At 35.6% G+C, this 144,179-nt stretch overlaps 1 protein-coding gene across 1 annotated transcript; it reads left to right on the top strand.

The window, feature by feature from the left end:
* The first annotated feature begins 32,210 nt into the window (after positions 1 to 32,210).
* On the top strand, positions 32,211 to 111,776 carry LOC149559652 (rhodanese-like domain-containing protein 4, chloroplastic). Its single transcript, XM_089824231.1, has 8 exons — positions 32,211 to 33,081; positions 65,425 to 65,527; positions 66,090 to 66,176; positions 70,181 to 70,255; positions 70,421 to 70,495; positions 70,931 to 71,011; positions 110,976 to 111,242; positions 111,362 to 111,776. The coding sequence occupies exons 1-8, from the start codon at positions 32,414 to 32,416 to the stop codon at positions 111,407 to 111,409; spliced, it is 1,404 nt and encodes a 467-aa protein (XP_089680357.1). The 5' UTR covers positions 32,211 to 32,413; the 3' UTR covers positions 111,410 to 111,776.
* The last annotated feature ends 32,403 nt before the right edge of the window (positions 111,777 to 144,179 follow it).

Genomic DNA, 144,179 nt, shown 5'->3' with positions numbered 1-144,179 from the left:
GACCCATTTCATGACAACATATGTTCTTAGGGGTCTTAGGACCTCTAAGAGTTCATATGTTGTCATCGAATGGGTTGAAAGGGGTCATAGGTTATCTTATGATCCCTTTCGACCCATATCATTAGGGATATTGAATGTTAGTAGTGGAGGAACTAGATGAGTTATCCTATAAAGTGGTTATCATGGAGTGAACTCCTCGAAAATTGGGTTAAAAGATGGGGATGATTGTACCATTTTTGCATCAAAAATCTTGACACCCATTTCCTCAAGGTTGACCTTAACCTGCAAATCTCGCTTGGCCACCATGACTTCACTGCCACTGGACATGATTGCTAGCTAGCTAACCATACTAATTGTTAAATATTACTAAATAATAATTACTATTTATAGTAAATATTAAATAATTACTATATTATATACTATATAATCAAAATATATGCTATAATATATACTATAATTTAATATGTATTATAATATATACTATCTCCTATATAATCAAATATATACTATAATACAATATATTGTATATAATATCATATAATACAATATAATATAATACTATCTATTATAATATATCCTATATACTATTAAATTAAATATATACTAATGTACCTCATCTTATATTTAAAATGCTACATTTGAGTGATCCTATCGGGTATTAGACATTTTATGTATCCAAAATATCAGATACCAAGTATCTGATTAGGCTTGGTGATTCAAGTATGTGATTAGGTTTGGTAATCACCAAGCCTAGTTGGTCAACTCAAAAAACATGATTTTATAGCATTTAAATGACTTCCAGACTTCGAGGAGTTATCTGATGACTTTTAATCCATCATAATTTGCTAAAAGGAAAAGGGTTTCTTGAGGACGTTCTCACCTTTGAAGTGATATAATTATTGTCAAAATATTAGTTGGATAAGTATTTAATACCTATTTTAAACAAAAATACCTATAAGGTGTTGATTTACATGCTGATTGAAAAACAACTATAACTTTCCAACCGTAAAACATTTTTGAAATCTGAAAGACGTGTCACAATCTATGCTTCACCTAATACAATAATAAATAATAAATAAATTTGGTAATGTTTTGAATTACTTAAGGTGATAAGTAGGAGCTAATTTCCACAAAAAGTCAAATTGTGATACTGTTATCAAGATTTAACTATGTGATTTTGAGTAAAACTTGTTGACCCATGTTTCATGAGTAGTGATTCTTTGACCCATGTTTCATGAGTAGTGATTCAACATGAATCCATCTCTCATGAGAATAAATGGAACACTTAGCACTCATTGGACCTAGGTGATGCTCACAGGGGTGAAGCACCAAGACTTCTTGAGAGGTCACCCATCCCAGTACTACTCCAGCCTGAGCGCACTTAACTATGGAGTTTCCTCCATGGTTAAACCCAAATCTTTGCAACCCCATTTTCAAAACCTTCACCAAGTGTTATTCCTTATGAACCATTCATTAGAAAGCCCCTTAAGCTCATCAATTGATAAGTAGAAGATAATTTCCACAAGTCAAATTGTGATATTGCTATCAGGATTTAACTGTATGATTTTGAGTCAAACTCATTGACCCATGTTTTATGAGTAGTGATTCAACATGAATCCATCTCTCATGAGAATAGATGAAACACTTAGCACTCATTGGATCTAGGTGATGCTCATAGGAGTGAAGCACCAGGGCTTCCCAAGAGGTCACCCATCCCAGTACTACTCCAGCTTCTTGAGCATGCTTAACTAATGAGTTTCCTCCATGGTTAAACCCAAAGCTTGCAACCCCATTTGCAAAACTTTCACCAAGTGTTGTTCCTTATGAACCATTCATTAGAAAGCCCCTTAAGCTCATCAATTGATAAGTAGGAGATAATTTCCACAACAAGTCGAATTGTGATATTGCTATCAAGATTTAACTGTATGATTTAAGGTGGTCAAACAAAAGCCTTTTTTTATTCTAAAAATGTTGTGGTGAAAAATTCATAATTAATTTTCTAGGAATAAAAATACCCAAAAATATGTGTCACATCTGTGTATAACTCGACTTCTTCTAGCTACAATCTAATAAAAAAATATTATTATTTTATTGTGATTAAGGTGGTAAGACATACACCTACTTCTTATTTTTGTCATGAATATTTTGTAGTATTGGATTATAATCCAAATTTTTGACCGATTAGATTAATTTTGTTTCAAATAAGGCCTATTAGTTTAGAAATGAAATTCAATTTCCTACAGATTCTATTATTGCAATTTTCTAATATAAAATTCATAACTAGTTTAAAATCGCACATCAAGTTGACATAAACTTAATTTGTTGGTTTTAGCATTGTTTGGTATGCAATGATCTTGCACATACCCAAAATCAAGACAAGGCAAGATAGGTTAGCCAAGGGAGCATTTGTGGAGGTCAGAAGCATGTAATGAGATGTGTGTATTCATGCTTGTTCACATGGATTGATTTTTTGTGACTATGGCTTTAAAGGCTTGTATGGTTGTATGGTAATTCCATTTTTGCTAAGTAATACATGGTGATCGATGCTTTTGGAGGCTAAGTTTGTTTCCCTCAATGAGGGTTTTCCAAAAGTATATCTTGTGTCACAATTTTGTGAGTATGTTGTATATTCTCTTGCATGTGGATTTTAAGTGCTTGTTTATTTTAGATATATTATGGGTTATGTGGAAATGATAATTTTTTTTCATTAGTTTCCTCGCAAAGGAGGGTAGTTACGTATCCCTAAGTGTTCCATGAGAACAAATATCATACAAGAAAAATATAGTGGGGCTATGTCTAGTCATTTTGGATTGGATAATACATTGGAATTAGTGAGAAGACATTATTTTTGGCCCAAGTTATAGGCTGATGTTAGGAAGTTTGTTAAAGTGTGCATAATTTGTAAGGCAAACGAAATAACTACCAATGCAGATCTATACCAACCCTTACCTATTCCCTCAAGTCCTTGGGAAAGTTTAAGCATATATTTTGTGACAGGACTACATAGGACACGAAGGGGATTTGACAATGTTTTTATTGTTGTGGATAGATTCAAAAATGACACATTTATTACCCTGTAAATCCACTAGTGATGTTTCTTACATAACAAACACATTTTTCAAAGAATTAGCAAGGATTCAAGGACTCCCTATGAGAAAAGTGTTAGATAGAGATGTAAAGTTTTTCGGTCACTTTTGGAGGAAGCTAAGTGCCAATATGTCATTTTCGTCAGCCTATCATCCACAAATGGATGGGAAAATATAATTTGTCAATAGGTCATTAGGACGCCTACTAAGATGCGTTAGAAGTAAACATGGAGAGAAGTGGGACTCTATACTACCTCAAGAAAAATTCTCCTACAATGATACTGCTAATAGAAGTATAAGGAAGCCACCTTTCCAAATTGTATATGGAATAAATCCATGAGGGATACTAGAATTGAGAGAATTGCCTAAAACTCATCCAATTAGTATAGATGGAGAGATGTTTGTCTAAGCCATGAAAGAGGTCCATGATCAAGTGAAGTTATAGCTCCAAAAGTCATAAGTACAAACAACTTGTAGATAAGAAAAAGAGGGAAGTTTAGTTTGAAGTGGGAGATCTAGTGTAGGAAAACTTGAAGAAGGAGAGACTACCAGAATCAAAATACAATAATGATGCAGGAGCATCCTAGCCGTCGCATTATCCCACTGATTCTATTTGTTGCTACCAAGTTACATCAATTGTTGAGTGCAAGTAATTTTGTAGTTTAAGCCGAGTTGAAGTTATCCCACATCATGTTTACACTCGAGTTAACATGTTATCCCATCTCACTCTGCAGTGTGTACCAAGCTATCCTTCATGTGCCAAGTGATCCTTCATGTGCTGAATGATCCTTCATGTGCTGAATTTTCCTGTTGATGCCAAATGTCAGCATTTTGGATGTGTTTTTTGCATTTTTGGTGTGAGCTGACTAGCAGGATTTATTTTGATTGCAACATTTATGATAAGATCTTTTCTTGGGATGTGTCTAGACTGTTGTTGGGTCAACCTTTCTATTTTTTAATGTTCAAAAATGTTCTGTAAGCCATTTTAGCAAGTATAAATAGGGTGTTTAGGCTTAGAGTTAGGCAACAATTTTTGGAGAGCGATTTGGGAGCAGCAATTTCAGGAGTAGTTGAAGGGCGAGTTTTCCTAAGTTTCAGGATAGAGTACCGAATGTGAGGTAGTTTATAGTAGGATTTTGGTAGAGTTGCAAGTTTGTGAGAAGAGCTAGTGGCTATGGCTTGGAAAACAAGGAGGTTGTTTGGGGGGCTTGCGAGCACAAGTTGAGATCTTCCTTGAAGGTTTCTACTAGAGTGTAGATCTGGAGTAGCTGGGATTAGTGTTGTGAGTTGGATCTTGAGGGATCTTGCAGAACTATTATTGTAATTGTTGTTGTATTTGGTCGTAACCTAGAAGGTCTTAAAGCCGAGCATATTGCATGTAAAAAATTATTTTATAAATAAAGAGTTGTGATTTGGTATCAAATCTTGCATTATTGTTATCTTGTGTTGTGTTTCCATAGTGTGTTTATTTTTTGGGGGCTAGGACATCTCCTTTAAGGATTCTCTTGCCTTGCACTGCATCAGGTGGTATTAGAGTGAAGGTTGTTCCTGAGTGTGTAGATAAATCATCGAAGTTGGGGCAGTTTGCACTAGAACTTGGGTCGGACAAGTAGATCTAAGAAGATCTTGATCTAGTGGTGGATTTTTCTTTCTAGAGTCCTAGATCTCTTGGCTGTGAGGTGGCATATTGTGGTTCTAACTTGCAATTATAGAGGGCTTGTAGATGGATTGATGTATGTGAAGATGGAAGGTTGATATTGTTGAGGCATGATTGTGAAGAGTTTTTGTATTGCAGATCCATATTCCTGGACTTGTATTTTGGTTTCTGATTGTTCATGCAAGGTGGTAGATTGTGATCTAACTTGAAATAAATTTGGTTTTATCAAAAGGAATGAGGGAAGGATTTGTTGTAGAGAGTTTACAAAGATCATGGGAGATGGCTTTGAGAGGATTGGACCCTAAGATGATTGCGAATATCCATGATATAGTGGAGAGGAGGATTAATGAGACAATAGCTTGGGTGGATGTTGTTGTAGATGCTACTTTTTCTAAAAGAGTTGATAAATAAAAGAAGGAAGTTCTATGCTATTGGAGTTGGAGTCTACCAGTCTAAAAGAGAGTTGTCTGGCCGATTAAGGGACTTGTTCATGAGAGAAGATGGCATGGCAAGGTTGAGGTGGAAGAGGTTGGTTTTGTTGATCAGTTTGTGGAGTTTGATACAAAAATTGCATAGCAACTAAAGGTTGTTGCTAAGGATATTCCTAACCTTGTTGATGTTGGGATGGAGGTTGGTTTTTATGATTAATTGGTGGAGTCTGACATGGAGATTTTAGAGCACTTGGTTGTGGATGATCTAGTTGCTGTTAGTGGTGAGTTTGGCATGTGTTGATCGAGATCTACATATTACTGTTGATGTGGAGTTTGTTGTTGCTAGTTTGGATTCACTAGTTGCTATTGTGGATAAGGATTTGTTGAAGAAGCATTATGTTTAGTTTGTTCCTAGGAGTGAGCATGTTGATTGGGTGGTTGAGATTCTAGTGTTTAACAGAATGATGTAGATGTGGCTAATGTGCAAATTGGTTTTCTTGTCCCTATTGGAGTGGAAGCCTTTGGTGAAGATGAAGATGGTTGGTGATCTTTCTTTGGGCATCAAAGTGTGTGGTACACTTTTCTATTTACCTGGGGAGTTTGATGTAGGAGCATCCTTGTCATCGCATTATCTCATTGATTTTGTTGGTTGCTTCCACGTTGCAACAATTGTCGAGTGCCAGTGATTTTGCAGTTTAAGACAAGTTGATGTCATCCCATGTCATGTTAATACATCTCACTTTGTAGTGTGTGTCAAGTTCCACAATGTGTGCTGAGCTATTCTTTATGTGTTGAGTGATCCTTCATGGTCGAGTTTTCCTGTTAATGTTGAGTGTCAGCATTTTGGACATTTTTTTTTGCATTTTTGGTGTGAGCCAACCTATGAGATTTTGTTGGAATATTCAAATATGGAAAGAATACTTATGAGAGGGGGGGGGGGGGGGTGAATCAGAAGTATCACAGTTTAACTGATAAAACTTTTAACTGAAAGTAAATTGCATGCATGTAAATACATCAAATAAACATGAAACTAATACATGCATCAACAACACATAACATTGGAATTTGGTAACCCAAAAACCCTCCAGAAATAAGAAGGTAAAACTGGGGTGGGGATGATACCCACAAAAATCACTGCAATAATATTGTTCAACCACTTCTGATGGTCTGCCCTGTTAAAGGCTTTAAACTGTGTCAATAGTGACTTGATTAAAGGATTTACAAACACTTAACATGAAGTGTCACCCTGTTAAAGGATTTAATCACCTTTTGATAAGGATCTACAAATAGTTGTTAAGCCAACCTATCTACATAGGATTTCCTTTCTAATACAATGGCAAGAGAGTATTAGGTATTATAAACCTGATAGTTTGCAATCCTTGATTTCTGAATGCAAGCACTTGTTCTGGCTCTCTCTCCCTGATTTCGATCCTTTGAGATCTGATTTCTATTTGTCTCCTTTGCTTTGTTCTGATCAATTGAATATCAAATTGCTGCTCTTACTCTCTATGTCTCCTTTCACTGAATTCCACTATGTTTTCTCCTTAACACTGTTCTCCTTCTTTTCATCTCTATTACAGTGAAACTTTCATCTTCCTTAAAAAGACTTCAAAGACTTAGGGTTAGATATGGATCTATGATCCACATTGAATCTCAATTTCTCGCTCAATACTTGCCTTTTTCTGATTGGTTGCATGCCTTTCCAATTTTCCAATTGGTTGCATGTAGATTGCATAGGAAATGTAAAAGATTCATTCTTATCTCTAGATCTTTCGAGATTTACCTTGTGTCAGCTACAAAAATGGTTTACATCATAGTTTGTACAATTACAAACTCTTATGCTGATATTCTGAGTTATTCGGCTCATGAAGCATTACTGATGCTTGGCACATGTTGTTTCCTGGATAGCTTGACACCTAAACAAAACTGTATCACTCGACACCTTATGTTACTCAACACTTGATATTACTTGGCACTTGATATCACTCGGCTCCTACTCTTTGCTCGGTATGTATAGTGAAAAATGGTTAAGTGTATTGACACTTAGCTGTCAAAATTATTCTTTAAACCAACAGATTTATTTTGATCGTGACATTTATGATAAGATCTTGTCTTGAAATGTGTCCAAACTATTGTTTGGTTGACCTTTTTATTTTGTAATGTTCTAGAATGTTCTATAAGCTATTTTTGCAAGTATAAATAGGGTGTTTAGGCTTAGAGTTAGGCAACGATTTTGGGAGTAGCTAAAGGGTGAGTTTTCCCAAGTCTGTGGATAGAGCACCAAATATGAGGTAGTTTACAGCAGGATTGTGGTAGAGTTGCAAGTTTGTGAGAAGAGCTAGTGGTTGCGGCTTGGAAAGTAAGGAGGTTTCTTGGTGGGCTTGCGAGCACAAGTTGAGATCTTCCTTGGAGGTTTCTAATAGAATGCAAATTTGGACTAGCTAGGATTAGTGTTGTGAGTTGGATCTTGAGGGATCTTGCAGAACTGTTATTGTAATTGTTCTTATATTTGGTCATAACTCGGAAGGCCTTATAGCTGCACATATTGCATGTAAACATTTATTTTATAAATAAAGAGTTATGATTTGGTATTAGATTTTGCATTATTATTATCTTGTGTTGTGTTTCCACTATGTGTTTATTTGTTGGGGGCTAGGATTGTTAGAATTTCTTTAGAATAACTTGGGGGGGGGGGGGGGGGGGGGTAATCAGTTATTCAAGGTCCAAATGTCCTAATAAAAATTTTTCACCAAGTAAATTGAGCCTATTAAACTGTTCATGCATCCAAGCTTAAACTTTCCTACTTAGCAAGTTACTAAAAATCAACATGCAAGAATAAGACATAAAAGATCAACACATAACAGAGTGATATATGTGGAAACCCAATTTGGGAAAAATCACCAGTAACATTCTACTCAATTCTTAATCTTCTAAAGTGATGCCTTGTGAAAGGCCTACCTTGTTAAAGGCTACAACACACTGTTAAATGTGACCTTGTTAAAGGATTTAACCACCCTATTAGAAGTGGGCCTAGTTAGAGGACTTTAAAACATTCACTTGGAATGCCATCCTATTAAAGGATTTACAAATGGTTGTTAAACCAACCTAAGTCATTAGGATTTTACCCTAGCTAACACAATTGTTAGAGAGTAACAACAAGGGCTTTTGACCTGATACAACTCACAACTTAACTTGTAGATTTCAGATCTTTGTTCAACTCACAACATTGCTTGGCTTTCAGTCTCTGTAGCTCTAACAGTTTGTCCTCCTTTCAATCTTTGTCTCCTTGAGTCTCCATGCTCGATATACCAGTGTAATCTCCTATATGGCCACTTATCGAAGCAATGTCTTTATGCTCTATTCTTCCTTTTTCTCGATGCCTTCTCCTTGACACTCTTCAACAACTTTGACCTAGTAACTCTAGCTTTCTGGCCCATTACTCCTTAAATAGAAGTTTGGAATCCTCTTTCTCGCTCGATTATTCCCATTTTCAATTTTAGTTCGGATGGATTAGGCAGGATTCAATTAATCTACCCCATATCTTGTTCCTTCTAGAAACATCATGAAGAATCCTTCTCAATTTTCTCAAAAATGGTTTATCTAAAATTCTATGCCTCTAGCTCATCATCTTTATCCTCCATCTAGTTCGCAAAATTCAAGGTAACAAACTTGTCAGCTCAGATTTGGCGAATCTTTGACTTTTCAAATAATGTAGTAGCTCGGCACTATTAAAATTCTAGTGTTCGACACATACTATGTTACTCGGCACCAACTACATTTTACTAATGCTCAACACCTACCATAGATTCACTCGACATTCGCTAAGTTTTTCTAATGCTTGACACCTATTGCTTTTCTCAGCATCTAAACTAGGTGGATTCCTTTTGTTTCACTCAGCACACACTAGATTTTGCATTTGCTCGACACTAACTAAAAATCTGCCCGGCATGAACTAGCTTGCTCAACACTCACTAATGAACTTAGTCAAGCTTTGTAGACAACCTTGTTACAACTTGTTCTTCTAAAGTTTCTAAGTGTGGCCAACCCCTGTATCTTCAAATTTATTATCAGTACATCATTTTACCATTGTCTTAACTGATCCTTGTACTTCATTAAAAAACCATAACTCAACCTTCCCTTAGGTACTTTTGTTACATCTTGTTGATTAAATCCTCTTCATCAATCAACTAAGTGATAGTACTTGGATCTTATAAGCAATTGTCATTCCAGTAAATAGCAGGTTTGACATCAGTGACAAAACAATGATTGAAAATATTTTTTATCAACAATCTCCCTCTTTGCAAACAATCTACCTTCTTCAATAATGATCTTTTCAATCAGATTTCTAACAATCTCCCTCTTTGGCATTGATGGAAACCCAAACTGATCAATCAAGATATCAAAATGCTAACTAGGTTAAAATAGTAAATCAAATGTCAAAAAGAAATTGTGTAATCATCAGTCCATTAGTTTTCACATTTCCCTCTTTGATTTGTTATCATGATTTCTTTGCTTATGCTTGTCCCTTTTAGCTGTTGTTTCCTTTTTGCTATTTCTTCACCTTCTACATATATGATCAGTTCCTATATGACTCCCTCTTTTATGTAGCTTACCACTTTGATCAATGTTGCTCTTCTTAACTACTATTTCTTCCTCTGACATTTTGATTCTTTAAATGTGTCATGCCATTTCTCCCTCTATACATTATTATTTCTCCCTTTGTATGCATTGATCAATTTTTTCTATTCTGGTATCAACTATTCTTCCTTTGATTCTATAGAATTGTTAAGTTTCTGCTAATTCTTCCTCTTTGACAACAATGAAAAAGACATACCATTTCAACATCTTAACATGCAAGTGTAGCATTTGCATGTACTCTAAGTTCTCCCTCTGTCACCTTGCTTGTGACTTATTTGGAATTTCAGTATTTTGATTACTTCAAGTATAAACCTAAAGTAAGTGTCCTCTACATCAATTTGTAACATTTCATCATTCAACTCATTTGATGCAGGGCAAACTTTATTTTGCTTAAACAACCTTGGATAGGGGTATTACCCCTAACTTACCTCTAAGATACTCAAATGCATCTTTAGGTAGTGCTTTTGTGAAGATGTCAGCAATTTGTTCCTTTGAGCTGACATATTCCATCCTTGCTTGTCTTCTACCAATTCTCTTACATAGTGATACTTAATTGCAATATGCTTTGTTTTGGCATGCATCACATGATTCTTTGATATGTTGATGGCACTTGTATTATCACAATAAAGTATCACAGGTTTAGTTACCTCTTCCTTCATACCTTGTAGTAGATGTTTGATCCATACAATATTGGCGCAATTGATAGCAGCATCAACATATTCAACTTTTGTTGTGGATTATGAGGTGCAACTTTGCTTTTTGCTGGTCCAAGTAACCAATATTTTACCTAAGAAAAGTGCTCCTCCATTGGTTCTTTTTCTGTCATCAATATTACCTCCCGAGTCTGCATCAGTGTAGGATTTCAACTCAAACTTTTCACTCCTCATGTAGTATAAGCCAAAGTCGTCTATTCGTTTTAGGTACCTCAGTATTCTTTTTACTTCCATCAAATGATTTTCTCTTGGGTTAGCAAAAAATCTTGCCACTATTCCAATAGCTAATGCAATGTTTGGTCTACTATGCACAACATACTACAACTTTCTAATCATTGATCTATACATCATCTGATTTACTTCAGTTGACTCATCATTCTTGGATAACTTATGTCCTATTACCATTGGTGTACTGACTGGTTTTGAATCTTCTAATCCAAATGTCTTGAGTATCTCTTTGATATATTTTGATTGGGTCACAAATATGCCATGCTTCAGTTGATGTACTTGCAATCCAACAAAGAATTTGACTTCTCCAAACATTGACATCTCAAATTCATGTTTCATTTGATCAGTAAAATCTTTGCATAGGGCATCTTTTCCTCCAAATATTATGTCATCAACAAAGATTTTAGATATCAAAATATCTTTACCTTTTTCTTCCTTAATATACAGGTTGTTTTTGTCATCTGTTCTCTCAAATCCAATCTTCACAAGATATTTGTATAGTCTCTCATACCACACTCTAGGTGCTTGTTTCAAACCATAGAATGCTTTATGCAGTTTGCAAACCATATCCTTGTTTTTGTCATCAGAAAATCCCTCTGGTTGTTCTATGTAAACTTCTTCTTCTAGTATACCATTCAGAAAAGTAGACTTGACATCCATTTGGTAGACTTTGAAACCTTTTATAGGCAACATATGCAAGTAGTGTTCTTACTCCTTCCATTCTTGCAACATGGACAAATGTTTCCCCATAGTCTAGTCCTTCTTCTTGTGCATAGCTTTTGCAAACTAGTCTGGCCTAATTTCTTGTGATCTCACCATTCTCATCTAGCTTGTATCTAAATACCCATTTGGTACCAATCACATTTTTATCAGCTAGTCTTGGAACTAAAGTCTAGGTTTTGTTCTTCTCTATCTGATCTATCTCTTCTTCCATAGCTTTATGCCAATTATCATCTTGCAGTGCATCTTTCACTATTTGGGTTCAATCTTGCTCAATAGGCATGATTCCTTTCTTAGAATGTTCCTTGTCATTGGTCTAGCTTCCTTGTCACCAATGATTTTTTTAGCAGGGTGATGTCTTCTCACATACTTGGATAGTATTGGTTCTATCCTTCTTTCCATGTTTGATCTTTCAGTTTCAGAGTCACTATGCACATTTCTTTCAAATAATTCATCATCTCTTTCATGTGTACTAATTTAAAAATTAGAATGTGCATTTTCTTCATTTTGCAACTCATCTTCTAAATGTAGCTCGACATTCACTGGCTGTGACTCGACTAATATTGAAACTTGTTGTTGATTCCCAACTTGATTGGCAGCTTCATCTTTAGTAGGCATTCCTTTTATAGAAATATGAAAAGGATCTATACTCTTCTAGTGTCTTGGTTTCATCAACTTGAGCTTCTGCATGCTCATCAAAAATTTATATTTGCACTCTCCACAATCTTGTTAGTGTTAGTATTCAAACACTTATATGCTTTACTTCTAGTGGAGTATCCAAGAAATATGTCTTCATCACTCTTTGCATCAAACTTGCCATTTCTAGTACCGTTAAGAATATAACATTTACAACCAAATACTTTGAAATGTTTTACATTGGGTGAGTGACCATACCATAATTCAAAAGGTGTTGCACTTGTACCTTTCTTGACTTGTACTCGATTCAGGGTGTACACAATTGTACTTACATCTTCTCTCCAATACTTCAGAGCAACATTTTTCTCCATCATTAATGTTCTAGCATAGTCTATCACTGATCTATTCCTTCTCTCTACAATGCTATTCTGAGGTGGAGTTATTGGTGTTGATGTTTGTCTTTTAATTCCTTTGTCATTGCAAAATGTCTCAAACTCTTTTGATGTGAATTCTCCTCCTCTGTCTGATCTTAGGCACTTCAGACGCTTTCCTATTTTTTTTATCAAACTTGGCCACATACCACTTAAACATTTGAAATGCATTAGTTTTTGTTTTAAGAACATGATAGTCATCATCCTAGAGTAATCATCCAAAAACAACATTATGTATCTGTCTCCTCGATAGCTTTTCACTTCTATTGGGCCACATAAATCAGTATGCACTAGCTCTATTACTTCTTTGGAAGTGTAGGTTTTGCTTTTGAAACTTGATTTGGTCATATTTCCTAGTTGACATTGTTTTCAAATTGTATTTTTAGGCTTCTTCAACTTAGGTAAACCTTTGAATTTCTTCATTTTGTTGATGCTAATTAGATTATCAAAGTTGACATGGCATAACCTTTTATGCCATAGCCACACATCATCAAGTTTTACAATAAGACAAGTTGCATCTTCCATATCTAGGTAAAACATATTACTCCTAGTTTATTCACCTTTTCCTATCAAATTTCCATCAATGTCATAGATTTTGGCAGATTTATTTCCAAATTCTACTTTGCAACCTAAATTGCCTAATTGTGACATACGCAGCAGATTATAGTTCAATCCTCCAACATAATATGCATTGTCACATGAATTTTTTTCTGAGAGTTTAATAGAACCTTTTCCTTTGATTTGACATGGGACATCATTCCCAAATCTAACACCATTTCCATCATACTAAGTAAAGGTAATAAACTCACTTTTGTCTCCTGTCATGTGATGTGAGCATCCACTGTCTATGATCCACCTGTCATTTTTGTTACATAGGTTACCAGTGTTGTTGCTTCATCTTCATCTGATTCATCCTTCATGGCTACATAGACTACCTCATCATCATTTTCATCTAAATCCTCTTCTTAAAAAATGTAGCACTTTTTGCCTTTGTCTTTGTAATCCTTGCTATCATCTTCTCTTCTATTCTTGTTCTTGTTGCCTTCTCTATAGTTCTTCTTTTGTATGCATCTTGTTGCAATATGTCCTACTTCATTACAATTAAAAAAATGTTAGGAAGATTACCTTTGAATTTACCTTTCCCTTTGTGAAATCTTTTGGCCAACAATGCTTCCAATTGTTCCACATCTTCTTCATCTATGCTGTTGTCACTAAATGCATATTTTACCTTTTTCTTCTTCTTCTTTGGTTTCACCTCCTCAGTGTCTTTTAATGATAGCTTGGCCTTGAAAGAAAATTCAAGATTCTCAGGTTTGTAGTTATCAAAGTTGGACAACTCAAATGCAGTAAGTCTTCCTACTATTCCTTCAAAGGTTAGCTAGTTACCTAGTACACACCTTAACTCTTGGATGGCTGAAACTCTAATAGCATAGATGGGGAGCAAGGTTCTTAAGAATTTGCTATTGACAATATCATCTTCTAAATGACCACCCAAATGTCTTATTGCACTTACTACTTCTTTCATTCTAGAGGCATATTGAGCAACATTTTCATGTCATCAAACTTTTCTCTGAGGCTTTCCCTCTTTTCTCTTTGAACATTCTTATCTCCTCCATAAATATCAATCAAGGCTTTCCACATTTTGAACATAGAGTCACATCCCTTAATGTCATCAAATTCAGCATAGTTGAGGGTAGAGGCAATCTCCAACATTGCCTGATTGTGCTCCTTCTTTTTCTTCATATCTTTTGTAGTGGGTACAGTTGGATCAACATGTTCTACTTCAATTGAGGTTTGTGCATGGTCACTTATTGATCCAAGATGCAGCTTCATCAAATTTTTCCATGTAATGAAGCTATCTTTGTCGAGCTTGGGAACTTCTCTCTTGGACATCTTGATCTTCCTACTTCTAGTACCTTTAAACTAAATTAGTAGATGGCTCTGACACCAATTTTTAGAATTGCTTTAGAATAACTAGGGAGGTGGGGGGTGAATCAGTTAGGTCCAAATGTCCTAATAAAAAAAATTGACCAAGTAAAGTGAGCCCATTAAACTATTCATGCATCCAAGCTTAAACTTTCCTACTTATCAAGTTACTAAAAATCAACATGCAAGAATAAGACATAAAAGATCAACACATAATAGAGTGATATACGTGGAAACTCAATTTGGAAAAAACCACCAGTAACATGCTACTCAATTCTCGCTCTTCTAAAGTGATGCCCTATGAAAGGTCTGCCCTATTAAAGGCTACAACACATTGTTAAATGTGACTTGTTAAAGGATTTAACCACCCTGTTAGAAGTGGGCCTAGTTAGAGGACTTTAAAACATTCACTTGGAATGCCACCCTATTAAAGGATTTAAAAATGGTTGTTAAACCAACCTAATTCCATAGGATTTTAACCTAGGTGATACAATTGTTAGAGAGTAACAACAAGGGCTTTTGACCTAATACAACTCTCAACTTAACTTGTAGATTTTAGATCTCTATTAATCTCACAACATTGTCTGGCTTTCAGTCTCTGCAACTCTGATAGCTTGTCATCCTTTCAAGCTTTGTCTCCTTAAGTCTCCATGCTCGATATACCAGTGCAATCTCCTATATGGCCACTTATCGAAGTAGAGTCTCTATGCTCTGTTCTTCCTTTTTCTCAATGCCTTCTCCTTGACACCCTTCAACAACTTTAACCCATCAACTCTAGCTTCCTGGCCTATGACTCCTTAAATAGAAAGTCTGGAATCCTCTTTCCTGCTCAATTCTTCCCATTTTTATTTCAGTTTGAATGGATTAGGTAGGATTAAATGAATCTACCCCATATCTTGTTCCTTCTAGAAACATCATGAAGAATCCTTCTCAATTTGCTCAAAAATAGTTTACCTAAAATTTTGTACCACCAGTTCATCATCTTTATCCTCCATGTGGTTCACAAAATTCAAGGTAACAAACTTGTCGGCTCAGATTTGGAAAATCTTTGACTTTTCAAATAATGCAACAATTTGGCACTACTGAAATTCCAGTGCTTAGCACATACTATGTTACTCGGCACCAACTACATTTTATTGATGCTCGACACCTACTGTGGATTCACTTGGCATCCACTAAATTTTTTTGATGCTCAATAGCTATTGCTTTGCTCAATACTTGAACTTGCTCGACTCCTTCTGTTTCACTTGGCACACACTAGATTTTGCATTTGCTTGGCACTAACTGAAAACCTGCTCGGCATGAACTAGCTTGCTCAACACTCACTAATGAACTTAGTCAAGCTTTGTAGACAACCTTGTTACAAATTGTTCTTCTATAGTTTGTAAGTGTGGCCAACCTCTGTATCTTTAAGTATATTATCAGTACATCATTTTACCATTGTCTTAATTGATCCTTGTACTTCATTACAAAACTATAACTCAACCTTTCCCTTAGGTACTTTTGTTACATCTTGTTGATTAAATCCTCTTCATCAATAAACTAAGCAATAGTACTTGGATCTTATAAGCAATTGTCATTCCAGTAAATAGCAGGTTTGACATCAGTGAAAAAATAATGATTGAAAACATTCTTTATCAATAATCTCCCTCTCTGCAAACGATCTACCTTCTTCAATAATGATCTTTTCAATCAGATTTGCAACAAGGACATCTCCTTTGGGAATTCTCCTGCATTGCACTACGTCAACTAAGCCAATGCAAAGGAAGATAGGACCATGCCAAATCTTGGAGTAGTATGGGCATAATGCATACAAGATACAAATGCCACGAGACCTTGAAATGTTCCAAATATTCAATATCTATGACTTGGCACATTTCAAGGGTTAGTTTTGTTAGGAATAAGGTGTCTCAACCTTGTATAATTCCTATTCTTATTATTATTTGTTTTGTAAAATGTATTTTTGCAAATAATATGTAAATGTGAGTGTACATGTCTAGTTGGCATGTTGATCACTCACATATGTCGGCATCTTGAAGTGTGTGAAGGTTTTAATGGCTGAAATGGTTATGATGGATTCCTATGACGCGTAAGAGCTATTTAAGGAATGAGCTATGATAGGTGTAAGAGCATCTTATGACATGAGGCCTATTTGGGCGCCCAAGAATGAGTGGTTGGTGTGTGTAAGATAATATGCCAAAAATAGGTTGGTATGACGGATTCCCTTACACTTCTCTTGTGACCATTATTTTTGGCGGATTCTATGACAAGTTGTCATTGCCTATTCAAGGGATGGACGCCTTTTTCTTAGTATTGGATGTACATGTGGCATTGTGCATGTTTCTTGGTGGTTGAGCCATGAAAAACACCCAACTCCATTATGGGCATGTTGTTGGGTCTTAAGATGTTCATAAATCAGTAGTGCATGTTGTAATGCAATAGAGTGCGAAAGAGTGAGATGAGAAGATTTTTGCACAGGGTTATGCTGCCAGATTTTCTCTAGAATGGAGCAAGATGTAAATCTCCATGTGAAGGCTGAAAATGTATTGTAATTTGTTGCTGAATAATACATTAGCTTGATGGTTTGGAGGGTGGGGTTTTTTTTACCTGGAAAGGTTTTCCCCACGTATATTTGTGTTCTCTATTATGTCTCATTCTTCTAGTTCTATGATTGTAGAATAATAACCTGTATGTCATAATGCTGCTGAATTTTGTTTAGATCAGTAAATTGCAATCACTTTCCTTTAAGGTTTTAATTGTGGGAAATCAACTATGTCTGTTTCCACTTTTATGGCATAGTAGTATGCACTTGTATTTGTTGATTAGATGTTGTACAAGGAACTATTGCATACAGGATGCGCATACTGATCTCAGATGAATTTTTGGGATGCTCTCATTTTCCTTCAATTGGTATCAGAGCCCATTTTTGTGAATTGCATGTTGTTTGCATGGGAGGATTCACAGAGTTTTTGGTTCTGGGTATTTCTTCTATTAAGATTTCTTAGCTTGCAGAGCTTGAAGAAGTTTGTTTTGAAGAAATTAACTGATAATTAATCCTTTGATGAGTGGAAGTCTTGCAGTTGATTTATTCTTTCAAGAGACAACAGACATTTCTTGAAGGATGGTGAAGATAGAGAAAATAGAGTTGGTCATGTTGAAATGACATTGATCTGGAGCTCTTGGTTGACAACAGAATAACTCTTGATGCATGGGTATTTGAAGGTGTCTCTTTTGTTACCTGGAATGCATAGAGACTATGGAGTTGATCATTGGATGATCTGGAAGCTTCTGGATAGTCTCTCTCTCTCAAATGCATGTACTAGTAGTGGTTGTGGGATTGGTCTACAAGTGGGCCTGAAGTTCTAGTACTATGTTTTCCTCTTGGATGTTTATACATGCATGGCTTGGATTCTTGTTTTTTGGATTCAAGGGGTTTATAGATTTTTGGCAAAAAAATCTATGGTGATGTTCACCTATGATAATCCATTATTCTGGGTTTAGTTGTTTTGTATTTTTTTTTTCAGACTTTGAGTCTTCCAGATGAGAAGTGGGTGTGAATGTGCATGGGTGTTCTTAAACACAATGTTTTTGCAAGTTTTGCATGTTGAAATAAAAAGCTTGTGGTTTTTTGTGGATCTACTGAAGAGCTATTTTCTGGACTCTTGTTCCTTTAGAGTGGTACCAGATGAGATGGTTGTAGTTCTACATGCATGCATTCTTTGTGCATGGTGAGAGGAGGTGTTTTTCTTTCTCTGCATAGAGATCATGGTACGTGATTAGTCACTCAGCATTTCTGTGGTGATGCTTTGTTGGATTCTTGGACTATGATGTTTGATGTGGACATAATTGGCAAATCAGATTTGTGCTTGATTTGGTGTTTGAGTCATGTTGTCTACATGATTATTCTCTTTGATCTCATTTGTATATGTCACTAATGTGATAGTGGGTTTTGCATGTTGCAATGATTGGATCTACAAGTTATGTAGTCAGGTGGGTAGGTCGCCCATTTAATTGCAGTGGGATAACTTGGATGTGGACTGTCTATATCCACCAAATTTGATTTAGTGTTTGTGCAGACTTCTTAGCTGGCCTTGTTTGTGGGCACTTGTGCATTTGTGTGGTTGCTTTCAGATGAGAGGATGGATGATATTTGAGTACTTGGATAGTCAGTTATGGAGTCCTAAAGCATGGTGAATTTCCTTAGTATGGAGATCTTGGTTTCACCCAATGTGATGTGTGGACCTGGATGATTTTCAGTTTTGGAGGATGGTGTGTCATATGCTTGGAGAGCTTGGTATCACGCTTCAGTGGGAGCTTTAGCAGTGGCTGTATTTTTTCCATCATATGGTGGTGGATGATCTTCTTTAGTGTTGCAGATGTTGAAGGATGCCTCAGATCCTGTTGTTGTAGAAGGGTCTTTCATATTTGTTGGTTCACTAGTTGGAGATGGTATCTTCATGCGATTGGAGATGTCAACATCTTTTGGATTCAAGAAGTCCTTGGTATAGATGTTGTTTATGTTTTTATTTGATATGTTATCATGGTGGCTTTTATGTCATGGTTCTCTCTTTATTACTAGTTTAGAGTTGTGACATGATACAATTATTTGATATGATCACATGAAGCATGTTATCTCTTTGGAGGAGATGGTTTAGATCATGATGTCATGATTATGTTCCTGATTCCATGGTTGGAGCTTTGACATTGATCTTGTTTTAGTTTCTTGGTATTGAGTACTTTGATCATTTGCTTGATACTTCATGATAGTGCTATGTTGCAGTGGAGTTTTGCATGGAGTGATTGATTACAGGTGCTTGTGGATACTTGGAGACTTAGGTGAGGCTAGAGTTCTCTTGAGATGAGAGACATGTTGTTGAGATGTATACTCTTGATGAGATTTTAGCAAAAAGTCCGAGGAGCCTACACCTTTGTTGGATATGAGTTCAATAGAGACCTATGAGGAGATTGTTCTTTGATAAGTCATAGGGTGACTTGCATATCTTGGAGGAGCATTCTCATTCCTCGCTCTTGGTCTACTTGGTAGTTTATCACTTGAGAGGTATTGCCCAATGTTACTTTCAGGTGCTTTATCTTTTCTTTCATATTTGTGGATCTTGAGCTATAGTTAGATGGTTTTGGAGGATTCATTGCGAGAGATGGATAACATGATTATCTCCTTGAGGTGTACTTTCATTTATGATGACAATAGGAGATGTTAGTGGGCTGATTTCCTAAAATGGGAAATGGAGTTGTTTGATCTTCTTTAAGAGGCTTACATCCATGTAGATTCATGATATCATGTTATGTTTGATATGTTGAGGTTGAACAGTTTTGGATGTTGTTGTGGCTTTTCTCTTGGGGTTGTGAAGGAGATCATACTTGGCACAATTGACATTAAGAAGTGTTTGTAGAAGGACATGCTACATGCTTATGGTTTGCAGCTTCTTTCTTTGGTCTTGGTTATCTTCTTGAATGTTTGGGTTCACATAACATTGTTTTTTGAGATTTGTTAGAGCTATGTGGTCACTCTTTTGTGGTCAATTGTTATCACTTGTACTTCATTATTTTTGGTGAGGACAAGCTGGTTCCTTTATCTCTTGTCTTTGTTGGATGTGGAGAACATAGGAGATTTGTGGAAATTGGATGAGAGAGATGTTTCTTGCAGTGTTTTTGCTACAGGCTTTGCATATCTTTGTGGATGGTCCTTGGTACTACATGGTTTCACTTTATTTGTATTCTTATCAGTAGACTCAGTATGCTTTTGATTTTTCAGATTCAACATTATCCATGCAGTGGGAGTTCTTGTATGTGTTTGGTCTTCATCGACTGGTTTGCACATAGAGCTTGAGGTTGCAATTTATGGGTTGGTTATGTTGCTGGCATGAGTTTTTTGGTGTTCGATACCTTTGAGGTATGGGTGATTGGATGAGTTAGCATTTACTATGGATGCTATTTTCAATCTTGTGGGTTTGTCAGTTGGATTGGACAAATCAGTTTGGTTGTTGTTCTAGCTGATGTTTTATCTTATTTTCTGGAGGATGACTTCACAGTTTTGTTGGGCTAAGAAGTTGATATTTTTGATGCTTCTGTGTAGCTCATGAGCATAGTGGAGTGGTGGCAGTGTGTGTAGCCTTTGTTATCACATGGATCTTATGCTTGTGTTATTTGGACAGGTGTCTAGTTGGAGCATGAGAGCATATGTTATGATTTATGTTGTTTCATGGATGGCTACGATGATATAGTTTCATCAGTTTTGATGCTTGTAAGGAAGCCATTTGGCTTAAGAGATTGTGTTTTGATGTTGGTGTTGATGCATAACAGATTACTATTTGGTGTGATAGTCAGAGTGCTATTTGCCTTGCGAAGAATCCAACTTTCCATGCCAAAATGAAGCACATTGATGTGCAGTTTCACTTTGTGAGAGATATGGTGAAAGATGGAAAGGTAAATTTGGAGAAGGTAGATACTATGAAGAATGTTGCAGATGCATTAACGAAACCAGTGGGCACTGAGAAGTTCAGATGGTGTTCGGAGTCTATGGGCCTTTCGGCCTATAGCGGTTAGTTCCTGTTATGTTCCTGTTGCTCTTACAAGGTGTTCGACAAGTGGGAGAATGTTAGGAATAAGGTGTCTCAATCTTGTATAATTCCTATTCTTATTATTATTTGTTTTGTAAAATGTATTTTTGCAAATAATATGTAAATGTGAGTGTACATGTCTAGTTGGCATGTTGATCACTCACATGTGTCGGCATCTTGAAGTGTGTGAAGGAGATCATGGCTGAAATGGTTATGACAGATTCCTATAACATGTAAGATCTATTTAAGGAATGAGCTATGACAGGTGTAAGAGCATCTTATGACACGAGGCCTATTTGGGTGCCCAAGAATGAGTGGTTGGTGTGTGTAAGAGAATATGCCAAAAATAGGTTGGTATGACGGATTCCCTTACACTTCTCTTATGATCGCTATTTTTGGCGGATTCTATGACAAGTTGTCATTGCCTATTCAAGGGATGGATGCCCTTTTCTTGGTATTGGATGTACATGTGGCATTGTGCATGTTTCTTGGTGGTTGAGCCATGAAAAATGCCCAACTCCATTATGGGCATGTTGTTGGGTCTTAAGACGTTCATAAAATCAGTAGTGCATGTTGTAATGCAATAGAGTGCGAAAGAGTGAGATGAGAAGATTTTTGCACAGGGTTATGCTGCCGAATTTTCTCTAGAATGGAGCAAGATGTAAATCTCCATGTGAAGAATGAAAATGTGTTGTAATTTGTTGCTGAATAATACATTAGCTTGATGGTTTGGAGGGTGGGGTTTTTTTTACCTAGAAAGGTTTTCCCCACGTATATTTGTGTTCTCTATTATGTCTCATTCTTCTAGTTCTATGATTGTAGAATAATAATATGTATGTCATAATGCTGCTGAATTTTGTTTAGATCGGTAAATTGCAATCACTTTCCTTTAAGGTTTTAATCGTGGGAAATAAAATATGTCTGTTTTCGCTTTTATGGCATAGTAGTATGCACTTGTATTTTCTGATTAGATGTTGTACAAGGAACTATTGCATACAGGATGTGCATACTGATCTCAGATGAATTTTTGGGATGCTCTCATTTCCCTTCAAGTTTCAAGATAATACTTCCCAACGACTACAAGAAGTTGTAGGAGACTTGACAGGCCTTCCAGAATTGGGACCACTAAAGTTAGAAAGGATACTAGATGCCAAAGTGGTGATGAAAAGAAGAAGAATACAATACAAGAAATATTTAGTAAAATGGCAAGATAAGCTTGAATCAAAGGCAATGTAGGTGGATGTGTATGAAATGTAATGAAAAGCAAGTGATTGAGATTGGTGGGGGTGGGGGGGGGGGGGGAGTGGGGTGAATTAGGAACCAATAATATTTTTCTTGCTTAGATTATATAATCTACTACCATACATGAACATAAGGTAATAAAGAAATCAACACCATAACACTTTGACACAAGATATGGTAACCCAGAAACCCTCCAAGTAGAAGGTAAAACTGGGGTGGGGATGACACCCAAAAGCTTTACTACTGCAATAATAAAGTTGGTCTATTAGGGCTTACAATTGATCACTTCTAGTGATCTACTGTATTAGGAGTATGAAGGAATTCTAGGTCCACCTTGCAAAAAGATTTTACAATACAATGAAGTATTTGCTCTATTAAGAGACTTAACATAAAACTGTTAGGTCCACCTAGTTAGAGGACTTGACTGATGCACCTATTAGGATGAATTAGAAATATGATCTCTACAATGAAAATTGATTTATTAAATAAGATCCTTTGAATAATCTGATCACCTGACTATGATGGATGAGTCTATGCTTTTCTCTTTACATTGCCTTATGGCCTGATTACATATTCTACTCCATATTTACCGTTTGTCTCCAAAAAATTCATGTATCTTCTTCTCTTCCAAAGTTACACACTTTCATCTCTCTAGACAAATGAATTTATCTTTCTTATATATCCTTCAAATAATAACTCTATATCAAGTCGGCTCCCACAAAAGATATCTTCATAGAAACCAAATATACCTTTAGGTCATCTCAAGTACCGATGCTTGGGCAATACAATGCTTTTAATCTTCTATTGTCACTCAAGAAACACAGAGAGCTTGAGTGATACTAAACCTTGGTTAGCCTTAGATGCTTGGGTAACACTATGGAGCTTGAGTGATATAGCTAGCTCAATTTACACAGAGTCTTGGTTAACTCTATGAACTCGGTTCACACACGAAGTCTATTTTCCATTGATAATATTGAACAACTCAATTTATTCTGTGAGCTTGGTTAATACAAAATATATATGCTCGGGCCATACTGAAATGTTTTCCCTGATAGAAAGATTGATTGTAGTATTAACCAAACTTCTTGGATAGCTAACTAGTTTTGTTACTAAATGACAATATGTCTTTTCATAAGGTCAACAATCTCTCCCTTTGGCATTAGTGAAAAAAACACTTATCCTGAGTAGTTTTGTCTGAAATGAAAAATTACTTACTCAAAATTTTCCTATCAAACTCCCCCTTTGAATGTGCATGGTTCTATAACCCAATTTGAACTGGAATGTTGTTGCTTAGTTACAACTTCTCTAAATTTGGATTTTTCAAAATTGTTTTTGTTTGACTGAACATATGATCTGTATCATACATATTCCTCTATAAATTTCCTCATGTATATATTTCCTCCTTGATTATATACATACTATGTTTCCCCCTTTTTTGTTACAAATGCCAAAAACATATACTTACATAGTAATACTGAAATGTGTGAGGAAATCATTATGCACTTTCAAAATGAAAGTCCTAGTTTTATCCCAATTCTCTTTTAGAACCTTCAAAGTGTGAAATTCAATATGGAGTTCAGCTAATAGCTCCATCATGAGGTCTACAACTAAGAAGTTGGTGTCATGTACTAATGTCTTTGTATGTGCTAAGTGCTTCTACATCACATACATATGAGGAAGTATCATACTCTAGATGTCTATAATGGTTGCCCTTATTCTAGCCTCCTCCCTCAATAAATTATCCTGTAAATCTGTCAAAAATCTAATCCTTTCAAAAATGATTTGAGCTGGTACTCGGGTCAAGTGCTAACTGGCTAGCACTACTCCTCAAATATTCATCATTTTTTGTTAGTTCATCTTTTATTTCTTTTGTGAAATTTGATGTACCACATAGTTTTGTGAAGAATGAAACAATATTCTTTACAACTCCTTCAAGTGTTCCAATCAGAGTGGAGAGTTCCACTTGATCAATAAAAACATTCTTTGCTACATTCTCCAAAACTTTATTCTCAAACTTTCTTTCTACCTTTTGCAGAAGTTTCTCTTATCCATCTATATCCTTATTGAATTTATGTACACTATTTACTAGTTGTTCAATAAAATGGGCCTCATTATTTACCTCTATTTGTAGTATATCCAAAAATATGTCCTTGATTTCTTCAAGAACTTTACCTCTGTCTCTTTCTGCTCTTATATTTCTTTATTGTGCCCTCTTTATCCATAGATCACTGAGGATCTCCATATAATCAACAATGAGAATGGATAGATCCCAATTCAGAATCACAATCACAATTTGGATTGATATGTTTCCTTTCCTTTCATTTTGGCACTGAGAGAGACTATGATTTATTTTTCTTTCTCCTAATCTTTCTTCTCTTGTCCACTCAGTTGACTCATTGGTGCTTATTTTCTTTCTTTTTCAACCTTTTCTTCATCCTTAGGTTCCTACTCAGTTAAAGTTGTCCCAAAGGTAGATAGAGTTTGTAACTCAGGTCCTACTTTGATGGATAGAAGACTTTGCTCCTTCTTCTTTGATTTGTCTACACTTGGTGTAGCAATGGCTTGGCTTGGAATGGAGGGTAGAGATGCAATCATTATTGCTACCATTATCGTTGTATCAAACTCTTCAATGATTTGTACCTCTTGTTCTTCATCTTTCTTCAATTTACCTTCTTGCTCAAAAATGGTTTTCCACAACTTTGTTGTGGCCTGCACAACATCTTCTATTTTTTTGACAAAATTTAAAAGGATTTAAACCTTGGAGTTTGCCTTCTCTCATTTTTTGTCATGGCCTCCTTAATTTCTACATTGGATAGGTTAGGCATGACACTTATCAATGATTTCTCTCTAATGTCCCTTTTTGTCTTAACAACATTAGTCCATCTTTATGTGGCTTCCTTCAATAGCACATTAGGGGCTTGGCCTTTTAACTCGCTAGGATCATTTTTCCATTTTTCCATTTTCTCCACTAGAGCATCTTCAATTCACTATTGCTCCTCTTTGTTTATAGTTTCATACTTGATATACTTGAAATCTAGCATTCCATTTCCTTCTCTTCATCTCTTTACTTTTTGTTCAAAGGATAGTGGTGGCCTCTTCAACTGGATGATAGGAGTGTTATCTTCTTCATCTTCATCGTCTTCATCCTGTCGCTTCAGCTTCCTCTTAGATTTCCTAGCTATTGTGAATATAGGGTTGGCTACCTTCTTGGGTGTAGCCTTCTTGGGTGCCCTTGAAATCACTTTTCCTTTCTTCTTAAGATGTTCTTGCTCTTCTTCTTCCTCTTCTTCTTGTTCTACCTCTGATATGAGAATATGGAAGTGTACAAGTTAGAGAAAGCTATTGACAATGAAAAACTAGATCTACACATGGCTATAGAGAAAGTTAAGAAACTCAAAGAACAACTTAATCACTCTCTAAAAAAGAAGAAAAGAATTGGCTATACAAATGAATGGAAATCTCTACACAAAAGAAACTATAGAAGACCTACACAAAAGAAACTATAGAAGCAGATGCAACTATAGAAGATTTATTGATAAGAAATGCTACTCTACAAGAAGAAGTGAGAAAACTAATAAGAGAACAAGAAAGTCACTCGATCAGGCTATGTGAAGTCATGGAACAAAAGAACAAACCAATAAGTGATAAAGAAATGATAGATGGAGACAAAAGACTACTTGCTACAAGGCTAGAGGAAAAGACCAATGAAGTTCAACAATTATCTCAAAATCAAGCAGACATAGTAGATCATCCAAATGATGCAAATCAAGGAATCACCAATCTAAGAGTAGAGAATGAGAGACTCTAGAATGAACTAAAACCTGAAAAGGAACTAAATGGGAGAATATTAAGATCACAAGAAAGTATAAATCAATTATATGAGAAATCTCTAAATAGACCCAAAGGCACTATTGGTTTAGGGTATACCAATCAAGGAGAATCATCAAAGCAAGGAGCACAAAATAAAAAAAAAGCCTACATGCAACACTTGTGCAAAAATAGGTCATACATCAAATATTTTTTGAAGAAATACCATGCAACCCAAGTTCAAAGGCCAGTGCTACAATTGCAATAACTATGGTCACAAGGCAAATGAATGTAGAACCAAATCAAAATTTGAAGGGAATTGTTTTACATGTCATAAACAAGGCCACAAATCTTCAGAATGCAGATCAAATCCAAACATTCAACACAAGGGAACTAGACAAAGAGCATTTTATGGTTGGGACTACAATACATGGGGAAGATGTCATTACTATGGAGAATATGGGCACATTAGTATAAATTGTGTGGAAACTTGCATTAGAAAAAGAAATACCAATATAAGATGCTATGTATGCAAGAAGATAGGTCACTTGGAAAGAAACTATACGAATAGAGATACAACAAATAATAGTGAAGAAATTATAAATCAAAGGAATCATAAATGGGTAAGGAAAACAAAGGAAAAGCCAAGGCAAGAAGCTATCATCATCTAATCCAATGAGTTGGGTGTAGCATCCACATCCAACTAAGTAGTCAAGGAGATGATTGGAACTAAGAAATCAAGAAGACCTCACATTAGTTCCAGATGCACAAGAAGGAAGAATATAAAGAGAAAATCAAAGACTCATCCATCACAATCAGGTGATCAAATTATTCAAAGTATTTTATTCAACAAATCAAGTTGCATTGTAGAGATCATCTTGTTAATTCATCCTAACATGTGCATCAATCAAATCTTCTAACCAAGTGGACCTAATAGTCTTATGCTAAGTCTCTTAATAGAGAAGATACTTCATTATATTGTAAAATCCTTTTACAAGGTGGACCTAGAAGTCCTTCATACTCCTAACAAAGTAGATCACCAAAAGTTATCAATTGTAAGCCCTAATAGACCAAATTTATTACTACAGCAGTAGAGCTTGTGGGTGTCAACCCCACCCCTGCTTTACCTTTTACTTGGAGGGCTTATGGGGTACCATATCTTGTGTCAAAGAGTTATGGTGTTGATTTCTTTATTGTTTTATGTTCATGCATGGTAAAAAGCAATAATCTAAGTGAGAAAAATTTTATTGGTTCCTGACTCACCCCCACCCCCCCTCTCAATCGCTTCCTTGTCATTACATTTCCAACATGATGCAGATCAAATCAAGAAGTATGGAACTTCATTACAAGAGTTCATCTTAAGTGGACTTGATATTCATTCATCCTAAGAGTATGGTGCATGGGAATCCAATAAAGGAAAAGAAGAGGATAAGGTCAATTATGACCTTAGGTTGATCTAAGGAATTCAATAAAGTCATATGTTTGTTTGATTGAACAATAAGTCCTGCTCTGTAAAGACATTTCCATGTGTTAGCATGTCTATAAGCTAACTTAGGAAAATGACCAACTTAGGACATTAGATGTTAAATTTTGTTGTTTTAAGTGTTTTAAGTCCTTGGGAAGGTTTGAGTCATGTTGGAAGACCAAATTGTCTATTGAGCTCCACAAATGTTGTTATTGACAGATTTTCTTGTCAATTTTGCGAAGTTGCAAAAAATGCAACTCTTTGCAAGATGGGGGAAGTTGGAAGTCCAATAGTCTTGTTGAGTGTAACTGATGGAAACCACGTAGAATGGTGTCTAGGAGGTCATAAACGTTAGATAGAGTCATGGAAGAGTGTGTGGTATGTTGAAGTCATGTATGAAGTTGGAAGAGCAATGAAAAACTATTGTTTCCTAGCAAAGTTTTTGTAACAAAGCTACTGTATGTGTGTGTACAGATTGGGAGAAGACTAAAATTAGTTGAGTAAGGTAGAGTGATTATTATCTTTAATTTGCATCAATTTTGAATTCCTAACGTTCTAGGATTCATAATATAAGCAATTTTTTGTGTTGATATGTCTAGTTTCACACTTTCACCTAGGGTTTTTATAAAGAATAGCTTGATTTTTCACCTCAACATCCTTTGGAGAATTTCAAGTTTGTTCAATGTAATTAAAGATTTAGAAGGCCTCCTATCAATATTTGCAGGGTCATAGTATAAAAATGATGCCCTAGGTGGCATCTTCATGTGGTCACCTATTGTTTAGAGTTAAGAATGATCATAACTCGTAATGGATATTGAACTAGAAGCCTAGAATTAGGATTTAGAGGTTATATGATCTCCCTAAGATGATCCAACTATTGGTTTGAGTGAGTCTTATCCATATCTAGGATTTTCTTCACAAAACTATCTTAATTGGGCCCATTAGGTCTCTACAAGTTAATAGTATTTTGGCACTTGTGCTATGTGTTGGAGTTCGATACTTTGGAATTAGATAGAGGTCCCAAAAGGGTATTTGGAACACCTATTGGTTTCTTAAGTCCTTTTGGAAAGTTGAGAATTAGGAAGGAAAAATTGAGTTAGTACGACTATTAGGAAATTAGACCCTTAATGAGGCAAGTATAATCCAATGAGTTGACAAATCAAACGTAATGGTTGTAACATGTTGTTCTAATGGAATTATCACCATTTAAAAGTTTATAGACTCTCATGAGTATAAGCATGTGTTTTGGGGTTGTGTAGGCAAGAAGTCTATTTGGGACACAAATTAACCTAATAGTAAGTTGATGTATTGGAGGTAACTTGTAGTCTAAATCAGAGTCCATAGTGAACCCTGCTAAACCATTGAGAGAATTAGGAAATGAGCTTGTTCGAAAGTATGGCCATTGATGTCTAGAGCCTTTTGTTAAATTCCTTGAGTTGAATTGGTCCCTTAAGGAGAGTACCTAAGGGATTTGCACCATGAGGCTTCAAAACTATGACCTCCTCTTGAACAACAACATTATCTTCTTCATAAGTGTTGTATAGGTCACTTTCATTGCCATCTATATCTTTGCTAGTGTAACTTGTGTTTGAACATGCACAAACATAGGAACACAGGCTAAAATGGCATTCACAGAAACCAAAGCTACCTTTCAACTATGGTCTCCATTGACAGAGCTCTTTGAAGCATCCAAAAGATTGCAACAAAATATGTATCACAAGAAGCTTCCAAATAAATTCAAAAGATTTTGGTTATTTTTTGGACTCAAAAAATAATAAAACCCCCAACTAAATTGGGAATAGACAATAGGAAAAAAAATGTTTCTAAATTTCAATAATTATTTACTCAACAATTAATTAAAATCACATAACCAACAAACTAATATTGTGCATGAAGGAACTCCTTACTCTTGTAAGCAAAACATTTTTTATTATATATAATGAAAATTAAAATTTTCTTAGAGATTATCTTTCTTGATATAGACCATGAACCAAAAAAAAAAAAAGGTTTCATTAATAGAAATCTTGATCACTTTAAAATTATCCTTTTAAAGTTATTTTTTTAGTGTCTATTACAAGATACTGAAACATATGTTCATTAAGGAAAATGTAGTAGCATTTTGTACATAGATACAATTGTAATTGTAGACAAATCATTTATTCAATTTTTTTTTAATATTGAAAAAAAAGAATGAATAATAAACAAGAGCTCTATACAACTATAGTCTCGCCTTGTGTACAAAGGGAGAATCATGATGCATTATAGTAATTGTTTGAAGAAAAGAAAATGGGGTTACAAATTCATCATTGACATTGGGTTGATTTGGAAAAGTTGCAAAAGGAAACCTACATAGTTAACATAATTAAAACATTAGTCTTTTAGAATAGAATTCAGGAAAGTGTCAATGTAAAATATAGTTATAGGCAAGTGTAGCATAATACTATGATGAAATGAAAAAAGCAGAAATTGAAGCTGATGAAAACATTTGGAAGTAACACATGAAATTTAGCTTGCATAAGATTTAATTTAATTTTTTCTAATAATAAGTAAAATATAAATTTACAAATAAAATTTTAAATATATAATATTATAAGCTTTTGATTTAAAAATATATTTAAATTAGCTTGTATAAGAATCTTATAAAAAAAATCTAATAATAATAAGCAAAATGATAATATAAATTTCCTATAAATCAAATATATAGTTTGACATGCTTATAAGACAATATTTTATCATTATTTTTAATTCATGTAATGATTATAACTTAATATATTATTTACATATAAATAATCATAAATGATATATATCTTTAAATATAAATTCTTTAAGAAATATATTTCATGAGTCAAACGATGAATGTTGTTTGAAGATTAAGCATCATTAACGAGATAATCAATGGACATTTTGAAACAGTTTTATTAGTCCTACCTTTTGCAAATGTTAGGTATTAGATCCATGTCAAGATTCACAAGAAACATATCACAACTTCTAAGATGGCATCGTATTATTGTAGTATTTGTAGCTCTGCATGTTGATCACAATGGGCCAAATTAAGAATATTTTGATTGACAATGTTTGAATTGAAGCAAACCAAAAAAATAGGCTTCTCGAGTCGCTTAAAATCCCCATTGAAATAGCCCCTTATAACACTAAAATATATCACTTATGCATTTAGTCTATATTATAATAAGAAGAAAATAAAAATATTTTATTGGTTTTGTATTTACTAAATATATTTTATTTAGTTTTGTACTTACTAAATATATTTTATTTAGAATAATTTATATTTATTAAATTTATTGTATTTCAATTTCAAATACATTTCGTAATAAATGATATTTTCAAAGTCAATTAAAAGAAATCTAAAAAATAATAATAAAATTAAGTTTCAAAAGCACTCTATAAAATAAAATAATTATCTCTGTATATAAATTATATTTTCTACATTTTGTTCCGCTTGGTAAGGAAGAAAATCAGTTATGTTGTTGTTTTTCACTACGCATACATCAATTCAAGAAAATCGGTTATGTTGTTGTTTTTCACTACGCATACGCAATAAATGTAAAGTAATCTTTATAGTTAATTTTCTTATGGTAAGTTATTAAATAGTTTTTTTTCTGATTTTTATTTGTTTTTCATTATCAGATTATAGCTGTGGTTTGGATTTTTTTTATTTGTTATAAATGTGAAGGTGAGATCGATTTTTTTAATTTGTTATAAATGTGAAGGTGAGCTTATTTATCGCGTGTACCAAATCGTATTACAGGCATACAACTATTAAATAATATGCTCGTATTTGATTGGCTATTCATTCTTTTTACAATTTCTAAATTGGAAAAAACAAAAATCTACTGGCAAAAATATCCGTGGCCAATCAAAAAAAGAAGAAATATTCAAACAAAATTAGAAATAATAAATTAGTTCGTTAGAGCTTTACGAACATTGGAAATCAATTTTGATTTTTAGATGGCACAATTTTCAAATAGACAATCAAGAAAGAAAATCAATCAATCCACCAATTTAATACTATAAATACTCCCCTTACATCAACACAAAAACAACATTTTATTACGTAATAATAATAATACATAACAATAATCATCTTCTTTGGCAAATTTTTTTTGGAGGGCTGGAGGATAATTTAGAATCTTTTCCTCCAAAATAAGAGCCCCTCCTTTTTAGGCCGTTGAATTTGAGTGGGTGTAGTGGGGCTGAAAATAGCCCAGAGAAATTTTAGCCACATGTCAACAATTTATAGAATTTTTTCCCACTAAAACCAAAATTTTAGAAACAAAATTTAATTTAAAAAAATTATTTAATCAATTACACATTGCCTAAATTAAGAAATTAAAACTATGAGAATGAAATACAATTAAGATTTCATGAGACCCCTGCCATTTAAACGTTCATTAAAAAATCTTAGCGCCCCGCCTATGTGACCAGCCTAATAATCTATTATGCTAAGAAATAAATAGTATTAATCTTTACAAGACATCTACCAATGGCAAACGTCGTGCTTGGATTTCTTATATGCCACCCAAATCATAATTAAACACTCGTAAATTATAAAGCCACTCTATCTTCTTCTGATCTGCTGATGTGGCAACTTACCATTGGAAACAATTAAACAGATCTCTCTGGAGTCCCTTGCTGTTGGTATTCTGGTTACACCACACAAAGAACAGGAGGATTGTCCGGGGGTAGCTTGGAAGAAATGTGTTTTTTCTGTGTCTATGGTTTTGGGTATACGAGAATAATCAACTGAACTGATTGACTGATGTTTCAAATTCTCGTGGATGTTTCTCGTGGGTAGCAATTACTATTAACCTTGAAGATTCTGAACTGGGTATCTGATATGGAGGTGCTCAATGCAGTAGCAGCAGGCGTGCCGCCCTTGGGAGTATGTAGGCCCACAAACCAGAATGGTAACAAAATTAAAGCTTTCTTTAAGAAATCAACAGCTCAGAGTACACCATCTTTCTCAAATTATGCACAGAACCTGTTTAGAGCAATTGGGTCACAGCTAAAAAACACACACGTTGAGGCTCCTCACACCATACTATTGTCCCCACTCTTCGGTGCTGCACCAGCAGCAAGTGCTCTTACATACGAAGAAACCCTTCAGCAGGGTCTTAGTTCGAGTCCCACGGAGGCACCTATAGACATTGACCTGAATGGTATTATAGATACAGTGCAGAGCTTCTCAAGTGAAAATGCTTTGGCTATTGTTGGAGGAGTTGTGCTCGTTGGGGTCCCTTTGCTGTTGACTAGAATTTTATCCACACCCGAAACATGGGGTACAACATCTGCTGAAGAAGCTTATTCCAAGCTAGGGGAGGATCCAGAAGCTCAATTGTTAGATATCAGAACACTGGAAGATATAAAGGAGGTGGGGTCTCCAGATATCAAAAAGTTGAAGAAGAAGGCTATGCAGATTAGCTATGAAAATGATGCATCGTTTTTGGAGAGGGTATCTGCAAAATTCAAGGATCCAGCTAATACCGTCTTGTACATATTGGACAAGTAAGGATTCCTCCTATTTAAACGATTGCTGAATTTATAGGTCAAATGTTCTATCATTAGTTACACTTTATCCCCTCTTTTAGTGCTTTTAAGCTACAAACATATTAGAAAACCATATTTTGTTTTGGTGCTGGGCACAAAGTCAATTAAAAAGCAGTTCAAGTTCCTAACTGCAAGATTTTAGTTTCAGTTCTCAGCAAGATGGGGATAAGCCTCAACCAGAGTGGTTTTCATTAGAATCATATTTCCTGAAGCCTTGAGCATGCTACAATAATCTTACCCATATTTCTTAGACTTAGACTCAACACAGTCTCAACATACTGATTTTGGACTGGGACTGGGATTGGGACTTGATACAAAAGGTCATCACAGGCTAGGTAATTTCAGAAACAAATGACAGAAAGAGATTTTCTCAGGGGAGCACTTGTTTTGTGTATGCATGATACACACTGATTTTTGGACAGGAAAATGCCGCACAGTCTATATTCTCACATCAGATGCTCTTGGATACTTTTGAAATCATGTGAAAAAGGAAAAAATCATTCATGATGTTTCTCTACCTAGCAATGAAGTTGCTTTTAATTTCCACTTTGTTGATGACAACTTATTATTCATTCAAAATGGTGTTTCTCTAGCTAGCAATGAAGTTGCTCTTAATTCTCACTTTCTTGATGACAACTTTTCATTCAAAAGTGGCATGCCACTTTTCGCTTAAAAAAAACAACTTTTCATTCAAAACTCTCAAGAATAACTCAACAATACCCTTGATGTCTTGGGCCTGTGTTTTTTCAGTATCTGGCTCTCAACAATCACATAGTAAAACTGAATTATGGATGTCTTAAGCTAACTAGGCATCTCATTGGGTTCCAATATAATGGAAATTTAATAATCATTGTGTAATTTCAAGATACCTTGGTGTTATCTGTAAAAAGTATACTACAACCAACGAGATTAGTTAATGCCCGAAAGGTTGCGTGACGGTTGAGTCACCCCTTCGGGAGATATATGTACATCGTTTGAATTGAACTATGAAGCATCATTGTACCCGTGATTGTATACTTTGCTTATATGAATAAATTACTCTCATTATGTGTTATATTCTAGTCTTTGACTGCAATAACTATCCATTTACCTTGTATGATAAACATTTAGTGCCGTTGCCTGTCGATTCTGGTACCAAAGATGTGTAATGAAGATTGATGCCAAACTTGCTCAATAAAGATGGAAATAAAATAAAAGAAAAGGATGATGTGTGCACATCACGGGAAGCATTAATTCTCACACAACAGGTAGAACGAAGGTAGAAATTTCAACAGCTTGCCAATGGGCACCGAAGTGGTGAAGGAGCACGGACTGACCGAGTGCATTCACCTAGCCGATCAAGAAGTGCCAAGGATTTGCTCGAAGAGATGCGACTGTAATGACTCAGCTCAAAACTGATCACTAACTGCCCTTATTTGCTACTTGTTATTTTGTTAAACAGTTCATGTGCAAGCTCCTCAATATGATGCTACCTTTTTAATGCATAAAATACTAAGGAAATATGATGCATCTACAGCCAAGACATTTTTACAAACACTTGGCATGCAATCTGAACTGTGCTGCTGAAGATTAAGACTGGATATGTAATATGAAATTTCATCAAACATTTGGCAACTATACTGCTGGAAGTAAATAACGGATTTTAGGAACTGTTGAGCAATAAATTAACTCGATGAAGCAAAAACAGTGCCAATATGTAGCTCTTCTTAGAACAATTGCATCTTCAGATTTGGCAAACTATTTGGTACCAAGAAACTACTTACAAAATTATGCAATGCTGGGACTGATTACAAAGATCTATCAAGCTTATTGAACAAGGTGTACAGTGATTATATAGCTGGGTACAAGACTCAGACTGAATTCAACAAACAATGCAAACCCTCATTACTTCTACTGCCTACTGATATTTAGCTATTGCAATGATAATAGAAGAACCTGGTACTGATATAACTGCAGATGGTCATATGCTGATGAAGAACAACAAATTTGCACTTCCCCAAACTGTCCTTTTCTGCAGGTCGTACACTGTTCTGAAGCAGGCTGTACAGTACGGCACTGTACTGAAAATGTATTAATTTTTGCCTTCAACATTGACAGCCGAAAATGGTACAGACTGAAACGCCCAGGCTATTGGAATGCTTTAAAAATGATTGCATGAGATTTGGACCAATATTGATGACCCAATGATGATAAAATGTAATCCCAGCCAGACTTCCGAAAATCACCAGTTGATATCAGATTTGCAATGAATCTTCTTGTGGAGCCCTCCAATTGAACAATGATGCAATCCCTCACCAAAAAGAACTCCAAAATATCAAACCTCAGTCCAAGTCTGTAACTCAATGAAGCTCAACATGAAATGGCCGAATACCACTTCCAATGTGCAACCCTTCAGAAGGTCTTTCACTTCTTCAGTTATGCAATCTCTTGAGAAGGTCTTTCACTTCTTCAGTTATGCAATCTCTTGAGAGGTATCGTTCTCAAGGATTTTGCTGAATATTTGTAGACCTAGATGGTGCCACAAATGCTCAAGAGAAAATGTAGTAGAATTATCAAATCCCGTCCCCCAAATGAGAGGCCAAGCCCTCTATTTATTTACTTTTCTAAGAAGTTACTAAGGACTTCTAGAAGCATCCATTATAAAATCCCATTATAATGCACTTTTATAATAAAATGACTTTATAAAATAAAAAGTGCAACTCAACTTAGAATTATAATATGTAGGCCCAATATAAAAAGTAATGATATAAATAATATCTCCAAGAGCATAATAAACCATCCAATCCTCAAATAAACGCTAGAATGACTCTCTCATCACAACCACCCATCTACGAGAGTCCGTGATAGACTGATCCAGCACACAAAACGATGCCAGCCAAAATGGGGACATTACAATGACAAAGGTTAAATTTGGTTGAAGAGAGAAGGGAGGAGTTCCTAAACTTGTATATGCCAAGGGTAGAGAATTTGGGCGGAAGAGAAGGAATCTGCAATGCTCGAGGTGCTGAAGGAGCACGAGCGTGGGGTGAACTCTTCATCCCAGACACACCAGACAAATGTAGTGTTCCATTGTAGAGTTGCCTTATGAAATCCTTGTAATTTTAGTATCGCCAATCAAACCTCAGCTGGGTACAGTTATTGTCGTACAATGGAAAGTGAAACAACATCCGTACTGTGAATACGACGTCTATATGGATTTGGGGAGCGTACGATAGGCTATTAGAATGTTTGTGCTTCGGTTAGAAGATACCGTACGATATTTTTGCTCTCGCCTTTTGTGTGTTGTTTTCTTTGTCACTTTATTTTCCAGCTTTCCAACAGCATCCCGTAGTATGCTTCAGGTAATCTTGTTGTGTGCTCCAAGTAGTATCCTATAGTGCTTCGGGTAGCTAGTGCTTTAGGTAGTTCTCCCTCAGTGCTTTGGTTAGTCTTTACCAATATTTCAGGTGGTCTTCCTCAATGCTTTGGGTAGTCCTTTTCAATGCTTTGGTAGTCTTCTTCAATGCTTCAGGTAGCCGGCACTTTAGGTAGTTCTCCCTCATTGCTTCAGGTAGTCTTTCTTTATGCTTTAGGTAGTCTTCCTCAATGCTTCAGGTAGTCTTTTTCAATGCTTTGGTAGTCTTCCTCAATGCTACAGATGGAGTTAGATGCAAAAGAGGTGGAGCTTTGAAACATAGCTGAGATGATGAAGAGAGCCCTAGAGATTTAGATGTGGCTAAGGCAGATTTGAACACCCGAACGCAGCAGGTGCACGAGTTATGGGCACAGTTGAATGAGTCACGAGCACAAAGGATGGTTACTACACCTGCTCCACTAGGGACAAACCCTTCTTCTTTATTCTGTCTTGATATACTTAGTGGTTTAGTTGTCTCTATTTTGTCGTCCGGAGATGACTTTTCTTTTGGGGGGAATGATGTTGTTGGTAAAAACTATACTACAGCCGACGGGATTAGTTAATGTCCGAAAGGTTGCGTGATGGTTGAGTCACCTCTAAGGGAGATATATGTACATCGTCCGAATTGAACTATGAAGCATCATTGTACTTGTGATTGTATACTCTGCTTATATGAATAAAGTACTATCTCATTTTGTGTTATATTCTAGTCTCTGAATGCAATAACTATCCGTTTACCTTGTAAGGTAACACTTGGCACCCCTTTTGTGATAGGAGTTTTCCTATATGAAATGTAGCAAATTTTCATCAATAAGCTGAAAACAAGATTCAATTGACTATGGTCAAACAAATTCCTCTCTATGGCTGGATGCGTCCAAATTGAATCTTCGCTGCAAGTCATCTTTACGTTTCATCTTGTTGTCTTGCTTCTAAAATCTGTTGTAATCAGCTAACTCAATTAATTAGATGATTTTTATAGGGAAAATGGAATAAAATTGAAAGATCAGTTAATTGTTTCATGGCTTTACTGCATACAACCAAAAAATAAAGGAGGTTTAGATCTGATTTATCTCCTCACACAAGGCATTTTCCTCATTACTAAGTTGTCATGAAGCCCAATTGATACATGAACACTAATGTATTTGTTAGGTATAGAATTGCTACTTCCAAAGCCAGTAATGCTTTGAAAGAGGTTGGATGGAAAAATAATATCCTTATGGAAAAATGCTTCAGACCTCAAGCCTCCAAATAATTTTTTAAGCATATGAAAGCATGCCAACTTGTATCTCCACTTCTTGAATGGGACATACATGATCTTAGTTAGGGCATGCGCTTTTCCTCGTCTATTTGGTTGAATAGATTGATAAACTTCGAAGAACGGCTTCTTTTTTCTAATTCTCAAGCACATAACAAACTTTTATTCAAAAAAGGCATTATGGAACTCAGGGATGTATGGGAATTCACATCTTTAACTTGGAAAATTTGCTTGCAACTCAAGAATGAATTTAAATTGTCCAAAGCTCTTATCAATGACATTCACCAGTTGCAAGCTTTTGTTCGTTTGGATCTTCAACTAAATCTGATCATTCCCATTTTCTGTAACTTCTTTAAAGATAAGAGGTGGTGTCCAGGTTACAATATTGAAAAATTTCCCTCTCAAGCTAAATTATCTTATAGTTTTGCCTCCTATCCAAATTCAGCCAAGACTTAATCTGAAACGGACTTTGAATTGGTCTAAATCCAAGTGGTTTAGTTTAAGCCTTGTTGTGTGGACATCTAAAGTTGAGGCCAAAGCTCAATCTCTGGCATGGGGAATTATTCATTATAAAATTTATGTGGATGAATGTTTTACCGTTCTTCTGTAAAGAACCCTAGCCAGATATAGTCCAACAATTAAACCTTAACACATCAATTTTCCATACCAAACAGGAAGTCTGACATTTTGTCAAACACTTGCAGGCGAATCTCAATAGCATACCCTGGATATTTGAATTTAGCTGGAATCTCCTTAAACCAAGTAATCCGACTAATGATAAGGTATTCAGATTTCTTATGGAAACAAAGAATTCACAACTTACTGAAAATGAAATTTTGGATGATCAATATCATATCAGTTTTCATTATTGCTGAAATATTGAATTGACAAGTTTCACCAATAATCAGTACAATTGCAATATCTTTATTTATTTCAAACCAAGGCTGCTATCTTTATTTTAACAAAAAGTAATAATAAATGTGGGAACAATGGGGACTTAGCTTCCCTTAGAACAAATCGCAGCATCCCATAATATTAATGCCAGTCCTTCCTTTCAGCAACGTGAGCCCAAAATGGCAGACACAGGCCTTTATTTGGTGATTGCAGCCCCTTATTTGGTGATTCCAAGCTTTAATATGATGATTACAGGCCTCTACAAGAATGGCATAGGCGCAACAATTGATTACAGACATTGAGAGATGATATACCAATCGCCACAGGAGATTACTAAGGCATCCGAACTGGTACTGACGCCCAGATTTCCAGTATGCCAATGTCCCGAACAGCCCTTCAACGTACAGTTCGAATCCTCCAACTAGCCGCCTGTATATGCAGATTTAATGAACGCCAAGCAACAGTAATCTCAATGGCCAGCACATACAACCACAGTGCTTAATATCAGAATGTTTAGACACCTCAATACTGCATATAAATGCGATCGTTTGGCAATGAAAAGACTCACGCTGCCCCCAGTCACTAGACGTCAAACTCTGACAATGAATTCCAATTGATCAAACTACTCAATTGCAATTGAAATGTAAATGCTGACTCCAACAAATCACTGTCTTCTAATCAACAGTAAACACAGAAATAGAAGACACTCAAAAATTCTCAGAAATATAGATCTTAAAATGTAAGAATTTGGCTTAGGCCAGAATTCACCCAAGAACTAAAGAACTCAACACAAGCACACAGTAGACCAAAATAGACAGAGTATGATCAGAATGATGATATTCATTCAATATGCCAGCTTAGCCAACTTGAGAGTACACTAGGAGTGCCTGTATATAAAGGCCTTAGGAGAGCTTCTAGAATGCATAGAAGTCAGCATCATGATAAGTTATACAACCAGGCACATGTCCACCATATATGGGTTATCCTCCATTGAGCACAGGAGTAAGTGCGATGATGTGAGGATAAGCCTACAATGGTGTAGCATGCAAATCAGTGGTGTAGACAACATGTGCTAAATGAGGAGTGCAGATAACTGTGTTGTCATCATGACAACTTAGTGAATGATGCATATTCCTGTGTTGTAGACACCATGTGCATAATTAGAGTTGCGTAACTCAATGAGAGTACACAAACTCCTAAGTGTCTCACCTAAAATAATAATAAAATAATGCAAAATAATTAAATAATGCATTAACCTAAGTAAACTTAATTAAGTGTAATAAGTAAACACTTATTTACACCAACACCCCCCCTTAAGTGCAACTTAGGGGAATGCCCTTAAGCTTACGAAATCTAAGATGCAATGCAATATGGGTCCCGGCTACTAGGCCATGTTAGGTACCCATGTACATAATGATATGCAATCTCTCATAAAGCGGGGAAAGAGGGAAAACCTCATGGGAAAAACCTTCCTCCAAAAAGAGAGATAAATAAGGATGCATGGATGGATGGAGTAATCAAGACCCCCCTATTACGACATACATCTAGTATATACATAAGAGAATGATGAGAAGAGGAAGAGAGACAGGATGGGCTCCGCCCCCCCCCCCCCCCAAAGAAGAATGCCGAATAGTGACTGCTCCAATGAAGAAGCTGATCCAAGACTGCAGAATGGTGTTCCTCCCTTTAGGAAGGAACAATACCAAAGGTACAAATGAGACGCTTCCGCTGTGTGTGGAAAGAATCCCATGAATAAGTGATGTCTATGAAACTTGCTCATCTGGCTGAAGAACTTGTCCCAAAGAACTATCTATCTCTGCAAATGATGAAGAATCTTGTTGCAACTGCTGATCATAAGTATCCACAATCACTTCAACCTGTGAGGATCGATCATGTAGAGAATGAACAAGAGAGTCTGATGGAGCCCTCGTGACAACTGAAGAAGATAATTCTGCATCAAGAAGAAGAGGCAGATCATGAATACTGTCCCCCAAATCTGTCACTAAACCTGTATCTGGAAGACTGGATGTACCTTGCTGTTCTAGACCTATCACTATAGCGATGTATGCATGTGGACTGAATTGATAAAGTGACCTCTCACTGCAACTGTCGATAGAACCCCACGTGTTTGAATCTGTTGAAGCACTATCGCTGAAATCACTATCAGTTTCCACACTATATGATGTGTGAAGAGGAGTAGAGGACAAGCTTGGTGAACTTTCCTCAAAATGTACATCCTTCTCTACAAATATCTGATGTGTCTCAGGATCTAGAAGTCTGTATGCCTTCACACTGTCTTCATAACCAATGAAAGTACAAGGCCGAGATGACTGTGCCTTCCATCCCTTGGAAGATAGCTTTGCCCATGCAGGACAACTGAAGACTTTGAAGTGTGTCACAATAGGTTTTCTACCGCACCATGCCTCAAAAGGAGTTTTGCCATCTAAGGCTGGATGAGGAGAACGATTAAGAATGTGAGTGGCATTGGAGATTGCTTGGACTTCTAATGATGGATCTAGAGACTTGGCATGAATCATGCAACTTGCCATAGACTTAAGAGTGCGGATCCTCAAAGCTGCAACATCTGTCTTATGCGGACTGAATGCTGGAGGAGTCTGAAGATCAATTCCCTCACGTCTGCAAAAGTCCTTAAGTCTTCTGTTCACATACATGCTTCCATTATCCATTTGGAGTACTTTGATGGCCTTTCTGGATGTCCGTTCTACATGAGTCTTGAAGTCTAGAAACTTGTCCAACACTTCATTCTTGTTATGCAAAAAGTAGACCCAAGTGAACCTTGAAAAGTCATCAACAAAAGTGAGTATATAGCAACCCTAGCTGAATGCAAAAGGACCTGCTAATACCATGTGAACCATTTGTAGAACACCTGTTACTCTTGAAGACTTCCCTCTTTGTAACTTCCCCTCTGGATGCATATCCACTGAATCTGTTGAACATTCAACTTTAGAAAAGTTGATTTGAGGTAGACCTTTGACCATTTGGTTTGTGCAAAGTTGCTGAAGGTAGTGGAAGTCAAGATGACCATACTGCTCATGCCATAATTGCATGTTTGAATTGGATTGAGATAACAAGACCTTTGAAGGAGACTTGGGTACAAAATGAGAGAAAGAGTACAACCTCTTGTTATCATTCACTTTCCCTTCTGCAACCAAGGAATCATCTTTAAGACTGTGCACTTTTACTGAATCTGGAAGGAACTCAACTCTATGTCCATCTCCAAGGTGAGTGATTTGGTAGATTGGAGATTTGAACTTAGGTTTGGAACATAGAGAACCTCTTGAAACTCTCCATTTTCGATCTCCACGTTTCCTTTTCCTTCAACTTCCATTTTGCTATCATTCCCCATGAAGATGTGTGGTACTTTTGAGTGATTCAATGAAGAAAAATCCTCCTTTGAAGAACCCATGTGATATGAGGCACCTGAGTCAAATATCTATTCCTTTGAAGAGTTTGCATTTTCCATGAGTGCTTGCCCTTTACCCTTTGAATCTGAAGAAGACCCTTTATCCTTATAAGCATTAGGCAATGAAACATTATGTTTCTTCATGATGTTGGTCAACTCATCAATCTTCTTGAGATAACACTCATGCTCTTCATGACCCGATTTCTTGCAATAAGCGCACTTCTTCTTCTCCTTATTGTTGTCCCCTTTCTTGTTGGAATTCGAGGACTTGCCTTGTTGATTGGATTGTGGTGTTGTCTTTTCTACATCCTCAGATTTGTCCTTCTTCCATTTCTTCTTACCCTTTCCTTTACTTGAAGACTATCCAGTTGAATGTTGAGAACCCTCATTGTTGGCCACCAATGCTTTAGACTGAGGTGATTTGAGAATCCCCATTGATTTCAACTTCTTTTCTTCATCATCCAATAGTTTAGCATATTCATCAAAAGTGACTTGCTTGTAGGCAGACCCTAAGGTAGTCTTTGAGGTGATAAAAGAAGATACAAATGTGGAATATTCCGATGGCAGCTTGTTATGAATGAGATAGATTAGTCTGTCATCTTTGATAGAGCTCCCGCAATCAGTAAGCTTAGTCCTTAATTCATTCACCTTGATGATGAAATCCTGTATTGAATCATATAACTTAGGATCTAAAGAGACAAGCTCATCTTCAATTTTGAAAACATCCTCTTCAGACACTTTACCATAAAGGCTTTCGAGGGTATCCCAAGCTTCCTTGGATGTAGAACACTTTTTGATTTGATACATGATCTTATCATCTACCCCCAAACATATATCACCTAGGGCTTTCCTATCCATTGCTACCCAATTTGAAATATCACTTGCTGAAACATTATCACCTGCTGGTTTAGAAAGAGTACCATTTACATATTGTGAAACTCCATTATGCATTAAGTGATACTACATTTTGATTGACCACGAAGCATAGTTATGAGGAGTTAATTTAGGAAACTTAAAGTTTCTCATAATGCAGAAAATGAAAGAAAAGTGCAGAAAAGAGAGAACACAACACCAAGAACACCCCCCCTTTTCACTAAATCAAGAAACCCCCCAAAATAGATGCTTTGGGCACTTTATTAGTAGTGCGATTACAATGGGCCACTTGCCAATTTTGGCCTTCCTAGACTTTTGATTTTGCTTGTTACAACTTCTTGATGGAGTACAAATCTGAAACTTTACAAAGTGCTAGAATGTTGAAGCATTACAATGCAAAGAAAGGCCCTATTGTTGAAAGTGACACTTTTCTCCACACAACCCTACAATCTGATACCAGATTTAGAAAGTAGATGAAAAATAACGCACTTTCAAAAAACACGAAACCTGTTTTCGACTCCAGATGTGCCCGTACGGAGCGTTTGAAGTCGCAAAATGCAGGATTATCTAGGTATAGTTGCCAAAAAACGCAATTTCTGAACAATCCAGCACCAAAACCAGAAAATAGCTACACCACTGAAAAATGTAGAAAATTCTACCCAATTTCAAAAAAAATCGCACTTGATTTGGAGTTCGGATGTGCAAGTTATGGCCTCCCGAAGTTGGACTGCAAAAACCAAAATCAATCTGGAGAGGGGTTGCATCAGCGAATGCGCGGGTTAAATTTGACGGTCATACGGCCATCACAACAGTTATAATTGCCTTGATTTGACGTCTAGACGAGCATCAAATTTTTACTCAGAAAATGGATGACGTCAGCACACCCAGGCCCTCGGATGACGTGGCAGTTGATGTGGATTTCTGTACTGTACGGGATGTGATGGCGTGTCCTGCTGACATGTGCACAGTTCGCAGGCGGGAACAAATTGAAGAACACCACGTGTCTGTCAAAGAATTGCTGCGTCAACTTCACAAGTGGACGGCTGACTAGGCGGGTTGTTCAATCTTATGTGGCAGATGGCTTGCCACGTGTCTGGGTAGGATTGGGTCGCGGGTCTGTGCATTGTGCTCGCGTGTCGAAGTCTGATAAGGCCGCGTGTACAGTGCAGCGTTTGGCGCGGGGTCTTGGATTGACTTTCGCGTTGCCGGAAGCCTCTTTTCCTTGCTGGATCTGAAGATAGCGGTGCTGGAGAAGGTTTTTCCGATGTCGCAGATTCTGTACATTGCACAGAGTTTTATTCCGTTCGCCGAAAATTATGCACTGGTGCCAGAATTTATAAACTGCGCCAGATTTGGTTTGTTTTGTCCCACATTCGTGGGGTTACAAGCATTGCCCTTGTTTAAAAACAATAGCGCGCAAATTCAATGCAAAAGCGCTGCTGCCGGTGGATGAGGAGGTCCCCGGATTTAATGATTATTGAGCCCGCTGATTATAATATAATATCCTGTGAAATTATTAAAATAATCTGCAGCCTGGGTGTGACGACCCAGTGCTGCAAAATTTTTTCTTTGACAAGAAAATTAATCCAAAAAATAATTCCGAAGAATAACAAAGAAATTCAGATCCAAAAAATGATAATCAGATCAAATAAATGATCATACCTGTATTGCAAATCGGGGCCTTCGGGTTCCGATTTGCAATTTTTTTTTTGCCTCACGATCAACTTTCACCCAGTATAGGCAAATTTATAGTCAATCTTCACCGAATTGACGCTCTGGATGCAACGGTGAGGTTAGATATGGCTCTAGACGCTCCCAATTTCTGCGGATCCTCCGGATTCGTGTCGAGGTGCTGAAGCATGAATGGTCTCGAACGACTATGTGATGAGAATCTCCCTCAGCTCTGATACCATGTAAGAATTTGGCTTAGGCCAGAATTCACCCAAGAACTAAAGAACTCATTACAAGCACACAATAGACCAAAATAGACAGAGTATGATTAGAATGACAATATTCATTCAATATGCCAGCTTAGCCAACTTGAGAGTACATTAGGAGTGCCTGTATATAAAGGCCTCAGGAGAGCTTCTAGAATGCATAGAAGTTAGCATCATGATAAATCACACAACCAGACACATGTCCACTGGATATGGGTTATCCTCCATTGAGCACGGGATTAAGTGCGATGATGTGAGGATAAGCCTACAATGGTGTAGCACGCAAATCAGTGGTGTAGACAACATGTGCTAAATGAGGAGTGCGGATAACTGTGTTGTCATCATGACAACTTAGTGAATGATGCATACTCCTGTGTTGTAGACACCATGTGCATAATTAGAGTTGCGTAACTCAATGAGAGTACACAAACTCCTAACTGTCTCACCTAAAATAATAATAAAATAATGCAAAATAATTAAATAATGCATTAACCTAAGTAAACTTAAGTAAGTGTAATAAGTAAATACTTATTTACACCAACATAAAGTCCTCATCAAAGTAATGTTTCTCAGCAACAACAATATCTCCCAGTTACAGAAAACACAGTCAGGAGATTTACCTAGTGAAGCCGCTATACCTCAGCAGAGATTTCAACCAAAAACTCAGAGAATCTACGATACTTCAGCAGTGGAAAAAACACTTCTCAGCTACAGTGATGAACAAAAGAGAAGTTGGACAACTTAGCTATACCTTAGCAGCTAAATTGCAAAAGAAATTCCAAACCCTTATACAACAGCAAGGGCATTCAATTGAGAACTCAGGAAAAAGCGACAAAGGCAACAAAAAGAAATATATCTTCAAGCGTGTTTTTCCCAATGAATTGAGCTCTTATTTTATAAGCTCTCATTGGTAGAAGTTTCCATAAAACTCCACTTCAAAAATCGTGGAAGTTTCCCAAAAGAACCCAACAGTAGAAATTTTCCAACTTGCTTTTTAGAAATATCACTTAAAGTCATTATAATAATATAGACATTATTATGATAATGCAACTCAATAAAAAATAACTAAATAAGAGCTCAAGCAATTATTAACTCGATCAATTGCAGGTGACGACCAACTACCAGAGCCACCCAATGCATTGCCAAAAATAGCAATTGCTAGAAATAGACTTACTAAAAATAGTAAGTTCTCAACTAGGACCGCCCAAAACACCCTGTCAGCTCACGAGGGTCGCTATGATGAGCTAACTCCAACAACTGCATAGACTCACCAAAAACGGGGACATTACATCTTCTCAGTCAGTCCACCAAATGTCTTGTCATTAGCTGGAATCTAAGTCACCAAATCCTTTTGATATTGGCCAGATCTTGAATTCGGTGCAATCTGGATTCTGATTTTGCCTGGATTCTGACAGGATTCTGGTAGGAATCTGGGCATGTGTTTGCCACTTCATTCTTCAAAGAGCTTTAATGATCACTACCAATATCTATAACTAGACATTGGCTTTGTATAAATTCTATTGAAATGCAGGAGCAAATAACTTGATGATAGAACGGAAAGGCATTTTTGGAGCAACAATCAGACTTAGATTGAAAAAAATATGTACTAGAAAATAGAGAGAAATAGCTACAACAATCTCAGAGCAGAACATTTAAATGAACAAGTAGGAATAAAAGCTCAACATAAGAGTCGGATTCATGTTTACCTGTAATACTCGTAGCATCTATTGACAAAACCTTTCCAGAAAATCTCCTTCACACCCAAACTAACAAATTTTATTTGAATTTCCATCTTTCCTTTTGCATTGTAGACATGATTTCTCGAGTCCATGGAAAATGCTTTCTAGAAAGTTGTTATTCGATATCTTTAATATTCTTTAGTTTTTATCAGAGAATATATCTTTAGTCTTAAATGAATTTGAAGAGGAACCAAATGTTGACCTTGATTCCTATGAAGATGATGAAGACAAATTTGGATTTTAATCGCTTACTATGAAATATAGCTTGTAATTTAAATTTTCATCATGTAATGACATTTGAAACTTTTGCAAAGTATAAATATGATATAATCATATATGAGGTATTTTATTTATAATTTTATTGACAACTATGGATTTATCATTTAATGAGAATCACACTATCATTATTATATGTTTGAAGTTTTGAAACCAATGATACGTGAACATTGACATGTTACATATATGAATCTATGAATATATGTACATATATTTAAAAAAATGTCTATATATATACCTGGAGTACCCAAACCCATCCAAAACACTTTTTTGCCGAATCCGACCCAAAACCAAGAATGGGTACTTAGGATGGAAACTATCAAACATGCTTCTTGGACTTCCAAGCATTCTCAAGAAATTTGGCAAGTAATCATCACTCTTATTTCAGTCCTATATGACAAAAAATAGAATTGGAGATCAGCTCTTCTAGAGATGCACTATTCATAGATATTGATCTGAAAATCCTTTTGTCAATGTATCCTTCTATACATTTGGACACTTCCTATGTAAAGGTTATCTTTTCTAGTGAGATTCCTCCAGTGGAAGTGATTATGCATGGTTTATTTTGTAATATTATTTTGTAACAGGCAAGTCTTGCTAAAGTCTTAAAGGAGAATCACATCAACAACGTAGAGCTCTAGACTGAATTCACTAGAATACAGTTCATTTCGTTGTTGTTGATTCATGTTTACCGTACAGGGTAAACGGGTACTTATTGCATGTAGTACAGAAAGATATAACACAGAACAGAGACTTTATTCATATATGCAATATGCACTCCAATGCTTACAATATGATTATGATGATTACAATCATTCCCATCCTCCCAAAGTGCCTTCCAGATGGTGTACATATACTTTCTCGAAGGGGTGACTCAACTGTCACGTGCCCTTTCAGATACACTTCTACCCGTCGGCTACAATATAGAATTTACCGACAACATCATTGCCCCCCAAAAAGTAAAGTCGTCTCTAGACAACAATTACAAAATTACCAAGACAGATTAACAAAATGGAATACATTAACTGTGACTAACTATAATAGGACAAATCTTTTTCCTTCACATCACATTCACATTCCTCCTGTGCCTGCACCAAATTGGTCTCCAAAAACATGTTGCATTTGTAGCCTCTGCTAACACAATACTGTCTCTCTAGCGATGCTGACCTTGATAGCCACCCGTGCCACCTTCTCTGCTTCCAACTCCTAGGTACACTGGGCCAAGTGTCACTCTACTACCTCCAATTGGATGGTCATCTCCTCCCGAGCTCTCTATGCATCCACTAAGACAGCCTCACATCCAACACCTACTCCGAGTGCCTCAAAGTGTAGCACCCCGCTCGAAAGGCTTGCTCTAGTGCTCTCTCCACCTCTGGCAGACATACACTCTATGCCTGTAGCAGCTCCAGGTCTCATCAATTGGTCACACTTCCCACGACTAATAACTGAATTGACTAGGGGTCTAAGGGGCAACACCTCTAGTGGGGTCAAGGGGCAGCGCCCTGGTGGGGTCCTAGGGTATCTCGTTATTTTTATGTCCTAGTTGGTCATATGAAAGTATGGTATCTCTAGCCGTATGAGTTTGTTCCACTTCCTGTTCGTACGGTTGTATGGTGTTTGCTATGTAGGTCGTGCGCTTAGTGAACCACTAAGCCATACAGTCATCTTCTTCAGATCACACAAACGGTGTCTCCTTGACCGTACACTGTCCCCCTTGAGCTTGTACGGGTCATACGGTGGTCTATTCTTCCCAACTCATTGCCGTACGGTGTGATCTTCTTCTCTTGCACTTAATACATGTGATTTATTGAAGCCACAGACAAGTCTTTTTGATCAAACGGTGTATTATATGGCCTTTAGTCTACTCTTTTATCCTTGCTCTATTAACATATTACAATTTTACGTTCTTGTTCTTATTTACATTTACTTTACATATATACATTATTTATCTAATTTTTATTTTTTCTCTGAATTGTTTGTTTGCGGAGGCTCGTTATTTCTTTCATAGTAGATTTTTAGCTTCGACCCATTCACTGCATCGGCCACTTCCTTTCCGTCGAGTGTCCATAATTTGATTGCCCCATTACCGCCAACTTCACGGATCTTGTATGGTCCGACCCACTTAACTTTAAATTTACCTTGTCTGATCTCGTTATGCCCATTATACTTTAAAACTAACTAGCCTGGTTGAAATTTATTCAATTTTAAATGCTTGTCATGCCATACTTTTCACCTATTCTATGTAACCTCCGTGGTCCATTGTGCCTGCAACCGTCGCTCATCAAGTTTATTTGAATTATACAATCTTTCTCTCAGGCTTTCCATATCTCCTGGCTTGTTTTCGATCATGGTTATTAAACTTGGTACCATGAATTCCATCGGCTGCTACTCTTTGTCGTCAATAACTGTATTCTTGATTTTAGAACCTTCACTCCGTATTGCTGAAGTTTTTATTAAGCCTTTCCTCTTTGTTTCCTGTGCAGACCGTACAATGTATTTTCCTTGCTACTGGCACCTTTCTACTAAATCCGTGGTGCGGTGTAACATTTTCTTTTTGCACGGTCCATTCATTGTGTACTGTACAGAGGAATCTTTCCTTTTGCTGGGTTCATACGGTATGTTCTTCCCTTCAACTTCAGTTGTAACCACCTTTCCTTCTTCTGCTTCTCTGTATTCCTTCGAACATTCATTTCCCTTGCCTTTATTACCTTCGTTGAACCTTAACATATTATAGCTTGGAAAGAGCTCGTAGTCCTCCATCTACCAATGGAGTAGGTCGTTCACTGAGTCCAAGTCATCGTCATTCGTCCCTCCTAATCTCAATACTCCTTTGTTAGGTTCCATTCTCTTCTTTCCTTCATCGTCACCTTCACCTTCACCTTCGGAATTTGATGACGCTGCCTCCTCACCTACCATCTGTGTGGAGGTCAATTATAAATCTTTGGCCTCCACGTTCTATCGACAGGGTATTTCATTTCCAATCGTGTTTCACCTTCGCTTGCACCAACCAGCCTTGTCTAAGGATAGCGTCATACCCTTTTCTTTTTAGTGGAATGACCATAAAATCTAATAGAAATGATTGCGTTCCAATAGTTACTGGCTGCACCATCAGGGTTCTCAATGGCTTGATTCTGTGCTGATCTGCCGTGAGTAATTGAAATGTCGGTGGCCATAACGTAGGTTGTCCCAACTTTTTCCATATATCTTCTGGTAACACGTTCACGCTTGACCTTTTGTCCACAATTGTGTTTGTAAGTACGGTTCCTAGGATACCCATCTCAACTACTGTCGGATGCCTTCCAGTCATGAGTGCCAATAGCATTGGTTCTGCTGCAGTCGTTCCACTACCGTCCTTTCCTGTTTCCTCCGTTGCTTTCGGAAGTGGTGTCATATTCAGAATTGTCATCTGTAATTGAGGCATTGTAAGGTTTTTTAATTTCATAGGAATTTCCATTTGCATTACCTACCTTATAATATTTTGTTTTGCTAGGTTTCTCTTCGAGGTGTCCGCAGTGTCTTTTGTTTGTGTTTTTTCTGCTTCCATTTGTTTCTCCAATTTTGTTCGTGGTTGCTGCAACCTCTTCTTTTCTTCTTCTGCGTCAGGGTACTTTGCCTTTTTTGCTTGCTCCCTCGTAATGGCTAGTGTTTCCTTATCACATGTTTCCATGTTCAACAAATTCACCCCCTACTTTGGGCATTTTGAATCTTCGTGGTCTCCTAGACCACACCATCTGCATAACAACTACGACGTCTCCTTCGTAGTACAATCTTTGGCGAAGTGCCCTCAGAGGTTGCACGCACGACACTGTATCATCGGTCGTCTACTCGAGTCGTACTGTATCCGACTCTAGCCTCCATTGTTATTGTTATTATTATTACCACCCCTTCTGTGCCAGTTATTGTTGCGATATCCTCCTGAGGTTGTATCGTTGTTCATGTTTGTTCCGGTGGACACTTCCTATATCAGTAACACTTGCTGGTGTCCCTTTGACTTCATATTGAATGAGCATTCCTTTATGGAATGTCCCGCAATCTAGCAGATATCACAAAATTATTTTTTCGTGCAGGAACCCTTTGTGTGGCCTTCCTCCTTATAGTTCGTACACCACAATTCCCCCTTCACCGAGTCAGGATTCTTTTTTAGATTTTTAAATTCCTTCATCATTCGTAGCATATCCTTCTATAACGCTTGAACTTTCTTGCTTGATTCTTCATTCCTGTTGCTACTTTCGGATGATGAATTGTTTGAGTCTGATAATTTGTGCTTCTTCTTGCTTGTTTTTTGCTCACTCTCTAGAACCATCGCTCGATTATACGCATTTGTGTATGATGTTGGAGGTACAATCTTCATTTTCTTTTTCAGAGTCGGCCATAGCCCCTCAACAAACCATCATTTCTTTAATCTGCCAACCAGTGGGCTCTCCATCTTCCTCACCAACTCTTTTATCCTTCTTGCATAGATAGGGATCATTTCGTTCTTTCCCTACTTTGTGTTGTATATTTCTGCTACAATTTCGTTATTGTCTCTTAGTAGTCGAAACTTTGCTATGAACTCCTTGACATCTGTCCATGTAGTTAATTTTTGAGGATCGACATCCGCAAACCAATCAATGGCTACATCCTGTAGGGTCACTGGAAATTGTCAGACCCTATCATCCTCGTCCATTACACCATTTGCCGTCCATATTGTTTCACATGTCTTGCAGTGCCTAATCGGATTTGCCGTCCTGTCACCATTAAACTTCAGCAATTTCTCCTTTGGTCGTACCATTTCTACTTTCTTTTGATTTTGTGGTACCTGCTGTAGACCCATGCTATTCTGAGCAACCACACTGTTCTGAGTACCCGTTTTGTTCTGAACACCCGCGTTGTTTTGAGTACTTGTGTTGTTCTGAGTACCTGCGTTGTTCTCCACAACCGCGCTGCTTCGGACAACCACCCTACTTCCAACAACCACGTTACCTGGTGAGAAAAGATCTTCCTCAAGCGAAGTTGTTTGATTCTCTACCTATATCCGTTCGTCGGGCGTATTGGGAACGAATAGCTCACTCCACCCTCGTGCTCCCTCAGCATTTCGAGCCGTGCGAGTTACTTTCCTTTCATTCGGATTCTCTACCTTCAGCATATACAAGTTAAGGAACTCCTCCCTTGTCTCTTCCACCAAATTTAATTGCTGTCGAGTCTCTTCTAGCAATTCCTCGACACTTCTTGGTTTGCTAGGTGAATGCACTCCCTCCGTCTGTGCCCCTTCACCCCCTCAGTGTCCGTTGGTTATCTGTTGAAGCTTCTGTCTGTGCTCCGCCTACTGTGCTAAAATTAAAACTTCCTGTGCTATACGTATTTCATCCTTATCTTTTATCTTATTCCTATCCTTGTTAAGCAGATTCGGCATTAATCTTCATAACACTTCCTTTGTTCCAGGTTTGACTAGCAACAATGCCAAATGTTTACCGTACAGGGTAAATGGGTACTTATCGCATGTAGTACAGTAAGATATAACACAGAATAGATACTTTATTCATATATGCAATATGCACTCCAATGCTTACAATATGATTATGATGATTACAATCAATCCCATCCTCCCAAAGTCCATTCCAGACAGTGTACATATACTTTCTCGAAGGGGTGACTCAACCGTCATGCACCCTTTCGTATACACTTCTACCTGTCAGCTACAATATAGAATTTACTGACAACAATTCAGATCATAATTTTTTTCTTCTCTCAACATTCAATGTCATTATAAAAGATCATGTGCTTTGTACTCTTGGAAAGTGATGTTTTTTCCTTCTATAAATTTTTTGATCAAAATCTATTGCTTTCAATTGTCTTGCTGAATTATTTTGCTTGCTATCTCCCTGTTTGTAGCTTTCAGTTCCTTGGACCCTTTTAGTGGTCTCTTATTGGACATTAACAAATTGAAATGTCCTTTGCTGGATTTGATCAGAAATATTACACTTGAACTAACAGGGATTTTGTCAAAGAGTTGTCTAGTAATCAAAACTCTTAAGCAAAATCACTACTGTCATGCCACTATGCTGATTGCTCACATAAATGATATGAAATAACTAATTTATGCTTATAAAATTAGGTCTTCAACAAGTTTCAAGATGGTGCTTCGAAAACACATTATTGCAATAATAGTTTATAACCAGACTAATAAACCGACAACATTTATACAATATGTGAATGACAAATTTCTGAGTTTATATATTAAAGAACACAGTAATTGGGTTACGGATGGGTAGTTAACATACAGATCCGTTAGCAGTGTGAGTGCCAATATGGAAGTTTGAATATGCTCTGAGTGTCCTAGTGCCCATGTCCAGATATTTGCCTTAGTTGTTGTTTGCCAACTGAAATATGCTAGCCCCGATTGTGCTTATTCTCCTCCGTTCTCACTCCAACATTCACTGTGGCTTAAGTGCTCCTGGTATGTGACCCTGTGAAATGGTGATAGTATCTTCCAGTACCTCATTACTGCATCCAACTCCCAGCCAATATAAATATACGATTGTCCTTGTAGATGTCTCAACTCTGTAAGTTGTTACTGCTATGACACGACCTGCTACTTCTGGGTGAGGTGATCCTGTGTAGAAACTACTGTGAACATAATCGATTTCCGTCCACTTCCTTTTATCTGCTACGCATTCGGTCCTGAAATTTGATGCTAGGCAATGCGATTACACCCGACTGGAATGGGAAATGTACTCACGTAGGGAACTATACTTCTACCAAGAAATGACTGTTCTTTCCTTTAGCCATCCAAACTTAAAATTCCAATACTGACCTATACGCATTACTTTTTTGAAGGTCTTCAAACACCTGTATCCTCTCTGCCGCTGAACTCCCAATTCTTAAAGACCTTTAATGCATCAATCTGGAATCATAACTTTGAAGTGCAAATGTGAGATGCTAGGTTTGCTTCTAGTCTCACTCTTTTCCTCAAGAGGTTTTGTCCTTAGGAAATACCCAATCACATTTAAGCAACCTTTAGGATTTGTAAAATAACATATATCCATTGTGTCCAACCCAATGCAAATGCTTTTCTTTTATAACCTGGATGTGTGGAGAGATACAAACATGTTAGCAATGTGGGATAAAAGACTATTTTGTCTTTTAGTCACTTAAGTCATTTTGTCATAAAGTGACTTTAAACAATAAAGTACTTTATATTTCAACTCAATAAAATAAAGTGACTTTAACCTTAGGATTTCCCATTTAAAATCTCCTCAATTGAAACCAAAATTCCCGTGATTGGTTGGCATCCTAAATCACATGCCATTAGCCTATCCGGATGGAAAGATAGAGCAACTAGGTGCCATTATAGCTAGCGTGGAGAAGGGTACATTACATAAATTTATCTTATCCTCTATGTAATGGCTATTTGTATCCAACCTAAGTCTTCTCTTTCCTAATTTTTGGTTTGGAAGTGCTTCCTTTACAATTTTTTGAGTCTTTTCTCTTGTACATTCTTCTTAAATTTTCCATTTCTTAATACATGAATTTCTCCAATAAAAAAATTATTAAAGAGCTCTAGAATACTTTTTTCTATCCAAATGGTTAGACACATCTCACGCCACCCTTATGTGTCGACCAATGGAAGATCCCAAATAATTGCCATTTTTCCCAAACTCACGCATTGACCCAAAAGACTACCTAAATGCCTTCCAATCTGCTCAAACATTAACATGCACAACAACATAAACATTAATGACCAACCAAGAGAATTTTTGATGGAATATATATATTTTGTTTCTCTCAATAACCTTGACTAAGTCACCAAACTTTATCCAAAAATCTCATTCAATATTGCAAACTTGATATCTCTTTCACACACCCAAAACTTCGAAATCAAATTTAATATATGCACTTGTAAATCCTGTTCAAATCCATCAAGTTTGGATAAAATGGGTTTTTATCGAAGTTGTCAGTTCCGGTGTGAGTTTGATTCTGATTCTTTCTAGATGCCCGTTAGGAATCCTGTCGGAATCCATGGACACCCAAGGCTGGGGGCACCCAAAAATTGGCCACACATGCCATTTTTTGAAACTTAAAAGGATCTAATTTCAACCATAAAAAATGCAATTGGTCATTTGAAGATCATTCATTCATCTTTCAAGCTTTTTTCACCATTTTTGCTTTGTTCTATAGTTGTAGCATTTTTCTATAAATATACATGACCAATGATGAATGAACCGATTATATGTTTCAAGTTTTGAACCAATGATGAATGGACATTGAACATGTTAGATATACGAATCTATGAATATACATACATATATATACATACACACAAACTTATATATAGACACACATGTACATATACATATACATATACATACACGTGTGTGTGTGAAATAATCTATATATAGACCTGTGGTACTAGAATTGACCCAAAATATATTTTTGCCGAATCCAGGAATTTGAATCCAAAGCTAGATCCATATCGATACTAGGATTGGCAACTTAGGTATTTGTCCAATCAACCATGAACCCAGGGGTTTTTAAACCTAGGATTTTATGAACCAAAAAGTATAAGCTCTCAAAGAATTTTAAAGAAATTCATGAATTTCTTTCTTTCTGGCTTTCAATTCTTAAATATCTTATCTTTGACAGAACTATTTGATTTTCTAGTCTTTAATTCCATGTTCTTGCTCATAAAAGTGTTCCACTTTATAACTTTTCCATTGATCTAAAATTAAGTCACTTTATTACAAAAATCAAGGTTCAATTTTTATTTATGAAATATAAATAATCTTGAGAAGCGTGGGACTATTTAAATATAAATATTTAACTATTCTCTGATAAAGCCTTAGATTAGCAAACTAAAACGGACACTTTTGGCTACTTTCAAAAGGGAACATTACATTAGTCATAATGGGGATAGGGATCTCAACAAGAATAATTGTCATTAGAATCATTTTTCAATTCAAAAGGTTCAAGTTCTAGATGGTTTGTCTTAGGACAAATTATTAGAGCTAGGTTATTTGGTGGGCTATGCATGGGTCAATGGTCACGTTGAATGATCAATTCCCATGTTCCATCTGCACTAAATTAATTGTTCGAGGAGTGAATGAACACTCCAATATTTTTCATGGGCTTTGGGGAGGAGGAAGGGAATTTTTTAAATTATTATTTTGGACTCGCAAAAGATTTTTTGTTGATGTTTTGTAGCTTCAATGTGATGAATTCTATATATATATATATATATGAGATATAATATAATATTTATATATCTAAAATACTATTATTAAGGAAATGATTTGCAGTTGTTAAGGGTTGAAACCTGATTAGAGATCGTGCATGAAGAGGCACCTTTTTATGAGACATACCCATGAATGGGCATGTTTCCACCTTGTGGAGACATGTCCACTCATGGTTATGTCCATTCATATCCTTTATAGTGCAGATCCGATTTCAAGGAAAGACATCAAAATCAATATACATTCTTCCTTTTGGAGTTCGGTGACTACAATGATCAGATTCAGAATTACAAATCAATATTAAGTATTTATCAATATTGGATTGTCATTTTATAAACATTTGCAGCGATCCTCTCGAAACTAACATGGTATCAGAATCTAGTTCCTTCTATAAAGCCTAAACAACTTGAAGGTTGATCCTAGGCAAAGATCATAGAGGAGTAATTGGGACAAACTATAGAAATCCAGAGACTTCATGAGAAAAATAATATTGAGAGAATTTCAGACAAGAGCCACAGTGAAGATAGTAACCCTTCTTGGATGAAGAATCGTAGAAGAGAATAGCACCGCTCAGGAATGTTGTTATGTGGAGCCTAATCAAATTTGGAGGTTTATTTCTCCCTACTTCATTTGGCGTGATTTCCCCCTAGATTTTTCTATGGGGGTTTGGGGTCAGTGCCCCTTGCGGAGCGTTAGGGTAGAGCCCCAGGTGCGCTCACTGTTGTGGTACAAGGTGGGGTTGAGGGGCAATGCACTTGTGGGGGTTTTCAGCAGTAGCGCCCCCAAAAGCTCATCTGACTCTATTATTGTAAAAGGTGGTGGCTTATATTTTTCTGTTGGTCGGCTTATGGTAGCCTTAATTTTGTAAGCAGAAAAAAGATTGTATAAAATTATAAATGGCTTAGGGTTAGGGATCTTAAGATGTATGATGAGATTGTAGATTCCCACGATAGTATTGAGCTATAAGGGATTATAGATTGTAATCACTGGATAATAAGAATATTGGACTTGGTGTTTGGTGGATGTAGCCCAAGGATTGGGTGAACCACTTTAAATCTTTGTGTCTTGTGTTCTCTTTTGGGTGATTTATTATTTTCTAATATTGGCTATATTTGCATGTAATTGATATTTTTGTCCCTCTAATCCTAACAAGGAATGGGAATTACACGAGCGACACTACTCATTGATGGGAGATAGGAAGCAGAAAAATATAGGTGAAATGAAGTTAGAAAACTAGAAAGTCAAATAATATAATGCATATTGGCTCGTCAACTCATTAATTCATAAGAAAGGAAATAAGTATAAAGTAAAGAGCATATCAAAAGTATGGAGTATAAAGCATCCACATAGTTCGAAAATCGAAGAATGGATAACAGAAGGTAAAAGGAAGACCGAATTAAGTCACGTGCCAAAAAGCCCAAGACAAAAGGATTTGAGGGTGGAAAGGGCACCAATCCCATAAGGTAGGTGCATAAGGAAGGATCTCATACAATAGACCCATTATCGTAGGTAAGAACATATAGTAAATACCGCCATATGGATTTCACCAAGGAATGGTCTGCCACATGGATTTGGCCATGTGAGCGGTACAAACACTCCAATGCACGTAACAAATTAAGTTGAGGTAAGTGATGCTTATTGTTTGGATCCGTCCAACGCACAAAACATAATTGTTACATCCCAATTTTTTGACCTAATTTTAAATGTTCATATAGCTGTTGAGATGTCACGTGAAGTTAGTTGACAGTTGAAATTTGTTATAATCATGTGATATGGTAAGATGGTTAATCATTATAATTTCATATGAAGATGACATGCTAGTTAATCATTATGATGCTATTATATTGTTATCTTGGAATCTTAGAAAAAATGGTTATCATCATGGGAAGTGGGATGATGGTTTATGAATAATATTTTGTTATGGTAAATTGTCATTATATTGAGGAATATAATATAATTGTGGAGAATTCCCTTGTAGAACCATGTCGAAGGGGGGAAACATTGCCAGAAAGGAATTGGGCATGGAGGGGCATTGCCATCACTGAGCAAATAGGTACAAGCCCTAAACCACATGGGCTAAGGATAACGACTAGACAGGCAAGAGTGTACGTTGGACGACCATGAGCTAACTTGTTAAATCACATATCATTTAATAGTAAAAGAGATTACTAAGCATGAATTGGAAATTGATTGAGTTTGTACCTTTGTAATTGTGTTGTTGGTTGGAGCCTTCTAATGGATAATCATGTCTTATCATATTGACATCATGATACCTACATGCATACATACGTAAACCAACTTTATATATGTAAGGACATATATGCATACTTGATATTTGGCATATATGAAGGAAATACATGGTTGGGATTTACACATGTACATGTATATGCATACATACATATATAGGTATCTACAAATACCATGATGCTAAATACTAAGACAATATTATTTCTTTAACCTTAGTGGTGGTCTAATATTATTTCATGCATAGCAACCTTTCATATTCTATTTTATTTTTCCATCGAGCCTTATATTTTGAGTTGGCCATTTTTAAATTTTGGGCCGATGACTTCTTGTTTACATTTGTAACTCTCATCGCCACCTTCTTGTTATTAATGTGCATATCACTTTTCTTTATCATTCTTTCGGTTGCCAGAGAAGCGGGGGGCTCTTCCTCTCGAAATTGTCTGAGTTTACATTTGTTCTGCAAGGCACAAACCCTCGGCAACATGGATTACCATTTGTTCTTGCATTCGCTATTTCTCTAAACTATAGCCGTAGATCTTACATTTGTTTGATATGAATTCTTTCCTACTTTCTTAATTCATAAAGACACCAAGTAGAGTCATTGGAAGTGATGCTTGTTGTGCGGCCTAGTTTGATAGAACATAGCAACGAGTTGTATGAAATGACTCCAGTGGAGCACAATCCAGATCATGGTTTGCTTATCATGTTTGAATTTTTATGTGGTCTTTGATATATGCATCTAAACTTGAAGCCTTTTTTATGGCTCGGGCAGTACAAAATTTTATTTCTTGAAGCTATGATAGCGAATCGGATTGCCAATTCCAACTGATGCCCACAAGAGGGTACATCCATTAGTTTGAATAATGAATTACAACTGTATGCTGATGATTGCCACGTAGAAAATTTAATCACATAATGATACATGTTTTTGCTTAGTCAATTTGTGAAATATCCTCAAAATAAGGACCTATATTCTTTAGTCTGTGAGTTAAGGACAACAAGTAAAATAAGATGTAAGTATAGTTCGCTTCATAATACTGTGATAAGTCCGGATAGGACATAAGATTTGACTGTGATTATAAAACAGAAGGAACACATAAGCATGCACCCAAAAATTCATCCAGGAGGGCCATCTCAGCTGAGATGAAAATCATTGTATTATAGAATTATTTCCTGCATGAAAAGAAAAGAACCATTATTAGTAATAATTGTAAGCTCAAAGAAAAGAGATATTAATCATCAAGAGTCGGCTCATGGTAGTCTAATATTCAAATCCTTATGCTTAGTCAAGCGGTGGGAATGATACCCTAGTACCAGGATGCTCAGTGGTTGGTTAAGTTGTTCCATGTCTACTTTTGGGTAGGGAGGGCCTTTCTCCTTAGAGATTCTGAGGGGATAAGTTATGGTCTGAGGTTGGGTGGTTAAGCCCCTGACAATGTTTTCCCTCTCCACAAGATGTCGGATGTGCATCAGATAAAGATAAGCTATGCATTCAAACATTTGTCGGAAATAGGTATTTTTACTTTTATGATGTATATTCAAGTAGAAGGTAAGATTAATTGAGTTGCATCATCGTTACAATTATTTCTTTAGATGAAAACAACTCTTATCGTCAATATAGTTGGCAACCAGTTAGATCGATTGATCTTCTAACTGAACGTGGAATATATTTAATTGTGAGAGATAGATTTGTCAGATGGATTGTTATTTCAGTCTTTCATTTATAAGAATAATGATTATGAGCATATCTTCTAATCTTATATTATTGCCATAATTAAGCAATCAGAAGGAAATGAATTGATACAGTGGTATCTGAAGCCCTAAATGATACAGTGGTATTTGATGCCCTAAATGATCCAATGGTAATTGATGCCCTAATTGATACAGTGGTATTTGAAGCCCTAAATGATACAATGTTATTTGATGCCCTAAATGATCCAATGGTAATTGATGCCCTAATTGATACAGAGGTGTCTGAAGCCCTAAATGATACAGTGGTATATGATGCCCTAAATGATCCAATGGTAATTGATACCCCAATTGATACAATGGTATGTGATGCCCTAAATAGTATAGTGGTATTTGATAGTAATCGTCATTTGATTTTGATATAGTGGTATTTAATGGTAATCATCAATTTATCCTAAGTGATATTTGTGGACTAATCTGGGTGATTGCAAAAGCGTCCCTATAATGGTTTCTCGCTTCAAATTCCATGGTATGTAGATTTTAGTTTCCATAGTAAATTTATTGATGGTGTTTTCAGATGTTAGTTACGAGTTTTCCATTTAAGCAATTATAACTGTTAATCTCATTCACATGAATGTAACTGATTTAACTGTCTTCCTATGAAAATGAAGTAATAAATGTATTTCTTTGAATATGTTAGTTGTTAATTAAGACCTGGAAAAACTGGTTGTTACAATAATGAAAGGTTTGTCCCACCAATACATATTACCAATTATTGTGCATCTCATAAAAGGGACTGAAATACTTTACATGACACCAAGAGAATGTAAGAAAGAAATCACGTGGAATGGTCTAAGAACATAAGGCAAGGTTTATATGAAGGAAATACTTTTTTGTGGCAATATAATATCATAAAAGATCACGCTATGAATTAAATTCACCACATACTATTGATAAAAGGAATTAATTAAATAGAAAGGTTATGAAATAGAAGAGTGAAAATATGATTTTTGTGAAGATATTTATATTTATATAAAGAAGTTAAAATGAAGTCTCTATGAGAAGCCAAAGTATGAGTAATCCAAGTGTCTTATGAAGAGGAGCCATTTCTAGAGATACTACCTCTAATGGATATTAAGTGAGACAAGTATTTTCTGATTATTATATCTTGAGAACTACCTTTATTTATTGATCTCTTATCTGTGTTTTTATATGTACTATAAAGATCTATTTGCTGTTATCTTTTTGCCGTTATCTTTTCCTTTGTCTTCGAGGATGTTCTTGCAAGAAAAAGAATATTGATATCAGATTTAGAGGGAGCCTGACACTTCATTAGAGGCAATAGTGGACGAGGAGCTCTAAATATTGATATTCAGAGGGAGTCTGAAAATACACGTGTGCAACTGCATGATTTTAATGGGCCTGCTCCTTGTGTACATCATGAAGAAGTGATGACTTCCAAATGATTATCACTTGTATCATCCTACAATAGCATAATCTTCTATTATGATGGATATCTTATGATGTCTAAGAAGATCATGATAGGTTATATCTTTCATGGTGGATTAATTTCCTTAAATAGACCATGAATGTTCATATGGTAAGTATTATTGAGGATACGTGTGCACATACCTTATGAACATTTTGAGTATTTGGTGAATGCCATACCACTTGATGCTCAGGAGGCCATTACTTAGAGTACTAGGTGAATATTATGTGACTTGATGTTGAGGAGGCCATTACTTAGAGTACTTGGTGAATATATGAATCTTGACGTTCAAGAAGTCATTACTCTTGATCATAGTTCCGAGAATCATGGCAATTCAGGCAATTCACGCGATTCGACGATTCGATTCAAGCCAAACGATTTTTTGTGAATCAGTGAATAGAATCAGTGATAAAGGGTTTATGAAATAAGTTACTAAATTTCAAGGGTTTTTTAAATTTGTTGATTCATGGCCGATTTGATCCCGATTCATGGCCAATTCACGATTCGATTTGGCCTTGCCGATTTCGATCTGATTCCGATTCTTGCTACTTTGCTCTTGATATCTAATGGTGAATATCTTTTGATCAAGAATATTCTTAAACATGTCATTCTTGATATTATGCTAAGATAATATCATATCCTATGTTTACCCTCCCTAGCTAAGAGGGAGTAGGGAGTGTTGATGTTTTGCAGCTTCAGTCAGATAAATTCTACACACACACACACACACACACACACTATTATTAAGGAAATCATTTGTAGTTGTTAAGGGTCGAAACCTGATTAGAGATTGGGCATCAAGAAGCACCTTTTCATGAGACATATCCATGGACAGGCATGTTTCCACCTTGTGCACACATGTCTGCTCATGGATATGTCTATTCATATCCTTTATAATGCAGATCCGATCCCAAGGAAATACATCAAAATCAATATATGCTCTGCCCTTTGGAGTTCGGGGACTACAATAATCAGATTCAGAATTACAAATCAATATTCAGTATTTATCAATATTGAATTGTTATTTCATACACATTTGCAGTGATCCTCCCAAAACCAAATTTTTTAAAGATGTTAAGAGCTAAATTGAATACCAAATAGTTTATATTAATTTACGATGTTGGAATCTTCAAATAGCAGTGTGATTTCTTATGAGGAGATTTGTAGCCTTCACTATCATGTGGTGTCTATTATTAGCAGATTCAGTTTGAAGAGTTACTGTTAATTTTAGTTGGGATATGTCCTGAAGGTGAGTATCTTTAGAGGGAAATTGATAAAAAATAATTTTATTTTATTTATTATTGCAAGAATGGTGTGTTGGGATTTGTGTTTCCAAATTGGAGTCAACTTCATCTATTTATTTCTAGGAAATTTCACTTTTTAGGCATCCAATCTTGCTCTATCAAAACCCTGTTGAAATTGTTTCAGCACTTGTGTTCATTCATCCATTTGAGGACAAATTCCATTTGGTTGCCTGAAAGTTATCTCATTCACAGTTGCATTTGCACTTCAAAAACTTGTTTATTTTTTCTAGTATTTTCAGTGTGTTAATTGAGGTTTTTTGTGAAGGACAGAGCTCCAGCATTACAGGGATTCGTTGCAGATTTCTATAGCAGTTGTAATTGCTGTTATTTTTTATTTATAACAGCAGTTTACTGTTCATCATATTAATTTTAATCAGCTCCAACTTGGTAGTTAAGTGTGTTGTAACAAAGTTTTTTAGTGTTTTCCTTGTGATTTTGAGAAGAGAGATGATGTGGAAGCAAAACAGATCTCCATATTTTCATTGCATGTTTGACTGTACATTTTATTTCATTTGCAGAAGCTTGCTGTAATATATCAGTTCCAACATTGTGGTAAATTCCTATGAAGTGTAAGTATGATTTGATTTTTCTTGTATAGTTATGGAAAATGAACTGTGGGTGTTTTCCAGATTTTATTTTGAAGTTGAAAGTGTATAGTACACTATATTTCATCTGACATTACTGATTTATATCAGATCTGAAACTTTATTTATTTTTGAATTAACTATAGAGGGATCAAATATTGAATTAACTATAGAGGGATCAAATACAAAATAAAACAAGAGTTAACCGGGTGAGGCCAAGCCTCAGACACCAGGAGTTCACAGAGCCATAAAAAATACAAGGTATAGTTCATAGATAAAGAAAAAGTGTAATGCAGAATATAAGAGTGATCTTCAACCCAGGCAGTCCAACCCCTTGGGCCCTCCATCCAGACAATATTCTTCTTCTCCTGAATTTGCGCCAGCATGCTGATTTGATGACCAGTCGCATTTTTGTTCTTGTTGACTTCGTTAGTGAGCTTCTTCAAGGTAGCTTCAAAATTGACAAAGTTATCTATGTGGCTTCTCCAGTCAAAGCCATCCTTCAGCTCATAGACGTACATGGTGGAGTGACCAGCTTGGAGAGATCTTCTGAGCTTCTTCCTATCCAAAGTCATATTCACGTTCACCTGCGAGGAAATTTTGAAATATGTGAGTTTTCAAAAAAACTCAGTAAGGGATCTGGGAGAGTCTTGATACCTTTCTTTGTTTCTACATTTAGGATAACATGTTCCAGAAAATATTAGTATCCTTCTTAACAACATCAATATATCCAGTAATAATTTAAAAAATGGTTAGAAATATTACATCAATCTACTCTCTGGCAAAGGGCAGACCTATGAAGGGTTTGGCAAGTGCCTCAATTGTAGATCACTCAACACTGCTGAGGGATATTTAGGTTCTGGTATGTATCTTTTAAAGCATGAAATGTACCATTTAGGAGTGCCAACTGAGAAATCAATATATTTCTAGCTAATTCTTACTTTGTGGAAATGTAGGAACCCAAGTGAGTGACAACATATTAAAATTTAAATCATAGATTGTTTTATCTTGATTACACTTGCTAACTAAATGTTTCTTTTCAAGAGTAGATGAATGGACATGGATTTGGTAATACATTGGAAAGCCAAGTTATAAGACTCTTTTCTTTTGTTTCAGCAATTCTTGCTTTGCTTTTGAGTCATGACAATGCTTTATTAAGTCTTAGAAGTGTCAGTTGTTCTAACAGATAAGTAGTTTCTTCTAACATGAATATCTATGACCAGTTGGATCAGGTGATTTGTTTACTAATTTAAGTAAGATATCTCCTCCAATGTTTCTCAAATCATTGAAGGTAGGAAAGAATTCCATCATGCATTAATATTTTGTTAACAAATGAAATGCAAACTCATGCATGGTTCTGTCAAGGTTTACTCCTAGTTGCACTAATATAATGGTCTCATGTAGTTGTTTTCCTAAGTTTTATTAGCAGGTCTTTCTGAGTAAATGTAGGTGATGGTCACGGATTTAAAATTTCAGATTTCCTGCAGATTTCTAGGAGTATTAACTGGAACTTATTGTGGTGTTTCCATAGAATAATCTTGATTCCTGCCACATATCATTGAAACTTTTAATCTGTTGCTGCAAAATTTCAGCCTCCCATCCAGCAGCCCCATGCATCTTTGTAGTCACTAGTCACTCTAATTGTTGAGGGGTGAGATTCAAATTCTTGTATTTCTTCAGTGATTTCATGGGATTAATTAGCCCTAAATTGGAAACAAAATCATTTGTTCAAAATTTTAAACTATACATTACAAAATTTTAGTATTTGTTGATTGACATAATATGTCAGAACTGAGAACCAGCCCTAATCATATAATTGCATTGCACCACTTCTTCAGTTTTATTTTTGGTAAAAAACCTGAATCCTGCATTTTGATTTTGCTCATTTAATTGATTTTCTTAAGCTATACAAATGTTCTTCCTTCGGAGGCATTTTGAAATGAATGTTTTGCTGCTGATGTTTCTTGGAATCTGTTTTGGAAGATAGGTTTGATGGAAGTTCCACAAAAGTAGCTAAATTGGTTGCTGAAAATGGTTTTAAATCGGCACTTGCTATTAAAGATGGGGCAGAAGGCCCAAGAGGATGGCAGGTCAATTTTTATGCTTGTTTTATTACTATTTTTCTCTATGAAATTCATATGTATGCCACTTAACAAAGTATTTTACTGCAAAATTTAAATTCAACTGATTCGATTATTTGCAAAGTGAATGTTTCTAAAGTTGTCCCAATTGATCATAGTTGCTTTATTGCCAACTTTAATGTAGTCTTGGTATCTGCCAATGAATTATTTATGTAAAATCTCTAGCTCTATGGATATAAATGGTTTTCATATGTGCCTCCATTTCACTTTTCTTCTTCCCTCTTGGAAAATACATGTCAAGGTTTTTATGATCTAGCTGGATGCTATTGATGGTAAAAACTAATTGATTAACAAAGATGTGATGGTTTCTCTGAAATCCTGTATCAAGTAGAATATTTTGTCACCAATATAAATGTACATACTTGTTTAAATTTCCTAGAAAATCTTACAAATCTTTGTTGTTTTGTATTAGGTTTTCAGCCTGTGAGTTAAACCATGAATTGTTCTCATATCTATATATCTATATCATTTGGGTTAATCTAATATGGTCTTTGTTGATATACCGGTGCAGAATAGTGGACTCCCATGGCTGCTACCCAAAAAGGCATTCAGTGTTGATTTAAGTGGTTTCACGGAAGCATTAGGCAGTGTAATTGAAGTATGTAGTGTATCTGATTCTTTATCCTTATTTTTCTTCAGTTCATTATGATTTTTGAACTGTTTTGTCTTAAAATTTTCCAAGCTTTGGGTGGTGGGATTGATCATTATGAATATTAATTTTTCTTGGTATGTCCTCAAAGGGGTTTGTGTCAGCTTATCTGTTGTTTATCCTATCTGTAGTTTACTTTTGCACGTGTGTGATATCCCCTATCTCAGAGGTCAAATAAATTAAATGACACAATATTTAAATAATAAATACAATATCTAAATGATTAATAAATAGAAATAATATGATATAATATAATATAATAATATATTATTAGTGTAACAATAATATTTATATCTTAATAACTAAATAACAAATAAAATATATATATTTTGACCCACTATTAATAATATGTTGCTAAAACAAAATTAGCATATAATAATGATAATGTCTAAAGTAATACAATATTATATTATAAATTGACAAATAATAAAGTATACTTTGTCAAAAATAATAGAGATAAATAAATAAATATGATAATATTTTAATGTAATCATTTCATAGCCAAACTCATGATTCGAATACAAATATAAATCATCTCATCATTAACTATATAATCATTAAGTAAACCAAAATATCATGATACTAATCTGAAACATTATGTGGTCTACATAATACTCTGCCTCTGAATCGAATCGCAGATGGCTATTAAAACGTCCACGCATGCAGTAAAACAATCAATAAAGGATATCTATGTGGACGTCCAATTGCATATGGATAATCATCGCACTTGGTCAAATATAAGAGTTGATCAATATTTGCGATCAATACTTCCTGTGAGGAACCGACTAGGTAAAGATTATAATAATGGTTTAAAATAGTAGTTAACATAATCAAGAGGTGTTATTATCATATACACTCAAACAGTAAGCATCATGTTATGATTAGGTTTGAGACGTGTCTTTTGAGAAGAAATTCATCGGCGCTTTTGGAAGATATATATTTAGCATCTTAAGAAAGTAGCACAGGGGATAAGAAGAAGATTATTCAGATCTGGAATTCAATAAAATTCCCAGAGCATATTCGCGTACTCATTAGACCAAGACTTTAAGAGCTCCAACAGTCGACGAACAGTCCAGTTCCACATCATACATCATACCGAGACAAACATCATAGCAGAAACATCCTTGCCGTGGTAACACCCACAATATCAGGTCCAAGCCATCAAAGGCAGCATTCAAACGTCTGTATAACAGAAGCAATAGGAATGACATTCAAATTTCAAACAGCAATACAACAAATACGGGGTAGCTGTATTGAAAGGAAAATAAGTTATTGACTCTTCTATATCTGTTCTTTGCATCTTCAGAGATAGGAGGATTACTTAACGCTTCTCTTTATTTTATTTAAAACCTGTTCATGGAGTATTTGTCATCAGTTATTAATTGGTTGCATACATATTAAAGAAAATCAATGTCACAGCTGTAGGGAGTAATCTGTCATATTATATCTTATTCAAAATTTGAGAAGCAGGCTGACATATAGGCACGAGAAGTATTTCTGTAGAAAGTATTTTTGTGATTGAGAAGTTTGTCATTAAAGATAGCAATCCAGTAGCTATACGTGATTATAAAATAATATTGTAGAACATGTCTAATTGTCAGATCAGAGGACGGTATCAAGACTGTATACATTCAAACAATCATATCAAACACAACTGAAATTTTGTAACACTAAGTGTAAATATAGAAGATCAATACACTTGGCATATGTCTAATTGGCCAATCAAGGATAGCACCACCCCATTGATATTAGCTACATAAGAAGCATCATATATTAAAATTCATAGCAAAGTAAAGAATTGGAAGAAATTATTTCCAAATTCTTGAGATATCCTAGAGGGGACATTACAATGTGTGCCATCATTATGTGCAGATGTTAGTTTACCTCTCCCACTTTCTGGTAAAAAACATACTCCAGAAAATCCCATCACATCATAAGAGGGAGTTGTACCTCTAAAATTCAGAGGAAAACAATCCATTCAGTAAAGATTTCTCTAACTCTGGGTTGCTAGTTGCCCTCAATCTTGGGCATAAGGAGTCATTTCTAAGGTTATTTTGGGAGGACAAAATCTGCAACTAACAAATTCATGTGAAGTATGTTTCATCAGGGTGGATGAATCTGTGACAACTGACCATCCATTTTCACCCAATTAAACTCTACTAAATCTAAAGGATGACAAACATGGATGTATCCTGGACTAGAAAAAGTTTTTAAAGTAATTTCCTAGTTACCTTGAGGTATTGGTGCTAATTTAGGAGAGGGAGTTTGGGACCAAAGAAGTTATATATTAAACTCATAAAACCAAGCTACCTCTTGTCAATGCTTCTTCAAGCTTGTTGTATCATTGTTATCTATCCTTTATATCAGAATTCATATTGGATTGACAACCGCCTTTTACATTTCGAACCTTATTTAAATGATAATTGATTGATATTCAATGAGTACAAAGCAGATAAATCCTTTTTGAATAAAGATTACAATTAAAGTTTCTAAAATAGAAATAACAGACCGAAAAGAAACATTCTATATAAAACTAACTACAAAAAGGAAAATCCTGATTGAATGACCATTATAGAAACATTACATTATTAATTAACAACCACCCTTAATTGTCATCCTAATAACTACCCTACAAAAAACTTGGCATAATCTGCAGACCATTTGTCCATATATACCCTCCCTAGTGCTGCCGAACTTTTGGATATGACTAAGTTTATTCAGAGGCACTGACATCAGCTTTAGAAAACCTTCACAACTCTGGAAAATAACAATTTTGCCTAAAATCCTTAATAGCAGCAACACTCACAAAACCAGTAAACTTTAGAACATTTGTAGGAACAATGTTTGTCTTTGAAACCCAAGGTATGACATAAAACACTGCAAGAAACCATGATTTGTAAAAGAATGTCAAAGTATTCTGTACACAACGCCATGATTTGGTGAAAAAATCATCCAAAACATTTTGTTTTAAGGGAAAAACAGTAAAAAAAAAGCCACAAGTTTTCCCAAAAAAATCCTCAAGAAAACAAAAATGTATGCCAAAAAAAAACCATGACTTTTTTTGAAAAAATCGAGATAAAAACCCTTAATAGAACATTATAAGAAAAACCCAGAAAAGAAATATATGATTTTTTTGGAAATAACTAAAAAAACTCATCTTGATTTTTCGTGGAAGAAAAGAAGAAAACCCATCATGATTTTTTCGTGGAAAGAAAATCCGAAGACACGTCAAGATTTTTTGTGGAAAGAAAATCCAAAAAGGCATCAAGATTTTTTGTGGAAATAAATGAAAAAACCCATGATGATTTTTTGTGGAAAATAAAATCAGAAAACCCTCCACGAGAAAACATGGAAGCTCTCGAACACAGCAAACAAAAGCTCCAAGAAAGGTAAATTTGAGATAGAAAACCTTTGAGCTTGGTAGAAACAACTTTGAAATGCAATGAAAACCTTCAAAATCTTCAAAAGTTTGCAATTAAAGAATCCCTCATTTTTGAAACCATCATTTTTTATTTAAAAACTGAAAAAAAAAAATCTACAAATTTCTAGGATTTTACACAAATCCTTGCAAAATATTTGTTAAAAGCTTCTGCTATCTAATTCCAAGTATGAACTCCTAAAGCTAAACTGTGGCCTTTAATACTGTGAGATAATAATTGATTGATATTCAATGAGTACAAAGGAGACGAAAGCTTCTTGAACATAGATTACAAGCAAAGTTTCTATATAGAAACAAAAGACTGAAAATAAATATTCTATATAAAAACTAACTACGAAAAGGAAAGAAACATTAGATAATTACTTCAACACTTGTTCTATTGCTTTCATCAACATTTTCTTCTAATGCTAATCAACTTTTTGATGACAGGCACTCATTTGTTATTTATAGAATACCAAAAGAAGTGGAATAAAATCTTAGCATGCATTTAATACCTGATATTATTTATGTACAGGATAGATCTGGCCTTGTTCCTGTCACAGTAGGTGTGGCGGCAGCAACAGGAGTTGGTCTGGCTGCATTATCAGAGGTAGGATGCTTGTTTCCATATTCATTGTTTTTAGAATTAAAAGATTTTCATAAGGATATATTCGTTATTTCTTTGAAATTTAAGATTGCAGATGTTATTTCCACCAAATTTTGTTCTTTCATATTTTGAACTAGAACTAAAGTGAATAATATATATTTTATGCAGATAGAGACAGTACTTCAACTTTTGGGTTCAGCTGCACTGATTCAAATATTTTTGAAAAAACTTCTATTTGCAGAAGTATGTTTCGACACCTTTATATAGCTCTCCTAAGTTTCTCATTTCAGCAATCTAGTAAATAATGTCATGGAACCAACAGATCTATATCTTAAGGTTGCAATGACAATTTTCTGTTATAAAATTGATTTTGATTGTGAGCATAGGAGATGTTGGACAGATTTTGATAGACAATTTTCTAAAAGAAATTGTATCAAAGTTTTGGACCATACTGTGTTATTTTATCATAATTTATTCTCATGATCATGTTACTAGATTATGGAGTGTGATCTGAAATGTCTCCAAATTTAATAGACTGTGGAGATATCATGCTTTTCAATAGTAGATGTTATATACAAAATTGTGATGAACTTATTAACAATGCTAAGATCACTGTTCTGTGTAATCTGTACAGTGTTGTGGCTATTTTTTTCCCTCTAACCTTTTGCTTGTTATTAGGACCGGAAAGTAACTCTCCAGCAGCTTCAAGAATTCTTAGACACAAAGGTTGCACCAAAAGAGCTTGTCGATGAGCTGAAGGTCAGTTCGTTTTTTCTTTTATATTGAAATCGTTTACCAATCTTGTGCTTATTCAAGCAACAACATGAGACTTACAATCTTATTCAAGCTCCTTATGAGCAACCACACTAGAAACAACAATTGGAAGACCAAGAGTCACAACTTAGAATCCACCTTTTACAATGAGACAAATACAACCAATAGAAGACCTAGAGTCACAACTTAGAAGTCCACAAAGATGTCCCTCTAGGGATTTGAACCAGGGTCTCCACAATGAGAACTCATTGCTTCAACCAAGCTAAACCCCTTGGACTATTCGTTTTTTCTTTTAGTTCTTGGATATTTGTAAATATTGAAAGTGGTTTCTTCTACTACCTAATAAAATGGTAAGTGGAAGGTTTAAATTGTATGTCTTCATAGAAAGGCTAGAACCCTTAATAATGATTGAGGCACATGACATTCCATTTGGTTGTGCCAAAGATTGATTCAATCTAATTACATAGTGTGGGTGTGTGTGGGCAGAGACAGGCTGGCAGGGTGCAAAATGCTTCTAATGAGTCTGTCCAGATTAGTCAAACATCTGGGAAAAAATCTGCACTAGTCCATAAAGCTTTTTAAATTTTGATAGCTTGGATCGTTTAAGGAATGTGCCTGAAATGAAAACTGATCTTAGGTTTTATCTGAATGTATAAGATTCATGGCAAATACTAATATTTTTGAAAAGATTCAGGTGGGTCGCTCACTACCTTAATATACTTCCCTAGTAAAAGGTGCTTGGCTCCTTAGCTTGGGAAAACGTTCATTTTCAGGCTTTAGGTTTTGCATGGGACTTTGGATAATCCAATTGATTACCTCTTTCTTTCAGCCTATCTAACAATTCAACCATTTTGTAATTTAAACATTTTTGACTAATATACTTGGTGTTGTCCTGCATTTTGTTGTTACCATAGTAGTACAAAACTTTTTCAACTTAGTTTTGCATTTCTTTGAGTTAGTTCGTTGTTTAATTAGATAACATTGATCAACCAATCAACTCCAATTGATATAATGAATCTTTTTACTGAAGGCTTTCATCAAGTCTTTTTAGTTTTTCTGTTTGTTGAGCCTATGCTTGATTTTTGAAGCTTTCAATGTATTTTTTCTCATTCTTGAGTGTGTGTTTGTTAGCTTTTGGTCTTTTGATTTTGTTCAAATCATTGCTTTTGGTTTTCCCCTCAATTCAATCTATCTTAGGGCTCAATCGGAGTTGCAATTAAAATATATGATCATTTTACTACCCCAAAAGTGGACTGTCCTGGTGGAACTGCATAATTTAAAAAATCATGTTATATTTTAATGTTGACATTCAATTTTTGAAAAATATAACTTAAAATCACTTTATGTTATGTTTTTAAGTTACTTTATCATTTAAATTTTTCACTTAAAGTAACTATAGTGCACTTTATGTTATATTTTCATGTTGAGTTGTTTTTTTAAATTATTCACTTAAGTGACTATATTAACTGTATAGCTTGATTTAATTTTTGAGTTTTAATTCAAAACGTCTTAATAAATATTATTTTTTGAATGACATTTGCACATTATATATTAAAATATGTAGTGTAAATATTAATTATGATCCAATAAGTGATATTTCTTCAAAAATCAATTAAACATGTGCGTAATTGATCACTTAAGTTGTGCAAACATGTCTTTTAACTCATTCACATGTAAAATATGCAAATGCTCCTAGAGAATGTGGTTTTGAACTAAATGCCTTTAAACTTAAAATATGCAATGAACCTTCTAGAGCGAGCAATGCATATTCAAGTTTTTACAATGTGCAATCACCCTTCTAGAGTGCATTTTGCATTAAATGGCTTATCAATTTCATATTTTAAAAATATGCAATGCGAGTGTGTTTTGCACCTTAAGGGCATATGACATATATTTAAAATGTGTAATGACACTCTAAGAGTGCGTTTTATATTGGCAAGTCATATGACATGTTCTTAAAATGTGTAATAGCACTCCAAGAGTGTTTTTTTGACCAAATGCATATTTTAAAGCATGCAAACACTCCTCAAGAGTGTGTTTGGCATGAAAAAGGAAAAAGACATGTATTTTAAAACATTTAATCCCTCCTAGAGAATGAGTTTTGCATGTATTTCATGCATTGGCAAAGATAGAACCCGTTTTTGAAGATTCAAGGGCAAAATACTTCATGTTTTCTTCCTCGAAGAACACGTTTTCCATAAAAAATGTTTAGATCTGCCCATATAATGGCTTGAAATCATCACAAGGGGGGCCTTTTTGAGTTTTAATGCATACACATGCATTTGGGGGTCATGATTTTGTATATCCAAGACAAAAATGACTTAGGTTTTTGCATTTTTGAGCCACATTTTGGTGAAAAATGCCTAGAATCGGGGCAACTTTTATCACGTTTTGGCTCAAATAGAAGTCTTTTTGAGGTTTTGATCCATATATTTTCGATTGAAGGACATGTTTTTGCCTTTAGATTTCAAAAATGCTTCATTTCATGCCTTATATGAATCACGTTTTTGCTAAAAATGCTCAGAAATTTGGGTTTTAATCCACTTTTTTTGCATTTTGCAGTCACGTTTTTGCATTTGCGTCCATGTATATACATTTGAGGAAGACGTTTTTGCATTCACAAGTAAAAAACGAGCAATATATATGCATTTGTGAGTGACATTTTTGCTAAAACGACCCAGATTTTTGCATGAAAAGGACACGTTTTTGTTAAAAACACTCAAAAAAAGACATTTCCAGCCCATACATTTGGATCAATAGGGGTCTATTGATGTTTGATAGCTTTTGTTGGATAAACATATATATAATTATATGAGATGTATATATATATGTATGTATGTATGTGTCAGCCGACTGGATTGTCGTCGGTGTTTCTGTAACCGACGGGATGATTGTCGTCGGTGTTTCTGTAGTCGACGAGGTGATTGTCATCAGTGTTTCTGTATTCTGTAGCCGACGGGTAAATAGTTTGTAGCGGACATAATGTTTGTGGCCGACGGACTCCTTCGGGAAGGTTCGGCGGATAGTATTTATATCCCGTCTGGGATCATTGTAAATAATCATTAATCGATTCATCTGGGAAGCATAATGTAATGTTCTGGCATATGCGAATAATAATAAGAAGTTCTGCTATTCATATCTATGATCTGTGCGTTGATTTCTTTACCCAGTATGGTAAACATTTGGCGCCAAATGTTTACCGTACTGGGTAAAGAAATCAACGCACAGATAATAGATATGAATAGCAGAACTTCTTATTATTATTCGCATATGCCAGAACATTACATTATGCGCCAAATGTTTACCGTACTGGGTAAAGAAATCAACGCACAGACAATAGATATGAATAGCAGAACTTCTTATTATTATTCGCATATGCCAGAACATTACATTATGCTTCCCAGATGAATCGATTCATGATCATTTACAATGATCCCAGACGGGATATAAATACTATCCGCCGAACCTTCTCGAAGGAGTCCGTTGGCCACAAACATTATGTCCGCTACAAACTATTTACCCATCGGCTATAGAATATAGAAACACTGACGACAATCACCCCGTCAGCTATCGAAACACCGATGACAATCATCCCGTCAGCTATAGAAACACCGACGACAATCACTCCGTCGGCTATAGAAACACCGACGACAATCACTCCGTCGGCTACAGAAACACTGACGACAATCTAGTCGGCTGACAGTACGTACGTACGTACGTACGTATGTATATGACTAAATATTTTATTATATTAATTATTTGATTATCGAATAGACATGTCCCATGAAGGGACATGTCTATTCATTGCCTATTCTTAATATAAATGTAAGTGTTTGATGTATTTGGAAAACACATACCGAACAGGCAGCGCCATTACGTTAGTAGCAATCCAAACAAACTTAACATGTTATCAAAGCAAGGTTGCATATGTAATGAAAGATTGATTAATAGAATATACATTGTATAATGTGCATAAGCAGACGTGAATGCAGAAGATGGTTGTATTCAGATTGTGTTGGTCATTAGACGATAATGCAGAGATGAAGGAGATCAGACTCGAAGTACTAAAAAGAATCAGTGAATAAAACATAAGAAAAATAAAATTGTCTTCGAGCAAGCTGTTAGCATGACAGACTACCTATGTACTCGATTTTAGGGAATGTGGATAGGATGTACACGTTAGATACGATGGGATTACAAAATAGATGGGCGTGACCTTCCATTGGCATAGATTGGGCAAAGCAGAATAAATGAAGCACATAATAGTCAACACAGTGACTAACATGTAAGGAAGGAAGCAATCCACAACAAGGCACGATGGTAAGCATTGACCCCACAATAAGGAGTTGGACAATGGAGCCATGCAAAAATTTAGATTGAAAGTGGGTGACTGATCTTCTCATCTATTCCAACGGTTTTCTAGCAGATATATTGGCTCATTAAGGAAAGACAATAACAACGAATATGGAAGGTTGACATAGATTGCAGGGAGTACAGGAATAATCAAAACGCATATGAAGAGCAGACAAATCTGTAGAATCTATGGGCCACACATCATTGTGTGGTATCGATGTGACACTCACATACAAGTACAATCGATGTCAGAATAGTTGGCTGGAGATAGACCGCACTCTCTGCCACATCACCCATGGTGATATTGATCATTTAAGTATGGTGTGAATGGGCCCCACAAGCTTATGTGACTTGGATGCTCATATGCCCACCTTGGTAATTTGTTAGGTGATCGAGCATGGTTGGAATCTTTTGGATCCCTCCCACTTGCATACGCCTCCTAAAAAAATTCACATGGGAGTCAAATATGGGAATAATAAAAGATGGATGTGTGTCAGGTGTGCTACTTGACATTAACTATTTTGCCATCAACTATCCTGGAATCTTTCCTCCATTCCTTGAGAAGATTTAAAACCCGAGCCATAAGTTGGAAATGAGTTAAGAAGTCATAAGAGTTGAGAAGAAATCTTATATAGGTATCAGAGCCAACGATTCTACCAGCGTATGGAAGTGAATGCAAGTTTATACTTGAAGGAGAAGGTGAGATCACCTTGTTGGTATAATGGCAGATCTACGAGATCCAGTGATAGAACTCATGAATCTTTTAAGAGAGCTCAACAAAAACCAAATGCAAATCAACGAAACCCAAAGGCTTATGTAGGAAACATTACAAAAATTGGCCGAGGGAAAGACAACAAGAGAACCAAATGGGCATAGCGATGACTCTGTTACAGGAAAGACAAACCCTCAACCCTTTTGCTCTAAACCTTCGATACCCTTCTTCCTTCTAAGGATGGAAGCACCACGCAAAGAAAGAGAGGCCACTTTTCAAGAAATGCAAGAACAACTTTGAGAAGATTGGAGGAATGCGAATATGGAAGGTGATTTATCCTACAAAGATTATGGTGATCTAAGAATGAGATATTTAGGAGGGGGAAATCGTGGTTATTGTAATGATGATCTTGGGAGAAAGATCGGAAAAGTATACTTATCATCGTTGATGGATCTGGAGCCATCACTGCATAGGCATGGGTTCTAAAGGTAGACACCTATTTTCAGCTCAACTTGATGCCTGAAGAGGAAGCAATCAAGTTCACAATGCTCCATCTAGAAGGAGTTGTGCAAGAGTGGTGGCACCATAGATTGGTCAATCTTGGTCATGACCAAGTGACGTCTTACGTTGAATTCATTAAGAGACTCATTGAGCATTTTGATGGGAAGGATCCTGAACTAAACTTCTAAGATCTGGCACTGCTAAGGCAATTAGGTAAGGTAGACAATTACGTCACAGAGTTTCAAAGGCTATCATTGCTAGTCACATACATATCTAAGAGACGTCAAATCATGTTTTTCATGGATGGGCTGAGAGAGCCCTTGAGAGGCTAGATCAAAGAGTTCATCCCATGCACACTCAATGAAGCTATTAAGGTGTGTGACATGATTGTATCTTCCTCCAAAACCCACATAGCTATGCCAACACCTTCCCACAAGAACACAGAGAAGTAGCCAATTTAGAAAAAACCTCTGCTAGATGAAGAAACTCGGCAAGAGCTGTGGAGGAAAAAGCTTTGTTTCACGTCCAAGGAGCCATGGGGACCGGGTCACCGCTGCCTTGGGAAGGGAAAGATTCATTACATTGAGGTGTTTCTCAATGATGACAAAAGACAGGTATCTAAAATAATTGGTGAAGAAATTAACCAGGAAGAGAGAGTAAATGGTGTCATACAAAAAGGAGGTTCTATTGCTATGCTCACTACAATGGTTGGAAGTAGTATCTTTAGAGTTCGTGGCACACTTCATGGAAAACGAGTCACAGTCATGATTAATAGTGGCGCTACACTCAACTGCATCAGTTCATCATTGGTCACTAGTAAGGGCTTGTATGTAGTAGAGCATGGAGGATTTGAGGTTAAAGTTCTCGGAGGAACCTTGTTACCCTGTACTCACGTGATCCCATGGCTCAACATTTCCATGGGAAACTATACTTTGACAGATGATTTCTTTGTCATAGATTTGGTTGACACTGATAACATATTGGGCATCCAATAGATGAAGACCCTTGATTAGTACACCCACAGCTTCAAGAGGATGGACTTTTCATTCAAGAGAGATGGCAAGAAGGTGTTGTTAAGAGGAATGTCAAATAAAGGACTGAGGGGAGTCACAATCAAGAAGATGGAGGTCATTTTTAAACATGATATGATCCCAAAATTTAACTCCGATGCTGTGATGGAAAGTAAAAAATGACAGTCAGAACCTTACCCCATTCCTTGAATGATTTGCGAGCCTATTTGTTGGTTGAGTACTCCAAGAACACTTTTGCATGTCAGTTGATGGATGGCCATATACATGATGAAAGATACAAAGTGATTGATGATATCATTTACTACAATGATAAGATCTACTTAGTGCTTGAATCCAAACTGAAGAAGCTAATTACAAAAGGTTTCCTAGTATTAGATTTACAATTGCTTGAGGACAAGCAATTTTTGGGATGGGAGGACTATAATATCCTTGTCATTAAATAAAATAAATTAATAACTTTATTTGGGGTCTCGATCGATTTTTTTTATATCTTGAGCCCATCTTTAATTTTTTGTAGATGTAGGTATTTTTCGTGTGATTTGTCAGCATGTTGTTTCTCCCTCAGTAGTTCTCCTCTGATGGGGTATATATCTCCATTGGATTAGTTGTTGTAGTTATGCGATTTGGATTATTTCTTTGTACTATGAATTCCTATTGGAGTTCAATATTGTTTGTCATTTCGAAAGTGGTAGACCTTCCCTACTTGGCTATTCCAGTTTTAGTGGGATTCAACCGTCACCATATTCCGTCTATGCATTACTTTGCTTAGATATGGCAAGTCGGAGCACCATCATTATTTGCAACTTTAATCTATGTTCAAAGTTCTATGCATATTTAGTGTTCACTAGGCAATTCAAAGCTAATTATCAATATTTGTGTTTGTAGCAGCAACATTAATCAATTTGGTAATATCGTTCTAGTTCTCTTCATATCCATACGCCTCTTGCACATCACTCCCGTATGATTATAGTCCATACGGCCACTCACTCCCGCTTTATGCACACCTCTCAGCACTTATGTTTCCCATACAGCTACCACTCCGTACGACCTAGCTTCCCCCCATCTGTATGTCCTCTATTGCACTATACTCCATTGTGATATGCCAACAAGATTGCACAGTCACCCTTGCACAATCATACCACTTCAACTTCATACCTCCCTCTCCATCCTGCTACTTGTAGTCCCTCCTACTACTTGTAGTTTGTTCTGTTGCTTGCAATTTGTCCTACTGCTTTGTCTATCCTGCTGCTTGATCCGTTGTATTGCTTGGCCTATCGGTGGCTTGAAGTCTGTCGTATTGCTTGATCTGTCTTGCTGCTTGATTTGTCCTACCACTTGAAGTCTGCCCTGTTGCTTACACTTTGTCTTGCTACTTGGAATCCATCCCACTGCTTGAGATTGCTCTGTCCTGTTGCTTGATAATTCGTCCTCCTGCTTCACAATCCATGCTCCTGCTTACAGTTCATCGTCTTTTCTAGAGCCCATCCTCCTACTTACATTTCGTCCTCTTGCTCATGCTTGATAGTCTATCCTCTTGTAGTTTATACACTCCACCTCCAGAGCTCTAAACTTGTCCGTTCGCTTGTTTAGGAACATTACACCAAATTAATAAAAAAAATTACTTGTATTTGGGGTTTTGATTGGTTTATGCGTATCTTGGTCCCATCTTTTATTTTGGTTGTAGGTGTTTATTGTTGTGTCGGCACTTATTGTGCACCTTGGGATTTTCCTCTGATCGAGTATTTATGACAGGCAAGTAGGATGTTTTTGGTATGCAACTTGGTTTATTTTATTTGTACCGCGAAGTCCATGAAGAGTTCTTGTTTGCCATTTCAGAAGTGGAAGATCTTTCCTATTTGATCTATGCAGTTTCACTGAGATTCATCTCTCACCCCTATAAAGTTTTGTATTCCTTGGCTTTGGATCTGGTGAGTGTGAGGCATTACTATTGTTTGAATCAAAGCTCTATGTTGGCATAATCCATATGAAGTGTTTCATCTTGTTGGTGTTTATCATTGTAATTGAATCTCTATAGTGATATACTAGTGCGATCTGACATTGATTATATATGTCATCTAGAAAATACCATACACATGAAGCGACTAGCCAACTGTACCTCATATCCGCACACTCCCATCATCTTGTTTCACCGTACATCTCACTTTCCAGCACCACACAAACAAATTGATTTCACATGCTATTGTACGTGCACACTAATTCCGCTGTACGACCTCCCCACTCATCCACCATACGATTTGCATAAATCCGCTTCAACCATATGCCTTACATACGTACAATTTGATTGGTACCATGTGCCAAGGATATTCCATATGCTAGTTCAGTTTGTACGGCCTTGTCACCAAACACCCTTTCTGCTAGACTAACAAGGATATTGTCGTATATTGGATCTTGCTTTCACATTGATAATCGAGGCATTTATTTTTGGTACATTGAGTGGAATGCTACTATGGTGTCAAAGCTTTCCCTTGGGTGTTGCCCTTGGTTACTCTCCCTTCAGGCATTGCCCTCATGTACTTTCCCTCAAGCATTTCCCTCTAATACTTTCCCTTGGGTGTTTCCATCAGGCGCCGCCCTCAAGTACTTTCCCTCAGGTACTTTCCTTTAGATGTTGGCCTAGGGTGCTTCCCATGGGTGTTTTCCCTCGAGAAAACTCAGGTGTGTCACTGGGAATATTATAGTCAAGAGTTATGGCTTGTCATGTCCCCTTCTCAATTTTAGTTCTGAGCGACAGAATTAATCTATCTCCACATCCGGATAGATTAATATCGACTTCAGGCAGGATGCTATCCAGTCACAAAAGGGGAATTTAATTTAATATATTCCAGGACTTTATTAAAGATGCAGAGTTAAGTCACTTTAATGTTTTAAAGTTATTTACTTTATAAATAGCTTTAAGTGACTATAGGACAAAAATGTCAATTAATCCCACATTCTTGGTACTTTGTACTCTCCCTCATTCCGAGGCTATTTAAGCACATGCTTGCATTGGGATTGACACACAAGAAGAAATATATGAAACCATATGCACTGAGTTCTGGTTGCTTAGATGTGACTGGTTCATGACTGGGAGGACGAAAACCCTCTACGTCTGGAGTTTCTTCAAGGAGTTGGACGTTACCCCAGCTTCTCCATTTCATGCATTAAAGTAATATTGGGCAAAGTCGGCAAGTTCAGAAGGTCAGTTTAAGTAAGGAGTAAGATTCAACAGTCTGTCATTTTGGAATTAATACAGTAAGGGTCAGAACTAGTGCGTGATTACCCTTGTCAATAGCTGGTAGTTTCCATCGTTTGAAGGTAAACCCCAGGGTAACCACATTGCAAGTTTTTTCTACAGGAGTTAAATAACAGCGGGTCATTGTTAACGTGAAGGGCTGAGTTTAATGGTGAAAACGTTGCTATCAAGATGGGTCTTTCTACAGCAAGTTAAACTCACGAAAATTAACACTGCTCAACTAGTGTATTAATATACTCGACGTCTAAGGAGAAACCATCTACAGTTATCCGGTTGATCAAAGAGAAGTGATACGCAGTTGGGTTGATCCAAACTTATAGCGTTCGGAGCTAATATCTCACACGGTGAAGGAATTTCAGTTACTTGGGCCACAGGGAGGATCTTACAGGTTCATCCATTTCTCCAAATTATTATCAAATGGGTTGGGTTGTTCTGCCAGTGCTCATTTCGTGACTACTTTCTAAGGCGACCTCCTGGTTCGATGGCTCCAGTCTGACGCGTTTCACATTCAATTGGTATGTTGACTTATTATTTTCTGTTCTTTCATAGCAGAGTTTCTTCAGTTGCGTGCTCTTACACCAGTGACCTCGCAAGAAAGAATTAGCATCTGTATTCCCAAGTCTGATTGCCGTGGGCTCAGGTAGCACATGTTGGATGTTTAATATTCAAACGCATCCTGTGATCAGTATTCTGGTTTTGGAGTTAATTTAAGTATGGTGGGCATTGGGTTTATAGAAACAATCTGCATTGAATGTAGCTGCTTTATCTGACTGAGTATGAGTTGTTTGTCCAATTTACTCTGTGATGTATTAACATCTCTGTTTGAAAGATTTGAGTCCCAATTTCAGTGGTGTAAGTTTAACCTCAGGCAGTCTGTGAAATGTTTGGATTAATGTCAGGGTTACATCCTAGCAATTCAAGATTAAGTTGGTTTCGGATTATCTCTATGGTGTTATAGTATATTGCTCAGGAATACTGAAAACATTGGCTTGTACATGCATTTATAATACTCACTTGCTGCCGTTCCATTTCCTATAATATCCACTTGAATTTTTTTTGCAACGAAGAACTCAGTTAGTTGGATAGTTAATAAGCATTCTGTCATACATTTTCATCAGTTTCTGTAGTAGTATAACTATAGCAGACTACCTTTAATGAACTGGGTTCAAGACAACTGTTGGACGAAATTTGTACTCCAGTTCTTCGCCAGCCCGGAACACTAAAAAATTCAGGTCAAATTATTACATGGCTCTTGGAAGTTGTGCCACCAAAACTCAAGTTCCAATGAAAATTTGACTTGGGCAGCAAAATGAACCATTGGACCATTGGACACTAAAGAAGAAAAGTTACACTTTCTAGAACATTCTAAGGTGGTTATTGGTGCTAAACATAGAGGTGAACCAAGGTTCACAGGAATAGTTCCTTTAGTATAGATTGTGTCTCCAAATTGTAGGGTTTTCTTAGAGAGTTAATTTCATTTGTAATGATTTGAGCCAATGTGGCGTAAACATGTAAATATTTTGAATGTTGTTCTCCTTGGTGAACTCAGCTGATGTGAGAATCGCACATAGAGCATATGATGCAATCTTAATTGCATTAAGACCTGAATACAAAAAGTTAGAATATGTGTCCTTGGCCTTGACACATTCCTCTAATTGTTTCTCAACAAAAGATAATTTCAGAGTAATAGATTCTTTGAAATCTGATATCCTCTTCAAAATTTGATCTTTCCGAAGTTCCAGTTTCCTGATCTCACTGTGGATACTGGCCACTTGTCTTTCAAAATCATCAACTTTACAAGATGGACATTGGATCTGGTTGGATAAAGCCTCTAGCTCACTCATCTTAGCTTCTATTTGACTATTGATATCCTTAGTCAGTTTGTATGATAAGGTACACTTAACATACAAAGTTTTTCCATCTTGTTGGCATTTCTGAAGTTCCTTGATACAAGTATCAAGATTAACCAAATCATTCTTAATGTTTTGACAGATGGTGCTAAACAAGTTAGCATCATGGGAAACTTGTGCCTTTGACTTTGCAAGATTCAATAAGTTGGTAAACTCTTCATCAAAAGATTTCAGCACTGCTTGTGCCCTCTGTTCAGGATCCGATTCTGTGCGCTGCACTACCAAGGTACTATGCAGTCTGTTAGTGACTTCCATTAAGGTTCTTTGTAAACTTTTTCACTTTCCTGTTTTTCTCAATGAGCTTTGTCAAGGATGAGATTAGATCTGTTTGATCATTATCATCAGTAGCTAAACTGGCAAGAGAGAGCGGAGTGGATGAACTGGATGGTTTAGTATCATCCTTTCTTTGTTTCTTAGCTACTTCTTTTGCTCTTCTGTCTTCTACTTTCTTTTCTCTTTCCTCTCTTTCCTTTTCTTTCTTCTCTTCCAATCTTTTCTTTTCATCTTCCTTTGTTTCTTTTTCATTTCTTCTTCTGCAATTCTCCTCTTTTCGTCCTCTTCCTTTCTTTTCTTTTCTTCCTCAAGCAATTTCTGCTTGGCTTCCTCTATTTTCTTCTTTTCTTCTTCAAGTAGCCTTTTCTCGTCTTCAATTTGCCTCAACTTGTCCTCAATATCCTCGGTGTCTGGTTCATTAGGTTTGGAACCACCAAATGGATTTGTATCATCAATGTTAATGGTAACACTGGTCTGATCAATTTGCATGGTGTCACCACTAATTGACACTTCCGAGGTTCTAGGTGCTGGAGGAGATATTGCCTTTGACTCTATCAACATCTGACTGATAACAGCCACAATCTTACTTCTAAGTTTACCTTTTTCACCAACCATAAATAGAAATAGTCTCACTTTATTCCTTAAGTATGGTGTGAGGTTATTCAACAATCTTTTAATCTCTTCTTCGTCATCAGTCTTGCAAATAGTTCTAAGCATAGACTTCTGAAGTTCTAGGTCTTCTTCTCTTGCAGGAGCCTTCTTTTCTTTAAGTCCCTCATAGACTTTCTGGTTCACTACTCCCTCAACATCCTTCAATTTCAGATTGTTTGCTATGATATATCTCATAGTAGATATATCAATCTGATCCTTCTCAAAACTGTTATACAAATCATAAAACTTGTTCATCTGAACAGAGTTACCTTCATTAGCAATAGTTGTATCGATCTTCTCTATCTTCAGCTTCCAAGGTTTCCAAGCTTTGCCTACTGATTGCTTTGATGGAGTCACTTTCTCTACTTGCTTTATCTCTTGTTCTTCTTCCTTTATCTCTTGTTCTTCTTCCTCTTCATCACTGGACTCAACAATTGTCAACAATGTTTTCCATCTTTTCCCTTGTCCGGAGGCTTGTTGTTTTACCCTCTTTGTCTTGGTAGACACTGCTTCCACCAATCTTTCAGATTTTCTTTTCGGCTCACTAGGCTGAACATTTGACATTGCTGCATATGTAATGCTCTATTCTGGAGATGTTTTTGCAACAGATACTGACAAAGGTTGAATGTTCAGTATTCCTTACTTCATCGTTTGTCTTACAACCTCAGATTCACTCTCTGTCATTCTGGCCTCTAATAGTGCCTTCTTTATTATAGACTCAATCTTCTTGGGAGATGCCTTCTCCACAGATGCTTGATGAGCTAACTGTGTGATCTCATCATAAGTACCAAATCTATATTCTGCTTTGTCTTTATCAGAATTCAACAAGAAATCTATATAACCAACTGCTATATCATCATTCAACTCATAACTCAAGGGATCAAGAAATGATTCCCGAGGTTCCATTGCTTGAATATAGGTATAGTCTGTATCAACTAAAATGCAAATGTCTTCCTTAAATCCGTTCACAATTGCAGGTCCAATTCTGTATCTCTGTTTCATTTCATTCTGAAATGTTCTCATTATCAGATTGCCACTGTCCAATATCTTATTTGCAGGGTGCCTTCTGCATACCTTTGTCATCTTTTCCATTGTACATCTGTCACTACTCATTATGTTTGTGACTGATAGATAAGGAAATCTTTTAATTACATGAAAGAATATGTGGTTGATCAATGACTGAAATCTAAACACACCATTCTTTGTTCTCTTGATGTTTTCTAGGTTTTCCAAGAGTTGCATTCTCAGTATTTCACTAAGATTCACTTGCTCTTTCTTTACACATATCTTAAATGTTGCATAGATGAATCCTGCTGAAAGTTCATCTATCTTTGAACTTGCACAAATTGAATAGGCAATGATTCTACTTAAGAATCTCACATCATCTTGCTTGATGATGCTGATCACCATAGCCTTTCCATTATACATTGCTTTACTATAGCTTTCAACTTTTTTCTTGACCATTTTCTCACCTATAGGTACACTACCCTGTTTACTAAGACCAGTTATCTCATGAATAAGGTCGGTAGAAATATCAACTACATTGTCTTGCATCCATAATTTACCATCATATATCCTGCTCAATATGATTTGTGTCCACTCATTTGTATCTAACTCACGATAGAAGTGATATTTGAACAGGTCTAATTCCCTTAAGTGTTCAAATCTAGGCTTTATAGTCATGTCGTGATTGAAAATCAATTCCGTATCCTTGTTCATGAATTCACTACCAATCGACTCAAACTTACTATTCAAATAATTTCCTACATCTTCAAGATATACTATGTTATTCGGAGTGATATACAATGCTGAATTAGGGTTCCCTTCAGTAGGTTTTATGGAAACAACTTTTAACTTAGGTCTATCCTTGTTCTCAACATTGTGCACTATTGACATATCCATGATTCTATCAAACAAGAACTTTTACTGAACAAATTTGCAGAAAAACAATAAAATACCTCATTCCAAAAATAGGTTTTGCTTCGAAATCGCCTTAACAAGTCGCTTCTGAGTGCTCTTCGCTTTGGATGTGTTTGCAATGAAGTGAAAATCAATTTTGTACTCCGTTTATTCCATCAACTTGAACTTGCATTAATTGCGTACTTTGCAATTACGAAAAAGCTGTCAATTATGCTCTGTAATCAAATAACTGCTCAAGATCATCTATCGGATCGTCAAATGTCACCCGAGGTTTGCCATAGCTGGTTTCCATCATGACAAAACTCTAAAAGACTTCGCATCATGAAACTCTCTTAAAAAACATACTGTTCATCTTCTGCTACAGAGTTAACCTTTTCTGTAATACCAGTAAGTCTAAATTCCTTCATAACTTGTTTAGATAAACTCCAAATTACAAGCGAGCTTAGGTACCATCTAAACATAACTGGATACACCTTTTACCAACTTCGCTACTTCTAATTCGATCTCTGAATGAAGTTCTCAAATTATGATGTTGTGAACAAGCTTAATTCAATTTAGTTGAATCAAACTCAACAATTGACTTCGATCTTCCTGTCTCATCATCATCTAGCTTTTCCTTTGAGATATCTACTCTTTTTACAAATGCCTCATTAAGTTCTTCTCGAAGTTCACTAACAATGCTTCTATGTTCCTCATTGTCTCTATTGGTTCCTGAGTTCCTTTCAGCGATAGCAACGTGAGTGCTGGGCAGGCGGCTTCCCTGCATGCATGCAGGGTGGGAGGCCCTATAGTTGTTGGGCAGGAGTGAGCGACAACGAAATGGGCAGGGTGGGGCCCTTTTACACCACCCTGGGCCCCACCCTGGGGCGCGGATTGCTCATATACATAATATCTCGCAGCACCCCCCCCATATAATTTGAGGGGCCATCCGGTTACCCATAAGGGCGGTCGGTGGGGATGCGGTCTTCTGGCATAGGGCTTAGGGCCAGATCGGCTTAAGGTGGGGCGCTGTTCTGGGTTAATAATAGTTGGGCCCACCCAACTTACCAACTATAGTTGTTAATCGACTTGCTATAGTCGAGCAAGGAATCCAACTGCAAAGGATGATCGAAGGATGGAGGGAAGCAGGAAACGAAGCCCATATAATTGTAGGGGGATGGAAACAAGCAGGGAAGGAAGCACAACCACCAATACTCATCTTACCTACCCGGCCCGGCTCGCTTCATTCCTTGAAGTCGCCCGCCGCCAATCGCCCTACTATTTTATGGGCAACCAACCATTTCAGTTCATGCGTGTGATGCTGCCGTGATGCCCCTACTATTATAAGGCATGATTGATGGCCCTACTATTCTATGGCATTCTCTCATTCTTTTTGAACCTCCCACCGGCAATGCAGAGTGCCATGGTTCCTTTTGTCATTTCTGATGTTCTTTCCATCATTCCTTCTGTTCTCGAAGTTTCTTCCATTGTTCCTTCTATCTCCGAAGTTTCTGTCCATTCTGCAGTACTTCGTTGTATGTCCGATGTTGTTGCATAACTGACATACTGGTGCTCTGCTTCTAGGATTTTGCTGATCATCAGGTGCATGACAATTCCGAGCAATGTGTCCTATGTTGTTACACTTATAACACGATCTGTCTTCTGTTTTCATAAGATCTTCCTTCTCTCGATGTCCTTTCATTAGATCTTCTATCTGTAGCGTTAGTATTTCTAGACATTCTACTATTTCTTCTATCATTATCATACTTAGGTTTCCTACAATTAATTGCATTATGACTCATACCATGACAATTATGACAATAAAAGTCCTTAACATGATTAAATGACTTATTAGTACAATCTTTTTTCATATGACCTATTTCATTACATAAAAAACACTTACCTCTAAATTCATACTTGGTTTCCCTAGGAGATTCCACATGCTTTGGTTCATCCAAAATTTCAACTTCTTTGTTTTTCTTAGCTTCTTTAGGTTTATCAGAAGATTGACTGGATTCAATCTTATTATCAGATTTGTCTTTTTCTTTCGGATTTGATCTAATTTCAGGTTTCTTTACAGACATGTTAATTAGATAACCAAGACCAGTCTTATCATAAGTAGGTCTCTATATTGACATTGAATTATCAAGCTTTTCTCTGCTAGAATAGAGCTTCTCAAGGTGCTGCTTGCACCAAGTTAATTCACCTTTCACAATGGTATTGTACTTATGAAGTTTTTCATGATCTTCTTTCAATGTTTGAACTCAGATGTTTTCTTTGCCAAACTTGCTCTCAGATCTGCATTTTCAGTGTTTAAATCAGACTCAATTTTGTTAGGATCATTTCTCAAAGTGAACTTTAGATTTATAATTTTCAATTCATGCTTCAAGATCTTGTACTTTGTCTTCAACTTTGAATAATCATCATCACTTGTTCCAGATCCGGGAGATTCAGGCTTGGATTTAAGATGTTCAATTGTTTCCTTCAATTGACCAATGTACACTTTGGAAACTTCATATTTGTCTTTCAGCTTATCTCTTTCTTCAGTAAGGAGATCATTTTTTTCAAGAGCTTCTTCAGGGTTCTTCATTAACTGTTCTATATCTATAGGGATCTTACTCAAGCTATTAAGCCTCTGAAAGTAACTGTGCTCTAATACCAATTGGTAGAAATAGGGATTACTGAGAGGGGGGATGAATCAGTAATCTACAAACTTTAGTCGCCAATTGGATATTATTTGTTACTTTAAACCATGCATAACAAAGCAATAGAGTAATGTTGAACAGTAACAGTAACAATGCACAAAGATAACTCATAACACTATATTTTGTTGACTAGGGAAAACCTAGGCAAGGGAAAACCCCAGTGGGGATGATACCCACTAGATAATATACTGATATATAAGTTCCTTGTTAGAGGATGGACCCTATAAGAAGTCGATGAGAAAATTTAGTATAAGGAGTCCCTGTTAGGAGACTTTGAATCCCTGTTAGGAGATTTCAACCCTATTAGAAGTTGTAGTATAGTAGATGCAAGATGAGCCCACTGCCCAAACATGCACTTCTAATTACAAGAAGAGCTCATTGCCCAAACAAGTAATCAGATTGAATAAAAGTATTGTATCTTCTTCCTTGACTGATCTCTGATCATTAGCTTGATCTCAGATCACCAAATGACTCATACAAAACTTTGAGTGTATCGCTTTCACAAAAATTCGCATATAATCACGATTACAAGATAGCACTTGCAATTGCAATTACACTCACAATCGCTTCACTTCTCATTGCAAGAAGTCCTTTGTATAAATATCATGCCTTTACCCAAATTGTTGCTGGGTCGGCTAAGACCACAATCCACTTTTCCAACTTAGAGAAAACATCTAGGATGTCGGTCCTAATTGGACAACTAATTTCTTTGTAAACAAAATAATTCTTTCCTTCAATTCTGCTGTCCTGTTTCTCTAAAACATGATTATCTCTATTCCGTACGGTCTGTACTAACTTCCGAGGTTATACACATCATCACCAACATGTATACTATCTCCATCTAATTTCGCTAGTCATAATATGACGTCAACAAGTTATAAACAAAACAATATACTGCTGTAAACCAAATTTCATACTTAGACAATTTTCTGATTATCAAACACTAAGTATCTTTATTTCCGAGGTTTCTTGTCAGCATGTACATTATGTGTTGCCATACATGACAACAATTACATATTACTAGTAGCCAATTGTCAACAATTCTTACAATAAATATTAATGAACATCATGCAAAATATGTCCAACCTAATCCCCAAACAACAAAAGACGACTATGGCAACCTATTTGTAATGTCAGCATTTTAGCTCAGGCTTGTAGTGAGGATTAGCCTATCAATGACTTTTGTAGGCTATGTCAGAGGGTCCCAGTCGATAGAACTGGAGGAAAATTCCTACTCCAGAGGATAAGGGTATTCAGGATTGCTCTTCATTTGGATTAGTTTGGCACACTTGCTTCTTATAGCAAGTGTCTATTATAGGAAAAGTCAGGGGTTCTATCTTTAGCAAGGTGCTTGAACAGGTTGATGATAGTGTTGAGATTTGGTATCGTTGACTGGAGTAGTTATTCAAAGACTTCTCATTTATAGTAAGTCATTGTTGAGGAGTTGCTATATGTGGCAAAGCACCCAAACTCATGGTCTGTACAATGATTGACTCATTCATCAGTTGGCCTAGTGGAGTGATTTGTATTGAGCACATGGGTATCATTTGTCACTAACAAAATTACTTTATTAATGATAAAGTATTTATAAAGTTATGAAGTTATTAATTAAGTGGGGCCAATTGACTTTATAGGTGCACTAAATAAATGTCATAATGAGGGGCCATATTTATTTATTATTTACCTAAGTCAGCGTGAGAAATCAAGACTAATATAATTAATGTTTTATAAAACACAAAAGTAATATGGATGTGGTGTGAGGTATATAAATACTTCAAGAAAATAATTGATCACTTCTATGCATATTGTAATGCCCCGCTAGGGAACCCAAAAGAAATTAGCCTAAAGTTTCACTAAGTTTGTCAAACATTTTTTTTTTGGAAAGAATAACAAAAGATATAATATAGCAGAAGCATTAACTCACATACATAACAACCATCATAAAACAAATTACATCTCTTAAGGGTCCCATGACGTTGAATCACATTTAAGTTTAATTAATACTAAATCCAATACACAACATAACCACATCGTAGAATAATCACAAGTACAATTCCAATTAAATAATATACAATTATAAGATGTCACTTGGTAATAATCAGAATGCTTAATCATCCACTATACAAGTCATAGGGTATGAAAAGCTCAAAGAATATACATCATGAATATAATACATCACCTCACAAGATCTCTGATAATCAAATATGATACAACAAAGTATAATCATCCAACAGAAATACAAGATTAGATAGAAAGGAACATCTGGACAAATACATCTAGCAATGACATCTAGCTATCGAATCTCAATGGTATAAGACAATGCTCTACCACCCGACTTCGTGGAACCTAAATAGCCCACTCCCACAGTGTTGAGGAGATAAACTCAAGTCCCATATGGATATCTTAACACAAGTCATAACCAACATCTAGGTCAAGAAAACACCTGAAAACAAACTATCCCAAAGGGTACCAAGACACAAGTATCATCTAATCCTAGAGGCAACAATACATGTAGGAAATCTACTATGCAAGTGGGCAAGTGTCATCGCATGAGCCAACTTCAAGGTTACTTTGGCAGCCACTCTAGACTCTAGCCCTATAGTGTCTCTATGCGGCACTAGTATCGTTTCGTACAGACAAGGCATACTAACAAAGCAAGGTCATAACCAAGCATCCTCTCTACTCCCATCCTAGCCCATACTAGCACTTGAGGCATGGGCGAAGAAAAACAATGACTCTTATTAATTCATTTTACTCTCATTTAATGTAATGTTATCACTTATTAAAACAACTTACAATAGGTTATCCAAGTAGCCACTCTAGGCTCTGGCCTCCATTGCAAGTCACTTCCCAACGTACACATAGATTACCTACCCTAGGCTCATAAAAGTACAAATCATAGAATCACAGTTTTCAACTCAGCCCTTTACAAGCGATTGGAAAGAACTTATAGATTAAACATAATAACCACCTCAGTGCTTTATAAGCAACTGGAAAGCACCTACAAACCAATCATTACAATCGCCTCAGTCCTATGCAAGCAACTGGAAAACGCTATAAGACAAATGACAGTAATCACCTCAGTCCTAAACAAACAATTGGAAAGCACTGGAAGATAACCAATCGAAAGCTCAAAGGTTACAACAAGAAAGTCACAATCATCACCTTAGTTCTATACAAGAAACTGGAAAGCATGAACAAACAACAAATCAAATCTCATCATAGAAAACACGTGACACATCACTATGGTCAGGTATAAAAGATCGTATACAAAACATCATCATGACATCACATGACAACACCAAAACAGTAACTCCCAGCCTCTAATAGACATCCAAAACTGGTCAACACTCTAAGTCAACCCCAAACCCAACACACAAAAGAAATCATACAACTGGCAGTGTAGTTTCATAGTTTTGTTTGGTTTTGAAAATATATAGTTTTGGTTTAACAGTAAGGTTCAAGTTTACATTTCATTGTAAGTTTTCAATTTGATAAAGTTTACAATTTTCCCATATAACTGAACCCATTTTTCTTTTTAAATCAGAAAAACACAATCACCACTAACTTATAAAAATCAACGTCTTTATTACAACTATAAAACAAATTTATTTAAATTTATCAAATAACATCCAATAACAATTTAATTAATTAATAATAATATTTTACAAACAATCTAAAACTTTAATTTAAATATTTAATAATTTATAAAAAATTTAATCATTTAAAAAAATTATTAATAAAACAAAATTTATTAATAATAAAATAATTTTTAAAAATATGTGGAAAGGCGTTTTTAAAGGCCTACTGACCTGTACAACACTGTCGTAGCAGTCTGTTGTGGTCGTAGCAGAGTATTGTTGCTACTGCAGCAATTTTGTTGCGTACACAATAGCCTGCTGACCTATACAACACTGTCGTAGCAATCTGTTGTGGTCGTAGCAGAGTATTGTTGCTACCGCAGCAATTTTGTTGCGTACACAATAGCTTTACCATCGGCATGGGGGAGAGGAGGGGAGGTGGGGTGTGGTGGCCTGCCTCCCACTCACTATATATATATATATATATATATTTTGTTTATTAAAAACAAATAAATCTAGCCCCCCCCCATTCAATTTCGATTTATTTTCAACTTATATATAATTTTATAATTATGTGTATATTTTTTTTAGAATTTTCCCAAATTAAATCCGATAGAAGAAATACGGACAATAAAATGAATTTGTATAAAACAATTTGGATTTCTCCTTCAAACCCTATTCGTATCAAAATACGGTTCTCTAAAATTTTACAAACGAGAGTTTCTAATTATCAATTCATATATAGGTAATCTCACAACAAAGAGCGATGAAATTTACAACAAGGGTTTCAACCCAATCGAAATTTCTGAAAACAAATTCATCCAGACACGAAGCAAACAAAGAAATCAAAGAACGAAAAACTTTTGCGAAAAACCCACGAGATCCTACCTGGATCTAATGCTATAATAATAAATGCATGAAGCTCGCAAGCAATTTCCCTTCTTCTGAAACTCTTCTCAAAAATTGGCTTCTCTAAATCTCAGTATGGAGAAATGAACTCTAAATTCCTAATAAATAGTTTCTTCTCAAATTAGGGCTTTGATTGTGCAATCACGTGAAACCCCTTTCCTTTATTAATTTATTATTTTAATTTCATGCACCAACTTTTGTAGTTTATTTAAAATAAACTTTATTAAATCAATTTCTTTCTCTCTTATTAAATCACGAGACACTTTTAATTAAATATTTATTAATTTAACTAACATTATTTAGAGTTTATTATTAAAATAAAACTCCTAAATAATTATCATTAAATTAAATAAATATACATACGTCGGAATTAAAACTTTAGTAAAACCTTTTAAATTTAATTCTTATATTTAATTAATTTCTCAATTAATTAAATATAATTAAATATCGAATTTCCTTTATAAAATTTTCATTAAATTAAATCATTAAATTATCTTTTAACTTGATTTAATTATAACTGAAAATCACAACAGAGCCACAAGACTAAATATGATAACTCAACTGAAGACAAAGAACATAATCAAACTCTAGGGTCAAAATCATGAATTCATGTCACTTGACGAATTCGGACTGGTAAACAACTCAGATACTTGTCCTACTTTCTAGGACAATTGGCTTAGGTTAGGGTTTGGACTCAAGAATTATCTCCCCACTTATACCATTGAGATACTGTGATAGGGCACGCTCAGCCTGGCAATTTAGGGAAGTCGATGCCCGGTACCTGCAATCTGCATAAAATCCACACATGTACATACACATATAATCTAAACTAAACAGGAAGTGGCAGGGAGTGGTGCATCATGTAAATCTCGATTAGCAGGTGACTATGGCTCCCTCCCTCAACCACATCGGAAACATCAAACATAAAGTAAAATAGATAAGTACACAATACATATGCAAGTATGGGGTAAGTAACCATAGAATTGCATATAAATACTCTATCTATCTATCATCATGAGATAATTGAAATCACTAAATGAACATACATATATCATCATCGAAATAATCCTGAACACATGAAATAACTAAGTCATATATCAAATAATCAACTAAGTATGAAATAACATCAAATCAAATCTGGTAAGCAAGTGCTGATAATCATAAAACAGGCCTAAAAGAATCCGGCAATACAATTTGAAAAGTAAACTAGAGGTAGCCATTACACATATTATTTTCTTGTCTTGACTTTGGAATGACTATCTTGGAATTGTGAATTGGGCATTTTGTTCAAGGGTTTCAACATTTGACTGGAGGATTATAAATGTTTTTTGGTTAGCAACACTTTGAATTAGTGAGAGATCCAATGATATTGTGCAATTGGGAGATGGCTTCATTGTGATATTGCTATCAGGATTTAACTGTGTGATTTTGAGTCAAACTCATTGACCCATGTTTCATGAGTAGTGATTCAACATGAATCCATCTCTCATGAGAATAAATGAAACACTTAACACTCATTGGATCTAGGTGATGCTCACAGGGGTGAAGCGCTGGGACTTCCCGGGAGCTCACCCATCCTAGTACCACTCCAGCCTGAGCACGCTTAACTATGGAGTTTCCTCCATGGTTAAACCCAAAGCTTGCAACCCCATTCGCAAAACCTTCACCAAGTGTTGTGCCTTATGAACCATTCATTAGAAAGCCCCTTAAGCTCATCAATTGATAAGTAGGAGATAATTTCCACAGCAAGTCAAATTGTGATATTGCTATAAGGATTTAATTGTATGATTTTGAGTCAAACTCATTGAGCCATGTTTCATGAGTAGTGATTCAACATGAATCCATCTCTCATGAGAATAAATGGAACACTTAACACTCATTGGATCTAGGTGATGCTCACAGGGGTGAAGCACTGGGACTTCCCAGGAGGTTACCCATCCTAGTACTACTCTAGCCTAAGCGCGCTTAACTACGGAGCATCACCTAGATCCAATGAGTGTTAAGTGTTCCATTTATTCTCATGAGAGATGGATTCATGTTGAATCACTACTCATGAAACATGGGTCAATGAGTTTGACTCAAAATCACATAGTCAAATCCTGATAGCAATATCACAATTTGACTTGCTGTGGAAATTATCTCCTACTTATCAGATGGCTTCATCCTGGAATCATTATTGAGCTTTAATTCATAGAATTTGGTTGATTGTAGGTTAAGTTTCTAAAGAAGTTTAGTACTGAATTAAAAGGGTACCCATCTATTGGAAAACATGGCTTTTAGACCAGAATTGTGCATCATTAATGTCAGTTGTCCCATGTTTGTGCCAGCCATAATTCTTTGTGTTCCCACGTGAAACTCTTGCAGGTGGCATTTGGTCTCAAGGAGGAATCGGTTAGAGTTTGGCCCCCCCATTTCATTCAACTTTGAATGCTTGGTGATAACAATGCATTGTCCAGAGATATTTCAATGTATGCTGGTGAATATGGTCAGTTGTGTTTTCATGTGTTATGTCCCCTATTTTGCCCCTTAGAGTTTAAATATAAAGAACAAAATAAGGAGTCGATTTAATAATAAATTAATAATTGTAGTGTTAATATAATAAAATAAGAGGACATGATAATATATTAGTATAATAATATGATATATTATTATATTATATTAATAAAATAAGAGGATATGATAGGAATAAATAATATATTAATATAATAATATGATATATTGTTATATTATTATATTATATTATTCTATTACATTATTATATTAATGTCCCCGTTCTCAAATAATAAGATTCTATGATGATGATGATGATAATAATAATGTATTAACATTATCAATATTAATAATAATAATAATAATGATAATAATGTTACTAAACAAATAAATGGACGTGCCTTTTCCAACATCACCATATAAAATCGGGACTAGATTACAAATGACAAAAAAAAAGAAGGAAAAAGGACTGAGCGAGCTGTGCCAGGCATAGAGGATCGAACAAGGAAAGAAGAACAGACGGCAGATCAAAGGGGATCATTGAAGGCAATCCGTCTCTAACAACAAGATAAAATAAGCAACTCATCAAACATAAAATCTGGAAAATAGACTACCTACGTGGACATATAAATATCAAAAGTAGGTTACCACCATTATTGTAGAAAGAGAGCAGTCGTAACTGGACAGTGCCTGCGAATTTGTTCAGAACCCAAGTTAAAATCGCCAAGTTACATTTTCAATTTAATTACCCAGTATATCGATCGTGATTGGACAGTTATCAGACCATGGACAGTGATTAGAGTTTTGGAATCAAACCGAACCCCACTAGTCGAGGATTCCGAACATATTTAAGGAGAATCGATCTCCTCCTTCTGCCATATTTGAAATTGGTCAGGATTGGCAGTTGGGAAAATAGAAGAGGCAATGCCATTGCGCAAGGAAAAGATACAACAGATATGAGATTGAAAATGGAGATCTGAATAAAAGAAGGATAAGGAATGCCATAAAGACATCCCAAGATATCAGAAATTTCTTATTGCAGTTGGCCCTATCGGGTATCTCATAGCTTAATATATACATCAGCATCAAACATTATTTCTAGAAAAGGGTACTTAAGATTATAAGGAACAATTGGATTTGCAACATACTGTTACTTCATCACATTGGAATCTTTACCTTGTTTGTGATCAATTGGGGTCTTCTTATTAAAAGAATTGATAATAAAATTCGAAAGGAAGCAACACAAGTTATGACACAAAGAATATTACGTAGGAAAAAAGTTTGTCGTCCTTACAGATCACAACAGTTTGAGATATTTTCTGAAGCAACAGAACTTGAACAAGAGGCAACAAAAATGGGTAAGCAAGGTTTAGGCTTTTGATTTTGACATTGAATATGTGAAAGGGAAGAACAATGTGGTTGCAGATGCCTTGTCCAAAAAAGCTGCCATTTGCTCCCTAAATCAGATTTCAGCTGACTGAAGGCACATCTGTTGGTAGAATATTCCAAAAACACATTTGCTTGTGAGCTAATGGATGACAATGCCCAGGATGATCGATAGAGAGTGGTTGATGACGGCATCTACTATAAGAATAAAAAAAATTTAGTGTCGGAATCCAAATTGAAGCAGAAAATCTTGAAGGAAGTACACGACTCACCCTTGGCAGGACACTTAGGTTTCCTCGAAACTTACAAAAGTCTCTGGGAGAGGATTTCATGGAAAGGACTTAAAGGGGACGTGTTGCAGTATGTAAGAGAGTGTGTGATTTGCCAGTAGATCAAATCCAAACATACTGTATCTGCTGGGTTACTGCAACCGTTGTCAATTCTAGAACACAAGTGGGAAAGTATCTCAATGGATTTTATAATGGGGCTTCTCAAGGTGAACAGAAAGGATTGTATTTTAACGGTGGTTGACAGATTGATAAAGTATGCACATTTATTCGCCATCCCCTCAGATTTTCAAGCCGCACAAGTTGCTAATCTGTTTTTTAGAGAAGTCTTTCGTCTGCACGAGTTACCCCAAAACATTGTCAGCGTGCATCAGTATCTTCTGGATAGGATTGTTTTGATTGGCAGGGACATAATTGTCACCAAGTACTAGTTACCACCCTCAGACAGACATACAAATAGAGATTGTGAACAAGTGGCTCAAAGGTTACCTTCAAAACTATGTCTCGGCACAACAGGGATGGGTCAAGTGGATACACCTAGGAGAATATTGTTACAATACCACGTATCACATGTCCATTGGGATGACACCATTCAAAGCTTTGTACGGATACGAACCCCTCTCCTTCATCGACACAATGCTGGGGGATAGCTGCGCACCAAGGGCGAGGGATTGGCTTCAGGAGGGATAGGACATCCTACGATACATGAAGGAAAACTTGCAACGAGCATAATCAACAAAAAATGTACGTCGACAGACACTGAATGGAGAGGAGTTTCAAAGTAGGGGACTTAGTTAATTTAGGCTCCAGCCATATTGACAATCTTCATTGAAGGAAAAGGGAAAAGAAAAATTGAAGCCACGATTTTATGGCCCCTATCGCATTGTTCATTGCATTGGTGAAGTCGCTTACGAGTTGGAACTTCCAGAGGGAAGTCATATTCATAACGTCTTTCATGTTTCCTGCCTGAAGAGGGTTGTGGGGCAGAACATCATGGTAGCCACAGACCTTCCGCCATTCAATGAAGAAGGAAAACTCATATTGGAACCAGTCGAGATCATTAAAGTATGTGAGAGGACTTTGTAGAACCACATGGTGAAGGAATATTTGGTGCGTTGGAAACACTTGCCATTGGACGATACAACATGGGAGGGCGAACACATTCTCTAGCACTCGACATTGCATTTGCTTGAGGACAAGCAAGATTTGGGATGAGAGGACTGTAATGTTCCCGTTATAAAATAAATCATTTTTTAAAAACTATTGTTAATGGGCTGATTGATTTAATATATCTCGGACTCATTTTTATTTTTGTTTTCATAGTTTGTGTTGTCGTCGGCTATCTTTGTACACCCTTGGAAAGTTTTCCCGATGAGTATTTAAGCACGACTTGTAGGAAGTCTTTAGGCATGCTTTTGGATTATTTTCTATGTATTGCGAATTCCTATTGGTGTTCTTTGTTGTTGCCATTTCAGAAGTGAAAGACCTTCTCTATTTGGTTTGTCCAATTTCGGTGGGATTCAACCCTCACCCTATTCCGTCGCCTGTAACACTTCGCTCGGATTTGGTAAATTGGAGCACCATCATATTGCAAATTGGAGAAATAAAGTGTATTCAATTGATCAACTCTCTTGTGTTTGGGCAATTACATCTCTAGCAACATTTTTGTGTTAATTTCCATTTGAATCTATCTGCGTCCATATTGATCACTATCTGTACACTCCCTTCGATTGTTTGGTTTGCACAACCGTACACCCACGACCCCATACCTCGCCACCGTATGACCCTCTTTCCGGCAACAATCCCCAAGGGAGTCGTACAACCACTAAACACTACTATACGGCCCCTAGCACACCGTATGGACTACCCCTTGCCATACGGCCTTCCTAGTCACCAACCCTCCATATTGTACGGCCATCTTCACTCTCTCGTACAGCCATCTCCACCACCCATTATATGACTCTTGTATTCTGCCCCCTTCACTGTACGACATTCCTTTGACACCGTATGGCCTTTCCTCTGGCACTATACGGCCTTCTTGGCAGAAATCTATACTTATCCTTCCTCCACTGTACGAACCCCCTTCAATTGCACTGTACGGCTGATCTACCCACACCACACATGTTTCCTGATCTCATCTCCATCAATTATCCAGCCCTCTGTACTAAGGAACATTACATAACTGCCTAGTTTGCTGGACAACATTGCTGAGGAGACTTGCTGTCTCAGTGTAGGATACATAAAATAATTACAATGTATAAGCCTTCAATTCACAAATTCCAATAGTTTCCTTAGAATGTGAATGATTTTGACACGATGTCTAAAGCAATAAGTCATCAATTGGGCTCCACAATTTTCCACCACACACTTCTACTTCCTCAATTATGCATCTTACATGGACCACATACATTCCATACACTTTGCAACTAATTTGATATATATATATATATATATATATACATATCAATAAGACAAATCTCAATTGGATTGGCTTAAACAATGACCTAAACAAGTCCCCCTCAACAATATAATGTGGTGAAAGCAGTCCAAGATAGGAGATACAGAAGACCTAAACAAGTTTCATTACATCTTCCAATTTAGCCACAAACATTACATGCATTGATGTGCATCCTCCAAAGTGTGGAGCATTTCCCAGACCAGTTCTTACAGATACCCAAACTGCCAACATATTTCATATACCAAAGACATCTGCAGCAACACTAGGGACCTTAGATGCTATGAGTGAAATATCCACATAAGGTACAATTTATATTTCAAACTGCCAGACCATAGCATCAAATATGGAGAAATGTCAAGCATTCTTCTAGGGAGGCAACAAATCTCTTCTCTGAACTATCATACTTCAACATTTTGCAATGATGAAGACACCTTTGCAGCAGCAATTGTTCATCTTGGAGCAACATGAGAGATACTACATAATCTTGTAGTATCACAACATCGTCAGCACTATTGCCATGCTTCTACTCCTCATCTCAATACTCCTAATCCTCATGTCGAGGCTTTTAATTCTCATCTCGATGCTCATAATCCTCATATCAAAGCTTCTGACCCTCATCTTAATATGACATCATCTCTATTGACAGCCAAAAAGCCATGCCACTAAACACAATCCTTCTCACTATCTCTCTTTTCCATCTTTGATCTTCAACACATCATTATCAATACCAACGAGTGTTGATCTCCAACCGTGCACTGCATCAGCACGGCAACACTTCTGATCAGAAACACAACTAAACAATAATATCATATACAATGACAACTTGAGCAACCCATAACCAACATCTGTAAGGAAACAAAGGTGTGTGGAAATGCTTCCTACGCTAATCTTGAGAGGAGGATTATGTAAATTTCAATATAACTATTAAAGAGATTTCAAGAAACACATAAGAGCATAAACAAATAACAATAAACATATAACACAATGATTTTTAGTCTGGAAAACCCTTATGGAAGAAAAGCCTCACACTCCAAAACCTGCACAATCCATTATCAAATCAACAACTTATTACTACACACTTGCAATTCAAGTTCTTACATGAATTTCACCTCAAATCAGGCTTCAAGGAACTTCACATCCTGGCAGCATCCCATCTTGCAAACAAAACTCAATGATACAAGGTATTCCTCAAGTCTTCATTTTATAGGCTTATCACAACTTGGAAACAATTTGTGGTTTACATAACCATGTGCTAAACTTCCTTGACACGTGTTTCCCAAGATAGGCAAGATTCATGGTTCAAAATAGTCTCTCATGTCTTAAACCTTCACCCAAATTTTTACCCTTCCAACTGTCATAGAATATGTTATGGAATCTCTAAAAATGGGCTTCCATAATATACTATGGACAATGCATCTTTTGACAACTAATATTCCCCTTTTCAAGCCACGGCCATGTAGAAAAATGCCATCTACTTTTTTGGAGCTATTTCCGTAAAATTTCGAGGTTGAGACACATGTTTTCTCTACAATATCAACACAACATCTCTACAAGGAATTAATCACTACCATCGTACCATGCTAAGTGTACACATCAGCACTAAGTAGGTGGACATCCAAAATAGAAACTATCGACGATCTACACTATGACAACTCAACAAGACATCATCAGTCTTCAAACAATTTCTATCTTTACTAATGCTCAGCCACAACACAATCTTGCATAATGTCTTCAACAATGTAGGCTATGGGATGACATCACAGAACAACTCTTTGTTATCTCAACACAACACCACAACCACATCATCAGTCCTCCACAAGCTGATCTTCACAATATTGAAGGTTGGCATTAATGACAACACCACAACAGACATTGCCAACATTCTCCCCATATTCTGACAACCATGATACTGAATAACAAGCAGAGAGTTGACATCAATGACGATAGCTGCCAATAGTCAGTGTTTAAGAGGGTGAGGCAAAAAGACACAATTATGAAGTAAGAGATTCAACCATGAGACTGTACCTAAGAAATCTCAATAACTTCCAGTGGATGGTTTCATGCATTATTCAAATACATTGGTGCTTTGATTTGTTGAGCTCATAATGAAGATGAGATACTCTTTTAGTGACACTTTTTAAGTTTACAATAATTCTTACAGTACAAAGACTAATATGTTCTTTTTGTTTAAAATCAAGAAGTCGAGATGTTTATTATGCGAGCAGTCCTTCAGTCATTCTACTTTGAAATCTTGGATGCTATAAGTTTGTATTTCATACCTGTAGGAGAGTAAATTAGTTAAGTGCTGGAAAGGCTCTTTATTTCCTTCCAGTCATTTAATGTGGCACAAATATGCTTATTTTCAAGACCATAATAATCTTTCTACCCTCAAATAATCCTAGTTTTGATACTGAAGTTTAAATATAAAATTTAAGAGAGATCAATTCCAGGGTATATGTGAGATTGAACCTCTCTGAGGATGCTACTTATTAAAGGGTAAGGATTCTTGATTTTATCATGATTATTTTACTTGTCTATCTTTATGGTCGGCTTATGACTTAATTGGAAGAGGGACAATCTTGCTTGAATCAAATGCTGCACTTTATTCTGTCCGAATGTTGCTGCACTTGCTAGTACTGAGAGGTTCTAATCACAATTTCTGGGTTCTCAAGCAGTAGCAAATGGATAGAATTCTATTACACGCCTAATTCGAGATGGATTGTACAGTATAGTTCAAAAGTAACCATTCAACAATATTGCACAGCATAGGCTATACTTGAAATAATATCATTGACCAGAGATCACACATAAACACATAATGGAAGAATGATATTTCTTTTATAGCATAATAGTCTCCAAGAATAACCCTCCATGAATTGTCCCAAACTCCATACAAATTGTGCTCAACAATTGGTTAAGGCTGCCGACTATTGGCAAGTAACACCTTTTTGAGACAAATAGTTTACTACGTTGCCTTTAACTAACAAAAGCATTATTGATGGCATAATTGCCTCCTACAAATTCCAAGCTCCTCTAGTGGTCTCCATAAATTAGCTTTAGATGTTTGACTTTCTTAGAAAACCCATAATAGCAGGTAAAGGCAATCTTAAAAAATTCATCAACCAATATTTGTGCAAGCAATACAATTAGAGAGACACACAATAATGAAGTGTCAACTTTCTTCATACAAGGCTATGAAACTTGAAAGATCCCTGATGGATCTCTGCTGCAAATCTGTTGTAGATTTATTTTATTTTGTTTTTTCTTGTTTATTAATGTTTTCTTGTAGAACTAAACGGAACTGCAGAAGAGTTTGTTTGTTTTTGTGTTTTTGATGATTATTCAACAAAGAAATGAGAAGTAGCAAATGGCAAGAAAAGAGTCTGAAAATAAATAACAATATGTAGTAAAGTCAGAGTTGATACAAATCGTACCAGGCAGATCTCTGAATTATAGAGCCAAATAAAAGATCCAGTACATTTCCTCTAACAATGACGCCACAACTGGCTGATGAAAACGGGCTGATAAGATGCAAGAATCTGCTGCTGAGTAACCGATTTTTCTATGTATCCAAGTGCTGCAAATGACAGAGTACGGCTGCAAGAAATGGCAGCGTACGGCTGCTAGAATTCACCTCCCCTACGCCAAAGAACATGCCAAGCAAAACAAACTGTAGGCCCAAGCTGAAGTGGCGTCTACCTTCCTCCTGAATACTGTTGAAACTACTGACAAACCAATACCCAATGTTGCTGAGGGTTACGTCCCAGCCAGCAAATACCCTGGGGTTTGCGTCCCAGAATGCAAATCGCTCAAGCAGAGCAAATCTGAAAAGAAGTGTTTGAAAAAAATGCATAATTATGAGAAATGGCGCCCATCTCCTTATAACCCCTTGCAAAGCAATTCAAACCCTAAAGTGACTCCCAATTGGCGTTGGCTATAAAAAATGAATTAAATCTTATTTTAAAGTGACCATGTCACTAGAAAATGACCTTTTCCACCATAGTAATAAATCCGTTCACCGAATTGCCCTGAGACCAAAGAGGAAGATTTAGAGAATTTCAAGACCTTTCCAACGAGCTATCATAACATGGGATACGCATCCAGATGAGGCCAAAATTCCATTATTACTCCAAAATGGCTATTAACTTAGCCTTATTTAAATATTAAATGCTAACTTAGGAAATATTAAAATTATAACCCAAATAGCCACAAACTGCCCAACTGACATCGCAAACCATAAAATCATCCTGTCACCTGTCTGTGACTGAAGTCGGAAATCAAGGATCCACTGGCAGTCTCATCCCTAAAATCTAGGGATGCTCCTAAAATTTAGGAAACAAGCCCTATCCCTCTGAAACTGAACCCAAAGGGTCATCTCATGGAAACCCAGCCCTGGGTATGATCATACCTCCTAAAAAGTAGGAATGAACCCCATAAATGTAGGAACTGCCTCCTAAAAACAAGGAACGTCACCCAACTGATCAATACCCACCAGAAAACCAAGTCCCCAACAATGAATAACCATACTGGGTCTCTATCCAACCCTGTCAGCCTACAAGACCCCATAAAAAACTGACTCACATGTCTCTGTTAGACTGAGCTAGAGTGGGGACATGACAGTCCTCCCCTCTCGGAGATGCTTGCCCACAAACAACTGTAATGCAGGATGCTGTAAAATGCTCTCACCCTCCCAGGTGGCATCCTCTATGGGAAGATCTCTTCATCGAACCAAATACTCTCAAATCACCCGGCTTCTCAGCCGCCGTTCCCTCACCTCAAGAATCTCATCAGGGACCAAAATCAATTTACCTTCCTCATCCATAGGAGGTAATTCGGGTGAAACTGTAATATGCTGTCCAAGGGCCTTTTTCAGGCAAGATACATGAAATACATTATGAACTTTGCTGCCATGTGGTAACTCAACCTCATATGCAACCTCTCCCACTCGCCTGAGTATCCTGTATGGACCATAAAAACATGGTTTGAGCTTCTCAGCTCCCCCCCTTTTTAGGGTGCTTTGCCGATATGGTTGTAAACGCAGAAAGACCATATCATCCACCTCAAATGCCCTCTCAATCCTGTGCCTATCAGCGTACATCTTTTGCTGATTTTGGGCCTGCTGCAAATTCTCCCTAAGAGATCTCATGACATCCTGGTTCTCTTGTAACCAATCCTAAGCCAAGGGAACTCTACTGTCACCAAATGCCAAATCAGTGAAAGATAATGCCTCATATCCATAGAGAGCTCTGAAAGGCATCATGCCAATGGACATATGATGCGTAGTATTATAACAATACTCGCCCAAATGCAGCCAACGCACCCATGCTTTTTGCTATCCTGACACATAGTTACGCAAATATCCCTCAACCCAATTGTTAACTATTTCTGTCTGCCCATCCGTTTGAGGGTGGTAACTAGTACTAGGTGTTAACAAAGTACTAGCTAGTGTAAAAAGTTCCTGCCAGAAGGAACTCATGAATCTGCTGCCCCTATCATTCACAATGGTCTCGGGAAGACCATGAAGTCTAAACACCTCCCTGAAGAACAACTCAGCCACCTGCGATGTTGTAAAATCTAATGCAGTGGGAAAGAAGTGGGCATACTTCGTTAGCCTATCCACAACAACATAGATGCAATCTTTCCCCTGAACCCGAGGAAGACCTGTAATGAAATCCATGGAGATCCCTGTCCACTTCTGTTCTGATATAGGCAAGGGCTGCAATAATCCGGCTGGGTAGGTATGCTCCGACTTGTTCTGCTGACAAGTCATACACTCATGAACATGGCGTAAAACATCATCTTTGAGACCCTTCCAAGAGAATCTCTCACGTACCGCCGTGTAAGTCTTACCATATCTTGGGTGTCCGGCTGTAGGAATATCATGGAGAGCATGCAAAATTTGTTCCTTCAACTGAGAACCCGGAACAAGGTAAACCTTGTTTTTATAGTAGATAATATCATCTACCACACTGTATCTATCATCCACTATCAATCCCTCCATAATCTCACAAGCATGCTGATCTTTGGAGTATTCAACTAAAAGTTGAGCCTTGCAATCTGCTGAAATCTCGCTCAATGAACATAGGGCAGCCAATGAAGGTTTCCTAGAGAGTGCATCAACCACGATATTACTCTTCCCCTTTATGAATTCGATATCAAAGTCATAAGCCTGAATTTCACTAACCCATTTTTGTTGTCGATCATTGAGCTCTGTTTGATTTAGGAAATACTTCAGACTGTTATGGTCTGTTCTCACCACAAATTTATTGCCAACAAGATACTGTCTGAACTTGGCTAACGCATGCATAATAGCCAACATTTCCTTATCATAGGTAGAGTAGAACTTTTCATTGTTTTGCAACTTCCTGCTCTCATAGGCAATGGGGTGTCTATTCTGCATCAACACCGCTCCTATACCCAAGCCTGACGCATCATACTCCAGGACAAATGGATGTGAGAAATCAGGTAGTGCCAAAACGGGGCAAGTACTCATAACCTCTTTGAGTCTATCAAAGACCCCCTGTGCTTGTTCTGTCCATCTAAACGTCCCTTTCTTTGTGAGATCTGTCAAAGGTGCTGCCAGCTGTGAGAAACCCTTCACAAATCTTCTATAATAAGCACACAATCCAAGGAACCCTCGTAACTCAGTAATGTTCTGAGGAACAAGCCAATTCTGAATCGTCTGAATCTTCTCTTCATGCACCTTCACCCCCTCGGCACTGATCACATGACCCAAATATAACACCTCCCCCAATCCAAACTCACATTTGGAAAGCTTAGCAAATAGAGACTGACTCTCCATTATGCTAAGTACCTCTTCAAGATGTCTGAGATGGTCCTCCCAAGTACTGCTGTAAATCAAAATGTCGTCAAAAAACACTAGAACCGATTTCCTCAACTGCTTGTTGAAGATATGATTCATACAGGACTGGAAAGTAGCTGGTGCATTGGTAAGGCCAAAAGGCATTACCAGAAACTCATAGTGCCCATAGTGACAACAGAAGGCGGTCTTGTGTACATCCTCTGCTCGTACACTTATCTGATGATAGCCTGAATGAAGAGCAATCTTAGAGAAGTAGACAGCCCCATGTAACTCATCTAACAACTCATCAATGCGCGGAATGGGATATCTGTTTTTTATTGTCTTCTTGTTCAAAGCTCTATAGTCTACACACATCCGTAGAGTCCCATCCTTCTTTTTAACAAGCACTATAGAAGAAGCAAAGGGGCTGGAACTAGGTCGAATGAAACCCATGTCCAATAGCTCATGAATAGTCTTCTCAATTTCATCCTTATAGGTTCTAGGATGACGGTATGGGGTAGTAATCACTGGCTTTGCTCCATCCTCCAACTCTATACCATGCTCAAACCCTTTATCTGGTGGCACTCCAGGAGGTATATCACCAAACACTCTACTGTGACGATCCATCACTGACTGAATGTCCACATGAAATACATGGCCATCCTGAGATATGGGTGTTTTGGATTTAATCAAACAGTGTGTAGCCCAAAGCACATCATTATGCCTAAGGATGGTCTCCATCCTGCGAGAAGTCACCTCCCTGGGTCCACCATCTGACGCTGCCCTCAAAATCACCTTCTGCCGGCCAGAAAGAAACTCTAACTGCATACGGTGGTGATCAATAATGTAACGCCCAATACCTGTAACCACTGCATGCCCAAAACCACATCATAATCTTCTATGGGAAGCACATAAAAGTCATCAGTCAAAGCATAATCTCCCATCTGAATACTAAGCTGTGGAATCCGCTTGGTACAACCCAAAATGGCACCATCAGCCACCTTCACTCCAAAACCACTAAACTCCTCGTACTGTAAGCCACGCCTCTCAACTAATTTTTGATCAATAAAGTTATGTGTAGCACCTGTGTCTACCAAACTGGTGATCCGCTTACCCTTAAGTGTACCTTTCAACCGGAAGGCATGAAACTTAGGATAACTGGAGAGGGTAGCCATAGCTACTTTAGCTGATGCCACAGGCTTAGCGGTGTCTAACTCCAACTGTGTCAAAAACTGCTCAACATCCTCTGTATTATCCTCAATATCAGTATCAGGAACCTCCTCATCCCCTAACTCAGAAGTCACCTCAATCAAATGAACCTTTCCTTTACCCATGCAACGGTGTCCTGGTTCCCATGGTTCTTTGCAGGAAAAACACAATTTTTTCCTCCTCAATTCATTCCTCGTCTCCTGATTCATCCAAGGAGTTTTAGATGAGGTCCCTCCTTTGTTCTGTGTCGTATTGGCCTTCTGTGCAGGCCGTGAATCTCTAAATGGTTTCTTATCTGCCTGATAAGAAGTGGGAACAGTATCCAATCTCAATGTCACATCAATAGCCTCTTTAAGAGTAGCTGGTTGGAAAGCACGTACCAACCCTTTTAGTCTATCCTGCAAACCCTCAATGAACAACATCACACTATGTTTCTGGGGCATATCCGGTACCATAATTGCAATATGCTGGAACTCATTAATATAGGCTTTTGCATGACCAGTTTGTTTAAGGTGAGCCAATTCCCTGTAATAAAGTTCTGTATCCTTACGGTCAAATCGTGCAATGAGTTGCTCGGTGAACTCAGCATAGGAGTGAACTAAGGCGTGATCCTGGGTGACCAATCCATGGTGCCACCAATCATAGGCAATCCCCTCTAAATGCAACACAACAAACTGAATAGCCTCACGCTCAGGCATGGGCCTCAATGAAAGGTATATGTCCAGCTTGTGGACCCAAGCTCGTGCACTAGTGTCTCCTGAGCCATTATATGGGGCCAATGTAATCTTCCCAGTAGCTCTATTGAGGTCATAATTCTGCTGCTATTGTGGTAGTCTATTACCACGATCTCCCCTGAACCTAGTTGTATCTCTTCGTTGTGCACAATACTGGGGAAGAGGGAAGACGTCCCTAACCTCAGGAGGTAGAGCTCTCCACTCAGCTGTGGCCGCCAAAACTGACTCCTGAAACCCCACTTCTGGTGGTTCCACCTGCGCTGGCCGTTCACTTGGTATGAATTGGGGAAGCAATGGCCTATTCGTAGTAGGTGTACGATGGTGATGCCTCCTACTGGAATGAAGGGAGCTCCCAACTGAAGAATGCGACTAATGGCTGTGCTGACTACTAGCCATTGAAACTGATCTACTTTGCTTGCCTCTGTGTCCACCCATCTCCAAACGCTCCAAGGTATCCTGTAACCTGTCTAGAGCCTGAGCGATCCTAGGCTGAGTAGTGAATAGGGTCCGCACCATCTTTCTTCTGCCTCTGTAGGCATGCCGTCACCAGCAACACCCTGTGCCTCACCCATAGTTGGTATCTGTGTGTCTCTGGCGGCCTCTGCTTGCCACTGGTTTCTCCTGCGCTCGTAGAATCTGTGTATTTCTCCACCAGGATGCATAGATTTGTATTCAATCCACCAACTAGTGACTACCCAGATGCTGAAATGATTTATCAAAAACTTTCATCCAATACCCAGATGCCAAAATCTGTTGTGACAATTTCTCACAAACCCTACAGGCTGGCAGGATGTAAGCTCTGATACCACTGAAAGATCCCTGATGGATCTTTTCTGCAAATCTGCTATAGATTTATTTTATTTTGTTTTTTCCCGTTTATTAATGTTTTCTTGTAGAACTAGATGGAAATGCAGAAGAGTTTGTTTGTTTTTGTGTTTTTGATGATTATTCAATAAAGAAATGAGAAGTAGCAAATGGCAAGAAAAGAGTCTGAAAATAAATAACAATATGCAGTAAAGTCAGAGTTGATACAAATCGTACCAGGCAGATCTCTGAATTATAGAGCCAAATAAAAGATCCAGTACATTTCCTCTAACAATGACGCTACAACTGGCTGATGAAGACGGGCTGATAAGATGCAAGAATCTGCTGCTGAGCAACCGATTTTTCTATGTATCCAAGTGCTGCAAATGACAGAGTACGGCTGCAAGAAATGGCAGCGTACAGCTGCTAGAATTCACCTCCCCTACGCCAAAGAACATGCCCAGCAAACCAAATTGTAGGCCCAAGCTGAAGTGGCGTCTACCTTCCTCCTGAATATTGTTGAAACTACTGACAAACCAATACCCAATGTTGTTGAGGGTTACGTCCCAGCCAGCAAATACCCTGGGGTTTGCGTCCCAGAATGCAAATCGCTCAAGCAGAGCAAATCTGAAAAGAAGTGTTTGAAAAAAATGCATAATCATGAGAAATGGCGCCCATCTCCTTATAACCCCTTGCAAAGCAATTCGAACCCTAAAGTGACTCCCAATTGGCGTTGGCTATAAAAAATGAATTAAATCTTATTTTAAAGTGACCATGTCACTAGAAAATGACCTTTTCCACCATAGTAATAAATCCGTTCACCGAATTGCCCTGAGACCAAAGAGGAAGATTTAGAGAATTTCAAGACCTTTCCAACGAGCTATCATAACATGGGATACGCATCCAGATGAGGCCAAAATTCCATTATTACTCCAAAATGGCTATTAACTTAGCCTTATTTAAATATTAAACGCTAACTTAGGAAATATTAAAAATATAACCCAAATAGCCACAAACTGCTCAACTGACATCACAAACCATAAAATCATCCTGTCACCTGTCTGTGACTGAAGTCGGAAATCAAGGATCCACTGGCAGTCTCATCCCTAAAATCTAGGGATGCTCCTAAAATTTAGGAAACAAGCCCTATCCCTCTGAAACTGAACCCAAAGGGTCATCTCATGGAAACCCAGCCCTGGGTATGATCATACTTCCTAAAAAGTAGGAATGAACCCCATAAATGTAGGAACTGCCTCCTAAAAACAAGGAACGTCACCTAACTGATCAATACCCACCAGAAAACCAAGTCCCCAACACTGAATAACCATACTGGGTCTCTATCCAACCCTGTCAGCGTACAAGACCCCATAATAAGCTCTGTTAGACTGAGCTAGAGTGGGGACATGACAAAACTCCTCTGCTGAGAGTAAATTTTAATTCATTTTTTACTTGGCCAAAATAGTGGATTGTCTTCGCTTTTCCTCCCCTAACAAACAAATACTTATAGGTGCTTGTGTGTTAAATGAATTTTTTTCAAATTATTATCACCATATAAGGAAAACTTCATGCGTCTAATGATTACTCACAGTGTCTCTATCTCTATTCATGAGATCACCTTGAGACAATTAAAAACATGCTTCAAATTCTTAAAAAAACTAAAATTCTGAAGAAAGCGCTATTTGTAAGATAAGGCCTTAAAGGCTTTAATACTCGGGAATATTTTCAGAAAACAATATGATGCTCAATTTGTTTCTCCATCACTTTGAAAGTACTCAATAATTAGTTCAGTTTTCATTGAAATGGATGAATCATAAACTCTGGTATGTAAACTACATGCCTGCTCAGATGAAAATTCTACTTATATTCATCTTTTTATGATCTTATATGTACACGCTATACAGCATATTTTTTATATTTCTTTGAGGTTACATGATGCTTGTACATGCTATCAGACTACTAAGAATTTAAGACCATTTTTTCGCTATCTTTTTTTGAGTGCAGGAGATAGGAAAGGCTTTACTTCCAAAAACTAAATACAAGGCCACAAATAATGGTGCAGCAGTCCCTGATTCCACACCAGTATCAGCTGTTCCTGATTCTACACCAGCAACAACTGTGCCTGATTCTACACCAGTGACAGCTTCGTCTAACGTGGAGGGGGGAGGAAATTCAGCACCTCAGCCTGTGCCTGTTGAAAGTCTAGCAACATCTTCAAGTGCAGATTCAAATTCAACTCCAAAGCTCCGACCTTTGTCACCATTTCCTCATGTACGATGCTTCCTTCTATTTCTTCATCTTAATCTCGCAAATTTTCAGTTTTATTCCTTTAAGCTTATTTGGCTTTTAAGTAAATCCTATTTCTTAGCAAAACTTTGTTTCTTCCACAGTATCCTGACTTCAAACCTCCATCATCACCTATTCCATCGAGGCCTTGAAGAACCCAGAAGTGGCAAACTCATTTTTTTTGGATCAATTTTTTCCTTGGGTGCTGCCTGCACTTAAGTTAACTTGTTCATGGTATGATCATAAAGGACTGTTCTAATGTGGTGTTGTTTATTTATAATGCCCTTCACGGCTGAGAATCTCAGGCAGATGTAATAATGGTTATAAATTATAATCATCATGATTTCATATTGTTCATCCAAGTTTCAGGTGTTTGTTTCCTCATCTCTCTGCAGACATTTTGTCCCGAGGGATTTTATCGATATGCAACTTCATGCAGAATCGATTGCTTTATGAAGGCATTAACACAATGTTGTAAAAATGTTTCTGTTTGAAGGTTAAATGTATGTTAATCAAGTAGATATCATTGCATAGTATTAGGATTAAGAATTATAAATTGTTTGATATCAACTTAGATACCTTATTAGCCCCCAACCATTCTTCCCCACTTTCAAGAAAATATGAATCGAACTATCTTCCAAGTTCATATCTTTATGTTTGATGCAAATAGTATTCCAAAAATCATACCATAACAGGGAAACTTAACAAAAAATTTTAAAATGTTATTCAAATTTATTACAGAGCAAATAATAGCCTACATATGAATATTGGCGATTCAAGCTCAATTTGGGTTCCAGTCACAAAATCTAACTCTGGGTTCCAGTCACAAAATCTAACTCTAAAGATTTTAGATTTTATCTGGAGTTTCAAAAGAAATTGATGTATTTTGACTTGATCAACGTTTCAAAACACTATTACAATGATGAGAAAAAAATAGGAAAATTGTTGTTAAGAAATGCCCATGCTTTGTGTGCTTGCACTGGCATCTCATAGCACTTTATATCAAGCTAATTTTATGACCTTTTTATATTTTTTCTCTTCAATTGTTGGAATGCTCAATATAGTGTTAAGAAATGCCCATGGTTTGTGTGCTTGCATAGGTATCTCATAGCACTTTATATCAATCTAATTTTATGAGCTTTCTATATCTTTTCTCAACCCGATGATGAACCAATGGATGCTGAAAATCTCATATACATTATTTACCTGTTGTCAAATGTGCCACAGAATCTTGCTCTGCTCAAATTGGTTGATGTTGAATCAATCCACAACATGGAATCTTGCTGCTCACCCAGCAATTGTTCTATTTTCAAAGTGCTTTTCTTATCAAGAACAAATAATCATTTTTTGGTTCCTTTTGATAAATTACGTGCATGAGCTGTACTATTATAGCATTCTAAATGGTTGGAGTTGCATATAGTTTTGACTTGGTCTGAAAACAATGCTCCCTTCAGTTCTGTATTTCATGTAAATTTTGTCAAAACTGAAACAAAGAGAAAATTAAAAAAGATATATGAATCTATCTAACTAAAATACGTACCCACTTCTTGTTTTATTGGCTCCTCTTAAGGCTGTATAAATAAAACATTTTTTTTGTCGCTGCATTAGCTGTATTGCTTAGTACTATTGCCATTTTAAATTTGGTATTAGTCACTTTTAAGCTATGAACAATTGGGTTGATAGTTGCAAGTTTTTGGATTGGATTTGATTGTGTGCAAGATTTTTAATGGTCAATGTTTCAGATCACACTCCCTGTATTGGAAATATATGAAGCCCAACAGTCACAACTTTGTGTCTTCTCATCTTTTCATTTGACAGCTCTATGTAATTTTATAAATGGACGTGTATTAACCACGAACAGTGTAGTATTTATTAAACTTAATACAAATTTTCCCTGCTTTAAGAGGGGATGTAGCCAGATTTGGTGAACCATTATTATCAACTGTGTTATGTGTTTTGTCTGTATTTTCTCATTGCTGTCTTAGATATGTTTATTGGTTATATCTGTTTGTTTGCAACTCACACCCTGATCTATTATCTTTTATTGCTGTCTTAGATATGTTTATTGGTTATATCTGGTTGTTGGCAACTCACACCCTAATCTATTATCAGAATGAAAGAGAGTGCTGTCTTAGATATGTTTATTGGTTATATCTGTTTGTTTGCAACTCACACCCTAATCTATTATCAGAATGAAAGAGAGTGACTGGAAGATGATATATTATAGAATATGATCTGAAATATTGATAATTAAAAATCTTAAATAAATCAAATCTAGAAATTTGTATATTATAGAAATCTAATAACATCAGATCTCTTTTAATTGACAACAATGCCATCTTACAAAGGAAATTGAATGTCAAGAACAATAGTGTGGGTGCTACAATGGCTTCCCCGGCCAAACTCAGAATTATACACAATCAGTTTACGGTTGAATTAGTGTGTAAAATCCCAAGTAATTCGTTGAAGGAAAATAATCTGATCTTTATTCTTATTGTACACAGAATAATTTAATGATAAATGGTTTGATTCAAACATTAAAATATCTTCCCTTGTTTGACAGTGTCAGACTACTTTACTGGCAAACTATTTCTTCACCAAACTGTTACCAATATAAGTAGGATGCATAGTGCAGAGATATTACACTAGTCTACTGGCAATTTATTTCTTTATTAACTATTACAAAGATTAAAATGATGCACCTGTGCAAAGATTTTGGTGTCACTTGTGTCAACTGGAATCAGTCATCGTCCAAACTTTTAGAAACACAAGATGAAATGCTGCCGTTTTCGGCTGATGCACATGGATGTAATACCGTTTCTTTCTTATATGTTTAACTTTTCTTTTGCCGTATAAGACTGAGGAATATTGGCCCGTTCACACAATGATTTCAGACGCAAATAATATTTTCTCCTCTGCGTTCCAATGAACTTGAATTTGGTGCGGTATGATTCATAATCTCGGATGACTTCAATTGCATATGAGACAAATTTATCCCACGTTGAATACCCCTTCAGTAAATGTTAAGAGTTTTGATTTTTCCCACTGTATGGAACACTGTTTCGTTATTCCCCTGCAATAGCGATGTACTCAAAATATGAATATTATCACGATGTATCAACTGGATGCCAACAATCTTTCCAACCTGCCTTCTTTCCTCGCCAAACTGGCTTAAAAAGGATAATATTCAGCTGTCATTCCCCGGATCTGGGTTATTACTTAATAATATTAACTATTGTAGGCACAAAACTATAGCATTCAATGCATTTCAACTTTTAAATTTGTTTCTTTAATTAGAACTACTTATTATTCAAACACTTTTTAAGCCATATAGTTTACATATTTATTGCATGAAAAATATTTAACACAAAATATTTATTGACACTTTGATTGTTTAGTTTTGCTACATTAGAGAGTCAAACTTTTTCATATGTTTGTCCGATCAGAATAGTTTATTATTCGATTACTCTTTGGAATTATAGAGTGTAATCACCTAAAAATGGTCATCTAGACTATTAGCCCCCTTCTCAGCATTTTGGATAGTTTAATTAATCACTTACCTAAACCAAATTGCTAATAATCAATTAATTTGATTATAACTTATAGTTTGACTATGCTATCCTAAGTTCATTATTTGATTAAAAGAACGTGTCCCCTTTTAATTAAATAAAATACCCCATTCTGCTAACCCACTTAAAGTGCACACATAAAGTCATTTTTTTATTTTTCAAATTAAAAGAAAAAGCTTTGTGACTTTTGTCTTATATGGGAAGTCAACTTATATTTTATTGGTTGACTTGTGTGTGCACATGGATCACTCCTCTTTTTGAAGTTGATTATCCATCATCTTGATTTGATCTCTATCGTCCATACGACTTTAAAAGAGAGAGCTCTTCCCTTGTCAAAGGATCCATCCACCCACCTTTTGAATATTGTTATGTTGTAGGTTTTCTAATAGGTTTCTTTAGAGCTTTGAGGAGAACTTCCATTTTTTTGTTTTCATTCTCTCATTCCATCACATTCTAGCTTAATATCATGTTGCATGTTAGTCTAGTTTCTCTTTTGCAATGATTTATCTCACATAGCTTAACTAGGTTGGTTGTAATACTCTCATTCGTGCTTAGCATAGCTTCATTTTGCATTCTCATTCTAGTTTAATCTTCATTTGCATTACATTATTGAGGCATCCTTTGTAGACATTTACACTCATGCATCTCATCTCTAAGAAAACTTCCCATTGCATGGTTTACTAGTAAGAAGAGCATTCCTAAAGCTCAGCTAAGAGCCCTTACATTTGAATCATACTCTCTTGCACTCCGTGGATAAGGAGCTCTAAGTCAGCATTCAAGCATTCCAAACTCATGGAATCCCTTGGATAGAATGGTTTAGAGTGTGACATGTTTCTAGTGTACATTTTTGGTGCCCACCATAGGGCAGAACACTTGGTTCTATCCTTTGTCTTGTTGTTTTTGTTACTATGCTTGCATGTTATCTGCACTTTTCCTTTTTTTACAGTCGTAGATTTCAGGCTATATTTTTCTAGTATCGTGTGACGTTTGTTAGTATTCTAGTGCGACACTTCTCTTATAAAACTATTGCGCTTTAATACTGAACTTTATCGCCTTGGTATTGTAAGTTCTATTGCTTGGCTTGAATTTGCTTCTTGTTTGGGTGATTTTGTCAATTTCTCAGTTGTACTCGTTGTTTGTTGAATTTTTACAAGTCTGTAGCTATTATACAGAGGTCTATTTGCAGATTACATGTTATTTTGAAGCTAACTTGTGGGGTTAATGGTTGTGTTTGTAGGTTGTTACCTTGAGATGTTTGCTTAATTGCTTTTTAAAAAAAATGCATATCAAAGCTTCAAATGCACAAGGGCTACTAACGATTGTTTGCAGGGCTGCCCAAAGCATAAAAATCCAAAGTTGCTCATATTTCTTTTATTCCATATGCAACATTTACTAGTTGTTTCATTTCCATAGGCTCATTAAACTTGCAATTGAGGTCCTTTGGTGATAGGAGAGTATGCTTTTCACCCTTGTAGTGAATCACAAATCTTGACTTATCTTTGAGTTCTGAAAGCAAGGGGATAATTGGATCTTTTTGGCATGTTCGGGGGAAGTGATCAAGATAGGAGAGTATGTTTTTCACCCTTGTAGTGAATCAGAAATCTTGACTCTTGAAAGTGGATCCAATCTGTGGTAGTTAGAATCCTTTAGAGGGCTTGCTCTTGGACAACCTAAGAGGAACAATTCAAGTGTGGACAAGTTAATACCCGACTCTTCCAACCCACTACAAACTCAAGGCTATCGAGGACACAAAACCTTGGTAGACGTATTGTTTGTCTTCATTTAGTGTGATTTCTTATGAGATTGCGACCACGAGGAAATCACTAGGCAAGAACGCTTAAGATGTTGTAACCACGAGGTCTGTTACCCACCACAAGGTGGGATGTCCCTTAATTGGGTGGAAGAGGAACATTACGAATGGAAGCCTGTTCTAAACACTCTAAATTAATTGCTAACCTATTTTGCCACTCAATTTCTTGGTGCAAGGATTGATCCTAGTGGACTACCCGAATCACCCCAAAAATTTTACACTCACCATCTGTATTCCCTTGGTTATGCTTATGACATTTTCATAACAAAGTTAATAGCTCTTGTGGGCAACCACTTGGTGTGAGGCAAATGAGCATCAAGCGTGGGCCAAGTTGTTGAGTAATGAATCGTGACTCTAAGGTAGATTGCTTGGCTAATGTTTTCAAATATGTTGACTTGTATTAACATTCTTACAAATCAAACATCTCAATAAAATTGGTAGGAACGTTGTTTTAATATCACAAATGTGTATTGGCAAGGTTGTTTTTACCCTTGTTCAATTGTTTGAGACATGTTAAAATCCCCTACTATTTGCAAACCTTGCTGTTATTCGACACTAATTGTAACCTGAAAATGTTTGGTCCAAAAACTATTTGACTGTCAAATCAAAACAACAAAATTGGAGTAAAAAACTTGTCCTTTTTAAACACAAAACTGGCACTTTATCACACATTCTCTAGAGAAATATTGCACGACACTTTTTTTTAAAAAATTGTGTCACCCTACTGTTATTAAGCCTGTTGCCCTACTATATTGAAATCTATTGTCTCGCCCTATGCAAACTATCGCCTAGGAGAAAATTTCACATGGTTACTAAAAACTATGTCGCACAATATATTGTATTGTCCTACTATCGCCTGGGTTCTGAAAGAATATCACCCAAGCCTTTTTGTTGTCAAAATAGAGTCTGTGTTCTGTTTTATTTGATCTAAAGTCTTGTCACTTCAGTCCTTCCTGGTCCTAGTTACACATCCATATGTTAAGAGTTGTCCTAAGTTGAAAAGATGGGTTTAGTCCGTCAGATGTAAGTCTCAAAGCATCATTGATTAATCACTTGTCAAAATTCGGTTATCATTCTATGCTAGCTATTTGCTATTGAGCTTCTTGCTCACTCGCTCGGCTTGAGTCACCAATGTTGTAAATCTTTGAACACTTTTTGACAAGCCATCTATTCTACTTTGACAAGTGACTAATCTTGATTGTAAGAGCTTCAAATCTAACACACTTTTCTTGTCCTATTAAGCAAAGACGAATCCTTACATGTCGGTTACAACTAGATTTCAAGTTGGTAACGATAGTCATACCCCTTTCATTTTCAAACAATTGGAGACACCACTTAGGCACCCTCGTAGACAACCTTGTGTGGAAGATCCTGAATCTACTCAAACACAAACAACCAATGTTTGGCACAATCTGCTTTATAGGTTTGAAAACCCATTTGGTACACCCTTTGAGACACCCAAGGGTGAAAATAGTTTGATCACTATGGTGCACCCCAACAAAATCCAGCGCCACTTAGAAGAACAAGAGCGTGAAAATCAAAAGACTATGGAAGCCATATACGCTAGGGAAAAAGAATATCAACAAGTTGAAACTGACAACCATGCGCACCATGAAGGGAATAGGGGAACCTGTTCTCAAAATCCTTTTGATGGCAATGATGGCAACAACACACCTCCAAGGACTCCTAGAGTCACTACAGGCGCATGCCCTTCACCACCTAGACAATCACATCATGAAAATGATGAAGAAATAACTAGTGAAGATGCTATAAAATTCCAACAAGATGGTTTTGCTCAAAAACTAATGCTTAGAGCTTTATAGGAAAACAGAGACCAATACTTCTAATACATGGCAACAAGGGGATGTAAACTCCCTCAAGGTTTTGATGTTGAAAGCATAATAAAAAAATGAGAGCCCATCGAGGTTGAAATCTTAAGGGAAGAAATACAAGAATTGAGGAAACAATTTGTGCAATTGCAAACTTCAAAAGAGCCGCCTAAAACTCCATTTGTTGAATCAATATGCGCTCTTCCATTTGATAGGAGTTTATATATGCTACCATTTCCTAAAGATATGGAAGTTCCTAAGTATGAAAAATACGATGGAAATAGTGACCCTCACGATCATGTGAGGCATTTTTATGCTATTAGCATGTTTTTTATGTATGAAGACACCTTTCTTATGCGTCTGTTTCCTAGGAGTCTAAGAGGGTAAGCCATGGACTGGTTCACAAAATTGAGTCCCCCTCTTAAAATATTTGACGAGTTTGCATAATACTTTATCCAACAATACTCCTATAACATTCAACATCCCATAAGTGTGCTAGACTTATGCAATATCAAACAAAAATTGGGAGAATTTTTTGCAACATACCTTCAATGATGGAGATCCTTATACTCTTGGCACCCTTAGCAAGTTCTTGAGGCTGAAAAAATTGACATTTTTGTCAACACACTTGTTTTATTCATCTTTCTTATTATTTATTCGATTATTACTTAATAGTTATTATTCATCTTTCTTATTATTTATTCAAATATTATTAGTACTCAGCTTAAGTACTATTATGTTAGTTTTTGGATTTCATCTCTTAACTAATGATTAAAATTTTTCATTTTTATAGTTAGAAGTAATCATTTCTAAATTCTATTCTCAAATTAAGGAAGATTTTTAACTTTATAATTTATAAAAAATATTTTTCTATAATTTGTTTGGTTGAATCCAGTTAACTCTTATATGGGACAGATTTCATAAATTGCAAAACTAATTCTTTATAAGAATTATTTTTAATTAATCTAATGTAATTTATTAATGTTTAATATTGTTAAATGTAAAGAAGAATTTAGAAGTTTATACTTTTATTCTATTATAGTATATACTTTTTGTCATTCAATTTATAATGTTAATAATATAATATATACTTATATTATACAATCTTTTAAGAAATATTAATATATATTATTATTATTTTAGCATTATAATTTATTTATAATATACTACTATAATATGATATATATCTAATGGAAAATATATCAATAATTATATCTACTACTAAAATAAAAATTAAGATTAGATTAATCATACTTTATTATTAACAATTAATAAGTATTTATATAATTATAACAAGAAATTCTTTGTTACTACACTTACTAGCTTATATATATATATAATAAGCCGAGAGGTATCTTTGCCCAAAATATGCAATGAAATCTATTGTTGAGCTGAATAATACTCTCTAGTCATCTTTTTTAGAGGCACTAGTTATGAATAAACTTAATCTACTACTCCATCTACTCTCCTCCATTCTCATTAAGTATTAATAAAAAATCTTAAAGCACAAGGGTTATTGTTTGTTATTACATTTTGATTGCATGCATTATTATTAGTTACATTTGAATGAATAGATGTAAAACTAATTATAAAATATATGATAGTTAAATGAATGTCAATTTTTTTTAAAAGTAGCAAAAGTTTACATTGATAAATTCTTCAACTGTAGAAAGCCTCTCGGCTTAATAACTATAGAAAACTATAACTATATAATATCTTAGTTAATTAAAATGTTTTATATACTATATAACTAAAGGCAAGTACTAAGCCACTATGTGGCACTTGTTAATCACAATATATTGGTTTGCAAAATTGATGCTAATATAATATAATTAATATATTTATTATATTTTCTTTTAGAAAGACAATTCTAGAGGATCGTTACAAATCTCCTCCCCAAGTTGCTTGCCCACAAGCACATGGAAATTAGGATGTTGTAACACCTGTTCTGCTTCTCATGTAGCGTAATCTATGGGCAAATTCTTCCATTGTATAAGATATTCCTTGATAGACCGATTATGCAATTTCCTTTCACGTATATCCAAAACAAATCTAGAATGGTTTCCAATTTTTCCTCTAAATCCAAGGGTGGTAATTCTTCTAATACTGGCCTTATGCCTTCTTGAGACAAGAAACATAGACTACATTATGGATATGACTGCCCTTTAGTAAAATCAGTTCATAAGAAACTGCACCAATTTTTTTGATAATCTGATAGGTCCATAGAACTGAGGCTTCAATTTTTCAGCTCCACTACATTTCAGTGAAGATTGTTGATATGGGTGCAATCTAAGATACACCAACTCTCCTTCAAAATTGTGCTTGGTACATTTCCTGTCTACATAAGTTTTTTGTTGATTATGTGTAGCTTGCAAGTTTTCCTTAAGTGCTTAAAAAATATCCTAACATTCCTGAAGCCAATTTTGAGACTTAGGCATATTACTGTGATCAAATGAAAGATCAAAAAAATATAAAGCATCATATTTGTACAAAACTTTGAATGGAGTCATACCAATAGACATCTCATAGGTTGTATTGTAATAATATTCTCCCAAATGTAACCATCAAACCCAAGTTTTTTGGTAAGATCTATTGATTGTGCTCCAAGCTATGAGAATCCTTTAATGAATCTCCTATAATAACTGTATAAGCCAAAAAAAAACCCTTGAATCAAAAAGATTTTATGGAGCTCACCAATCTAAAATGGCTCTAATCTTCTCCTAATGTACTTGCACACTTTTAGCACTAATCATGTGAACTAAATATATAAAATTTCTACCATACCAAATTCTCATTTATAGGCTCTTGCATGAAGAAATTGTGATTCCACTATATCCAAAATCTCATCAATATTTCTCAAGTGTTCCTCTCAAGTCTTGTTATAAAATTTGTATATCATCAAAGAAAACCAACAAAAATCTCCTCAACTGCTTATTAAAAATATGATTAATACAAGACTGAAATGTCAATTGTCAAAGTGCTAATTTGTCAATCCAAAAGGCATGACTAAAAATTCATAATGATCATAATGATAATGGAAAGTAGTTTTATGAATATTCCCTTAATTTAATCGGATGATACCTTGACCTCAAATCAATTTTAGAAAAATACACAACGCCATGTAATTCATCTAGCAATTCCTTGATTTGGGGGGATCAAATACCTATTTTATTATGGTCTTTTTATAGAGGGCATGATAATCTATACATGTGTAGAGTCTCATCTTTCATTTTGATAAGCACTTCTGATGAAGCGAAGGGACTCGAACTAGGTATGATATGTCCCATATCCAATAACTCCTTAATAGTTTTTTCTATTTCAGCTCTGAATGCTTTAGGATGTTTGTATGGAGTAGTGATGACTAGCTTTGTCCCTTCTTCCAATTCAATAGTATGTTCAAAACCTCTATGCAGAGGTACTCTTGGGGGTATATCATTGAAAACTAAACTATGTGAATCTAAAATTTGTAATAAATCATTTTGATAATATTTAGATTCAAAATTGTTTATCTTGGTTGAAATAGAATAGTCTTTCGATTAGTCTACATCACCATGATGGAAAATAGCCTTCGTCCTATTAGCAGAGACAACCCTGGTGCACCATTTGAAATTCCCCTAAAAATCACCTTTTTCCCATCAACTTTTAAAGAAAACTCCAAGTGCTTGAAACTCTATGCATATTTATCCAATGTTTCCATCCATTGAATTCCCAAATAAGATTAGTATTAACAAAATCAACCACATAAAAATTATTTGTTATTGTATAATTACCAAGAGCAAAACTTAATTGTGGAACCTTATGTGTGCTTACTAAATTAGTGCCAATCAAATCCTTCATGTTCCATTATATGTAAACCACACCTCTTAACTAGTGCAATATCAATTAAATTATGTGTAGCTCCACTATCTACTATAATAGTTCTACCCGCTAACCCTATAATACTCCTCTCGCTTTGAAAATATTATAATATGGAGTTCTTATCATGTATGTTATTATGACTTTTTTTTGTTTAATTTCCTAAATTTGTTCTATGGTCATCTTCTAGTTAGGTTTTGTATTTGGATCTATATTTTTTGCTTCTTCATTGTCCAATACTACTTCAATATAATGTATTTTCACTTTTCCCAAATATATATGACTCGGTACCTAGGCTTCTTTACAATTGAAGCATAACTTATATCTCCTAATTTCATCTCATTCCTCTTTATCCAACTTATTTTTGGGAGGTGTGTCATTCATGAAAGGCTTTCTATCATTATCTAATTTTAGTGGAGGACCCCTGCTAAAATTTCTTCCCTTAGAAGAAGGCTCTAATTCTTTTTTTTTTTTTTTAAATGACAATTGCAAAGAAGGAGGATTTAGAGATTTAAAGCATCCTTTAAGTGCATCAGACAACCCATCACTGAATATAACATTTTTTTGTCTCTCAGTAATCTGAGTTACTAGGACTAATAACTTCTCAAATTCAAAAAATTATTGTTCTAGTGTTCTTGTCTGTTTGAGTTGAGTTAAATCTTTAAGATGAAGTTCACGATCCTTAGAATCAAACTTGTCTACAAGTCTCTCAGTGAAAGTAGCATATGTGTTAATATGATCATGTCCCAAAGTTATTTTCTCATGTTCCACCCCTTCTAAATGTAAAGTTGCATATTTGATTGCTTCGTCTTCCATTATAGGATTCAATTAGAAATATGTGTCAACTTTTTGCATCCAAGTTCTAGCAGTTAATTTTCTCGATCCATCAAAATAAGGGATAGACATCTTACCAAATTTTCTCTATAATTCATTGTTGTAACTCCATTGTCCTTTACACCTATGTTTCATTCTGACATCTAAGTATTCTCTAAAAAATTCATCCCTTCGCTGTAACAAATCCTGATAAATTTCTTCTTGTAATTCTATAATAGAAGACTCTCTTTCAAGTTGTGGATTCCTTGGTGTGAAGGTGGACATGGAAGGCCTTGAGGTTGTAGAACCCTCAGGCTCCTCCCGACCATCATTTCTCCATGCATTATTCTAATTTTGATTAATTGTGGGTCATAAACCGAGTCATCAAATTAGTCATACGATTAACATTGTTTTGCATATCCTATTCGCTCCTAAGCAATGCTTCTATAAGATCCTTACTATTATATTCTTTCTGCATGTTATTGTTTTGTTCAAAGATTATTTCTTTCTTTGATTCTGTATGACTATCTTTAATATCAACCTGTATGGATGAACTAGATGACTCTATTGAAGTGTTAGGATCCCTATTTTGTTTGACACTCGTACTACTGGAATTATAATGTTGATTTTGCATATGTCTAGACTATGTGATTTTCTCCACATACTGGCAAGAATGGAATGAAAGCTTTGATACCAATGTAAAATTCCAAATAATTTGTTGAAGGAAAATAATCTGATCTTATTCTTATTGTAGATAGGATAATCTAATGATTGGTTTGATTAAAAAATTAAAATAGCTTCTCTTGTTTGGCAGTGTCAGACTACTTTACTGGCAAACTATTTTTTTACCAAATTGTTACCAATATAATAAGTAGGATACATAGTATAGATAGATTACACTAGTCTATTCGAAATTTATTTCTTTATTAACTATTTCAAGGATTAAAGTGATGCACATGTGCAAAGATTTTGATGTCACTTGTGTCAACTAGAAACAATCGTCTTCCAAACTTTCTTTAGCCTTCCCACAAACTGTTTAGAATCACAAAATGAAATGTTGTTGCACTTCACAATACTCAACAATCTTTGTTGTCACTATTTTCGACTGATGCACGTGGATATAGTACCATTTCTCTTTTATATGTCTGAATTTTCCTTTTTCCATATAAGACACACAATAATTTTAGACGCAAATAATATTTTCTTCTAGTGTTCCAATGAACTTCAATTTGGTGTGTTATGATTCGGATTGAAAGTAATAAAATGATTGATTCAAATTTTTATTGATATCTGAATAACTTTATATAACCTTATTTTCTCTTACAAAAATTACTTACCAAAATAACAGCAACTAAATATCTAATTTATTTATTTAATCTAAATATAAAAACTAACCTAATTAATGTAAAAACAAACGACTTCATATAAGACAAATTTCTCCCACCTTGAATACCCCTCCAGTGTATGTCAGAGTTTCAATTTAAGACAAATTTCTCCCATGTTGAATACCCCTCCAGTCTATGTCAGAGTTTCAATTTTTCCCATCCTATGGAACACTGTTTTGTTATTTCCCCTGCAATAGCCATGCACTCAAAATATGAATGAATATTACCACGATGTATCAACTGGATGCCAACAATCTTCCTGTCGTCTCTCCACTAGGTCAGTGTGGGTCTGGCCAAAGGAGAACATTACCAAATTATGTCTTCACCTGATAGCCAAGATTGAATCAATTTCCAATCTGCCTTCTTGCGTGGCCAAACTAGCCTAAAAAGGATAATATTTAGCTGTCATTCCAGTGCCGGAAACTGGCTTATTACTTTATAATAGTTTTGTTATTATTAACTATTATTATTTTATTCACCTTTCTTATTATTTATTCAAATATTATTAATTCTCTATTTCGTAAACATTTATTAAATTGTCTTTCAGAAAGATAATTCTAGAGGATCATTACATAGTTATCTCATTTTCTATTATATTCTGCTTAATTGGTATAATTTTTCTTTTCTGCAACTACTGTTCTTTAGTTAGTTACTAATCAGGCACTATGCCTCTAATGGTGAAAATCATATATCCATGCCTTTTTCATTAGTTTTCTAAGGCCACCTCAATTAGATTTTTCTACTCTAGTACCAAGCTTACGGGGTGTAATGTTTTTCTATATATATGTGTTTTATTTGCATATTTTATACAAGGAGCTTGTGATTGTAGGTTATGGACATTGGATATGTTATTGGCATGCTTTTACTAATATTTTTTATAACTTCAGAGATATAGATGATTGGATGTATTATCATTTGACATAGTTGATATTTCTATTGATATATATTTTTCCTTCAAGAAATATTCATGAATCATTTGTTATGACTTGGATTTGATGTTTGTGTTCTTTGGGTTATTGCATCTTAATCCTTGTTATTGTTTTGTTTATATTTGGTATGTTGAAGGATGTGAGTTCTTTCTTGAGATGGTGGTTACATTAGATCTTATTGGAGGCATCTTAATGCTACTTTTTTTAAACCTTTATATGACATGTTGGAGGGTGTGATTTATTTCTTGAGATGATGGTCATCTTAGATGTTATTGCAAGTATCTTGATGGAATATGAGAGCGTGTTGGAGAATCATATGGTTTTATAGTTGCATTGAAGAAATTTTCATTATATAACCCTTAAATAATGTATACCAAAAGTGAGAATATAGCAAAAAGAGTCTTATGGACCTTGCACAAAAATTACAATTTTATCATGTAATTTGAATTTTTATTTTGATGCATTTTAGGACATGTGTTTAACTACATTAAACATTTATTTGGTCCACTTATAAATTTGTATTGTAACACTCGCTAGATATTTTTGGAAGGATAATAAATATTAAAAAAGTTAATGCCAAAAGAGTAAATTATTGTGATCAATAAGTTTGTGCTCTCATGGTTTCAAGACACATGGTTTAAATAATACTATGAAGTGGTTTGTGTGAGCTAATTTTCTTCGCTATCTCTACTCATTAAATAGTTTTGAATTATTTAATTATTTTCAATTTGAATTTCATTTCATTTTTTCAAATTAAATAAATATTTATTAATTATTTAATTAAATGTACCCATTTTTTTTCTTTTAAACAATTAAATGAATTTAATTATTATCATCATATGCATGAGGGAATAATATTTTTAATTATTTAATAAATGTATTTTCATCTCTATTTAGGAATTCAATCTTCTTTATTTAATTAACTAACAATCCTTATAGTAATTTCACTCCCTCTTTTCACTTAGTCTTGAAATGAAAATAAAGTGTACACACTCATTTCCACTCAATTTGTTTTTCCATTATCTTCTCAACTAAAATTTGTTATCTTACTTTAGTCAACTAAACTCTTCATTCACAATCTTTCTAACAAAAAAGTAGAAAATTTAGCCCGCTTTCATCAATTACAATTTAAGTAATGACATAATTTTTGAATCTTAAGGTGATTTTATCACACTTGTACTTTTGCTACTTTTTGAGAGCGACATTACACAACACCCAATTCTTCAATGTGCAATTAGAGAATCAATGGAGAGCTACAAGATTTGTTCTTAAAGTACACATTTCTTATTTTTCTTGCATGGATGAGTTTATTTCTCATTGAGTGATTTTAATGATTTATATTGCTTTGCTGTAATCACTAAAATATTTAGATCAATGAAGATCTAAGATTTTATGTCACATCTTTTGGCATGCCCAATGGAACCATCCCTAGTTCTAACATTTTTAGTGAGATTCTGATTATTTTACAAGTTGTGGGTTATTAATATCATTGTTACATATCCTATGCTTTTGTCATATTCCAATGGATCTAAAACATCTTCATGCACACATACATTCGAATACTACACATTTTTCCACATGTGGATCCTTTTATCAATAGTTATTCTAAATGATTTTCCTCAAATGTATATCTAGTTTTTTTTGCACATGTTAGGTATATGTGTCCTTTTGACAAGTATAAATTTATAGGTTTATATATTTTTGTGCACTTGATGTTTACTTCTATGCTTTTGTCTTCTATTTCTACATATTTGATTCTTGTTTCTATGCTTTTTATTGTGTTTTTAATATTTAAAATCTTTATAGCCAATAGTTTAGTTGTTGTGATCATTAATATTCAATTTGTAGCCTACTTTTAGTCAAGAGGAAATAAGAAAATAAAACTACTAGATTTCTTGTATAGATTGAAAATGCTAGGAAATGAAACTAATTTAAAAATTATTAATATTTTTGTAAGATTTTTGTCAAAGTTTTCTTAATTCAGCATCAGTATAGGCTCTTAATTCAAATTTCTCATCTTTCTTGTGGTATAGACCATATTCCTCTGTTCCTTTCAAATATCTCATTATGCTCTTTACAACCATCAAATGATTCTCCCTGGGATTAGTAGATAATCTTGCAACTATCCCTATAGATAATGTAATATCAGATCTAGTATTTACTACATATTGTAATTTGCCAATAATAGACCTATATAATGTTTGATTCACCTTAGTTGAATCATCATTCTTTGACAATTTATGTCCTGTCACCATAGGTGTACTTATTGGCTTAGAATCCTCCAATCCAAAAGTTTTTAGTATCTCCTTAACATACTTTGATTGAGTGATGTATATACTATATTTCATCTGGTGTACTTGCAAACCTAGAAAGAACTTGATCTCTCCAAACATAGACATCTCAAATTCTTGTTTCATTTCATTTGCAAAAGCATTGCATAAAGTATCTTGACCTCCAAATATGATATCACCAAAATAAAATTTAGATAACAAAATATCTTTGTCTTTCTCTATCTTTAAGTAAAGATTGTTGTTATCATTAGTCCTTTCAAACCCAATCTTCACAAGATAATTATGAAGTCTCTCATACCATGCTCTTGGTGCTTGCTTCAAACTACATAAAGCTTTGCGTAATCTACATACCATGTTCTTATTGTTAACATCAAAAAATACTTATGGTTATTCTATATAAACTTCTTCCTCTAATATACCATTCAAAAATGTAGACTTAACATCCATTTGATAAACTTTGAAACCTTTGTATGTAGAATAAGCAAGCAAAGTTCTTACTCCTTCCAATCTAGCAATAGGGGAAAATGTTTCTTCATAGTCAATTACTTCTTCTGGTGCATATCCTTTGTAGACTAATCTTGCCTTGTTCCTTGTGACTTTACCATTTTCATCTAACTTGTTTCTGTATACTCACTTGGTGCCAATCACATTTTTGTCTTCTGGTCTTGGAACTAGAGTCTATGTTTTATTTTTCTTAATTTTTTCAATCTCTTCTTCCATGGCTTTACTCCTGTCCACATCTTCTAAGGAATTTTTTACTATTTTGGGTTCTTTCATGCTCAACAAACATGTATAATTTCTCAACTTGTTCCTTGTCATTGGTCTAGCATCTTTATCTCCAATTATTTGTGCAGTAGAATGATGTCTCTTGACATATCTAGATAATCTTGGTTCAGCTTTGGTTTCTTCATTTGGTCTTTCAACTTTTGATTCACTGTGTACATGTCTGTTAGGTAGTTCAACATCTCTCTCATGTACACTAATCTCAAAATTAGAATCTACCTCAACTTCATTCTGTGACTTGGCACCTGAATGTAGCTTGATTACTAAATGCAACTTGACCTTCATAGTATGTGACTTAGTAGTCACTAAAACTTGCTATTGGCTTATAACTTGATTTGAAACATCTTCTTCAATAGGCATACCTTCATAATAGTATATAGATAATTTGAATTCTTCTGTTCCTTCATAGGTTTAGCCTCATATAATTCTTTATATTCATCAAATTTGATATTTGCACTTTCTAAAACTTTGTTAGTGCTAGTATTTAAACAACTGTAAGCTTTACTTCTTGTGGAATAACTTACGAATATACCTTCTTCACCTTTTGTATCCAGTTTACCATTCTTGAAATCTTTGAGAATAAAGCATTTTATTCCAAATACATTAAAACATTTTACATTGGGTGAGTATCAAGACCATAGTTCAAAAGGTGGTGAATGAGTACCTTTCTTGACTTGTATAGAGTTCAAGGTATAGATAGTTGTACTTATAGCTTCTCTCTAGTATTTCAAAGAAACATTTTTCTCCATCACGAGTGTCTTAGCATAGTCCATTACAAACCTGTTCCTCCTTTCAACAATTCCATTTTGTGGAGGTGTTCTAGGAGTAAATGTATGTCTTTTGATTCCTTTTTCATTAAAAAACATCTCAAACTCATTTGATGTAAATTCTCCTCTTCTATTAGATCTCAAACATTTCAAACTTTTACATGTTTCCTTCTCAACTCTTGCTAATTAAACATTTGAAAAACATCAGATTTCTATTTCAGAAACATAACTATCATCATTCTAGAATAATCATCAATAAGCAACATAATGTACTTATCTCCTTTGTATCTTTGCACTTCAATTGGTCCACACAAGTTAGTATGAACAATCTCTAGTATTCCTTTAGAGGTGTGATTTTTACTCTTAAAACTTGACTTTGTCATTTTTTCCTAATTGACATTATTTGCACATTATATTGTCAGGCTTTTTCAACATAGGAAAACCTCTAACTTTTCTCATGTTATTGATACTAACCAAGTTATCAAAATTAACATGACATAACCTCTTGTGCCATAACCACACATAATCAAATTTTACAACTAGATAAGTAGCATCCTCTATATCAAGGTAGAATAGATTACTCCTAATTTGATCACCTTTTCCAATTAGTTTTCCATAAATATCATATATCTTAACAATCTTGTTTTCAAACTCAACCTTACATCTCAAATTATTTAGTTGTGACACACTCAATAGATTATAGTTAAGTCCTTCAACATAGTAAGCATTGTCACATAAAATCTTTGTTGTGAGTTTGATAGAACCTCTTCCTTTTATCAAACATGGTGCATCATTACCAAATCTTACACTATTTCTATCATAACAATTCAAGAAAATGAACTCACTTTGATCTCTAGTCATATGATGTGAACACCCACTATCAATGATCCATCTTTCATTCTTGTTCACACAAGACACAAGTGCAATTGCCTCATCTTCATCAGATTCATCCTTCATGCAACATACACCACTTCATCATCATGTTCATCAGATTCATCTCTTGTTTCCTCCTCAACAATGTAAGAAGATTTCTTGCCTTTATCTTTGTAATCTTTGTTGTCTTCATCTCTTCTACTTTTGTACTTGTCACCACCTCTGTAGTTCTTCTTCTCTAGACATCTAGCAGCAATATGACCAACCTCATTGTAATTAAAACAAATGATAGGTAGTTTACCTTTAAGCTTTCCTTTACCTCTGTGAAATCTCCTTACTAGTAGTGATTCAAGTTGATCTACATTCTCCTCATCTGTATCACTATCACTAGACACATATTTTGTCTTTTTCTTCTTTACATTAGGTTCTTTCAATGACAGCTTAGCTTTGAAAGTAGATTCAATATTTTTAGGTTTGTAATTATCAAAGTTAGATAACTCAAAAGTAGTGAGTCTACCTACCAGACCTTCAAGAGTTAGAATATTCCCTGGTATACATCTCAATTATTGTACTGTAGAAACTCTAATAGCATATATAGGTAGCAGTGTTCTCAAAAATTTTCTTAGTACTATATCATCATCTATTGCATCAGTAGATCCTCTCATTGCATTAGCAACATCTTTTATCCTTGAGAAATATTGAGAAATATTTTCACCTTCTTGCATTCTTGTATCATCAAACTTACCTTTGAGACTATTAGATTTGGCTCTTAGAACATTCTTGTCACCTCCATAGATGGTGTGTAGAGCATCCCACATTTTCTTTGCACTATGAATACTTTTGATGTCATCAAACTCAACATAGCTTAGGGAAAAGGCAATCTCTAACATTGCATGGTTGTGTTCTTTCTTGTTTTTCAGATCTTTAGCAGTTAGGGCTCCAACAGGATCAACATGCTCAATAGTAATGGTAGATTCTGCATGATCTCCAAGTTCTACAAGGTGTAGCTTCATCATACTTTTTCATGCAAGAAAGTTATCTTTATTAAGCTTGGGTACCTCTCTTTTTGACATCTTGATCATTGTGCTTCTAGTGCCTTCAAACTAGTCCTCTTAAGAAGATGGTTCTGATACCAATTGTTAGAATTCTTTAGAATAACTGAGAGGGGGGTTGAATCAATTATCCAGGGTCTAGATGTACAAATAAAACTTTTTATAGCTTAGTGAACGCATAAAACATTTATCATCATGCATGCATCCATAAGATTATGCAATCGCTTAAAACTTGTAGGTTACTATCAAATCAATTTGCAAAAATGTAAACATGATGCATAACAGATTCAATAACACACTTGACACAATGATTTACATGGAAACCCAATTTGAGAAAAACTACTAGTAACATGCTAATCTTTCTCACTCTTTAGAAGTGATGCCCTATGAAAGGCCAACATTGTTAAAGGTTACAATGCACATTGTTAAATGTGACCTTGTTAAAGGATTTCAATCACCCTAGTAGGAGTGAGCCTTGTTAGAGGACTTTAGAGCATTCACTTGGAATGTCACTTAGTTAAAATATTTATAAATGACTTTTAGGTCAACCTTAATCCAAAGGATTTACCCTAGACTGATACAACTGTTAGAGAGTAATAGTATGACTTGATCTGATAACAACTTACAACTCCATTTGCATATTACAAGTCTATGTTTCAGTCCTCCATTCTGCTTGGCTTTTACACACTTAAGCTCTGATAGCTTGTTCACTCTTCAAGCATCCACACCCTTAAGCCTTCTTTCTTAAATTACCAATGTAGACTCTTCACTTAGGTCATTGAATGAAGGAATACCTTAGACTCCTTGTCTTCTTTAGGTTCTCACACATGACAACCTTTGCTTTTAACTAGCCATTCCTATAAATAAAGAATTAAGATATTTTTTTCATTCATTCTCAATCGCCCAATTTAGGATTAGGACATATTAGGTAGGATTCAATGAATCCACCCCTTATTTTATTTCATTTCTAGAAACTTCTCCTTCAATCTTTTTTGAATTTTCCTCAAAAAAGTTTACCATGAATTCTGTAGCACTAGGTCATCAATCTTATCTTCTACATGGTTCACACAATCCAAGAAAATAAACTTGTCAGCTCAGATCCATCAAATTCATGATCTTTCTAATAATGTTGGCACTCGTCATTAACTTACTTTTGATACTCAACACAAAGTACATTGCTCGACATCTTCTGTAAAATCACTTGACATGAACTAAAGTTTATTGGTGCTCGATATCATCTAAACTTTAATCAACATCAACTATTTTACTTGGCATACACTAAAATAAATTTTTACTCGGCTCCAATTAATTTTTTTGCTCATCTTGCACTAACTTTGCTTGGCACCTACTGTCCACTCGGTCAAGCTTGATAGAGAAACTTTGTTTAACTTGTTCTTTTGAACTTTCTTAGTGTAACCAACCTTTGCAACATTAAGTAGATTATCAATGAACTATGATATCACTATCTTAGCTAATTCTTGTACTCCTTTTCATATCATAACTCAATCTTTCCTCTAGGTGCTATTGTTACATCATTTGATTAAATCCTCTTCATTAATCAAATAAGTGGTAGTACTCAAATCATATAAGTAGTTGTGTTACCAAAAATATAGCAAGTTTTACATCAGTGACAAAACAATGATTGAAATATATTTATCATACTTGCATCAATCTATTTTCAACAATATAGGTGCATTTATTCTTTGATTAGTTCCATTCTAATTCTCAAGTGCTTTGCAATTCCTTGCAATGTGTCCATGATTGTTACACTTGTAACACACAAATTGGTTCTTCTCTGCATTATATTTCTCTTCATCATTGGATTTGTTATGTGATCTTCCTCTTTCATTACTTGCAAGGTTAGTATTCCTAAACATTCTACTATTTTCATTATTATCATCAAACTTAGGTTTCTTACATTCTACTACTTTATGTCCATAACCATAACAATTATAAAAATATAAATTGGTAATGGGTTTAAAAGAATTACTTGTGCAATCTCTTTTCATATATCCAACTTCATTACATATGAAGCATCTACCTCTAAACTTGCATCTTACTTCCTTGGGTGGTTCATCTTGCTTAGGATTATCAACTTGCTCTATTTTCTTAGGTTCATCATGTTTCATTGATAAATCAATTAATTCTACTTCCTTTGATACTTTAGTTGATGTGCTCAAACCTTACTTAGATCAAATTCCTCAAGGGATTCAATAACTGGATTTGGTTCTCTTTTGATTTTAACTTTCTTGGCTAATTTCTCTCTAATCAGATTTCCAAGTCATGTCTTGTCATAAGAAGGTCTCTAGTGAAATATCTGTTAATCTATCTTCTCACTATGAAAATACAGTTTCTTTAACTATTTCTTAGCTTGTCTCAATTCTCCTTTCACAATGATATTGTACTTTTCTAATTTTGCATGTTCAATCTTGATAGTATCTAGTTCAAATGCAACTTGACTTAATTGGGATCTAAGGTCCGCATTCTCAGTTTTCAGTTTAGGTTCATTCTTGCCACCATTTTTTTTAAGACTCAACTTAAGTTCATCAATTTTCAATTCATGTTTCAAAATCTCATTTTCTTTCTAAAGATTTCCTTTCATCATTGTCACTGGTTTGCACAATTGATTCCTTGCCATATTTTAGATCATCAATCTTATCTTTCAGTTTACCAATGAACATTTTTGCATCTTCATATCTATCTTTGAGGTTATCTCTTTCTATAGTAAGAAGGTTCATCTACTCAAGAGCTTCTTCAAGGTTTTTCTTCAACTATTCCATATCTATAGGCATCTTACTCATGTTGTTAAACTTCTTCTAAGTAACTATGCTTTGATACCAATTGTTAGAAATAGATAATACTAAGAGAGGGGGGGGGAGTGGGTGAATCAGTATTCTACAAATTTTTTCTCACAATTGAATATTGTTAATTACTTTATAATTTTCATATGAAAGTAAACCAACAATGGTGAACAATAAATATAACTATACACATAGAGAAATCATAACACCATTATTTGTTAACTAGGGAAACCTTGGCCAAGGTAAAACCCCAATGGGGATGATACCCACTAGATGATTCACTAAACAATAGGATTTTTTTAGGAGTCTATAAAGTACATATAGTGTCTTGAGTCCTTGTTAGAAGCATCAACCCTATTAGGAGTTGGTAGATCAAATAAAATTTATACAAGAAGAGCCCATTGCCCTAACATGCAATTATACAATTTAGTTCTTTGCAGGAATAGATATACATACAATACTTTTTGTCTATATTTCACACTTGCTCTGATCATACATCAGATGTAGTTCACATATCATCAATCACAAATCTTGCATAGATCATATATATGTCACATATTTCATCATACAATCAACACTTATCTTTGTACGATAAGATCTTTACTTATACCTCTCATATTCATAATTCACTGCTTAGTCAGTCTTCATGCTTTCACACGCTTGCCATAATATAAAATAACTTATGGAATAATATCCACATATTTGGTTCATCATGACTTAGTAATTATTTTGTTACCAAAATAATTCCTCGAGTCATACAATCCAATTCTTTACTATGCTTTGTTCTACTCTATTAAATACTCATACTGGTATTTCAATCACATCTCATGCCATATTGTTCATACACACTTGCGCACCGGTATACATCATCATGAAACTATCATAGAGCTTTCCTAAATTACACATAAGCTAACTCTTAATGTGTCATCCATACACATCACATCTATTCTCTAATCTGCTGTAAACTATCTAACACTTAGACAAATTTCTATCTCTAAATGCATAAATAAAATGCTGAATATATGTTGCCATAAATGACAACACTCAATACATCTATTTGACCATATTTCCAATAGGTACAACTACAATAGTGGTAACATAATCATTGATACCATTTTCTTCCAACAATAACGAAAGTTTGGCTTTCCTGACACCAAAATTCAAGGCACCATCTAATCTATCTTGATCTCTCAAACCGACTAAAGCTATCTCAAGGGATTAAAGAAATAATAAATCTAAAGAGATCAAACTAGGTTTTATAAACCCTTAGTTTCTTTCCTAGGGAAAAACTTCTCTATCCTCAACAATGATCTAATCTCATGTGAAAATTCCTATTGCAATCATTGGTTATTAATCTCCTATCTAAAACTATTATTAAACTACCAAAAATTAATTCACATCTAATATCAAAAAATAACATAACTGCAACTTCACTTATAAAAATATGGAAAGAAATAAGCAACACAATGAACACAATATTTTCGAACAAATTGTCCCTAGAAAAACCCCTAAGGGAAAACTAGTTCTATAGATGATGAATTATATTAACTTTAGCAAATTAAGAGATACAAAATTCCTCATGTCTCATTGGTAGAACTCCAACAACCTCCTAATTTCTCTTGGTGATATTCCTCCACTTCTATCTCCAACGCTATCACTACGCTCTTGCTAACACTACAATACTATTTGTTATCACTGTAAATGCCCCCCTAACCCCCTTTTATATACTCCTATTATAAAACCAATGGCCGAGATTGATTCTCCATCAATCTTCAAGATTAAAAACAACTTAATAACCCTAACTGGTTTGGTTTCTAGTTGCTTCTAAAAGTGGCCAATTAATTAACAAATATTTATCCCTATTCTAACCCATTAGTTAGCAAAACAATTTTTTGCTAATTAATCACATATGGATGAACAACTATCCAAAATAACCAAAACTAATACAATTTACAAAAAAAAAGTTAAATCATTTCAGAATATAAGATGTACAATCATCACATTGTATATTAGGAAAAATTTAAGTGTAGAAAAATTATTTAATACTTTTAATTTATGAATCAAGTCTTAATATGTGATATTTAAACCATTACCAAAATCAATCATATAACAATCACACCTTAATAATAAATTACAATTTTAAAATTTTCTCTAGTGACCACATTATGATGATAATGAAACATATTATTGTCATATTTTAAATCTATGTACATTATAACATTTTTTAAAGGACTCCAAATGTGCTCACATTTTTTCTTAGATTTGGAAGACTTTTCACATTGCCAAAGCCAAATCCAAGCACATTAATTAAGTACTTCAATTACCTAGTTGAGGACCACTATCCTACGTGGAATCCATCCTTTTGGTTTATCAGTAGCCTCCTCTAAACACCCATTCATATTGACAAATTAATAAAATAGTTGTTAAGAATGTGGATGATCACAACCATGTTCTGATTTTCTTGTATCTAAATAAATGCTCCAGAATCTATTAGTTTTCAATTAAAATTTAATTTAATTCTTCAACAAATGCAAACTTTATGAATCTTACACTTAATAATTTGTAATTGACTTTAGCACAATAACAGTTTAAATCCTTCCCTCACTTGTCACCATTAGAAAAGTTGGCAGTTATGTGATATTTTTTTCTCACGACTCATCACATAAACCCATATCTTAAAGATTCAAAATTTCAGGCCTAAATTCTTATTATTATTAGCTTGGTAAAGTTAGCACCTTAGATTTAGATTACTTGTCAAAATTAATAACAAATAGATGTTGAAGAATGAAGGCCAAACTTCTTTAGTAAGTGACCCACATGACAAGTATCTTTAAAATCTAACAAGTCATAAACTTCTTTAGTAAGTGATGACTACCCTTAAACATCACACACTAATGTAGAAATTAAGTTTGTAAAAATAAGTAAACTTTGATTATTTGACACTTTTAGTCTAAGATTCAAGCCTTAGTGTGTGATGTTTAGCCATTCAGTAAGTGACCCACATGACTCAAATATCCATTTTCCGTGGAGAGAATTTCAATGAAAGATACATTAGCTTCCTATCTTGAAAAATTTTAGTTTAGAACTAGATTTTAATAGAGATGTGAAATTGTAGGAATGAACGTGCAATAATTATTTTGGACTTATATATGGACTATTAATTATGCTTGTTTAATTTAATCATAACAAGTTTAGAAGAAGAGGTCATAGTCATAAAATAAAGAAGGTTTTATGGGTATCAAATAATTCTATTAAGATTTATTAAGTGGTGTAATTATTGAAACAAATGAAGAGATGATTGATCCTTATTCATCATATTCTAATTTTGCACTTCCCAAGGATATGCGTGAAAGAAAGAGAGTCCAATGAAGAATGTGGATTAAGAATCTAATTAAAAACCAAATCTAATTGTCAACTAACATCTTCAAAATATTGTCGAGTCTATAGATGCACTACCACCTACGAATCAAGTTTAACAAATAAGCCTACTCTATCTAAGAGCACAACCATACCTTACAACATGCAAAAGAGCAATAGTAATTATCAAATTGTTAGTATGGTGACTTATATTAATTGAAAATATACACTGAAAAACCTCCTAGATATCTTTAAAAAGTCTACCAATATGCACAAGACATGGGTTTCCCTAAGAAGGCATGTTAGTATTAAGTTTTAAAATGCCCTATAGAGGAGAACTCCACCTCCCCACCCTACTTATCTTCCTAAAAGGGTGTCTACATTTATTACTCATGATCTTCCCTTGTAGAGGAGGAATATGGAAACAAATATAGAAAATAACATCAGTAGGATACATAGCCTCTAACAAATCACATAGCCAAAATTATTATTCTCAAAGAATAGAGAAGTTTCCACCATAATGGTGATCCCCCAAAAACACATCTTTAAAAGTTTGACAATTCCTCTTCAACAAAATATGTTAGATAATATAAGAAAGGCCATGATTCAGAGTAACATGAAGAAAATAAGTCTTGGCAAGAGCCTTACCCCATCAAAAAAAGAACTCAACTAAATAAGAGACGTCAGGACGCTTGATTCTACACATCCCAATAGAAGTGTCAAATAAATCTAGTGAAGAAGTACTAGAAATAGAGGAGAGAAAATTCATTTTTAGTTATGACACAACACACATCAAGGAGTCCTAAAAATCATTCTTACATAAATCATATCAAATAAGACACTGATCATGGAGCACCACCCACATGAACAACTTGTATTTGGGTCATGCAAAGTTACCAAACTTGTTTCCACCAAAGTGTTGATTTGTGGTAATTAATTAAGCAATTATTGTACACTTTTCATAAGCCATGGGCTTGAGGGAATCATCCCAATTTTTATTTTTGGTTAACTTGTCAAACATTTTAGAGTTGACTCATCAACTATTTCCCAAGGTTAACTCATTAGGTATGCTTAAGGTTAACTTGTTACTGCCAACTGAATGTACTATTGACTTAGGGTTAGGGTTTTCTAATGTGAATATATAGCTTCTTGCAGTGGTATTAAGTTGTAAGGGAGATTAAAATTTCTAATGGGTTGAAGTTACTAGATAATAATATTGGAGTTGTTGTTTGGTGGATGTAGTCCAAGGATTGGGTACTGAACCACATTAAATATTTTGTCTTGAATTCATTTATCCATGTTTTATTCCTTTGTGATATTGGTCATATTTGCATGTAATTACTATTTTCTATCTATCTAACCGTAACACAATAACCCAAATTTCTCTAAAGGTCAGTTGCAATAGCTCAACATAACCTACAAAAACAATAAAATTTCTAAACAAATCTCTACTTTCTCCATGGGAACTTCATAAAGTGAACTTAAATTATAGCATGTGTGTTAATCGCATATTAAAGATTCTCCTTATTTTTGAAAAATATTGCCCAAAACTCTTTTTGTTCCATTCTGTTAGAGTAATAAAGTATTTTCTTATTAATTAAATCATATTGATTTAATTATTAAGTCACTTATTATCTCTATTTTACTTAAGCTAAACTTTAGGCATCTAATAATTAATTCTTTTATTAATTATTATGATGCAACCTAGGTTTTATCTGTGAGGGATTTGATCTCCTTTTATAAGGATTGATCTCTTTGTAATCTATTCATTCACTTTTGATAATAGCAATTTCTCTTTTCGCTCATCAAGAATGTCTCATCTATGGATCTTAGAATTCCAACCTCTATAGCTTTTGCTTCTCTCTTTTTGTGACACGTTTTTGCATGCAAGTGGTTCTTGGGAGTTGTGGGGTAGATCTTTCATCAACTTTAACATGGCATCAGAGCTCCAGATCTTCATGCCCCTGTTTCCTATTTATGAGAAGTTTGGGTTCAATTTTAGATCTATGAATTTTTTTTAGAGGGTTTTAATTTTTTAGAATAGTTTTATTTTATTTGGATCTAGAGGGTCACTAGTTTTCAAGTCACTTTGAGCCCAAACAAACATCTCTGTTGAGCTCAGAGCAGCCAAAAACACATATTTTCATATAAAATTTATCCAATTTGGACACAGTTAGAATTTGAGGAGAAATAATATTACTTTTGAATGTGCACGTTTCTTGAGTCAGTGATTTTATGATTTAAAAAAAAAAATTGCTCAAAAATTGAGTTTTTTTAGCACAAGAATTAAGAAATTTTTCTTAAAAATTGAGAATTTTGGCACAAAAATCAAACTTCTTGGGCATGCAAATCAAGATTTTTGGTGCACAAATTGAGATTTTGGGCACATAAATCAAGATTTTTTGGATACGCAAATCCACATTTTTGGCACAAACGTCAAGTTTTTTAGCGCACAATTCAAGATTTTGGCATGCAAATCAAGGCAATTTGGTATAGAATTTAATGTATTTTGGCATCAATCCTGAGGTAATTTTTGGTACTAATTTGGCACACTTCCCAAGACAATGATTTTTTCCCCCCTTCTAGCACTTTTTTGACCTACCTATGATTGTTTGGTTTTATCTTTCTCATTCAAACTTCATTTTTCGCAAACAAGATATTGTCGAAAAGTTGATTTTGAGCCTGTCATGATGGTGCAATTTATTTGAAATTTTGATGTTGTTTGGTTTCTAGTCTATGAACTCAAAGTCAAATTTTCTATTTTACACTTCGGGAAACATATCTTGAGACATAATATTTTCTAGATTATGCTCAAAGCACATCTTATTCAGCTTTTTGCTTGTTTGTTTCAAATTCAAGGATCAATTTTGTTGATTTAGATGATTTGTCATGGGTTGTACTATCTTTTGTATCATCCTTACATCTTATTTGATCTTTTTTGACATCCTATTGTACTATTTTTGTAAACACACTGATATAAAGTGTCACTCTATTGCAATTCAGGATCTTGTACATCTTTGTGTTTAGTTGTACTCGCACTACATTATAAAGTACCTTGAAGGATTTCAAATGTTCCATTATAGGTGTTTGCACTTCTTTTGCACTCTAGATGTTTGTAGTTCTTCTTGCTACATGAGATATTGCATTCAATTTTAGTATTCATGTCTTACCTCTCAGCATTATAGGGGGGTTATGTTGGTTCTATTTCTTCTTTGGTTTGATGGAGTGAGCTTTGTATTTAGTATTTGATCCTATGTACTAGGCAATTGCAGTGGTTGGATATCTATGCATTTCAGTGAGATGGATCATTTACCATATAGACATTCTTTCATTCCTATTTTTTGAGGCCATGAAGATACCTTCCATCTTTGATTGATTAGCTCTTTAGACTTAGTCATCTCTACTTGATCATGTTCTAGTTAGTGGAGATTCTTTAGATCAATAGTTTGACAATGTATGTAGCTTCATGCCTCAATGGTGTTCTTCATGATCATCTTTTGTTCCTATCCTCTGAGACATTCCCTAGTTTGGAGGCTTCTTTAGTCCTTCACTAGTTTCTTTTCAACATTATTTCCATATCTTTTTGAGTAGGATTTTTCTGATGTGGTTTTATTTATTTCTCCCCCTTTAAGAGATTTGGTTGTGCTTGGGTACCTCATCAAGCCTTGTTAGCAGGACCCAATTCTACTTTCAGTAGTAGTTTCTAGGTTTTTAGCCACTCCCTAAATTTATCCTAAGGGGGGTGTTAGAGCACTAAAGTATTTTCTTATTAATTTATATCATACTGATTTAATTATTAAGTCACTTATTATCTCTAGTTTACTTAAGCTAAACTTTAGGAATCTAATAATTAATTCTTTTATTAATTATTATGATGCAACCTAGGTTTTACCTGTTGGGGTTTTGATCTCCTTTTATAAGGATTGATCTCTTTGTAATTTATTCATTCACTTTTGATAATAGCAATTTCTCTTTTTTCTAATCAAGAATGTCTCATCTATGGATCTAGAAATTTTAGCCTCCATAGCTTTTGCTTCTCTCTTTGTGTGATAGATGTTCACATGTAGGTGATTCTTGGGAGTTGTGGGGTCGATCTTTTATCAACTTCAACACATCCCTCTTTAATACCCACTTAATATTTCCTACACCAATGGCACCTAGGAAGGTTGGTATGAAACCTAGGGTTTCCTTGTTTTTGACTTTTAGTGATGCTATCCATATCACTAGTCTAATAAGAGGTCCTATTTGGTCCTTAGGTGTGTTTAGGAGAGTTGACAAGACCAAAAGAGGCCAAGTTGCTAGAAGTTGAAAAATATTGTCAACTAGGTGACTTAGGTCCTAGAAAGGGTAAAATGTTATAATAAGGTTCATATGGCCTTATACATGTTATTTGAGGTCATTTAATGCATATTACATGCCCACTTGGTCTTTGGAACAAGTTTGGAGGTCTAACTCCAATTTGGGCAAAAGTTGTTGAAATGTTGTCATGTTGTCATGACAACATTTTCTTGCTAAGAGAAACTTTTTGCAAGTTTGAGTTTACAATGTTCTAACTATTTAGAATAGTTACAAAACCAATGGAGGAACCTTTAAAATCAAGAGGACAACCTTTTCAGTGGGTTGGTCAAGTTAGGAAATGTAATGGACACCCTTGGATGTCCCAAAAAACTAAACCAAATTGCTGAAAGGAATTATGTCAAACAGTTTGCATTCAACTTCTTAAAACCCCTTATAACTCTGGAAATCAAACATTTATTTGTTTTTTGTGTTTCGTGCATGGAATTGGTATCATACAACATAAACAAGAAAGAAACTACAATAATATGCAAAGTGGAAATGAACTGCTGCTAATAAAATGTTATTTTCAGAATTCATAAAACCAAATACATGGCAGATTTATCAACTCACTAATTACTTCAGCAATATTGTCATAATACTCTAGCCCATGCTTACAAACTTGCTGCTACAATACTTTGTCCTCCAATCAGTCCACTACCTTCATAATACCATTCCCTCCAAGCGGCATAAGCATTGGACAAGTAGTGAAGAAGATATGAGCAAAATATCAAATTTGCCTGTAGTCGGAAATGCAACTAAACTGCCTAATAATGAAGCCAATAAGAAAGAATTCCAAAGGCCAAACCCCAAGGGAATGACATCTAGAATGTTACAAGAGAGGATAGACGTCCTCAAATGCCAAGAACAAAGCTGCAACTCACACACCAATTTCTTTTCATATTCAACCTGTCTAATGAAGCTACAAATGCTTCCTTTTATTCTATTCCCACGGGTCCGCTCAACTCATATGGGCAATGTGGGATAAAGATGTGTAATATAAAACATATATTAAAATACCCCTTATGTCTCCCTTGGGTACACATCACCATAAAATAAATATTAAAGTAACACTTTAATATTTTACAATTAAATTAGACATTACTTTAATAAAACTTCAAGCATTAAAATGTATTAGCAATCGGACTCCGAATAATGCGAGTGATAGCTCATCAGAAAGCTCTCACCGAGGAGTATCGAATCCAATCACCAAAATTGACCTACACTGTGTCCTACCAACTTACTAAAAATAGTAAGTATGCCTGAAACTGAGTAAATCAACTTCATTTTGGCCCAAACTGGAAATGACTAGGCCAAAACACTCCAAGATCCCATTAAACCCTTCGTTAGCCCTCAGGACCATGTAGAACAAGGCTAACGCACACACACTTGGTCAACTGCTAAAATGGGGACATTACAGTCTGCCCCCGTTGAAATTGCTTGTCCTCAAGCAATCTCAGTCCAGCCTACTGAATAACCTGCTCACTCTCCCATGTAGAATCTTCCTCTGGCAGATCTTTCCATCTAACCAAATACTCCTTCACTATCCTATTTCTAAGCTTCCTCTCTCTGGTATCCAGAATAGCCTTAGGTACCAACACAAGCTTCCCCTCCTCATCCAAAGGGGGTAAATCTATAGAAGGCACTACACTCTGACCAATGGCTTTCTTAAGCCTAGACACATGAAACACATTGTGCACTCGATTGCCCTCTGGAAGCTCAAGCTCATAGGCGACTTTGCCCACTTTGTGAATCACCCTGTAGGGACCATAAAATCTAGGTTTCAAATTTTCAGCTCCGCTCTTCTTGAGCGATGACTGTCTATATGGTTGTAGCCTCAAGTAAACCATATCCCCTACCTCGAAACTGCGCTCTATTCGGTGCTGATTAGCATACAATTTCTATTGATTCTGGGCCTGTTGTATATTCTCTTTGAGCACTTTCAGGATGTCCTGACTATCCTGCAATAAGCTTTTGGCTTTGGGCACTCTACTGTCCCCCAAAACTAAATCCATGAAGCTAGGTGCTTCATGACCATAGAGTTCCATGAAAGGAGTCATCTTGATGGACATATGATAAGTGGTGTTATTACAATACTCTCCCATATGCAACCATCTGATCCAAGCCTTTTGTTGTGTAGTTACATAGTTCCTCAAATATCCTTCCACCCATTTATTCACAATCTCTGTTTGCCCATCTGTTTGCGGATGATAACTAGTGCTAGGTGTAAGATCTGTACCACACAACCTAAACAACTCTTGCCAAAAAAAACTCATAAACTTACTATCTCGGTCGTTGACAATGAATTTGGGCAACCCATGTAACCTGAATATCTCTTTAAAGAAAAGATCTGCCACCTGTGCTGCTGTGTAAGTGGACGGAATAGCAATGAAGTGAGAAAACTTTGTCAAGTGGTCCACCACCACATAGATGCAATCCCTTCCCTGCACTCGTGGTAAACCAGTGATGAAGT

This window comes from Cupressus sempervirens, chromosome 4, assembly GCF_028749045.1.
Source record: "Cupressus sempervirens isolate cs-2001-9-10 chromosome 4, ASM2874904v1, whole genome shotgun sequence".
In the NCBI taxonomy this organism is placed as follows: Eukaryota; Viridiplantae; Streptophyta; class Pinopsida; order Cupressales; family Cupressaceae; genus Cupressus; species Cupressus sempervirens.
This window is presented reverse-complemented; position numbering and strand designations above follow the sequence as displayed.

Bases quoted from the DNA above. Each gene is read 5' to 3' on its own strand.
- LOC149559652 (XM_089824231.1), top strand. From the start codon at position 32,414: ATGGAGGTGCTCAATGCAGTAGCAGCAGGCGTGCCGCCCTTGGGAGTA. The intron at 70,256-70,420 runs GTAGGATGCTTG...TATTTTATGCAG, and splicing joins GTCTGGCTGCATTATCAGAG to ATAGAGACAGTACTTCAACT. The intron at 111,243-111,361 runs GTACGATGCTTC...TTTCTTCCACAG, and splicing joins CTTTGTCACCATTTCCTCAT to TATCCTGACTTCAAACCTCC.